This window comes from Elephas maximus, chromosome 3 (genome assembly GCF_024166365.1).
Source record: "Elephas maximus indicus isolate mEleMax1 chromosome 3, mEleMax1 primary haplotype, whole genome shotgun sequence".
Taxonomy (NCBI): domain Eukaryota; kingdom Metazoa; phylum Chordata; class Mammalia; order Proboscidea; family Elephantidae; genus Elephas; species Elephas maximus.
Window position 1 is genome coordinate 209,866,007 of NC_064821.1, and position 114,751 is coordinate 209,980,757.

Genomic DNA, 114,751 nt, shown 5'->3' on the forward strand with positions numbered 1-114,751 from the left:
CCAGCGACAAGCTCGCTTCCACCTCAGACCCTGTTTGTACTTGCTGTTACAGCTTTCTCCAGACAGCCACAGGACCTGCTCCCACATCTCCCTCAGGTCTCTGTTCAAATGTCTCCTTATCCAAGAATTCCAAGACACTCACATAAAACAGCAACCGCCACCTCCTCTGCCCCATCCCACACACCCTCCCCTTCCCCTGCCGTCTTTCCATCCATCCTACGTACCACTCACGACATTGTGTGGGTAGATAGATTTACATATTTATTTGTTTGTGTTCTGTCTCTTCCCACAAACAAGTAAGCTCTATGAGGGCAGAAACTTTGTTTGGTTTACTGCTGCATTCCCAGGAACTAAAAGAGAATTCAGAATGAATTGGTCTGCTATGAATATTTGCTGTACAGATGAATAAATGAATGAACAACTTTGAAACTAATACCAAAGGGCACTGTCAACACAGGGAAGAATGAGTGCTCTTTCGGGATAATTTTTTTTTTTTTTAATAGACAACAGAGCACAATTTGACTTCTCTGAAGAAAAGTCCATCTTCAAGTTAATAACAAGGACAACACTAGGAGTCCCTGGGTGGCTCAAATGTAAGTGCTTGACTACTAACCAAAAACTTGGCAGTTGGACTCTACTGAGAGGTGCCTCAGACAACAGCCTGGTGATCTGCTTCCGGAAGCTTACAGCCCTGAAAACCCTGTGGAGCACAGTTCTACTCTGCACACATGGGGTGGTCACAAGCTGGGCCAGACTCAACAGCAACTAACAACAGCATAGCCTTTCACCATTCCTCTAGTGATGTGAATTAGTTCAACAAGGAGAATACTGCAGAATTTCCTCACTGCCGGACACACTCAGTTGTTTGGTAAAATATTTAGGAAAGACTACATCTTCTGCCTCTATGCTTCCTTACGTTTCCTAAAGATATATGAGACCTAAACGACAATCACCCAAGACAGCTCTTTAACTGAACTGAAAATTTATAAACATAAGCTTGATGGAAGCTGCCTCCAAGCTACCATAGTGTACATTGAAGGCCCTAGACTCTTTACTGCTCTAGAAACCACTTCTTTTTTAAATGTGTAATTTATTTATTTTTGTTGTTGTTTTTGAGCATATACACAGGAGAGCATACACCAATTCAGGTTTCTACATGTACAATTCACTGACATTGTTTACATTCTTTGAGCTGTACGACCATTCTCACTCTCTTTTTCTGAGTTGTTCCTCCCCTGTTACCATAAACTCACTGCCTCACAAGTAGAAACCACTTCTCATATTCAGTGTAAACTATGTATGCTTTTATCTGTGTTAAGTCACATAGTTAAATTACAGTGATAGCTTAGCATATGCACAGACCATTATTCTTTTAACAATTAGAAGACTTTTTAAAAATTATAATACATATAACCAAACCCACTGCCGACGAGTCAATTCCAACTCATAGTGACACTATAGGACAGAGTAGAACTGCCCATAAGGTTTCCAAAGCTATAATCTTTATGGAATCAGATTGCCACAGCTTTCTCCCGCTTAGCAGCTGGTGGGTTCGAACCACCACACCTTTCCATTAACAGCCAAACACTTTAAACCACTGTGCCACCAGTAATACATATACCTTTTAGAAAACATAAATTAAAAAAAAATACTTCAGAATCCCACTACACAGGGATAACATTATTACATTTTGATGCATCACTTAGCCAATGTATGCATATACAGATCTTTTCTTTTTAAAATGAAACAAGTCTGCTTTTGAAATCTTCTTTTTTCCCTTAACCTACGGGAAGATTTTAAAGATGGATAGAACCTTAGCAAGTTCTCAAAGCGGGAGTCTCACTTATCCTTGTACCCAGTATATGATCGGTGAAAAGAACACAAGACACAGACTCAGGACACCTGGGTCCGGGTCCCTATTCAGCCTTAGGTAAAAATACTTTCATTGTAAGAGCCTCGGTTTCCTTATCTGTTAAAATGGGACAAGTAGCTAGCAAGATATTAAAGAACAGAAAATGCAGCATTATACTGCTACCTTTGGGTTTGTTGGATAAAACTCCATAAACCCAGTGCCGTCAAGTCAATTCTGACTCATAGCGACCATATAGGACAGAGTAGAACTGCCCCATTGGGTTTCCAAAGAGAGCCTGATGGATCTTAACTGCTAACCATTTGATTAGCAGCCGTAGCACTCAACCAGCGTTTCCAGCTTGTTGGATATGTCCTGTAAACTGCTGAAACCTCAAGGACCACCCCAAATTCCTGCCACATTTGTTTAAAAGCTACATAATTTACACATTAGTTGGACATTCTTGTATTGAATGTCATTAATTCATTCACTCAACAGATATGCATTGAACACCCATCATGTGCCAAGTGCCAGGGAGATAAAGGTTGAAGGACATACCTGATACCTACCTCCAAAGAACTCAGTCCAGTGATAATAGTAAAAAATAAATAAATAAATAAGAAATTGCAGTACAGCCTGGTAATTGCCTAGTAATATGGAAAGAGCTATGGAAAACCACAATGGGGCCACTGACTCTGACTGGGAAGTTCACAAAAATTTTCATGGAATAAGTGAGTCCTGAAGAGTGAACAGAAAAGGGACAGGAGCTGGTTGAATGGACACGGGAAACCTGGGGTGGAAAGGAGGAGTGTACTGTCACATTGTAGGGAGAGCAACTAGTGTCACATAACAATGCGTGTATAAATTTTTGTATGAGAAACTAACTTGAATCATAAACTTTCACTTAAGGTACAATAAAAAAATAAAAAAGAGTGAACAGGTATTATAGCACAATCAATAGAGAGGAAATTTAGAGAAAGAAGTCATGAGATGGGAGGAAAGGACCTTGGAGGAAGAGAAAATCACCTCTATAAAAACAAAAAACAAACAGAGCACACCTTGAAATTGTGAATGATTCTGCAGCACTAGCGCCAGGAGTGAGCGTGTGGCAGGGAAACAGCTGGGGCAGAATGGAGAGAGAGTGGCTGGGTCTAATGGAGGGAATGTCAATTTCAGAAGCAGAAGAAGCTGGGTTCAACCCTAACTCCATCAGATTAAAATAAGCCAAGGAGTTTTTAATTCTATGGGCAATGGAGGTGATAAACCCAAAATACCAAACCCATTGCCGTTGAGTTGATGGAGGCAATAGAAGGATTTTAAACAGGGAATTACACAATTGTGTTTTACAGAGCTCATTCCAAAACCACCCTGGAGCCTCCTACAACTATCTAGAATGTTCTGTGTAATTGCATACGTGTGCTTTACCGGAGAGAGGGTCTCTAGTTTTCATTATATCTCAATGAGTGTGACCCCACCAAGGTCCAGAACCACTAATGAGGAGAAGGACATGTTAGGGATGGTTGCGGTGGGGAGGTGGCGGAAGTGGGAAAGGTGAAGACAGTGGTAGGGAGACGTGATATGTGGCTAAAGAAGTCTAGGCGAGAAGAATGAGAAGGGAGTAGAGGGTGGGGTAGGGGTTGGAGGAGGAGAGACAGGGACAGGACTTGGTGACTGATAGGATGTTGGGGAGACAAAGAAGACAAGGATTCCTCCTGGGTTTGAGGCCTGAACTTCTTGGTAGTTCAGGGACATAGGGAACATAAAAGAACCTGGCTGAGGGTACAGGTGAGAGGCTGAGAAATATGGTGCTCAATATGCTGTGTTTGAGGCACCTGTGATACACATTTCCTACTGTAGGTACTTACAGTGTCCTATACAAAACCTCTCGTCAGTCCTCTGAGCCTAGCAGAGAAGATAACGGTGGCATAAACTAAGGCCTTGGAAAGTTTGGGGATTTGCTTCAGTCTTCTCATTGCGTTGATATCAGAGCCACAGCTGACAAGAGGCAGACCTCCTGGTCAGGGAGCACACATGTGGACAACCCAACTCAGAGGATTCCATCCTTGTATCAGTATTCTCCAGCCACTGTGCATGGAAGATACAGAATATTGGAGCTAGCACCGGCCTTAGAAAGAACTCATTCAGTAGATTGATTTTATGGGGGAAAAAAGTGATCCTCAGGGGGTGAAGTGACTTGCCCCAGAGTCCACACAGACAGAGGCAGAGCCAAATAGGGAACAGGTCTCCCAAATCCCACCCCAGGGCTGTGGCCACCACTCTGTTCTGCCTTATTCTCTCCAATTAGCTTCCTCATATCAAACAGGCAAATTTCAGAGGTAGACCCTTGGGCAGGGCCCTGGGGAGTCACTGGCCCCTGAGGCTTTGTTTACTTCAGCTGGAAAATGTAAAAAGCTCAGCTGACCCATTGAGTATTGGTCCAATGGCCAGACACAGCACCTCCTGTGCAATCTCAGAAGTTAGCAATGTAGTTGCCCATGGGCTTCAGTGTGACAATTCCTACTTGATATTTATACAATGCCAGCCCATGATTTAGAAAATGGAGTGGTTTATTCAGGTGGCTTTATTATTATTTTATTTTTAACGTTCATATTTTTCCACCAAATTCTAAAAGCCACTCTCCAAAACTACCTCTAAAAATAGAAAACGTAGCAATGTTTCTAAATAGTGATTTTGCTCACAGTGGAATACAGTACCTCGTTTCAGATGAATGCATGCCGGTTATACTCTACTGGCTGTCAGATCTGAGTAAACTTGGACAAGGGAAGCAGCAGCAAAGAAGGGCCTCACGGAAACACCCCCACAGGGCAGTGGTGCACGGGATTTTCTTCCCGCTGTCCAGCTGGCCCTGCTGTCTGACTTGTACAGATTCTCTGGGGTATATGCATAGCAGCATCTGCTTGCTGCAAGTCTCCACTATGCTGATTGGGACGTTTACAGAGGAGAGTCACAATTGTGGGAAACACATTTTTTTAAGGGTCACTGAGTTCAGAGATCTCTAGCCAAGGCAAAGGCTCAACTGAAGAGCTGCCCTCCAGAGCCATGAAACTGTCTGCAGGTGAGTTGGGGCTGCTGCAGATTCTTGTTGCTTTGGGTGCTCATGGCGTGTTTTCCTTAAACTCTCCCGCTCCCTCCCCCTCATCCCATCCCCTCGCACCCCCCTACCCCTACCCCATCTCTCTCTGAAGACTCCCTGGGTTTTATACTCAAAAGAGGGTAACTTTACCAACAGGGAACTTGGAAGCTCAAGGAGATTTTGTTGCTTTTAAAGCCGTTTGTTTTCTTAATACCAGCTCTTACCAGCTGTGGAATTTCCCCATCTAATTAACTCCACCAGTAATGTTTGAATTTTATTGCCATTCTTACAAATGCCACTGCTTCGTTAAAAGGGAGAGGAAGTGTTCTAAATTTTAGTTTCTTTTATTTTCTTCAGGGAATTTTAATGTCTCAGGTTTTGTTTGTTTTGGTTTTGATTGGGATTTTGCACACCAGGCAGCATTTAGTTCTGTGAAAAGAAACTGAGTCCATAATAAAATTAATCTATTAGATGAGGTTTATTGGGCAGAAGATTCACAAATTGGTTCCCACCAAACCACAGGTGAAAAGGTACTTCACAGTATCAGCAGTAATTGGCTTACACTGGCAAAACTCAGAAGCAAAAGAAGCTTGTTTCTGATTGGCTTATACAATTTACTGTCAGGATTTCATTGGTCAACAAGGGTGGAAGTGATATCAAAATCATATCGGTCAATGAGGTAGCCTAACTTACATGAAAGCTAGGCTTAAGTTTTGGTGAGGACAAGTCTTAGGAGCATTGTACTCTCGACTGCCAATGCCATTTTGTCAACTACACAACTCTATTTTTACGTGATTTAACAATTCCCCGTTCTGATCAAGACGTTCAAAAAAGGTCTTTGGTCAAATTATTGGTATTTCATTTTGCCTTCTCATGGGAGTTTTTCTGCATGGGCTTTCACTGACCGATGTCTGATGATAGCCTCTTATTTTCAGGTCTTCACCATGCTTTGACTAAGTCTCCCGGCAGTGTTGACCAGAGGCAGAGGGGGTGGTTAATTGATTGATGAAGTAACAGTGTATATTTGAGGAATGCCATTATTTGGGTCGAGCAGGTCAAGGCTCCATGGCTTGGTTATTTTTACTGTTGGAGACAAAAACAGTCTCTGGAAGGAGTGAAAGTTGATAGATTGGTTACAAACACTCTCGTTATGGATTAAATTGTGTCTCCCAAAAATGTGTACCAAATTGGCTAAGCCATGATTCTCAATATTCTGTGGTTGTCCTCTATTTTGTGATTTGATGTAATTTTTCTGTGCTGTAAATCCTAACTTCTATGATGTTAATGAAACAGAATTACAGGCAGTTATGTTAATGAGGCAGGACACAATCTACAGGATGAGGTTGTATTTTGAGTCAATCTCTTTTGAGATATAAAAAAGAGAAGAGAGCAGGCGGCAGAGGGACTTTATTACCACCAAGCAAGAAGAGCCAGAAGCAGAGTGAGTCCTTTGGACCCAGTGACCCTGCACTGAGAAATTCCTAGACCCAAGGGAAGATTGATGACAACGACCTTCCCGCAGAGCAATAGAGAGAGAAAGCCTTCCCTTTTAGCTGGTGCCCTGAATTTGGACTTTTAGCCTCCTAGACTGTGAGATAATAAATTTCCCTTTGTTAAAGCCACCCACTTCTGGTATTTCTGTTATAACAGCATGAGATATCTAGATAACTAAGACAACCCTTAAGTTGATTTGTAATGCATTTGATCATTCTACAGAAAACAAAATACTCATAATTAAAATTACAATTCCTATTTGGATTAAAGAATGCATCCAAGACCCTACATTAGTAGGGAGCCAGCTAAACAGATCAAATCCCGAATTGGGATGAGATTCTAGTTGTTCAATCATCCAGTGGAATTTATCAATGCACAAAAAGAAGTGTTAACTATCACACAGATGCCTCCTTGCTGGGCATGAAGGAAAGCTAAAGAAATTTTATTATCTAGGAAACCCTGGTGGAATAGTGGTTAAGCGCTAAGGCTGCTAACCAAAGGGTCAGCAGTTCAAATGTGCCAGGCACTCCCTGGAAACTCTATGGGCCAGTTCTACTCTGTTCTATAGGGTCTCTATGAGTCAGAATCGACTCGACGGCACTGGGTTTAGCACCACCATAGCTAAAGAGTTTAGAGACTTCTGTGAAGCTTGTATGGCCTCAGCTGTGAAGTCAGCTATTACTGCCACAGTTTGAGACAAGTTACAAATCATGACTCCATTTGCTCTGACTCCCAGCCAGGCAAGTAAGGGCCTAATAATGGAAGTGAAGGTTGTGGGGTTAACACCTGCTGGCAAGATATCTCATTTGTTTCTAATTCTTTCAAAAAAACTTTAGGGTGCTAGTCTAATGTAGGAGCCCTAATGTAGTGGCTAATGTAGTGGCACAGAGGTTAAGAGCTCGGCTGATAACTAATAGGCCAGCAGTTTGAATCCACCATCCGCTCCTTGGAAACCCTATGGAGCAGTCCTACTCTGTCCTATAGGGTCACTACGAGTTGGAATCAACTGGACAGCAACAGGTTTTAGTCCAATGTAAGGGATCCCTAGTAGTGCAGTGGTTAAAACACCCAGATGCTAGTGGAAATGTTGCTGGTTTGAGCCTACCAGCCACTCTGTGGGAGAAAGATTTGGCAGTCTGCTTCTATAAAGATTTACAGACTTGAAAGCCCTATGGGGCAGTTCCACTCTATCCCATAGAGTCACTATGAATTGGAATCAACTCAACGGCAGTGGGTTTGGTTTTTTGTTTGTTTAGTCCAACATATACTTTCATTGTATGAATGGAGTTCTAGTGGGACCCCAAGTATTCCAAGAGTAGAGCCTCCTGGCATTCTCTAGTCATTAAGGCATTGGAGAGCCCAGGCCTCATACGAGTTCTGAAGAGTTTCATGATCTTTATACCACGCTAGATCCTCCACAAAGAAAAACATAGCCTTTGAGTGCACAGATGACACCCACTCCAGTGACATTATTAACAGATTCATTATCTTATAGGGAATGGTATTATTTGCTCAAATTAACCGATTTTCGGAAAGAGAATGATTGCAAATAGAGAATCTTCCCCAGTCACAGGAACTGAGGAACTCTTGACAGACTAAACTGTCTCTTTTATAAAGCTTAGAATTTATCCCTGAAGAAAGACATTTTTCAACTATAAAATCAAAGCCCCTGGTTCAGTAGGGATGGAACCCAAATCTGACAAAACCTCAGTGATTGAGGGACCCATTAGAATGCTTACATTCCTATGGAACCCAATCTTTATAATTGGTCCGTGGTGCACCAATTGTTCCATTTGATTCTAAGTATTCTGAACAGTTAGTGGTTATGTTTTTCATTTCAATGAGATTAAAGCAAGGAGCAGTTAAATTGTATTTGGCATTTGGAAGTAGCCAGAGTCTAACTCAAATTCCTGAAGTTTCTCAGATGGTCGAGTTGATGGTGGCATTCAGGATTCCAGTTTAACTGAGGATGGGTAAAGCTAAAGGAGAGGAGTCCTGGCAGCACAGTAGTTAAAACGGTCAGCTGCTAATCAAAAGGTCAGCAGTTCAAACCCACTAGCCACTCCACGGGAGAAAGACTTAGCAGTCTGCTTCTGTAAAGATTACAGCCTTAGAAACTGTCTTAGTTATCTAATGCTGCTATAACAGAAATTCCATAAATGGATAGCTTTAACAAAGAGAAATTTATTTTCTCACAGCCTAGTAGGCTACAAGTCCAAATATGGGGCATCAGCTCCAGGTGAAGTCTTTCTCTCTCTGTCAGCTCTGGAGGAAGGCCCTAGTCATCACTCTTCCCTTGGGCTGGGAGCTTCTCAGTGCAGGAGCCTCCAGTCCACAGGGTACACTCTGCACCCAGTGCTGCTTTCTTGGTGGTATGAAGTCCCCATGTCTTTCTTTCTGCTTGCTCTTCTCTTTTATATCTCAAAAGAGATTGGATTAAGACACAATCCAATCTTGTAGATTGAGTTATGTCCCATTAACGTAACTGCTGCCTATTCTACCTCATTAACATCATAGAGGTAGGATTTACAACACATAGGAAAATCACATCAGAGGACAAAATGGTGGAAAATCACACAATACTGGGAATTGTGTCCTGGCCAAATTGATACACATATTTTTGGGGAACACAATTCAATCCACGACAGAAACACTTTGGGGCAGTTCTACTCTATATACAGGGTCGCCACGAGTCAGAGTCAACTTGATGGTGACGGGTTTGGTGTTTTGTTTTAGAAAGCTAAAGGGTCTGAATTAGAAAGTACTGAATGGGGAAAAGGGTGGAAAGTCCAACAATCTGTGAAATTTTCTGCTGAAACTACTGTCTGAGTTAATCTAACAAAAGCATTGCCTTTCTAGGTTTTTTTGTTGTTGTTTAGTTTTGTTTTTCTTACTTCAGGGGGTATAAAAATCTGGTCAGGTTTCCAGCTCCCTTCAGGAAGCAATATTGGTAACTGGTTTAACCTTGAAGGGCTTCTGTTGGGAGGGGTTGGGGTCAGAGGAAGAGTGGGCTTCAGAGACAGAAAAGGAAAGTTAGCCAGAAAAGACTTAGAATCATGCAAGCAGGGTGAACAGTAAGTGGGTAAGGTAGGCTAAAGAGGCAGAGTAGCACTCAGTGTCACATTTCTTAGGTCTACTAGGCATTCTTTGAGAGGCAACTAATCAGTCCCCTGAACGTTTGGAGGCTTCCAAATACCAATCAAAGAATGCCACATTTCTCAAGGGTTCCTCTGAAATGCTTTAATTTGTGTATCTGAAAACTTCCCCATAATGGCCACAGTAGGTCTAGATTGTTCTTAGTCAATTTCATCCATTTTTAACCATAAAGTTTTCCAGCATTTCTTGGATCCCCAGAATCCCATGTCTTACCTGCACGTGGCAGAAGGACTTGGACAAGCCTAGTGCATCAAGAGGTTCACTCCACATCTAGTCTGTCTTAGTCCTGAATAACACTCAGAGAACTCAAAATACAAAAATAATAGACTTCAAATGTGGAAGGAAATTTACCAGACTACTTCCATGAACGACATGGAGACGGAAAACCTAAACAGCTTTGCTGGCACTGATGCCTGCTTCCATGGAGTCCTGTGGGAGTCACTGGAGTTCCTTCAGAATCCCACTTCTGATGCCAAAACTGTCCAAAGAAACTGAGTCAATAATAAAATTAATCTATTAGATGAGGTTTTGTTTGTTCTGGCTTGGGTCAAAGTTTTGCATACCAGGCAGCAGTTAGTTTTGTCAAAAGAAACTGAGTCAATAATGAAATTAATTTATTACATGAGGTTTATTTTGGCAGAAGATTTGCAAATGTGGAAAGGTACTCCACAGTATCAGCAGTAATTGGCTTACATTGACAAAACTCAGAAGCAAAAGAAATTTATTTCTGATTGGCTGATACAATTTACTATTAAAACACTGTCAGGATTTCATTGGTCAACTAGGGTGGAAGTGATGTCACAATCTCATTGGTCAATGAGGGTAGCCTGATTTACAGGAAAGCTAGGCTTAAATTTTGGTAAAGACAAGTCTTAGGGACATTGTTCACTCTACTACTGGCTCCATTTTCTCAGTCACGACTCCATTTTTATTTTATTTAACAGTTCCATTGTGCATGAGGTGGCCATGAGTCAGAGGCCCACCTGACAGCAGCTAACAATAACAACATGAGGGAGTATAGCAGAGGGGGAGGGTGTGCTGGCTTCTGTAATGGAAGGATTTGCCTTCAACTTCCCACTCACCAAATGTTGACTGTGGGGTCCATGGCAACCTCTCTGAGATTCAGTTTCCTCATCTATAAATCTATCACACCTACTGAGTGCTGTTTGTGCAACAGACAAGAGCTTGTTTGTATTGTCTGATGTATCTTGACAACAGTTCTAGAGCTAAAATGTATTGTCATCCCATTTGTCTTAGTCATCTAGTGCTGCTGTAACAGAAATACCACAAGTGAATGGCTTTAACAAATAGAAATATATTTCTTCACAGTAAAGTATGCTAAAAGTCCAAATTAAAGGTGTTGGCTCCAGGGGAAGACTTTCTGTCTTTGTTGGCTCTGGAGGAAGGTCACTGTCCTCATTCTTCCCCGGTAGAGGAGCTTCTCAGGCTCAGGACCCCAGATCCAAAGGACATGCTCTGCTCCTAGTGCTGCTTTCTTGGTGGTATGAGGTCCCCAACTCTCCGCTTGCTTCCCTTTCCTTTTATCTCTTGTAAGATAAAAGGTGGTGCAGGCCACACCCCAGGGAGACTCCCTTTACATTGGATCAGGAATGTGACTTGGGTAAGGCTGTTACAATCCCACCCTAATCCTCTTTAACATAAAATTACAATCACAAAATGGAAGATGATCACACAATATTGGGAATCATGGCCTGCCCAAATTGATACACATATTTTGGGGGGGGACACAATTCAATCCATGACACCATTCTATAGATAAGGTTCAGTAGCTTGCCCAAGGTCACACAGCTGGTGAGTGGGGGAATTAGATCTTGAATCCAGGTGGTAAGCCTTAGAGCTAGCTCATAACCATCACACCGTTGTTGTCAAGTGCCATCAAGTCAGTTCCGACTCATAGTGACCCTATAGGACAGAGTAGAACTGCCCCACAGGTTTCCAAGGAGAGGCTGATGGATTTGAACTGCCTACCTTTTGGCTAGCAGCCAAGCTCTTAACGATTACGCCACCAGGGCTCTAACCATCACACTATGAAGGTTAAATAAGATCTTGTCTGGAACAAGATCCACTGATTCTAATGTCCTAAAGAAATGAGACTTATCATTAGTTTTATTGAATCACCCTGTGCCAGTCCTGGGACTGCTTATTCCTTCCTTGCCCCTCCCCATGGTTGCTCTGTATTACAGGGGGCTGCAGGGTGAGCTTCCAGGGAGACCCTGGGGGGAGGCCTCAGGGCAAGAGGAAGGGAGATCAGGTATTTCCTCCCAATGGCGTCACTACAGTTGGCGTCAGCCAGTGCGGTAACTCATGGTGTCGCCCCCCCCATGCTAATTACAACAATAGAAAAAAAAAATAATGTAGCTAAAACACCAGAAAATATGACAAAATCAGTGACTATAAAAACATTGGCAGCAGCAAAAACAACTGTATGTGCTTGTAGCACGTGGAGACGAAATCATGAGATTCAAAGTGTCATTGTAATTGCATAATAAGGATAGCTCTGACCGGAGCACATTTGAAGGCTCAAAAAGTAAATTAGCATAGAGTTTTTGCCTTATAGTTATATTGATAAATATAACCTGGGCTTACAAAAAAAAAATTTGCTGTTATAACTAACTTCAGCGATATTTTTATAAAAAATAATTCCTGCTGAAACACTGCCCAGAAATTTTATAGACAGTCATTTTGGTGTCACCACCTCTAATAGCTCTTCCAGTGCGGTCTTCACCGCCCACACCTCCCTAGTGATGCTACTATTTCCTCCCTCCCTCTCCACGGCTCCAATTGGAAAGGCACACCAAGGTAATTCAGTTCTCGGCTTCACCAACACCTCCTCCCCCTGACTGCCCACCCTGGTGAGTGGTGACCTCAGAACGTGGGTGGTCTCACTGAGCTCTGCTTGGCTTCTCAGCTCTTCTGTCACCAATATCAGTGTTAACTACTTCCCTGGATGAAATTTCCCATTCTAAATACTTTTTTGCCTGTTGCCCGTGAGTCAGAGTAGAACTGTGCTCCATAAGGTTTTCAATGGTTGAATTTTGGAAGGAGCTCACCAGACCTTTCTTTTGGGACATCTCTGGGTGGGCCTGAACCTCCAATCTTTCAGTTAGCAGCCAAGCCCATTAACTGTTTGCCTCATCCAGGAATTCTACGGCTTAATTTTTCTAGGTTTAAAATATGCCTTCGTATCTCCCAAAGTCTTTCTTTACAAGACTCTTTTGTTCCTAATAATGCCTACATACACACACACACACATATAAATATAAATATACCATGGGGGGGGGCTGTGGTTATGTGGGTGTGTATATACATGTCTTTCATCTAAAAGTGATGAATTATAAAATACCTGATCTCCCTTCCTACTCAAACTCTCTTTTAATTGTAAAGGATTGGTAGGTCTTTAAAGACTTGTTGTACAAGAATATCTTTATGGCCTTAGGGTGGGGAAGATTTCCTAAACAAGAACCAAAAGCACTAACCAGAAGAAAAAAGATGGATGAAGCCAACTACTTAAAAATTAAGAATTTTCAATTCTGGAAGGATGACAGCAAAAACAGACCATCTCCCAAACTTACAACTAGGAAACAGTGCTCAGCTTTGAGGGACTCTGAATCGGAGAGCAGAAGAAGGCAGTGGAGAATTGCAGACAATCAAGAAACAACGAATCAACAATGAGTCACATATGGTAAGAAAATTTCTTCTCTCACTGTCCCTGCACATCCCACGAGCCACACAGACCACCAGTTGCTGTGAACTGGGAAGTGGCCCCAGCAAAAGAGCCTGATTCTCTAACCAACACACCCCTTACCTGTACAAAGAGACAGAACTCCAAGCTTCTGCTCTAAAATCAACAAGGCACCTTCCTGGGGGTCTGTTTGGAGTATGCCAGCACCTTGCCACCAGGACAGTGTTAGCTGCAAGCCTACCACAGAAGGGGTCTGTAGTGGAGTCTGCTCCCATAGTCAATACTCTACCTGCCTCCCTGCACACCCCATAGCTCAGGCTTCTGAAACCAACAGAACAGACCTCCCAGAAAGTCAGTTCAGGTCTATCTGCTCCCCCTTCCAGTCAATGCTGAAGACTGCTGACTGAGGCTGCTGTGAGCTAGGAAGCTAACATCTTAAGTGGAGGCTACACCCACAGACAACATACTACAGAGGGGCTCTGATAGCAACAAGCCAGACTTCCTTGGGGATCCATTCAGAGCATAACAACCCCTCCCCAACCTGGACACTGTCACCTACAAGCCTGCTGCGAATTGCTACAGAAGGCCACCGCAGTGGAGCCTGCTCCCATAGTCAGTGCTCTGCCTGCCTTCCTGCTCATCCCGTAACTCAAGCCTCTGAAACCAACAGGACAAACCTGCCTGAGGGGTCAATTTGGGTTAGTCTGTCCCCACTTCTGGTTGGCACTGAGGACTGCTGACTGAGGTTTCTGTGTGCTAGGAAGCAAGTGTCTTGAGTAGAGGCTGCACTCAGAGCCAACAATCTACTGGGGAAGCTCTGATAGCAATAAGTCATACCTCCATGGGGATCTGATTGGAACATGACACCCAGTCCCCAGTCTGATAACTGTTGGTTGCCAGGCTGTTGCAAACTGCTACAGAAGGCCCCTGCAGTGAAGTCTGCTCCCATAGTCAGCACTCTACCTGCCTCCCTGTGCACGCTATAGCTCAGGCCTCTAAAACCAAAAGGACAGACCTCCCTGGGGGTCAGGCCGAGTCTGTCTGCTGCCCCTTCTGGTCAGCTCTGTGATGACTGAGGCTGCTATGTGCTATGAAGCAGACATCTGGAGTATCTCTCTGGGGTTCTGTTTAGAGTGTGACAATCTCCCCACACCTGGCAACTGTTGGCTGCTAGACTGATACAAACTCCAACAGAAGGTTCCCTACAATGGAGTCAAATCACCTAACTGAAGACTGCTCCCCTAACCACCACAGGGCCACTGGGGCTCTGAAACCAACAAGACAGATCTCTCAGAGGTCCTTCTAGGGAGTGCCACCCTCCCCTCTGAAATGGGGAAACTCTGTCTATGCTTCCCCTGAATGCCAGCTCAGATATAAGAGCCCCCACAAAGCAGGGAAGAAAGCCTTAGGCAAAACCAGAGGGGAACATCCAGCCCTGAAGGGGCTCACTGGCTGTTGGTTTTCTGACTATGTGGTTGCAGAAACAGGGAAGCAAAGGAAGTCATAACCAGAGAGAGATGACTTTGCCCCCTGGTGGAGAGATTGATTACTGCACGATACCTCACCTGAGTGGTGGTTCCCCCCAGTGGACAGATTGACCACAGGGTGTTCTCTGGTGTGTTTGTGAAGGGTGAAAACTGAGATCCAGAACTTTTGAATACTAATTAAACCAGGAAGGGAGAGGAAACAGTAATCAAAGGCCAAAGGCTCTGCCCACCTAAGAGTTTCTTGCTGATAGTGCAGTCAAAAACACCAAATACTGGAGAGAACTGAGAAAGTTAACACCCTCAAAAATTCTGGTGGCCCAACAAAAACTCACAAGACACACAAAGAAAACAGAAATGATGGCCCATCCAAATGAACATGACAAAGAGAATGAAAGCTCATCTAGGAAATACTGAATAATGAAAAAAAAAAATAGAACAATATAACACAATGACATTAAACATAATAAAAGACTTAAGGAAAAACATACACAAAGAGCTAAAAGAAATAAGTAAAACAATGCAAGAACAAAATGAGGATCTACAAAAACAGGTATTGCAACTGAAAGGGACAATAACTAAAATGACAAACACAATAGAAGGACTTATCAACACATTTAATCAGGCAGAAGAAACAATCAGCAAATTAGAGGGTAGTCAAAATTACAGAGGCTGAAGAGCAACAAAAATGGAGGCTTAAAAAGGCTAAGTACAGTTTAATGAAAATATGTGACAACAAGAGAGATCTAATATATGCATCATTCATGGGAACTCCAGAAAGAAATGAGAGAGAGAAAGGGACAGAAAGGATATATAAAGAAATAACAGAAAAATTTCCCATATCTGATGAAGAGCATAAATCTACAAATCAAAGAACCACAAACAGGATAAACCCAAAGAGATTTATATCAAGACACATCATAGTTAGGCTTTCAAAATGTAAAGATAAAGAGAGAGTCCTGAAAGCAGAGAGAAACAAACTAACAGTCCCATACAAAGGATCCCCGATAAGATTAAGTGTTGATTTTCCTCAGAAATATTGGAGATCAGAATCCAATGGAACAATATATTTAAAGTACGGAAAGAAAAAAACTGTCAGCCAAGAAGAATACTACATCCAGCAAAACTGCTCTTCAAAAATAAGGGTGAAAATAAAAGACAAAATAAAGTATTATAATGACATGTGTGAAGAGTTGTAGATAGAAAACCAAAAGGGAAGAACATGCTTGGAGTTTCTCAGGCTGAAAGAACTGAAGAAAAAATTCAAGCCTCAAGTTGCAATATTGAAGGATTCTATGGGGGAAAATATTAAACGATACAGGAAGCATCAAATGAAGATGGAAGGAATATACAGAGGCATTATACCAAAAAGAAGCCACCCTTTGAAATCTTCTGTTCAGTTCTTTTATTTCATCAATTCTTCCTTTTGCTTTAGCTGCTCAACGTTCGAGAGCAAGTTTCAGAGTCTCCTCTGACATCCATCTTGTTCTTTTCTTTCTTTTCTGTCTTTTAAATGACCTCTTGCTTTCTTCAGGTATGATGTCCCTGATGTCATTCCACAACTCATCTGGTTTTCGGTCGTTAGTGTTCAACGGGTCAAATCTGTTCTTGAGATGGTCTCTAAATTAAGGTGTGATAAACTCAAGGTCATATTTTGGCTCTCGTGGACTTGTTCTGATTATCTTTAGTTTCAGCTTGAACTTGCATATGAGCAATTGATGGTCTGTCCCACAGTTGGCCCCTCACCTTATTCTGACTGATGATATTGAGCTTTGTTGTCATCTCTTTCTATATATGCAGTTGATTTGATTTCTGTATGTTCCGTCTGGTGAGGTCCCTGTCTATGGTCACCATTTATGTTGGTGAAAAAAAGTATTTGCAATGAAGGAGTCATTGGTCTTGCAAAATTCTATCATTTGATCAGCAGCATTTTTTCTATCACCAAGGCCATATTTTCCAACTACCAATCCTTCTTCTTTGTTTCCAACTTTTGCATTCCAATCGCCAGTAATTATCAATGCATCCTGATTGCATGTCCGATCAATTTCAGACTGATAAAAATCTTCAATTTCTTCATCTTTGGACCTAGTGGTTGATGCATAAATTTGAATAATAGTCGTATTAACTGGCTTTCCTTTTAGGAGTATGGATATTATCCTATCACTGACAGTGTTATACTTCAAGATAGATCTTGAAATGTTGTTTTTGACAATGAATGCAACACCATTCCTCTTCAAGTTGTCATTCCCGGCATAGTAGACTATATGATTGTCCAATTCAAAATGACCAATACAAGTCCATTTCAGCTCACTAGTGCCTAGCATATCACCTCAATGTAGAGTTGACCTTAATGACGTGGATGGAGTAAAGCTTTTGGGACCTTCATTTGCTGAGGCGGCACGACTCAAAATGAGAAGAAACAGCTGCAGACATCCATTAATAATCGGAACCTGGAATGTGTGAAGTATGAATTTAGGAAAATTGGAAATCATCAAAAATGAAATGGAATGGATAAACATCAATATCCAACTTATCCTATGATGTTATAATTGCAAGCTGTTAAATGTAATATAACCACTAAAAATATATATAAATAAATCTTAAAAAATTAATAAACACAAAAGGAAAGGAGAAGGGAAACAAAATGGCTCACTACAATAAATCAACAAAACACAAAAGCAAGCAGTAGTGAAGGAAAAAGACAAGGAAAGTTTAACTCATTACCATCAAGTTGATTCTGACTCATAGCAGCCCTACAGGACAGAGTAGAACTGCCCCATAGAGTTTCCAAGAGTGCCTGGTGGATTTGAACTGCTTACCTTTTGGTTAGCAGCTGTAGCTTTTAATCACAATGCCACCAGGATTTCAAGGAAGGCTTAAGACACACACACACAAAAAAAAAAAAAAAAAAAAAATACCAAACGGGCAGAAGTCAGCCATTGGTAAGTGGTCAGTCAGTTACTTCTCAGTAATTACAGTGAATGTAAATAAACTAAATGCTCCAATCAAAAGGCAGAGAGTGGCAGAATGGATTAAAAAAAATAATAATAATTGAACTATGTGTTGTTTCCAAGAGATACGCCTTAAACCCAAGGAAACAAATAGGTTGAAAGTATGGAAAAAAAATACTCCATCAACATAACAAAAAGGGAGCTGGGGTGGCAATCTTAATATCAGACCAAGTAGACTTTAAGACAGAATCTGTCAGAAGAGATAGAGATGGACATTATATAGTGATAAAAGGGTGAATTAATCAAGAAGATTTAACAATCATAAATATATATGCACCCAATATCAGGGCACCTAAATATATAAAGCAAACACTGATAGGATTGAAGGGGAAAATAGATAGTATTGCAATAACAGTTGGAGACTTCAGTATTCCACTTTCAATATTGGGCACAACATCTAGGAGATCAACAAGGAAAAAGAGGACCCCACCCAAAAAAACCAAAGGCAGCACTATATATATCTATTTCAGTGCACATAGATCTTTCTTCAAGATAGACCACATATCAGGTCACAAAGCAAGTCTTGATAAATTTTAAAAGACTGAAATCATACAGAGTATTTTCTCGATCACAACAGAGTGAAGTTAGAAATCAGCACAGATAAAAAAAAAAATCTGGAAGATACATGAACATGTTTAGTGCTTCTGTTCTGCCTCTTAGTTTATTGCATAGTGTATGGGGTCTTAAAAGCTTGCAAGTGGTCATCCAAGGCACAATTGTTCTCTATTCTTCTGGAGCAACAGAGGAAGAAGAGTTAGGAATAGAAGGAGGAAATGGAGTATGTGGCTAATTGCCTCTATGACAACTGTCTCCTTTGTCATGAGACCAGAACAGGGTGGCGCCCAGCTACCATTACTGAATATTTTGATCAAAGATTCTATAGAAGATTCCAGATTAAAAAGGGGGGAGGGTGGGAATATAGAGCGGAATTTCAAATTCTCATAGATTTCAGACTTACTGGAGCCCTGTGATAATCTTTAAACCTTAAACCAAAAATATTACCTGAAGTCTTCCTCAAATCTAACAATAGTTTAGCTTAACTAGTAAGAAACATCTGCCTTGAGCATTATGCTCTTTTAGGAACTATCTATATGGGATATAGATAGTGGTTAAGAGCTACAGCTGTTAACCAAAGGTCAGCAGTTCAAATCCACCAGGTGCTCCTTGGAAATGCTATAGGGAAGTTCAGCTCCGTCCTATAGGGTTGCTATGAGTTGGAATTGACTCGACTGCAATGGATCTGAACGGGTTACCTTTATGTGAAGTCTATATATATATATATATATATATATATATATATATATATTTGTGAGAATAAAAGTCATTTTCAGATAAGTAAAGTAATATTTCATTTGATGTGTCAGTGATTTATTCTGATTATTAGAAAGGTTAGGGGAAAACATTTCCCCTGGCTATGAAAAAAAATTAAGAATTTTGTTCATTAAAAAGATACCATAGGGAGGCGGAGCCAAGATGGAGGAATAGACAGATGCTTCCCTCCAGCCCTTTTTACAACAAAGACCAAAAAAATAAGTGAAACGAGTCTATTTGTGACAACCTGGGAGCCCTGAGCATCAAACACAAGCTTAGACAACAACTGAGGGGTAGGGGGAGGAAGAAGCCATTGAGAAGTGGCAGGACCTGAACCGTGGGGAGCCCTCAGGCACCATTCCTGGAGCAGGGGCAGCGGCGGGCTGGTACAAGTGTTTGGCCACAGTTTCCTCAGGGAGAAGCAGCCAGCCACGCAGCCCACTCACACGTCTGGAACCTGAGGAGAACGGTGCTCTCGGCAAAATCTAAGTACTTGTGTGTCTGTTACTTTGCCCCACCCACCCCCAAGCCAGCTTCAGCGGCTGAATCCCTGGGCCTGAGATAGACCCTGGTGAGCACCTAGAGCCATCCTCCCAGCCTTGGGGAAGGAAAAAATTTGCAACTAGGGGGAAAAGATAATCTGCTAGCTCCATTAACCGGGGGAGCTCAGGACAGAAGCGGCTTCTGCCCAGGCATAAACCATCCGTGGACCTTGAGCAACTTTCCCTTCTGCATGGACCTGTGTGGGCCTATTTTGGGAGAATAGGTCCTTGTTGGCAAACTCCAACCATTTCAGCTGTGCAGTGGAGAAGTGGGTGTTTGATGTTTCACATTGCTTTGCCTATTAAACAAGGTCCTCACCTACCCACAACAGGGACCTAAGGACTGGTAGCTCCACGCAGGTCACCCAGCCACCCGTGACAGGGGTCCAGATATAACTGGTACCTCCCAGTCCTTACAACCAAAAACTTTGGGTGCCCATGGTCCCTCTGCAGAACCCACCCACGAGCACAGTCTAGGGAAGAGAGATGCATTTTCCTCAGAGACACTTGGAGGTTGGTTCTCAGCCCCTTGCCTTGTTCAGAGCATGACCCCCTGCTGCAATCAGATACCGGTGTATATGCCAATCACCCCCACACCTCTAAGAGTGTAGGGCAGAGCCTGTACCACACACTTGATATCAGCTACCTGGAAACCTAAGCTGAATTCATACAAGAAAACTGAGTGGACTCCTAGACTGATACACCTGATAACAGCTCTGGCCAGCAGGGGACAGGACACCAGAGCTCCAAAAGTGAAAATAATCAAGCTAGCTCACTCAAGCAACCCATAGAGGTATACCAAAACAAAACAAAGCAAGCAGCTATGACACAGTAAGCAAGCATAAACTAAGACAATAACTTATAGATGGCTCAGAGACAACAGTCAATATCAAGCCACATAAAGAAACAGACCATGATCACCTCAACAGGCTCTCAAAACAAAGAATCCAGGGATCTTTTAGATGAAAGTGCATTCCCTGAATTACCAGATGCAGAATACGAAAGTTTAATATACAGAACCCTTCAAGACATCAGGAAGGAAATGAGACAATATGCAGAAAAAGCCAAGAAACACACTGATAAAGCAACTGAAGAAATTAGAAAGATTATTCAGGAACATAATGAAAAGTTTAATAAGCTGAAAAAATCCATAGACAGACAGCAATCAGAAATTCAGAAGATTAACAATAAAATTACAGAATTAGATAACTCAGTAGAAAGTCAGAGGAGCAGAATTGGAGCAAGTAGAAGCTAGAATTTCTGAACGCAAAGATAAATCACTTGGCACTAATATATTTGAAGGAAAATCAGATAACAGAATTTTAAAAAATGAAGAAACCTTAAGAATCATGTGGGACTCTATCAAGAGAAATAACCTATGAGTGATTGGAGTACCAGAACAGGGAGGGATAACAGAAAATATAGAGAAAATTGTTGAAGATTTGTTGGCAGAAAACTTCCCTGATATTGTGAAAGGTGAGAAGATATCTATTCAAGATGCTCATCGAACTCTACATAAGGTAAGTCTTAAAAGAAAGTCACAGAGACATATTATAATCAAGCTTGCCAAAACCAAAGATAAAGAAGAGAATTATAAGAGCAGCGAGGGACAAAAGAAAAGTCACCTACAAAGGAGATCCAATAAGAACAAGCTCGGACTATTTGGCAGAAACCACGCAGGCAAGAAGGCAATGCAATGACATATTTAAAAAACTGAAGGAAAAAAATTGCCTGCCAAGAATCATATATCCATCAAAACTCTCTCTTAAATATGAAGGTGAAATTAAGACATTTCCAGATAAACACAAGTTGAGGGAATTCATAAAAATCAAACCAGAAGTACAAGAAATACTAAAGGGAGTTCTTTGGTTAGAAAATCAATAATATCAGGGATCAACCTAAGACTAGAACACTGGGCAGAGCAACCAGAAGCCAACCCAGACAGGGAAACTAAAAAAAAACAAAGCAAGATTAAAAAAAAAAAAAAGCACAACACAGGGTAACGGTGATGTTATTATATAAAAGAAGACAACATTAAAATAATAAAGAGGGACTAAGAAATGTAATCATACACCTTCCATATGGAGAGGAAGATATGGCGATACAAAGAAACAAAAGTTAGTTTTAAATTTAGAAAAATAGGGGTAAATAAAAAGGTAACCACAAAGGAGACAAACCATCCTACTCACCAAAATAAAATACAAGGGAAAAATATAGACTCAGCAGAAACAAAATCAACAACAAATATGAGGAAAGGACAATATATAAAGAAAATCTACTCAGCACATAAAATCGAGTGGGGAAAAAAGAAACTGTCAACATACAAAAAAAGGCATCAAAATGATAGCACTAAATCTGTAATTACCCTGAATGTAAATGGACTTAATGCACGAATAAAGTGACAGAGAGTGGCAGAAAGGATTAAACAACAAGATCCGTCTATATGCTGCCTACAAGAGACACACCTTAGACTTAGAGACACAAACAAACTAAAACTCAAAGGATGGAAAAAAAAATATATCAAGCTAACAACAATCAAAAAAGAGCAGGAGTGGCAATATTAATTCCTGATAAAATAGACTTTAAAGTTAAATCCATCAGAAAAGGTAAGGAAGGACACTATATAATGATTAAAGGGACAGTACACCAAGAAGATATAACCATATTAAATATTTATGCACCCAATGACAGGGCTGCAAGATACATAAAACAAACTCTATCCGCACTGAAAAGTGAGATAGGCAGCTCCACAATAATCGTAGGAGACTTCAACACACCACTTTCGGTGAAGGACAGGACATCCAGAAAGAAGCTCAATGAAGACACCAAAATAAAGACACAGAAGATCTAAATGCCACAATCAACCAACTTGACCTCGTAGACATATACAGAACACTCCACCCAACAGCAACCAACTATACTTTCTTTTCTAGTGCACATGGAGCATTCTCTAGAATAGACCACATATTAGGTCATAAAGCAAGCCTTAGCAGAATCCAAAACATTGAAATATTACGAAGCATCTTCTCTGACCATAAGGCCATAAAAGTGGAAATCAATAACAGGAAAAGCAGGGAAAAGAAATCAAACACTTGGAAACTGAAAAATACCCTGCTCAAAAAAGACTGGAGTATAGAAGACATTAAGGATGGAATAAAGAAATTCATAGAATCCAATGAGAATGAAAACACTTCGTATCAGATCCTTTGGGACACAGCAAAAGCGGTGCTCAGAGGCCAATTTATATCAATAAATGCACACATCCAAAAAGAAGAAAGGGCCAAACTCAAAGAACTATCCCTACAACTTGCACAAATAGAAAGAGAGCAACAAAAGAAACCCACAGGCACCAGAAGAAAACAAATAATAAACGTTTGAGCTGAACTAAATGAAGTAGAAAACAGAAAAACAATTGAAAGAATTAACAAGACCAAAAGCTGGTTTTTTGAAAGAATCAACAAAACTGATAAACCACTGGCCAATCTGACAAAAGAAAAACAGGAGAGGAAGCAAATAACCCGAATAAGAAATGAGATGGGTGATATTACAACAGACCCAACTGAAATTAAAAGAACCATATCAGATTACTATGAAAAACTAAAACAAATTTGAAAACCTAGAAGAAATGGATGGATTCCTAGAAACACACAACCTACTTAAACTAACACAAACAGAGGTAGAACAACTAAATAGACCCATAACAAAAGAAGAGATTGAAAAGGTAATCAAAAAACTCCCAACAAAAAAAAGCCCTGGTCCGGACGGCTTCACTGCAGAGTTCTGCCAAACTTTCAGAGAAGAGTTAACACCACTACTACTAAAGGTATTTCAGAGCATAGAAAAGGATGGAATACTACCAAACTCATTCTATGAAGCCACCATATCCCTGATACCAAAACCAGGTAAAGACACCACAAGAAAAGAAAATTACAGACCTATATCCCTCACGAATGTAGATGCAAAAAACCTCAACAAAATTCTAGCCAATAGAATTCAACCACATATCAAAAAAATAATTCACCATGACTAAGCGGGATTCATACCAGGTATACAGGGATGGTTCAACATTAGAAAAACAATTAATGTAATCCACCACATAAAAAAAAAAGACAAGAATCACATGATTTTATCAATCGATTCAGAAAAGGCATTTGACAAAGTTCAACACTCATTCATGATAAAAACTCTCAGCAAAATAGGAATAGAAGGAAAATTTCTGAATATAATAAAGGGCATTTATACAAAGCCAACAGCCAACATCACCCTAAATGGAGAGAGCCTGAAAACATTCCCACTGAGATCGGGAACCAGACAAGGATGCCCTTTATCACCACTCTTATTCAACATTGTGCTGGAAGTCCTAGCCAGAGCAATTAGGCTAGATAAAGAAATAAAGGGCATCCAGGTTGGCAAGGAAGAAGTAAAAGTATCTCTATTTGCAGATGACATGATCTTATACACAGAAAACCCTAAGGAATCCTCCAGAAAACTACTGAAACTAATAGAAGAGTTCAGCAGAGTATCGGGATATAAGATAAACATAAAAAATCAGTTGGATTCCTCCACACCAACAAAAAGAACGTCGAAGAGGAAATCACCAAATCAATGCCATTTACAGAAGCCCCCAAGAAGATAAAATACTTAGGAATAAATCTTACCAGAGATGTGAAAGACTTATACAAAGAAAACTACAGTACATTTCTGCAAGAAACCAAAAGAGACTTACATAAGTGGAAGAACGTACCTTGCTCATGGATAGGAAGACTTAATGTTATAAAAATGTCTTTTCTACCAAAAGCGATCTATACATTTAACGCAATTCCGATCCAAATCCCAAGGATAGTCTTAAATGAGATGGAGAAACAAATCACCAATTTCATATGGAAGGGAAAGAGGCCCCGGATAAATAAGGCATTACTGAAAAAGAAGAACAAAGTGGGAGGCCTTACGTTACCTGATTTTAGAAACTATCATACCACCACAGTAGTCAAAACAGTCTGGTACTGGTACAACAACAGATACATGGACCAATGTAACAGAATTGAGCATCTAGACATAAATCCATCCACATATGAACAGTTGATATTTGAAAAAGGCCCCAAAACAGTTAAATGGGGAAAAGACAGCCTTTTTAACAAACAGTGAGGGCATAACTGGATATCCATCTGCAAAAAAAATGAAACTAGACCCATACCTCACGCCATGCACAAAAACTAACTCAAAATGAATCAAAGACATAAATATAAAATCTAAAACGATAAAGATCATTGAAGAAAAAATAGGGGCAATGTTAGGAGCCCTAATACATGGCATAAATAGTATACAAAACATTACAAGGAATGTAGAAGAAAAACTAGATAACTGGGAGCTCCTAAAAATCAAACACCTATGCTCATCCAAAGACTTCACCAAAAGAGTAAAAAGACTACCTACAGACTGGGAAAAAGTTTTTAGCTATGACATTTCTGATCAGCGCCTGATCTCTAAAATCTACATGATACTGCAAAAACTCAACTGCAAGAAGACAAATAACCCAATTAAAAAGTGAGCAAAAGATATGAACAGACACTTCACTAAAGAAGACATTCAGGTAGCTAACAGATATATGAGGAAATGTTCACGATCATTAGCCATTAGAGAAATGCAGATCAAAACTACAATGAGGTTTCATCCCGCTCCAACAAGGCTGGCATTAATCCAAAAAACACAAAACAGTAAATGTTGGAGAGGCTGTGGAGAGATTGGAACACTTCTACGCTGCTGGTGGGAATGTAAAATGGTACAACCACTTTGGAAATCCATTTGGCGCTTCCTTAAAAAGCTAGAAATAGAACTACCATAAGATCCAGCAATCCCACTTCTTGGAATATATCCTAGAGAAATAAGAGTCTTTACACAAATAGATATATGCACACCCATGTTTATTGCAGCACTATTTACAATAGCAAAAAGATGGAAGCAACCAAGGTGCCCATAAATGGGTGAATGGATAAATAAATTATGGTATATTCACACAATGGAATACTACGCATCGATAAAGAACAGTGAGGAATCTGTGAAACATTTCATAACATGGAAGAACCTGGAAGGCATTATGCTGAGTGAAATTAGTCAGTTGCAAAAGGACAAATATCGTATAAGACCACTATTATAAGAACTTGAGAAATAGTTTAAACTGAGAAGAAAACATTCTTTCATGGTTATGAGAGGGAGGAGGGAGGGAGGGAGTGAGGGTGGAAGGGGGCATTCACTAATTAGATGGTAGATAAGAACTACTTTAGGTGAAGGGAAAGACAGCACACAATACAGGGGAAGTCAGCACAATTGGACTAAACCAGAAGCAAATAAGTTTCCTGAATAAACTGAATGCTTCGAAGGCCAGCACAGCAGGGGCAGGGGTCTGGGCAACATGGTTTCAGGGGACATCTAAGTCAAATGGCATAATAAAATCTATTAACAAAACATTCTGCATCCTACTTTGAAGAGTGGCGCCTGGGGTCTTAAACGCTAGCAAGCAGCCATCTAAGATGCATCAATTGGTCTCAACCCACCTGGATCAAAGGAGAATGAAGAACACCAAGGACACAAGGCGATTATGAGCCCAAGAGACAGAAAGGGCCACATGAACCAGAGACTACACCATCCTGAGACCAGAAGAACTAGATGGTGCCCAGCTACAACCGATGACTGCCCTGACAGGGAACACAACAGAGAACCCCTGAGGGAGCAGGACAGCAGTGGGATGCAGACCCCAAATTCTCCTAAAAAGACCAGACTTAATGATCTGACTGAGACTGGAAGGACCCCGGTGGTCATGGCCCCCAAACCTTCTGTTGCCCCAGGACAGGAACCATTCCCAAAGCCAACTCTTCAGACAGGGATTGGACTGGACAGTGGGTTGGAGAGGGATGCTGGTGAGGAGTGAGCTTCTTGGATCAGGTGGACACTTGAGACTATGTTGGCATCTCCTGCCTGGAGGGAAGATGAGAGGGTGGAGGGGGTTAGAAGCTGGCAAAATGGACACGAAAAGAGAGAGTGGAGGGAGAGAGCAGACTGTCTCATTAGGGGGAGAATAATTGGGAGTATGTAGCAAGATGTATATGGGTCTTTGTGTGAGAGACTGGCTTGATTTGTAAACTTTCACTTAAAGCACAATAAAAATTATTTAAAAAAAAAAGATACCATAAAGAAAGGGAAAATTGGAAGACATAGACTGTGAGACAATATGTGCCACTCGTATCACTAGGTAACCATTCATCCTCATATGCCTACTACAATCCCAGTTATGTTATGAGATACTGTTATCAACTGCTTTCTTTCCAAAAGTATCTGCTTTAGCAAAAAATTATATGTGTTTACCCTATTAATAAACAATAAAGTATTAGTATCCAGATTATATAAGGAACTCCTACAAATCAATAATAATAATTATGAAAATTTCAGTACAAAAGGGGGCAAAAGTTCTGTGCTTGCTTTTGCCAGGATCTTAGCAGTGTTATCAGTCCAGGGCCACTTTGACCCCTGAGTTTTCCCACTTTGCTGGGGCTGGAACAGCACTTTCCTCATGGGTCCTATTGTCCAACGGTCACTGCTCTCTGCTCCCTGTCTACGTTGCTTGTTGTTTCTTTATTCATTTGTTTTGTCGTTTGGTACTTGGAGTGTCTCCTAAATTTCTAGGAATTTAAAAAACAAAATGTTTATTTAGACATCATGTGTGCTGTAGTTTGTCCAGAACACAGCTATGTTTTAGTGGAATGGCCCTTCCTGCTTGAAGGAGACACCTCCTCCTGGTAGCCACCCTCCAGGAGGGCCTCGATGGTCCTCACACTTCCCGATGTCCATGCCTTTCTGTAGTTCCCCGCCCCATCCCGCGCACACCCGTCCACCCACACTGAATAGGGTTGACCCAGGTGACCAAGAGGGTACTATGGAACAGTGCGTGCCTTCAGAGGCTGAGTGAGAAAAGACATCCTGGCTTTTGCCTTCCTGCCTTTTGGATCACTAGCTCTTGGAGAAGCCAGATGCTATATGATGAAAATATTCAAGCAGACCTATGGAGAGGTCCACATAGTAAGGAACTGAGGCCCCCTTCCAACAGCCATGTGAGTGAGCATCTTGGAAGCAGACCCTCCAGTCCCAGTCAAACCTTCAGGTGACTGCAGCTTCATGCGAGACTCTGAGCCAGGACCTCACAGCTAAGCTGCTCCAGATTCCTGACCCACAGAAACTGGGGGACAATAAATTTTTGCTGTTTTTTAATCTACTACATTCTGGAGTAATTTGTTACAGAGCAATGGAAAACCAATACATCCCTTTAATTTATTATAATTCCGTCCCTGTGCATCGCTACCTTTGGCTCACTTGAGAAGCAAGTTTTCATGATCTCTTCCTTTACAATGTTTCGACTCAAGGATCCTGGGAAAGTAACTTCAGAGCCTAGATTAAAACCGTTCGGTTATACTACCTCACGGCTTGCTTTGTGTAACAATGTAATGTTGTAAGTGTTCTACAATTAACAAAATGCTTTTCCTTACATGAGCACATACCATCCTCACACTAACCCAGGGGTAGAGAAACAGTTATTTTTGCATTTCTCCATTTTGTAGCTAATAAAACTGAGGGTCAGATTAACATAATTTGTGCAAGGTCACACATGTGGTAAGCAGTGAGCTGGGACTCAGACCAGGTCTTCTGACTCCAAAACCTAGATTCTTTCATAAATTGCATTCGTGCCCTTAGCTGTAAATTCATGGAATTGTCTTGGAGTCCCCTTGGTGCTGGCTTTCTCAGCCAGTCAAAGCACAGCCTAGCCAACAAGCATTCTGGGTGATAATATCAGTGTTGTCCACCAGGGGGCACCGCTTGACCAGAAAATTAAAAAAAGAAAATACCCTGTGGTTTAAAAAAAAAAAATTTTTTTTTCATTGAATTCCCTTAATAAGTTTGTTTCTTAATTTTATTTCTTAAACTAGGAGAGAGATTCAAGGGTTTCCTGATATTTCAAACAGCAAATATCCAAGTAGCTTCAGTAAAAAAAAAAAAAAAAAAAATTTTTTTTTATAAAGCTCCCAAATTCCAGAAGCACTTTTCCTATAATCAAAATTCCCAATTCCCTCAGGGCATAGGTAGCAGTGGAGTTGGAATCCTTCAGGAAGAGATGGGGGAGCTCTTTGGAGTCTTTACCTGGCACCCCTCTCTTGAACTGTCAAGAAGGCTTAAATTGGGTGGAGGGGGCAGGAGCTCCTCTGGACCTGAGAGTCCAGTGAGATCATACATCTAAAAATAAGCTGAAGAGTAAGATGGCAGCCTCTCCAGGGCTGAGGTCAGTCTCCCACCTCAGTGAAGTAATTTTCAATGCTAAGCAAAGCTTCACAAGAACAGAAATCTGCATTAGACTGTCCCCTCCTTGTCAGGCTCCATCACTGCCCTCCACCACCCACTCAAACACGTCTCCCATAAAGTTGCCCAAAACACCATTGCATTGCATAATGGTTCCCAGAGAGCCCCCAAGTTGCTAAACCACTTCTCCCACAAACAAAATTTCCAGTTCCCTCAAAGCTAACAGTAAAGAAAGGCTCCTCCTTACTCAAATGTGAAACTCTTTTGGACTGAGCAAGAAGGGGCTGGAAAGAAAATTCACAGAAGTGGCCACTGTATAGGTAGCCCCTGACTCCTGCCCTGAACAGCCCATCTGTTTCTTGGGGTTCTGGCACTTAGCCTTAACAAAGATGGTGGCTCATCTGATGTGATAGAAAGGTACAACATATCCTTTGCGGTCACTTTCACTGCTTCCTTACAGGTGGTACCAGCATTCATTCAGTCATTCATTCTACAAATACTTGTTGACCATCTAAAATGTGCCTGGCATTGGGCGAGGTGCTGGGTTGGGGGTGGTACAACAACAAAGGTAAGGTCTTTGTCCTCACAGAGTTTACATTCTAAGGTCAGAGGACTCCAAACTTCTTGCCCAGCCAATACTGAACTACTGCAAGTGGAAGAGATGGGGGAGGAGAGAAGAAGCCAAACAGATTGTACTTTAAGAAGGAAATCAATTATCTTAATTAAGGACTTTTGTCCTTGGCTCTTGACATGATCATCCCTAAAAAAAGGTGAGGGAATGCAAGAGGAATGGTGAGACTCGGGAAGGAGGAAGGAAGATGGCAAGCTATCCCTTCCCACAAGTTTTTGGAGGGAGCTCTTGTCTCAATTTGGCAGCTTCCTCTGGATAGAAAGCTATGACCGACTGACTGAAAGAATGAAAGGAAGGGCTGAGTCTTGTAGGGAAAGGGAGTGGCCCACAAAAAATACTTATAGCTTGAAACTAGCCCATAAAATATTTCTAACCTATATATATTTCTAACTGTGTGAAGTACCAGGGAAATATCTCCAAGCAAGAATGCCTACACTACACTCAGACATAACCATCCCATCCACTGCATTTACTGCTCCACTTGGTCTCTGTGCTTCTCACCATCCTATTTTCCACATACTGTATGAGGAAAACCTGAATTTAGGGGTCTGTACCTCACTTCTGAGAAGACACCAGCAGCAGGCTGTACAAATGCAAGGTGTCTTAGGCTGGGTTCTCCAGAGAGGCAAAACCAATGCAGCTTATAAATATAGAGAGAGAGAGTTATGTAAGGGAAAAGGTCACGTGTTTGTAGAGGCTGGGAAGTCCTCAGTCTGTGGGTCAGGCTAACAGGCTGTGGAGGCCAACAAATTCCAAGATTGACAGATAAGACGGCAGGTAAGCTGCTAGTTCAAGTCCCAAGAACCGGAGGAGCCAGCTGCAGAATTCAAAGTGAGCAAAAGCCAGCAATCCTTGCCAGAAAGTCCACCTATATTGGATGCAGGCCACATCCCCAAGGAAAATCCCTTCCAACTGACTGGCTGCTCGCAACGGATCTCATCAGGGGGTTGATTACATTATATCAGATCTCATTATGGAAGTGATTACGTTGTTAAAAAGCTGCCAAACTACATCATATAATTGCCAAACCACTGAGGATCATGGACCAGCCAAGTAGACACACAACCTTAATCATCACTCGTGGTATTATTATGGTACTGGCAAGGCAAATTGTATGATTTGATGTGCATTTTGGTGATGGAAATGGTACATGCTACATATACTACATGGTATTCATTATCGGTCTTGGACCCGGCAGCTAATATCTCCAAGGGAAAAAAAAAAGAAATTCTAATGACTCTGACATAAATCTCTCCCTCTCTTATAAAATCAAGAGAACAATAGACCCAGAAAGCTTCTTTACTTAGGCCTCGTTAGTCTTCACAAGCAGACAAATTTCACTGAACCAAAGAGTAGAAATGGCATTGGCTACTGTTTGGCCCAAGGAAAGAGCTGGTGGCTGCACAAGTGATGGAGCTAGACAGAGGGAGGAAGTCTGAGAGAAGGCTGCAGGTAGATGACATGGTGGGTGTTCTTTACAGTGGGAAAGTCCCCACATCTACCTCAGAGAACATATCACATTTCTACAGGTTGTTATGGACTGAATTGTGTTCCCCTCCAAAATATATATGAATTTGGCTAGGCCATGATGCCCAGTGTTGTGTGGTTGTCTTCCATTTTGTGATCTGATATGACTATCCTAAGTGTTGTAAATCCTAACTTCTATGATGTTAATGAGGCAGGATTACAGACAGTTATGTTAATGAGGCAGGACTCGATCTACAGAATTAGGTTGTATCTTGAGTTAATATATTTTGAGATATAAAAGAAAGAATTGAGCAGAGGGGGGAGGGACCTCATTACCACCAAGCAAGAAGAGCCAGGAGTGGAGCACATCCTTTGGACTCGGGGTCCCTGCACTGAGAAGCTCCTACACCAGGGGACGATTGATGGCAAGGACCTTCCCCCAGAGCTGACAAAGAGAGAAAGCCTTCACCTGGAGCTGGCACCCTGAATTTGGACTTCTAGCCTCCTAAACTGAGAGAAGAAATTTCTCTCCGTCAAAAGCCATCCACTTGTGGTGTATCTGTTACAGCAGCACTAGATAACTAAGGCAGTTGGTACTAGGAGAGTGGGGTGCTGCTCTAATGGATGCCTAAAATGTGAAAGCAGTTTTAAAACTGTGAATGGATAGAAGCTGGAAGAGTTTTATGGTGCATAACAGTAAAAGCCTAGATTACCTTAAAGAGACTGTTGGTGGAATTATGGACCTTGGACAATTTTGGTGAGGACTCAGAAGGAAATGAGGAGAGCTGTAACAATGGAGACAGTGCAGATAGCGAGAAGCAGCAGCAGAGAAATGGCAGCAGCAGAACCAGGAGACTGACCCAAGATGGCATAGGAGCTGACCCATGGAGGAAGACAGCTGAGAGCCTTTGGGTAGAAGGCTTCCTGGCAGAGTTCCTGCCCAGGCCTCTGGGCACTTGTTGGCAGAGCTAGGCTCCAGAGCTCTCATGGAGCAAAAGAGCTGAGTGCCTTTAGGCCTAGGTTTACTGGCAGAGTAGGGTGCCTCCAGGCATTTAAGCTAAAGAGCTTTGGAACACTTGCCTGAGCAGGGCAGATGCCAGGCTAGCCAAAGGCCAAGGGGCCAAGAGGCCAAGGAACCAGGAAGCAGAAGTTGAAAAGACAAGGAGCCCAGGAAGCAGAGCTGCCTCGGTCTCAAAGCGTAGGACCACAACCTCTGGGGTCTCAAATTGTGGAACCATGGCCTGCTAGGTCTCAAAGGGTGGGGCCACAGCCTCCTAGGTTTCAAAGAGTCAGAACTTCACCAACTTGATTCCAGAGTGTGGGAATGCCATTCACAAGTGCCAGGGGGATGGGGCCAGATCTGCTGCTGAAAGCTGAGGGCGTAGGGCTGCCATGCCCAAGTGGCAGAACAGGGACTGCCATTGCCACTCAGATGGACTTAGAGAATTTCTTATTGTTAGATGCTGTTGAGTCGGTTCCAACTCGTAGCAACCCTACGTATAACAGAACAAAACGCTGCCTTCCCGGGTCCTGCACCATCCTCACAATCATTGCTATGTTTGAGCCCATTGTTATAGCCACTGACTGTGTCCATTCATTTCGCTGAGGGTGTTCCTTGTCTTCACTGACCCTCTGCTTTACCAAGCATGATGTACTTCTCCAGGTACCGGTTCCTTCTGGTAACATGTTCAAAATATGTGAGATGAAATCTCACCATCCTTGCTTCTAAGGAATTCTGGCTGTACTTCTTCCAAGACAGAGTTGTTCATTCTTATGGAAGTCCCTAGTATATTCAATATTCTTCACCAATATCACAATTCAAAGGTGTCAATTTTTCTTTGGTATTCCTTATTCATTGTGCAGCTTTTGCATGCATATGAGGTGATTGAAAATACCATGGCTTGGGTCAGGTGTACCTTAGTCCTCAAAGTGACATATTTGCTTTTCAACACTTGAAAGAGTTGTTTTGCAGCAGATTTACCAACTGCAATTCAACCTTTGGTTTCTTACTGCTGCTTCCATGGGCACTGATTGTGGATTCAAGTAAAATGAAATCCTTGACAACTTGAATATTTTCTCCATTTACCATTATTTTGCTTATTTGTTCAGTTGTGAGAATTTTTTTTCTTTATGTTGAGGTGCAATCCATACTCAAGGCTGTAGTCTTGATCTTCATCAGTAAGTGTTCCCAGTCCTCTGCATTTTCAGCAAGCAAGGTTGTGTCATCTGCATAGCACGGGCTGTTAATGAGTCTCCCTCCAATCCTGATGCCATGTTCTTCTTCATATAGTCCAGCTTCTCACATTATTTGCTCAGCATACAGATTGAATTCTTCGCAATGTTATGCATAATTTGTTGTGACTCATGCAGTCAAATGCCTTTGCATAGTCAATAAAAAAATCTTTCTGGTATTCTCTGCTTTCAGCTAAGATCCATCTAACATCAGCTATGATATCCCTGTCTCGACATCCTCTTCTGAATCTGGCTTGAATTTCTGTCAGTTCCCTGACGATGTACTGCTGCAAATGCTTTTGAATGATCTTCAGCAAAATTTTACTTGTGTGTGATATCATATTGTTCAGTAATCTCTGCTTTCCAATGGATCACCTTTCTTTGGAATGGGCACAAATACGGATCGCTTCCAGTTGGTTAGCCAGGTAGCTGTCTCCCACATTTCTTGGCATAGAGGAGTGAGCACCTCCAGTGCTGTATTCATTTGTTGAAACATCTTAATTGGTATTCAGTCAATTCCTTCAGCCTTGTTTTTTGCCAATGCCTGCAGTGAAGCTTGGACTTTGCCTTAGCCTGCTAGCACTACTATAACAGAAATTCACAAGCGGATGGCTTTAACGAAGAGAAATTTATTTTCTCACAGTTTAGGAGGCTGGAAGTCCAAATTCAGGCTTTCTCTGTTGGCTATGGGAGAAGGTCCTTACCATCAATCTTCCCCTGGTTTAGGAGCTTCTTAGCACAGGGATCATGGGTCCAAAGGATGCGCTCCTCTCCCAGCTCTTTCTTTCTTGGTGGAACTAAGTTCCTCTCCCCTCTGCTCAGTTTTCTCTTTTATATCTCAAAATAAATTGACTCAAGATGGAACCTAATTCTGTAGATTGAGTCCTGCCTCATGAACATCATAGAGGTTAGGATTTACAACACTTAGGATAATCATATCATTATGATGTGCTGGATAACCACACAACATTGTAATCATGGCCTAGCCAAGGTGACATACATTTAGGGGGGGAAACACTTCAATTCATAGCAGACTTCTTCCTTCAATACCATCAGTTCTTGATCATATGCTACCTCCTGAAATAGTTGAATGTCTACCAGTTCTTTTTGGTACAATGACTCTGTATACCTTCCACCTTCTTTTGAGGCTTCCTGTGTTGTTCAATACTTTCCCCACAGAATCCTTCAGTATTGCCACTTGAGACTGAATTTTTTCTTCAGTTCTTTCAGCTTGAGAAATGCTGAGTGTGTTCTTCCCTTTTGGTTTTCTAACTCCAGGTGTTTGCACATTTCATTATAATACCTTACTTTGTTTTCTCGAACCACCTTTTGAAATTGTCTGTTCAGCTCTTTTACTTCATTTCTTCCATTTGCTTTAGCTACTGTACATTCAAGAGCAACTTTCAGAGTCTCTTCTGACATCTATTTTGGTTTTTTCTTCCTCCCTTCCTTCCTTTCTTTCATCTTTTCTTGCTTTCTTCATGTATGATGTCCTTGATGTCATTCCATGACTCGTCTGGTCTTCAGTCATTACTGTGAGTTAAATCTATTCTTGAGATGGTCTCTAAATTCAGGTAGGTTACACATAAGGCAGTGTTTTGGCTTTCATGTATTTGTTCTAATTTTCTCCAGCTTCAACTTGAACTTGCACATGGTCTATTCTGCATTTGGCCCCTGGCCTTGTTCTGACTGATTATACTGAGCTTCCCCATCATCTTTTTCCACAGATGTAGTCTATTTGATTCCTGTGTATTCCATCTGGCTAAGTGCACATGTACAGTTCATGTTGTTGAAAAAAAGTGTTTGCAAGGAAGAAGTCGTTGGTCTTGCAAAATTTGATCATGCAATCTCCAGCATTGTTTCCATCACCAAGTCCATATTTTCAACTACTGATTCTTCCTCTTTGTTTCATTTGCATTCCAGTCACCAGTAATTATTCATTCATCTTGATTGCGTGTTTGATCAATTTCAGTTGATAAAAATCTTCAATTTCTTCAAATTTTGCCGTAGTGGTTGATTCATAAATTTGAATACCAGCCATATTAAATGGTCTTCTTTGTAAGGATGTGGATATTACCCTATCACTGATAGTATTGTACTTCAGGATATATCTTGAAATGTTGTTTTTGACTAAGAATGCAACACCATTCCTCTTTAATTTGTCATTCCCAGCATAGCAGACCATATGGTTTCTGATTCAAAATGTTCAATATCAGTCCTTTTCAGCTCACTAAAGCCTACGATATTAATGTTTATGCATTCCATTTTAGTTTTGACCACTTCCAATATTACTAGGTTCATACTTTATACATTCCATGTTCCAATTGTTAATGGTTGTTTGCAGTTGTTTCTTCTCAATTCAAGTCTATGCCACAACAGCAAATGAAAGCGCTGAAAGCTTTACTCCTTCCATGTCATCAAAGTCGACTCTACTTGGAGGAGGTAGCTCTTCCCCAGTCATATTTTGAGTGCCTTCCAACCTGACGGGATCATCATCTGGGGTTGTATCAGACAATGTTCCACTGCTATTCATAAAGTTTTCACCGGCCAATTTTTCAGAAGTGGACTGCCAGGTCCTTCCTCCTAGTCTGTTTTAGTCTGGAAGTTCTGCTGAAATCTGTTGACCATGGGTTGCCCTGCTGATATCTGAAATACCAGTGGCATAGTTTTCAGCATCGTAACAACACAAAAGCCACCACAGTATGACAAACTGACACGAGTGGTAAACTAGGAGAATGGGGCTTCCTAAATCCAAGAGAGCCAAATTGCTGTCCCAGAGGGCCTGGAAGGTGGAGCTGAAGCCTAGGGCCAAGGGGTCTCTACTCAGAACCCGGAGGGTGGCCAACACCCAGAGTCTGGAGGACAGGGCTATTGCCTAAATGGTCTCAGAGAACAGAGGGTTGTTTTCAAGCCTTGAGAGCTAATGTAATGTATTTTGCTGACTTGCCTGGTGCCTGTTATCCCTTCTTCCCCTCCAATTTCTTTCATTTGTAATGGAAATGTCTATCTTGTGCCTGTTCCACCATTGTACTTTGGAAGCAGATAAATTGTATTCTAGATTCTACAGATGAAGAGGAATTTTGCCACAGGATGGAATTTGGACTTGGAGTTGATTTAAGACTTTTGGGATGATACGATGGGGTGACAATGTTTTACATATGCAAGCGACATAAAATTTTGGGGAGACAAAGAGTGGAATGTTATGGATTGAATTGCGTACCCCCAAAATGTGTATCAACTTGGCTAGCCCATGATGCCCAGTATTGTGTGGTTGTCCTCCATTTTGTGACCTGAGGTAATTACCAAAGTATTGTAAATCCTAACCTTTGGATTGAGGCAGAATTAGAGGCAGTTATGTTAATAAGGCAGGACTCAATCTACAGGATTAGGTTGTATTTTGAGTCAATCTCCTTTGAGATATAAAAGAGAGAATTGAGCAGAGAGGAGAGGGACCTCATTATCACCAAGCAAGAAATGCTAGGAGCAGAGCACGCCCTTTGAACCTGGAGTTCCTGTGCTGAGAAGCTCCTCGACTGGGCAAGATTGATGACAAGGACCTTCCCCCAGAGCTGACAGAGAGAGGAAGCCTTCCTCTGGAGCTGGCACCCTGAATTTGGACTTCTAGCCTCCTAGACTGTGAGAGAATAAATTTCTCTCTGTTAAAGCCATCCACTTGTGGTATTTCTGTTACAGAAGCACAAGATGACTAAGACACACGTAAGAGCCAATAATCCCCTGTCCAAAATTCTAAAAATCAGCCAACTTAGGCATGCAAAATGACATTAGAGAACTTTGGGGGACAGATAGAAAACTTCTGTATCATGATTTTTGTGGTTGTTACACACTGTGTACATTTGTCAAAACTCATTGAATCGAACACTTAAAATTGATTATTTTATTGTATGTAAATCATACCTCAAAAAACTTGATTTAAAAAAATTTTTTTTTAAACCACTCATAAAAGAAAATTCTGGCTCAATGTATTTGGTAGGGATTGGCGAGAAAATCCAAAAGGAAAAAACACTTGTTTTGCAAACCATCTTTTTAACAAGAAGCCAAGCCAAAAACAGACCATTTCATATGCACGTGAAAGCTGGATGATGAATAAGGAAGACTGAAGAATTGATGCCTTTGAATAATGGTGTTGGCAAAGAATACCGAATATACCATGGACTGTCAGAAGGAGGAACAAATCTGTCTTGGAAGAAGTACAGCCAAAATACTCCTTGGAAGCAAGGATGGTGAAACTTGATCTCACACTCTTTAGGACATGTTATCAGGAGGGATGAGTCCCTGGAGAAATATATCGTGCTGGGTAAAGTAGAGGATCAGCAAAAAAGAGGAAGACCCTCAACAAGATGAACTGACATAGTGGCTGCAACAATGGGCTCAAACAGCAACGATCTCGAGAATGGTGAAGGACCCAGCAGTGTTTTGTTCTGTCGTACATAGGGTTGCTATGAGTCGGAATCGACTTGACAGCACCTGACAACAACAACAACAATGAAAACATAGAAACATAAAGGAAGGATAATTCTATGGTACTTTTCTATCAGCAAACAGGTAGGAAAATGAAATTAAGTGGATAGAAGACCCTTGAAAACATGCTTAGCAATGTAAGTCAATCACAAAAGAATATTGTATAATCCTGCTTATACAAAATATCTAGAATAGGCAACAGTATATACAGACCTAGGTTTATTAGTGATTACAGTGGGTGGGTAGGAGGAAGGGTGGACTTGTTGCTTAGGGGACACTGTGCTTCTGCTAAGGGAAATAGAAATATTTGCAAACAGAGAATGGCAATGGCTGCACGACATGATGAATACGCTTAAAGTCACTGAATTGTACATGAGAAAAATTGTGAAATGGCAAATGTTTTGTTACATATATATTTACCACAACTATAAAAAGAGTATTCACTGTATAAAGTCAAAACAATAACAATGTATTTGGGGCTGCAGAAGTATAACATCAACAGCACAAAGCCTGGGGGTCGGGGGAGAAGAGAAGCAACCTGTGGTAAACTTCCTGTATTCTACACTTCCTGTCCTCTTTGAGACAGGTGTAGCCACGTGACTTGCTCTGGCCAATGGAATGTAAATGGAAGTGACTGATATATATATATATAAATTCTTCATGGAATCTTTAAGAGCTAACACACAATTTGTCGATTTCATTTTTCTGCATCGGTGATCACAGAAGCATGTATTTAGATGAAACTTGAGTCAGCCAGGGTCGATAAGTGCCTCCAATGAGCCCAGCCTCTCCGCCAACTGGCATGGGGCAGGTCATCTGAGTGAGAGATCAACTTTGTTAAGTCACAGATATTTTGAGAGAGCTTTGTTACCGCAGCTAATTTAGCTCATCTAACTATTTCTTAACTATTTCTAACAACAGAGGTGCCCAGTCAGAGGTGGTTTTGTTTGGCACTGGAAAGCAAGCTAGCATGGTGGCCTCTGAGGTCTCTTCCAACCTGAAGACATGAATTATATGCCATAGGCTTTACTAGCCTGGGTGGCCAACTGAGGTCACATTTCAAGCTCCCTTCTGCATGTGCAGAATTTAGCTCATTTCAATGTAACACCCTAGTATTTCTTAGTCCTCACTTGCTCAGAAAGAAGTCCCCTCATGTTCTTCAATGCCATTACCATAGAAAGTCACCACGCCACTAAAGCTGTGGCCAGTGTCCTCCATCAAGCCTAGCTCTGCCAAGGATGACATGTCCCCTCGTTCCCAATGCTGCTGCTCCTTGCAATTCAGAACCAGGCTGGATTCTCATCCCGAAGCCTTTTTAGGGCTCCCGATCCAGGGGCTGTGCCACAGTTCCAGATCTGACCCTCTCCCAAGGATGCCAGAAAATCTCTTCAGTCATCATTCATCTGTCCCGTTGGTCACTTCACTTACCTGTCCTCACCTATATTGTTCTCTACCAGTCCTAGGGAACAGGAATCCTTGTGAGGTTGGCAGCACCCTGAGGCTCCTAGTCATTTAATGTGAAGTCATGACACATTCTTGAACATTGCCAGGGAGCAGGAAGAAAAACAGCAGCTACTTGAGGGAACCACTGACCTAGGAAAAGTGAATGGGATCTATTTTTAGTTGGGAGAAATCTTTCTCTCTTCATTTTTCCTTTAGATGAATCTCCAATGTGCCTAGGCTTTTGGAAAACTGCCTTCACTCTGCCACAAACCTCCCCTGGAAGGAAAGGAGAAAATAGTTGGCAAAAACACAAATTAATTTTGCAATAATTTTTTCTTCCAATCAACAGTACCTCAGATTCAAAGGAGCCTGAGAATATTTAAAAGAAACTTGTTTTCTTTCGAAGACCCACAGTTACTGAGATGCAAAGTACCTTTCTACATTTGTATTCAATGATATTTGGTTCTTTCAAGACAGTTCCTTAATATTCTTTTTTCTAGTTGTGATTTTGGCTTTACACTTGCAAAACTAAATAATCTCTTTGGGTGGTTTTTCCAGAACAAACAGGCTTTCCTCAAAGACCTAAATCTTTATTTTCCACAAAATAGAAAATTGCTCACAGCTTTGCAATGACAGCTTAATTTTTATTTCTATTACCCTGTCCAGGTTTCAGAGCTTTTTCAGGCAATAACACAAGCTACAGGTATCCAGTGACGCCTTTCTCACCCACAGCAGCTCCTGGCAGGAAGAAAACTCCTGCCAGTCTTAGACCTAAAGAATGGGAGACCTATCTTCAGGTGAGGCTGTCTTTTTCCCACTTCCTGGATCACTATCTTTCCCCTGAAATGTTTTAATCTGTTAAACTTGGGAATCTAAATCAAACCTAAATGCAGAAAGCCAAACAATACAGCAATAAAAAATCAGCCATGGAGCAACAAATACACACAAAATAATTCTAGGAAATTACGACTCTTGAAATATGGGGCCTTCTCTGTAACTTAGAAACAAGAGCATTTATTTGCTATAGGATTAGAGAGAAGAGTGAAATCTAGAGCCAAGTAGCCATGGGGGAAGGGGGGAGAAAGAGGCCTCAGGGAAGGTCTGGTGCCAGCTTACGTGGAGGATGGAGCCAAATGGTTTCGGGGAAAATGTCGGTGCTGGAGTGTTGCCACAGTCCAGGCCACTTGGGAAGCCTGAACTATGCTTAGCCAAGGCACATTTTAGCGTTCTACTCTGTCTTCGAAACAAGGTTGGGCCCTAAGAGATACACGTGTGGCCCTGGTCATAGTCGGTGCATCAAACTCCCAACCAAAATTCCTTTTCCAGACAGAACGGGATTCTGGATTCGGCTTTGCTCTTTATACCGGAATGCCCAACCAAGGATCCTCCTAACCTCAGAAGCCCATCATCCCCAGCTGGGAGTCGGGAGGCCCTTCCTGCTGACTGTGAGCATTCCCTAACAGTGGGGCGCAGAGCTGGCGGGCTGCAGCCTTCGGGGCTCTGCAGCACCTGTGCACGTTGGCGTCCGTGTCCCCCACACCCGCTCAGCCTCGCTGAAAAGACTGGGTTTGAAAGTTCGGCCTGTCGGCAGGTGAGCTTGTTTCCCTCTCACCGGGCTGACTCACGCCCGCAGCCACAGGTACGCTCTGGCTGTGCACCTGCGCCGTCCCTGCTAGCTGCACATTAACCAAGCTCTGGAGTTTGTAATCCCAGCGTGAAGGGAGCCTTCTCCCGGCCGCGCGCCCCAAATGACGACGGTGAAGTCTCTCCCAAGGCTGGCCAGCTTGCACCCGGACCCCTTTTCCCCCTCCCCCGGGCCCTTCGGCTGCTCAGTGCGCGCGGCTGCAGCGACCGCCCCTCGGCAGGCCCCGCCGCCCCTCGGATGCCGCCCCCACCCGCGCGAGCTCCGCCTGCGCACGCGCGCTCTGGCGGCCGGCCGCGGCCCTCCCCGGGAGCGGCGGTGTGCGCCTGCGCGAGCCCGGCGGTCCGGGCCGAGCCGCAGCCGCGGGGTGGCGGGCGGTTGCCGTGGGAGCCGCCGGCCCCTCCCTCCCTCCCCGCCCCCACCGCCGCGCCTCCGAGACGCAGCGAGCGACCCCGGCCCCCCTCGCCCGCCGGCCGGCCCGCGCTGCAGCCGGTGACCCGGGGAGAGGCGGCGCCGCTCCAAGATGTCGCAGACGGCCATGTCCGAGACCTACGGTAGGAGGCCCGGGCGGCCGGGTCCGCGGGTCCGGGGTCTCGGGCGGGCGCCTCCGGGAGGGCGGCGGGGCCACGCACGCCCCCCGCCTCTTCGGCTCCCGCCGGCCTCGGCCGGCCGACAGCCCTGGCTTAGTCCGGCGGGCGGGCCGAGACCCGGCTCCACCTGCGGTTTTGTCCCAGCGAGGGGCCAGAAGGGCTCGGGGCCACGCCTGCATTTCAGTGTTTGACCTTTGCTGGTTTTCAGTTCCTTCTTTTCTGCTGGAATTGCATCCCTTCCGCAGGTGGCCTCTCAGATCACTTATTTCTAGCTCCTAGGGGTTTTTAGCCCGTTCTGGCTTGCAGCGGTCTTGTCTCCGTTTTAAGACCGTAAGCACCTTGGACGCAAAACCCTGCCTGATCTTTGTTTCTCCTACAGCGTGGAGAGCTGAGGTGCTCAGCAAATATTTATTTGAATAAATGAAAGCCTTCGCAGTTCACAGGCAGTGTTGGTTTTTAACAGCCCTGGGTGGTAGGAATAAACAATACCGTATCCTTCTACTTGGTATAAGGGTTGAGCACGTGTTTACCAGCCTCTAATCATTTTAGGAGCCCAGGTGGCTGTGGCTGCTAACTCAAAGGTCAGCAGTTTGAATCCACCAGCTGCTCCTTGGAAACCCAATGGGGTAGTTCTCCTCCGTCCTGTAGGGTCGCCATGAGTCGGAATCGACTTCAGGGCAGTGGGTTTGGTTTTTGGAATCACTCTTTCAGGTGTATGTATTCTCAGATTAAGACTTTGGTTGGGAGTTTTTGCAGCCTTGGAGAGAGAGAGGCTCAGGTTCAAAAGTATATGCCTCCAGCCAGCCAGTCCTGTCTCCATCTCTCCAGGCATTTGGCTTCTGCAGTGACTGTCATCCCATTCCACAAATGAGTGTGGAAACTCTGTGGTGAAGCTAGGTGCTTTGGTGCTAGGCCCTGTGCATGTGGCAGGGAGCCCAGCAAAGCTGGTCTTTGGTCTAGTGGGGAATACGGTGTTAATTATGACACTAATGAATGAGTAATAAAAACCCAGACAACATTCTGAAGAAATGTAATGATCTAGAAGTGTGTGAAAAAGAAAGCTGGCCCAGACCGGGGAGTCGAGGAAGGTTAGCAAGGCAGCACCACAGAACAGCTTGTGCCCAGGCCCTGAGGGGAATGGAACTCCAATAGAAGAATGTGGTTTGGCATCCTGGAGGAGAGGGATGAGGAAGAAGCACAGAGGGAAACAGGGCCCTCGGTGGGACAGGGCTTGGTGAAGGGTTTTGGTATTTCTCCCAAGAGCAATGAGAAGCCTTTGGTGGGGCCAGAGTGGATTTGGTCTATCTTTGACCACTACTGTTCTTTGTGACAGTCGTGGCATGATGCCCTGTTCTTAGAAGGCATAGGAAGCCCTCCATGAAGTCACAGGCTTCATAAGCACCGGTCTTGTCAGAGCTGTAAACGCCAGTGTGAATCACGTCCATGTGGTCTGCTTCCCTCTGTTAACTGGTTCTGTCTACAGTCATGAACTTCATAAGGAAAATATATTTCTCTAACAAATGCTGGCCATACCTTTACTTCTCTATTTTCAAGTGTCCCTTCCCCACACTTTTTTTCTTTAACCTAGGTAAGTTGTAGTGGGGAGGAATGGGAAGTCTAAATGAGAAAATGGGGTGCAGGGGGCAGGGGGAGTCCATGAATTAATTGGTATGAAAGGAGGACAGACTGGAATAGTTCAGGAGATTAGTTTTTAAGTTTTGGTTTTCTTGATATGAAATGATAAAATACAGTATAACTTTGGCGTCTAATTCTTCACTTTAGACCCAGTTCATTGAATTTTTGAGCATCATAGGTTAACTAGTTAAACCCTGATCATAAGGTTTTGAGCATTAGTGACTTAGTTATCCAGTGCTGCTACAATAGAAACACCATAAATGGGTGGCTTTAACAAACATTTATTTTCTCACAGTTTACTAGGCTAGAAGTCTGAATTCAAAATGCCGGCGCTATAGGAAGGCTTTGTCTCTGTCAGCTCTGGAGGAAAGTCCTTGTCTCTTTGAGCTTCTGCTCCTGTGTGGTCTTCATGTGGCTTGGCCTCTCTCTTCCCCCATCTCTGCTTCTTTCACTTGCTTGTTCAATCTTGGTATACCTTAAAAGAGATTGATTTAAACATATCACCCAGTCTCATTAACATAACAAAGACAACCCATTGCCAAATGGAATTATAACCACAAGCATAGAGGTTAGGATTTATAGCACATATTTTGGAGGGTGGGGGGGCACAGTTCAGTCCATAGCATTCCACCCTTTGGTCCCCCAAAATTCGTGTCTTTCCCACATGCAAAACACATTCACCCCATCACATCGTCTCAAAAGTCTTAAATCAACTCTAAGTCCCAAATCTCATCTTCTAAAATCATCTAAATCCAATATGGATGAGACTTTAGGTGTATTCCATCCTGGCGCAAAACTCCTCTTCATCTGTGAACCTGTGAAATCTAGACCACAAGTTATCTGTTTCCAGAGCATAATGGTGGAATAGCACAAGGTAGACATTTCCACTCTAAATGGGAGAAATTGGAGGGCAAGAAGGGATAACAGGTATCAAGCAAATCTAAAATCCAGCAGAACAATTTACATTAGCTCTCAAGGCTTGAAAATAATGCTCTGTTCTTGGGACCATCTGGGCAAAGCGGTCCAGACTCTGGGTGTTGGCTGCGCTCTTTGGATTCTAGGTGGAGACCCCTCGGCCCACTGGAATGGCAACCCTGCTCCCTTGGCTTTGGTGGCCTCGTTCTCCTAGTTCTACCTGAGTGGTGAACCCACACCCTTGGCACCAACAGGCCCTGCTCTTTTACCCCTTGGGCATGGCAGCCCCACCCCCTCAGCTTTGGGCAGCAGCACCATTCTCTTGGACAAACTGAATGGCAGCCCCATACTCCAGAATCAGGTTGGAAAAGATCTGACCTAGGAGGCCATGGCTGTACCCTTTGAGACCAAGGCATCTCTGCTTCCCGTGCTCCTTCCCAGTTACGCTGATCTCCAAGCCACTCCAGGGATGGTCTTTTTCTTTTCTTGGAGAACAACAGATGTAGCTCCTTTGGTCTGTTTCCTTCCTGTAGAACTCTAAGATACAGCATTCTTTCCTTCTGTTCTTTCTCTGCCCCCTTCAGTCTAAGCTGGTAGGTTTTCTGCTGTGGTAGTTGGTTAGGTCCTTCAGTCACAGGCTTAATCTCTTTAACAAAAGATTGTGTAGCCACATCCTTGCTGGAAATTTTAAAGCCTAACTGAAAGGACACTGAAAGTCCACATTTCTGGCAACATTCTGTTGCTGGTACCATATGTATTTTCTAAGACGATAGAGACTTCTCTGTAGCTGTTCTCAGTTCCTTCTGAGCTCTTACCAGCATTGCCTTTGATTTGCATAATCCTGCCAACAGTCTCTTCAGGGCAGTCTAGGCTTTTACGATTGGGCACCTTAAAACTCTTCCCATTACCCAATTCCAGAACCATTTCTACATTTTAGGTGTTTATTAGAGCAGCAGCCCCATTCCTGGTACAAATTCTGCCTTAGTGATATAGTGTTGCTCTAACAAAAATACGATAAATTGGTGGCTTTAACGCAAACATTTATTTTCTCACAGTTTAGAAGTCCAGAATATGCTGGCTCTAGGGGAAGGCGTTCTCTCTTTGTTGGCTCTGGAGGAATGTTCTTGTCCCTTTGAACTTCTGCTCCTGGGCGATCTTCACGTAGCTTGGCACCTGTCTTCTCCCATCTCTGCTTGTCTCGCCTGCCTGCTTGTTTAATCTCTTTTATATCTGAAAAGAGATTGACTCAAGATACACCCTACACTAATCAGTCTCATTAGCATAACAAAGACAACCCGGTCCTAAATGGGATTATAACCACAGGCATACAGGTTAGGATTTACAACATATATTTTGGGGGGACATAATTCAGCCCATAGCAGTTAGTATGCTCATTTTATGGTACCCTCTGAATATGTTTTCACTTTTTACTAACTTTGAATTTAATCTTTCACCCATTAGAAAATTAGTTCTGGAAAGAGGGAGTGTGGTGCTTGAAGTTGCCTACTTGAGATAAAACCTTCACCAAAACCAAGGACTAATCTGTCACCTGCACTTACCATTGGCCATATTTGCCTAGCATTGTTCCCCCAAAAACAATCAGGGCCCTTCCTTCCCGGAGACTTGCCTGTAAGCCAACAGGTAAAGGAATGTTTGCATGATCTTAAATTCCTTTGAGTTCTGTGCTCTTGTTTTAGTTTCTGTAAACTGAGGCTCTGTGTAGCTTTACAGGGATATGATGCAAAAAAAGATCCAGTGCTTACAATGTGCTATTAATTCACTGTATCTATCTGCTTTGTAGCATATTAAGGCAGTATTTCACCATCTGTGGACTGGGCAGTAGTTGCTCTGAAGCCACGAACCATGGGAATACTGTAATTCATTTTCTATAATATTGTAACACAAAATTGAAATCTTAGATAGGAAACCTGAGTCCCTCAATCTGAATGTTGCTAACCTGAAATAAGGTTCTTCCAGATATTGTTAGGTCTACGACATTGCTAAAGCCCTGGCCAATTATTATGACTTTGAACTCCCTTAGACACTTTGCTTCTGTCATCAGACACCTGGGAGATCCCACATCAGCCATAAGTAATTCCTGACACCAAGAGTTATAGGGCTAAACTGACAAGTCAAATATGTAGCACCAAGCAAAAATGCTCAGGAACAAGTTAAAAAATTTAATTGGTGGGGAAAATGCCAGGAAAAAAAAAATTAAGTGTTGAGGCAGTTTGAGAGTGAGGAAAAATATAAGACAGATTTCTACAAATTGAAGGTTATGCCATCTACAGTGGAAACAATTTATGAAACAAAAGAATACACAACTCTAATTGCTGGTCCTGTGCTTTTTTTTTTATCGTAATAATACTCTTGGTATTTTTATTTCGTGCTTTATTTTGAAAACGGCTTGGTATTATGGTTTTTACCATATAATTCTGATAATTGTCAGAATATTAGCTTTTAACAATGTATCATTATAGGTTTTGGTGGTCAAAAGTGATGAAATCCAGGCTTGATAAGGCAGGATGGAATGAGGAGGTTATGGTGGATGAAGGAAATAGTGTCTGCAGAGATGCCTGGTCCTAATAAAGTATAAAATAACTTGCTGTTAGGGAAATCGCCTGAGCTGTATATTGAATAATTACCAAAAAAGTATGTCATGGGAAAATGCTAATATTTAGTATGTACTTTATGTTATTCTGCATCCTAGGGATTTTTAATCTGTTATTTTATTTAACCCTGTCAACAGCCCTGTAAAGTAGATGCTGTTTTATAAATTAGAAGCTGGGCTTTAGGTTAACTTGCCCAGGGTTACATAGGTGTCGGGTGGCAAAGCAAACCATAGTTGAAACCCAGATCTAGCTGACTTGAAAGCCGTGCTTCTCTCACTATGCAGAATTGTGGATTTCAAACAAAATTTGAATGACCCAGCAATCCCACTCCTAGGTATATACCCTGAAGAAGTAAGAGCCGTGACACAAATAGACATGTGCACACCCATGTTCATTGCAGCATTATTCACAATAGCAAAAAGATGGAAACAACCTAAGTGCCCATCAGTGGATGAATGGATAAACAAACTGTGGTATGTACACACAATGGAATACTATACAGTTATGAGGAATAATGAGGAGTCTGTGAAATATCTCACATGGATGAATTTGGAGGACATTACGCTGAGTGAAATAAGTCAATCACAAAAGGACAAGCATTGAATGAAACTACTATTATTTAAAAAAAAAGTTTACACACAGGAAAAAAAAAATTATTTGATGGTTACCAGGAATGGGAGGGAAAATTACTAACTAGATAGAACCAATATTCTATATTGAATATTCTGTACTGAATAATCTATATTGAATATTCTGTATTTAATAATCTATATTGAATATTCTGTATTGAATATTCTGTATTCTATATTGAAGAATATTGAATATACTACAGACTGCCAAGAGAACGAACAAATCTGTCTTAGAAGAATACAACCAGAATGCACCTTAGAAGCAAGGATGGCGAGACTGCATCTTACATACTTTGGACATGTTGTCAGGAGGGATCAGTCCCTGGAGAAGGACATCATGCTTAGCAGAGTACAGGGTCAGCAGAAAAGAGAAAGACCCTCCACAAGGTGAATCGACACAGTGGCTGCAACAATGAGCTCCAGCATAACAACGATTGTAAGGATGGCTCAGGACCAGGCAGTGTTTCGTTCTGTTGTGCATAGGGTCGCTATGAGTCGGAACCGACTGGACGGCACCTAACAACAACAATAACAAAGATAGAACCAAAAACCCCAAACCTGTTGCCATGGAGTCGATTCTCACTCATAGCGTTTCCAAGGTGCAGCTGGTGGATTCAAACTGCCAACCTTCTGGTTAGCGGTCGTAGCTTGCCATAGCTCTTAGCCACTTTGCCACCAGGGCTCCAACTACATAGAAGACTGTGTTAATATTGGTAAAGGGAAAGGCAATACACAATATGGGGGAAGTCAGTACAACATGACCAAAGCAAAGGAAGACACTGAGAGGAACACAAGAATGAAGGGCAACTAAGGTAATTACAGTAATATAGACAATCCTGCAACAATAGTATTAACAAACTAATTTATGAATGGATACCTAGGTAGATAGGTGTGCTGAAGAAGTGTGGGACCATGTAAGGGAGCACACCCACCTGCAGATACAGGTTTGGTTGTGGATATTTCTACACAGGTAATTGCAGGTGCTGCGTGTGTATTAATATAGACAGTAGAGCACACAAGGGGCACAGTCATGGAAATTTCCTAGACTTAATTAAACACCTCAAGGGACCAAGTTCCTAGGCTCGAAGGCAAAGGACCATAGATTAGGGAGACATGTTCATCAAGCGACACAACACAGCTCATGAAGACAGCATCCTGCATCCTACTTTGGTGAGAAGCATCTGGTGTCTTAAAAGCTTTCGAGCAGCCATCTGAGATGCAACTGTTTGTCTCGTACCGTCCAGAACAAAGGAGAGTGAAGGGAGCAATTAGTCAAAGGACTGATGGACTACGTGAACCACAGGCTACACTACCCCAAGACCAGAAGTACTAGATGGTGCCTGACCACCACTACTGACTGCTCTAACTGGGATCACAACAGAGGGTCTCAGACAGAGCAGGAGAAAAATGTAAAACAAAAAGTCAAATTCGTAAAAAAAGACGAGACTTCCTGGTCTGACAGAGACTGGAGGAACGTCTGAAGCTGTGATCCTAACATACCATTCTGACCTGGACCTGATGCCTTCCTGGAGACCATCTTCCAGCCACATATTAACCAGGCCCATAAAATAAACAATAGCACCCAAGAGGAACGTGTTCATTATAACAGTCAATTATATGATATCAAAAGGACAACATTTGCCCAAAAGCAAAGATGAGAAGGCAGGAAGGGGTAGAAAAATCAGACGAAAGGAAATGGGAAACCCAGGGTGAAAATGGAGAGAGTGCTGACACATTGTGGGGAATGAAACCAAGGCCATGAAACACTTTATGTAAAAAAAAAAAATAAACTATTAAATGGGAAACTAATTTGCTCTGTAAAGTTTCATCTATAGTGCAATAAAAAATTAACCAAAAAAAAAAAGGATTTGAAAAGTAAATGTGTTTAAAAAAAAAAAACCATTACCTTAATATCATAAAAGACAGGACATTTAAGCAATGTCAAAAAAGGAAGCATATGACATCAGAATGAAGGACATTTATTTAAACTGAATAAATTCATCATTTTAAATATTTGTATTGGTTTTTATTTTTCTCATTCACTGAATACTGCCAGGGACCTAAGTTTGGGAAACACTACACCGGTGCTTCTCAAACTAATGGGTACCCAAGTCCAAGTCCCCTGGAGCGTTAGCTTGCGGACTCTGCCTCAGTAAGCCTGAGACAGATGGAGACTCTACATTTGTCCAGCTCCCAAGTAATGCAGGAGCCACTGGTCTGGGGACTGTCCTGTATGATGCCCCATGCTACAGAATTTTGAAAACATTCATGTTTGGAAAAGCAAAACCAAAAAATCAAACCTGTTACTGTTGAGTCTATTCCAATTCATGGCGACCCCATGTTTTACAGAATAGAACTGCTCCATAGGGTTTTCTTGGCTGTAATTGTTATTGAAGTAGATAACCAGGCATTTCTTTCGCAGTACTGTTGGGTGGGTTTGAACTGCCAACTTTTTTTTTTAATATAGTTAATTTTTTGTTATTGAGAATATACATAGCAGAGTATACACCAATTCAGCCATTTCTACATGTACAGTTCAGTGACATTGATTACATTCTTCCAGTTGAGCAACAATTCTCACCCTCTTTTTCCTAGTTGTGCCTCCCCCGTTAACATAAACTGACTGCTCCCTAAGTTTCCTATCTAACCTTTTGAATTGCTGTTGTCAGTTTCATCCCATATAGATAGATTTTGGAGCCCTGGTAGCACAGTAGTTAAAAGCTCAGGCCACTAACCAAAAGGATGGCAGTTCGAATCTACCAGCTGCTCCTTGGAAACCCTGTGGGGCAGTTCTACTCTGTCCTATAGGGTCGCTATGAGTCAGAATCGACTCAATGCAGTGGGTTACCAAAAAACCCATTGCCATCACTAATGACCTTTTTATTAGATCTCTTCAGTTCTGTCACTTGCACCGGTGGCTTCCTTTTCTGTTCCTTGGGAGAGTAGCTTTTTTTACTTTACTTCCAGGAGAATGCTACTAGGAAATTGCAATTTAGATGCTGGATGGTTGGCCAGGTTCACTCACCTGCCAAGCGCCTTGCTTCCACACACCAGCCTCACAGCACATGCAGTTCAGGTGACTGTCGTGGACCTCAAGGCTCAGTCTCTGGGTAGTTTATGTTGACAGTTAATCCCGGCCCAGCCAAACCTCCACCTCCCCAGAACTGCAGAGCCCCAAGGAGAACCTTCACTGTCCTTCCCACCCCTTTGCTGCTTGTTTTCCTGCCCTCTACACGTCAGATGTTCTCCTCCCATCCAAGCCTTCTGCCTCTCTTAAGCCAGCATTTCACCAAGGCTCCTGCTGCTTCGTTCTGCCCTGACCATTGTACTAATTTTCTTTTCCTGTGAAGTACATGTCCTTTTAAGTTCCATGATTTGCTAGCTCTTTCTTGCTGCAGTTACCTGATGACTTCTGGGTCACTCCTTATTCAACAAGGTGGCCGAGCTTATAGTCTTAGGCACTGCACCCCAGCTCCTCTCTGATGCTGGCTGACTGCAGTGTCCTTGTAGAGGGCTCAGTCAGCTTAGCTTCACAGATCCTGGACTTCATCCTGGTCACCTTCCCTTCAGCAGCTCCTTGGACATTGTCTGATGTCTCATTCTCATCCACTCCTACTACATCCAGTCTTTACTTTAAGAGCTCCAGGCTCCTGGTCCCTCCCCTCCCACCCTCTTCTTTTCAGCCATGAGCCGCTCCCTCCCAGCTTGGATTGCCATTCACTATTCTCTGTCAGTACCTCTTCCTTGTCTTTCAGCTACACATGCCTTGTGATTCCAGCCCTCACTTTGCACCCATCTGCCTCGCCTTCTGCTCTGCAGCAGCTGTTGAACTTTGCTGGACAAAGCCCTGTTCAGATAGATTCCTAAAGATTTATGGTCTCTAGTTCCCTCTGGGCACTTAGTACTTAGCAGTTCTTTTTCTTTTCCTGGTCATCCCTCCTTTTCTCTAGAGAGCAGCTGTTTGAAACCTTCACTAATCTCTTCAAGCATGCTATCTCACCCCCAGTAGATGATACGGAGGAAAAAGGTTGCCGTGATAGGAAGCTCTGTTTCTTCCCCTTCCTTTTCCCAAACCTATAACCTCGTTTACCTACACACTTTTCCTGACTGCTTTCATTACCTCAGAAGAATGGTGGTGGTCTTTCTCTTCGAAGGCTGACCCTTCCCTTACACTTTAGACCCCATCTTTGAATTTCTTTCACGTTTTCCTGCTTTTCTTTCTCCACTGGCCATTTCCTGTCCTTTACTTTAAAAAAAAAAAAACTTTTCTTTTTGCATCCTCCTTTACCCCTTCTGTTTCTGACACAGGTTTCTTCCCTTTTTTTTTTTTTTTTAAATTTTCTTTGTTGTTTTTGAGAATATACACAGCAAAACATATTACCAGTTCACCAGTTTCTATATGTACAATTCACAATTCAGTGATGCTGATTATAGTCTTCGAGTTGTGCAACGATTTTCACCCTCCTTTTCTGAGTTATTCCTCCCCCATTAACATAAACTCATTGCCCCCTGAGTTTCCCATGTGATCTTTCGAGTTGCAGTTGTCAGTTTGATCCCTTATAGATAGATCTTGAAAGAGCACAATGCTCAGGGTAGACATTCTTTACTAGTTAAGCTAAATAAACTATTGTTTGGTTTCAAGAATACTTCAGGGGATTTTTTTTTTAGTTTAAGTTTAAAGATTATCTCTGGGAAAAGACCAGACTTAATGGTCTGACTGAGACTGGAAGGACCCTGGAGGTCATGGTCCCCAGACCTTCTGTTGGCCCAATACTGGAAACATTCTCAAAGCCAATTCTTCAGACAGGGATTGGACTGGACTATGGAATAGAAAATGATACTGGTGTGGAGTGAGCTTCTTGGCTCAAGTAGACACATGAGTCTATGTGGACAGCTCACTTCTGGAGGGTAGATGAGTAGGCAGAGGCGGACAGAAGCTGGCTGAATGGACCCGGGGAATACCGGATGGAGAGAGTGTGCTGTATCATTAGGGGGAGAGCAACTAGGAGTACACAGCAAGGTGTATACAAATTTTTGTATGAGAGACTGACCTGATATGTAAACTTTCACTTAAAGCACAATTAAAAAAAAAAAATTATCTCTGGGCAGTAGTTTCAGGGATTCATCCAGACTCCATGGCTTCAGATAGCCTGGAGTCCATAAGAATTTGAAATTCTGTTCTACATATCCCCCCCTTTTAATCAGGAATCTTCTAGAGAATCTTTGATCCAGTTCTGGTCTCACGGCAAATGGAGGCAGTTAGCCACACGTTCCGTATCCTCCTCCTATTCTTGACTCTCCTCCTTCCTCTGCTGCCCCAGGCGATAAGAGAGCATTTGTACCTTGGTTGGCCGCTTGCAAGCTTTTATGACCCTGGGAACTAAGCAGTGAAGTAGAGATGGAACTCTAAACACGTTATCAGGCCATTTAACTGGAATGTCCCATGAAACCATGACCCTAAACCTCCAAGCCAAGGAACCAAATCCCACGAGGTTTTTGGTTGTACATAAGCAGCCTCAGCACCTACTTTTTTGGGGGGGGAGGGGGAGTGTCATTATTGTAAGCCTATTTATCACACAACTTTTGCCAATTTGACTTTTTACAGATTTACCACTTATTGACGGCAATTGCAATAGCTCACTGCCAGGCTTCTTGTAAGAGGTGTGGATACTTTCTATCTGCAGCATCTTACTCCCTCCTTCTTTGACTGACTGTAATTAGGCTTTGGCCCCTCCTCAAGTGAAGTTGATTTCACCTAGGTTGCTGATGGCCAAATGCAGCAAACACTCTCCAGCCTTTATCTTACTTAGCTTCTCTTTGCATGTTCAGCCCCATAGGAGAGCTGCCTCCCGAAATCTTCACCTAGTTGGCTCACAGATATTTTAAGTTTAATCTCTGAATCTGCACTCATTAAAACCAAACCAAACCTGTTGCCGCCAAGTTGATTCCAACTCATAGCGACCCTATAGGACAAAGTAGAACTGCCCCCATAGAGTTTGTGAGGAGTGTCTGGTGGTTTCCAGCTGCCGACCTTTTGGTTAACAGCTGTACCTCTTAGCCACCACACCACCAGGGTTTCCCTGCACTTGTTATTTGGCCTCAAATGTATTCCTCCTCAAAACCTTCAGTATTCCTCTCAGTTCTTGGTATCACAAACCAATTGGTCCCCTACTCCAGAAATCAAGGAATCGTTCTCAGAATAACTCCACCCTACCCAAACTCTAATGGGCACCCTACACTCCTTTCCTCTTCTGTAGGAAGTAAAACACATTAAACCAAAGTGCAATCAGTGACACCATTGATTTCCGACCTTCAGAAATCTTCAAAAGCAAAACTGTTGCTTGGGGGTGAAATTAGGAAGGCAAAGGTCATGTCTTACCTACTGAGTATGATTTTAGTTTTCCCGAAGACTAAGGTTGCCATTGAATATCAGTTGTTGAACACGGTGGGCTGGGCTGTATTACACAGTCACTTCTCTTGCCCCTTTCCTGCCGTCAGTGGTTGCCTTTGGTGTCAGCAGTTGATTGTCACTGTGCCTGTAGCTCACCAAAACCAAACCAAACCCATTGCTGTCAAGTCGATTCCAACACAGTCCCATTTTAGTATATGCTTTCTAACCTGCTGTGTCTGGGAAACTAGATCATAGAAGTTGCTTGAAATGAACGTAAAAAGAAATCAGTAAGTTGCAAAATATAGAGGATTCTCCTATAAAGTCCATCTATAAAGCCTTTAACCCTTTGGCTGTACTTCTACTGTTTCAGTGGCTTGGAGGCCATTTTGTTCCTGGTCTGTATTTTGTCTGTCTTCTGAGTGGTTGACATTTACCCTAGACTGCTTTCCAATTATTTATTACCTCTCCTTTAACATTTCTCGTATGGAAAATTAAAAGTACACAGTAGAATATATTCACTTTGGATTTTCTGTTTTGTAATACGGTCTTCCCTATACCTTCATTCCTAAGGAAGCACTCATTGGGTGAAAGTGATATATATTGGGCAAGAAAAAAGTTTTTATTTGGGCCTCCAAATTAATACCCAATTGTAATAAAACAACACTAGAGAAAATAGACATAATTCCTTAACTAGTTCACAATCACCCCAGTGCAACCTAACCAGGCAATTTCCCTTCATTAATTACTCTGAATTTACCTGCTCTTGAAGCTTTTTTTTGTAGCTCTTAAGCGCTGTACACTAATGTACAGAACATAACATTTTATACTCAGTGTGTATATAATTCACGTTAAAGCAAGGAAAAGGAAAAAAAAAAAATCTCCCAGATAATAAAAAAATCAGTCAGACCCAATGCAGGTCTGCTCACTGATGCGGGGCATGGTGTGTGAGACCATCACTGCCGTGAGCTTAGCAGAGCAGGAGCACGTGACACAGATGGGTGGTGCTTCCCACCACCAGCGTGGAGACTGGCACGTGAACCTGGCTCCTGTTCAGCAAGCTGGTGTATGAAATCTCAGTCAGCCTCATTAACAGGAGTATCAACTGAAACTCCTCATAAAGCTGAAATCTTGTCACCTAAAAGGGCATACCTTGGGGTATGATTGTATTATACCATTATTTGTCTAATAATTAATTGCCTCTTATGATGCTTGGTTTATATGCATTAGCCAAACATATGTATCTTCAGACAGGAAATAATAAAGTAGATGGCTTTGCTTCTTATCCTTCCTTCTGGGTTCTGTGTCCTTAAAGCACATCCTTTGGTAATTCTTTTAGTTTGGGACTATACATAATTCATTCACGTCAGATAATGTCACCTTTTTTTTTAATTGAACTTTTATTTTGAGATAATTGTAAATTCACATACAGTTTTAAGAAGTACAGACAGATCCCATGTACCCTTTACCCAGTTTCCTCCACTAGTAACATCTTATAAAACTGTAGTGCAAATATCACAACCAGGACAATGACAGTGACACAGTCAAGATACAGAGTGTTCCATCACTACAAGGATCCCTCACTTTGCTCTTTTATAGTGTTGCCCGACTAGGGCCTGTGCCCTGAAACAGTTGAGCCAATGAAACGTACTCCAAGTCAGAAAGAGTGAGAAAGTTTATTTAGGAGATGTATATACCAGCGGTGACCCGACAGCAACACGAACTGTCTCTATAGAGTTCCAAAAAGCAATTTTATGTTGGAGCTTATGTAGAATTTTTGAAAGGGTTAGAAGTGTCTTTGTAACCCACAGTTGGCATGGCAGAGGAGTTATTCATTACAAGATAGTGACAAGAGACTCTTTATCAGACGAAAGAGATACATGTGGGACATTTCCTCATCAGGCTAAAGATATACATGTCAGACATCTGGGCTCTGATTTCCCGTTGGGGGTTGTAAGTCACAGGTGGTTGGACAGAACAAAAGAAAGTTATTTGCATCATATCAAAACAGAAAAAAGTCATTAACATTAGGTCAAAACAAAGGTATGCAAAGGAGGAGGCTGGCAGAGGAAGGAGAAGAACTTACAGGTTCATCATGGTGTTAGTTATGTCAAGCTCTCAGTTGCCTGTTTTGAAAAGGAGGAAACATGCTGGGGAGTATTAGGGTCACAATAGCCACACCCACTTCCCTCCCACCCACACTCTCCCTTAAAACCTGGCAACCATGAATCTATTTTCCATTTCTATATTTTTTTTATTTAAAGAATGTTATATAAATGTAATGATACAGTGGATAATCTTTTGGGATTGACTTTTTTCACTCAGTATAATTCTCTGGATATTCATCCCGATTGTTGCATGTATCAATAGTTTATTCCTTTTTATTGCCAAGTATCCCATGATATAAGTGTATCACAGTTTGTTTGAGCATTCGCCTGTTGAAGGACATCTGTGTTGTTTTCCATTTGAGCTTATTATGAATAGAGCTGCTGTAAACATTTGTGGCCAGGTTTTTTTTTTTTTCTTTTGTTTTTTAATTGTACTTTAGATGAAACTTTACAGAACAAACTAGTTTCTCATCCAACAGGTAGTACACACATTGTTCCATGACATTGGTTAACAGCCCCACGACATGTCAACACTCTCCCTTCTCAACCCTGGGCTCCCTATTACCAGCTTCACTCTTCCCTCCTGCCTTCCAGTCCCTGCCCCAGAGCTGGTGTGCCCCTTTAGTCTTGTTTTGTTCCGTGGGCCTGTTCAGTCTTTGGCTGAAGGGTGAACCTCAGAAGTGACCTCGTTACTGAGCTGAAAGAATGTCCGAAGGCCATACTTTCAGGGTTTCTCCAGTCTCTGTCAGGCCAGAAAGTCTGGTCTTACTTTCTGAATTAGAATTTTTTTTTTTTTCTTTTTAATAATTTTTATTGAGCTTTAAGTGAACGTTTACAAATCAAGTCAGTCTGTCACATATAAGCTTATATACACCTTACTCCATACTTCCACTTACTCTCCCCCTAATGAGTCAGCCCTTCCAGTCTCTCCTTTCGTGACAATTTTGCCAGTTTCTAACCCTCTCTACCCTCCTATCTCCCCTCCAGACAGGAGACGCCAACACAGTCTCAAGTGTCCACCTGATACAGGTAGCTCACTCTTCATCAGCATCTGTCTCCAACCCATTGTCCAGTCCCTTCCATGTCTGATGAGTTGTCTTTGGGAATGGTTCCTGTCCTGGGCCAACAGAAGGTTTGGGGACCATGACTGCCGGGATTCCTCTAGTCTCAGTCAGACCATTACATCTGGTCTTTTTATGAGAATTTGGGGTGTGCTCCCTCAGGGGTTCTCTGTTGTGCTCCCTGTCAGGGCAGTCATCGATTGTGGCCGGGCACCATCTAGTTCTTCTGGTCTCAGGATGATGTAGTCTCTAGTTCATGTGGCCCTTTCTGTCTCTTGGGCTCATAGTTATCATGTGACCTTGGTGTTCTGCATTCTCCTTTGATCCATGTGGGTTGAGACCAATTGATGCATCTTAGATGGCCGCTTGTTAGCATTGAAGACCCCAGACGTGTGGCCAGGTTTTTATATGAACATACCATTTGCCATCCAGTCACTTCCAACTCGTGGTGACTCCGTCTGTGTCAGAATAGACCTGCGCTTTCTAGGGTTTTCAGTGGCTGATTTTCTGGAAGTAAATTGCCAGATCTCCTGAGGTGCCTTTGGGTGGACTCAAACTGCCAAGCTTTCGGTTAGCAGCTGAGAACATTAACGGTTTGCACTACCCAGGGACTTCTTGTCATGAACATCCAAACCAAAATGAACATAAGTTTCCATTTCTCTGGAATAAGTGCCCAGGAATGCAGTTGCCAGTCATATGGTAGCTGCATATTTAGTTTTTTTTTTAATTCTGTAGATGGAGGTTTACAGAACAAACTAGTTTCTCGTCAGTTAGTACACACATAGTTCTATGACATTGGTTAACACCCCCACGACATGTCATCACTCTCCTTTCTCAACACAGGGTTCCCTTATTACCAGCTTTCCTGTTCCCTCCTACCTTCCAGTCCCTGCCCCAGGGCTGGTGTGCCCCTTTAGTCTTGTTTTGTTCCATGGGCCTGTTCAGTCTTTGGGTGAAGGGTGAACCTCAGGACTGACCTTATTACTGAGCTGAAAGAGTGTCCGGGGGCCATAGTCTCAGGGTTTCTCCAGCCTCCGTCAGGCCAGCAAATCTCATCTTTCTTTTTGAGGTAGAATTTTTTTCTGTATTTTTCTCCAGCTCTGTCTGGGATCCTCTATTGTGATCCCTGTCAGAGCAGTCAGTGGTGGTAGACGGGCACCATCTAGTTTTACTGGACTCAGTCTGGTGGAGGCCGTGTTAGATGTGGTGCATTAGTCCTTTGGACTTATCTTTCCCTTGTATCTTTAGTTTTGCATATTTAGTTTTTGAAGAAACTGCCAAACTGTTTTTTAGAGTGGCAACTCCAGTTTGAATTCTTAACACAGCAATTTCTCAGAATCCCTGTTGGCTCTGCATCCTCAGCAGCACGTATCATTGTCTTCCTAATAGGTTTGTAGTGGGGTATCATTGTGATTTTCATTTCTCTAATGTTAAACATCTTTTCATGTGCTTACTTGCCATTTTTATATCCTCCTGGTGAAGTGTCTATTTAAGTTTTTGCCCAATTTTTAATTGGGTTGTTTTCTTACTGTTCAGTTTTGAGAGTTCTTTATATATTTTAGGTAGAAGCCCTTTTGTTGAATACATGATTCGTCAATATTTTCTTTCAGTCTGTATCTTGTCTTTTCATCCTCTTAACAGAGTCTTATGCAGAGCAAGTTTTTAATTTTGATGAAGTCCAATTATTAGGGTTTTTTTTTCTTTTATGGATCATGCCTTTGGTGTCAAGTCTAAGAGCTCGTTGCTTAGCCTTAGCGCCTACGATTTTTCTCATATTTTTTTTCTAACAGTTTTATAATTTTATCTTCTGCGTTTAAGTTCATGATCCATTTTGAGTTAGCTTTTACATAAGGTGTGAGATTGAGATCAAGGGTCTTTTTTTGGCTTATGGATGTCCATTTGCTACAGCACCATTGTTGAAAAAGGCTGTCGTTCCTCCATTGAATTGCTTTTGCACCTTTGTCAAAATTCAGCAGGGATGTGTTCGTTGGTCTACTTCCAACTTCTCTGTTCTGCTCCACTGATCTATGTATTTCCTGCCACTGATATCACACAGTTGTGATTACTGTAGCTATATAAGTCTTGAAATCAAGTAGACTGATCCTCCCACTTTATTCTTTTTCAAAACTGCTTTTGCTGTTCTAGTTCCTTTGCCTTTTAGAATTATCTTGTCTATATGTACAAAAGATCTTGTTGGAATTTTGATAGGAATTGCATTAAATCTATATATCAGTTTGGGAAGAATTGACGTTTACTGTGTTATGTCTTCCAATTCATGAACATAGTATGTCTCTCCATATATTTAAATTTTTATTTGTTTTACCAGCGTTGTGTAGTTTTTAATGTACAAGTCCTGTACAGATTTTATTAGATTTATGCATATTTTTTTGAGTGATTGTAACTGGTAATGAATTTTTTTTTTTTTTTAAATTTTAGGTTGATCCTTTAAGTCATACATAAAAACATGTTGTTGTTAGGTGCCATCAAGTCAGTTACGACTCATAATGACCCTGTGTACAACATAACAAAACACTGCCTGGCCCTGCGCCATTCTCATGATCGTTGTTATGCTTGAGCCCGTTATTGCAGCCACTGTGTCATCCCATCTCCTTGAGGGTCATCCTCTTTTTCTCTGACCCTCTGCTTTACCAAGCATGATGTCCTTCTCCAGGTACTGGTCCCTACTGATAATATGTCCAAAGTACAAATAAGAAAAAATCTCACCATCCTTGCTTTTAAGGAGCATTCTGGCTGTACTTCTTCAAGACAGATTTTTTTCATTCTTTTGGCCATTCATGGTATAGTCAGTATTCTTCACCAACACCACAATTCAAAGGCATCAGTTCTTCCTGGGTCTTCTGTATTCACTGTCCAGTTTTTGCACGCATATGAGGCAATTGAAAACACATGGCTTGGGCCAGGTTCACCTTAGTCCTTAAAGTGACAGCTCTGCTTTTTAACACTTTAAAGAGGTCTTTTGCAGCAGATTTGCCCAGTGCAGTGCATCATCTGATTTCTTGACTGCTGCTTCCATGGGTGTTGATTGTGGATCCAAGTAAAATGAAATCCTTGACAACTGCAATCTTTTCTCTGTTTATCATCATGTTGCTGATTGGTCCAGTTGTGAGGATTTTTGTTTTCTTTATGTTGAGGTGTAATCCATACTGAATGCTGTAGTCTTTGATCTTCATCAGTAAGTGCTTCATGTCTTCTTCACTTTGAACAAACAAGGTTGTGTCATCTGTATAACACAGGTTGTTAATGAGTCTTCCTCCAATCTTGATACCCTGTTCTTCATATAGTCCAGCTTATTAGATTGTTTGCTCAGCGTACACATTGAATAAGTGTGATGAAGGGAAGCAGCCCTGATGTACACCTTTCCTGATTTTAAACTACGCAGTATCCCCTTGTTCTGTTTGGACAACTGCTTCTTGATCTATGTTCAGGTTCCTTGTGAGCACAGTTAAGTGTTCTGGAATTCCCATTCTTTGCAGTGTTATCCATGATTTCTTATGATCCACACAGTCAAATCCCTTTGCATAGTCAGTAAAACACAGGTAATGTGTCGATGTATTGCTGCAATTGCTTTTGAATGATCTTCAGCAAAATTTTACTTGCTTGTGATATTAATGATATTGTTTGATAATTTCCACTTTGTGTTGGATCACCTTTTTTGGAATGAGCACAAATATACATCTCTTCCAGTCAGCCAGCAAGGTTGCTGTCTTCCAAATGTCTTGGCATAGTTGAATGAGTGCTTCCGGAGTTGCATTTGTTTGTTATAACATCTCAATTGGTATCCCATCAGTTCCTGGAGCCTTGTTTTTTGCCAGTACCTTCAGTGCACCTTGAACTTCTTCTTTCAGTACCATCAGTTCTTGATCACATGCTACCTCCTGAAATGGTTGAACGTTGACCGATTCTTTTTGGTAAAGTGACTATTCATTCCATCTTTTTTTGATGCTCCCTGCATCATTCAATATTTTGCCCAGAGATTCCTTCAGTATTGCAACTCAAGGCTTGAATTTTTTCTTCAGTTCTTTAAGCCTGAGAAATGCCAAGCATATTCTTCCCTTTTAGTTTTCTAACTCCAAGTCTTCACACATTTCCTTGTAATACCTTACTTTGTCTTCTTGAGCGGCCCTTTGAAATCTTCTCTTCAGCTCGTTTGTTTCATCATTTCTTCTGTTCACTTCAGCTACTCCACGTTCAAGAGGAAGTTTCAGAGTCTCTTCTGACATCCATTTTGGTCTTTTCTTTCTTTCCTGCCTTTTTAATGACCTTTTGCTTTCTTTGTGTATGATGTCTTTCTTGTCATTCCACAACTCGTCTGGTCTTCGGTTACTAGTGTTCAATGCGTCAAATCTATTCTTGAGATCTCTAAATTCAGGTGGGGTATGCTCAAGGTTGTAGTTTAGCTCTTGCGGACCTGTATTAATTTTCTTCAGCTTCAACTTGAACTTGCATATGAGCATTTGATGGTCTTTTCTGCAGTTGGCCCCTGGCCTTATGCTGACTGATGGTACTGAGATTCTCCATCGTCTTTCCACAGATGTGGTCAGTTGGATTCCTGTGTGTTTCATCTGATGAGGTCCATGTATAGTGAGGTCCATGTATAGTTGCCATTTGTGTTGTTGAAAAAAAGATAGTTGCAATGAATCAGTCATTGCAATCAATCTTGCAAAATTCTGTTATACTATCACCGGTGTCATTTCTGTCACAAAGGCCATATTTTCCAGCTACTGATCCTTCTTTGTTTCCTTTGCATTCCAATCACCAGTAATTGTCAATGCATCTACCTTGCTTTTTCTGTTATCGATTTCTACCTCTATGGCTTTATGGTCAGAAAAGATGCTTTGTAATATTTCGATGTTTTGGATTCTGTTAAGGCTTGCTTTGTGGCCTAATATGTGGTCTGTTTTGGAGAGTGTTCCATGTGCACTGGAAAAGAAAGTATACTTGGCTGCTGTTGGGTAGGATGTTCTGTATATGTCTATGAGATCAAGTTGGTTGATTGTGGCATTTAGATCTTCTGTGTCTTTATTCAGTTTCTTTCTGGATGTTCTGTCTTTCACTGGAAGTGGTATGTTTAAGTCTTCTACTATTATTGTGGAGCTATCTATTTTTCTTTTCAATGCTGTTAGTTTGTTTTATGTATTTTGGAGCCCTGGTCGTTGGTTGCATAAATATTTATTATGGTTATGTACTTCTGGTGTGTTGATCCTCTAATCATTATGTAGTGTCCTTCCTTATCCTTTGTGGTGGATTTTGCTTTAAAGTCTATTTTGTCAGAGATCAGTATTGCCACTCCTGCTCTTTTTTGATTGTTCTTTGCTTGATATATTACTTTCCATCCTTTGAGTTTTAGTTTGTGTCTTTAAGTCTAAGGTGTGTCTCTTGTAGGCAGCATATAGACGGATCATGTTTTTTAGTCTGTTCTGCCACTCTCTGTCTCTTTATTGGTGTATTTAGTCCATTTACATCCAGTGTAATTATTGATAGATATGAGTTTAGTGCTGTCAGTTTGATGTCTTTTTGTGTGTGTTGTTGACAGTTTCTTTGTTCCACTTAATTTTCTGTACTCATTTTTCTTTACGTATTTTCTTTTCATCTTTTTCATTGTTGATTTTGTTTTTGCTGAGTCTTTGTTTTTCTTGTTTTTTATTTTGATGTGTAGGTTTGTTAGTTTCCTTAATACTTAACCCTATTTTTCTAAGTTTAAACCAATCTTTAATTTCTTTATATCACCTCGACTCCCTCTCCATATGAAAGATCTTTGACTATATTTTTTAGTCCCTCTTTTTTGTTTAATGTTGTCATCTTTTACGTATTGACATCTCTGTTTATTTTCAGTCTTTTAGCTTTGATTTATTTTTGTGACTTACATGTCTGGTATTATATCCTGTTGCTCTGTCCTGTGTTCTAATCTTGGGTTGTTATCTGATGTTATTGATTTTCTAACTGGAGGACTCCTTTAGTATTTCTTGTAATTTTGGTTTGGTTTTTATAAATTCCCTAAACTTCTCTTTATCTGGAAACGTTCTAATTTCACCATCATATGTGAGAGACAGTTTTGCTGGATATATAATTCTTGGCTGACAGTTTTTTTTCCCTAAAGGTTTTATATAAGTCATCCCATTGCCTTCTAGCCTGCATGGTTTCTGCTGAGTAGTCAGAGCTTAGTCTTATTGACTCTCCTTTGTAGGTGACTTTTCATTTATCCCTAGCTGCACTTAAAATTCTATGTTTATCTTTGGTTTGGGCAAGTTTTTTCATAATATGTCTTGGTGACTTTCTTTTGGGATCTACCTGTGTTGAGTTCAGTGAGCTTCTTGGATAGGTATCTTCTCATGTTTCACAATATCAGGGAAGTTTTCCACCAACAGATCTTTGGAAATTCTCTCTGTGTTCTCTGATATCCCGCCCTCCCCCATTCTGGCACTCCAATCACTAGTAAGTTATTCCTCTTGATAGAGTTCCACATAATTCTTAGGGTTTCTTAATTTTTTTTGTCTTTCATCTGATTTTTTCCTTAAATAAGTTGGTGTCAAGTGCTTTATCTTCAATCTCACTAATTCTGACTTCTATTGCCTCAATTCTGCTCCTCTGACTTTCTATTGAGTTGTCTAATTCTGAGGTTTTATTGTTAATCTTTTGGATTTCTGTTTGCCGTCTCCTTACAGATTCTTACAGTGCGTTACATTTGCCATTATGCTCTTGAGTAACTTTCTTAAGTTCCTCTATTGTTTTGCCTGTGTGTTCCTTGGCTTGTTCTACATTTTGCCTGATCTCCTTCCTGATCTCTTGAAGAGTTCTGTATATTAAGTCTTTTGGATTCTACCTCCAGTAATGCCAAGAAATTCTCTTCCTCCAGAAGTTTTCTTGATTCTTCGTTTAGGGAGCTTGCTGAAGCCATCATGGTCTGTCTCTTTATGTGATTTGATATTGACTGTTGTCTCCAAGCCATCGATAAGTTATTATATTTATTGTATGTTTGCTTACTGTGCTGGCATCTTGTTTGTTTTGTTTTGATATGCCCAAATAGTCTGGTCATGTGAGCTAGTTTGATTGTTGGTGTCTTTGATGCTCTTATGCCCTGTCTCCAGGTGGCTAGAGCTATTACTAGATATATAAGCCCAGGAGTCCATTTACTTTTCTTGTGTGGATTAAGCCCAGGTGTCCAGGTCCTCAGTCATCAAGTATGTGGTGCAGGCTCTCACCTACGGTCCTATATGGGCAGGGGTGATTGGAGCAGACATAGGTATCTGGCTGTAATAGGGGGTCATGCACTGATCAAGGCAGCGGTCTGACAGCTGCCCCTCAGTGTCTGGGTGGAAGGCATGTCCCTGTTCCATAAAGCACATAGGTAGGTGAGTTTTACGGCCTGACTATGGGTACCCAATGCTTTTGGCTGTAAGAACTGGGAGTCATCAGTTATTCTTGGACCCTGCTGTGGGTGGCTTAGTGGAGTGGGTGGAGCTACCAGTCCTCAGGCCCCTCATATTGGTAGGTGAGTACCCTGCTTAATGGGCAGGGTGGTGTCAAATATCACAAGTCTGCCATTTCCCCTTATGGCAGATACAGATGAAAATAGGCTTCAGGTATATGCCCTGTTACACTGTGCTATACTGGCCTACATTGCTGAAATGGGCCCACACAGGTCTGTGCAGGGGTGAAAGGCATTCAAAGTCTGTGGGCCTCTTATGCCTGTGCCTAGGCAAAGGGACTGTGCCTGCCCTGAGTTCCTGGCTTAGGGGAGCTGGCAGATTATTTTTTCCTGTTTGTTAACTTATTCCCTCTCCAAAGCCGGGAGAATGGTTCAGGGTGCACAACAGGTCCTGCTTTGGCCCAGGGAGCACAGCAATTGCTGAAGCTGGACCGGGACCAGAGCAGAGCAGGGAGGGGGCAGGTAAATGTGAGGGGTTTTTTTGGATCCACAAGTAGGTTAGATGCTTGTACTTACCTTTTGCCAATTAAGCGCTGTTTCTCCCTGGTTCCAGAAGGTTGAGCAGACTTCCTGCCGCTTGGTCTCTCCCAATGTGGAAAACACCTCCCAAGCACCACTGCTTGCCTCACCATGCATGCCAGCTGATCCAGCCTGCAGGGTGCCAGTGTTGGCCAGGTTAGGTCTGGCAACTTCTCGCTGCTTCTGAACCATCTCTCTCTCTCGTTCAGAGCTCCTAGATTGTCATATGTAATCTATTCACTTGTTTTTTCGGGTCTTTGTTGTACAAGGGACCACAGGAGCCATCCGACTACTCCACCATCTTGGCCCCACCTCCTTGTCTATGCATCTTGATCGCATGTTTGATTAATTTCAGACTGTAGAAGCTGGTAAAGATCTTCAGTTTCTTAATCTTTGGCCTTAATGGTTGGTGAATAAATTTGAATAATAGTCATATTAACTGGTCTTCCTTGTAGGCATGTGGATGCCATCCTATTACCAACAGCATTGTACTCAGGAGAGATCTTGAAATGTTCTTTTGACGATGAATAACAACAGCGTTCCTCTTCAATTTGTCATTCCCAGCATAGCAGACCATATGATTGTCCAATTCAGAATGGCCAATACCAGTCCATTGTAGCTCACAAATGCTAGATGTTGATCTTGAAGCATTCCATTTCATTTTTGACAACTTCCAATTTTCCCAGATCCATACTCTGTACATTCAATGTTCCTTTTACTAATGGATGTTTTCAGCTGTTTTTTCTCACTTTGAGTCACACCACCTCAGCAGATGAAGGTCCTGAAAGCTTTATTCCGTCCATGTCGTTAAGTTTGACTCTATTTTGAGGCAGCAGCTCTTCCCAGTCGTATTTTGAGTACCTTCCAGCCTGAGAGGCTCGTCTTCCAGCACCATATCAGACAATGTTCTCCTGCTATTTGTAAGGTTTTCACTGGCCACTTTTTTCAGAAGTAGATCACCAAGTCCTTTTTCCTAGTCTGTCTTAGTTTGGAAGTTCTGCTGTAACCTGTTCACCATGGGTGACCTTGCTGATATTTGAAATACCACTGGCATAGCTTCTAGCATCATAGCAACACACAAGCCACCACAGTATGACAAATTAACAGACAAGTGGTGGTTATAATTTTAATGAGTGAAGTTTTTATTTCTGGATATTCTGGAAATCTGCCTATTCTTTTTTTCATAGCATCTTATTCTTTCACATTCACTTTCCCTTTTTTATGGTATTGATCATTTTGAGGATACTCTGTTTTGTTTTTCAATTTTTTTAAATAATATTTTATTGTGTTTTCAGTGAAGGTTTACAGAACAGTTTATGTTCCCATTCACCAATTTTGGCACATTGTTCAGTGACATTGGTTACTTTCTTCATAATTATGAACATTCTCAATATTTCTGTTTTTGTTCCATTTCCATTAATCTACTTTCCCTGCTCCTTTATGTTCTCATCTTTGTTTTAATGTAATTTTTTACTATTTCATCTCATATAGCTGATTTTTTTAAAGGAGCTCAGTACTTATAAGTGATATTCTTTATTTTGTGAGCCAGTCTGTTATTTGGCTAAAGGGTAACCTTAGGGGCTAGTTTTGGTTCATCTAGGGCAATAGACTCAGGGAGTCCTCCAGTCTCAACCTGTCTAGTGAGTCTATTTTTTTGTTTGTTTTAAGAATTTAAAGTTCCACATTTTTCTCCCATCCTGTCAGAGTCCATCTATTGTGGCATGATTAGAATGGTCAGTAGTGGCAGCAGGGCACCATCTAGTTCTTCTGGTCTCAGGGTAGATGAGGCTGTGGTTTATATAGACTGGTTAGTCCTGTACACTAGTTTGTTCTTAGAGTCTTTGGTTTCCTTCTTTCTCTTTTGCTCTGGATGAATAGAGACCGATAGTTGTATTTTGGTGGCTACTTGCAAGCTTTTAAGACTTTTTTTTAATCAAATTCTTAAAACTGAAATCTACTGATTGCTGACTCACTCATGGTGGATTGTTTCCATGAGTGTTTTGGAATTTAACCTTGTGAGCTCATCTTCAGATGTAATGTATGTGTGGGAATCTTGTGCATTTTTGGTTGAGGATGCTGTTTTTTCTAGGCACCCCAATGATATGATTTTCTAGAGCCATTTGTACTGTAGTTGTTAATATCTTGATTTGGGGGTCCATTGTCCACATAGTTATTTAAATTTGAATGCCATGCCTACCTGTGGTACCAGCCCATGATTAATTTTCAAAGGGGAACGTGTTTAAAGAGCCAGAAGCATAAACCTGTTGGTATTTTTAAATGTTGACCTAATTCTAATAGTACTTTTCTATAAGTTTAATTGTTTGTAACCATTTGGAAATCACAAGAGATTGAATAGGCCTGATCTTTGAGTAACAATAAATGTAGTTCTTAAGGTGCAGCTAGGCCAAGTGTCAGCAAAGAAATAGACTATTAGGGCTTAGTTGGGGGAGGGAAGGTAGCCAGAGATAGGGAGTGTTTGGTCTGGTTGTGGAAAAGCAGTGATGAGGTGACACTTTCAAAGGTGCAAACAAAAGAACCAGGTAATTGATCAGTAAGTGCGTGAAGCAGGGTCTTTGGGGAAGCACATGGGTTAACAGGTGGGTCAAGATCGAAGTGTGAGAGAATGAACTCAAAGCAGTAGGAGTGAAAAGTGAGAGAGTGTTAGTGTTCTATAGCTCCTAGCTAAGCAGAACTAAAGTTCTTCACTTACAGAGAAAGCAAAGTAAGTCACCAAGGGCAGTGTGAGGTTATTTATGTTACGTTATGCTAATTGACAAATTCCATTTAGGAAATTCTTTATTTTTACTTTATGGAAAATAATATATCCCAAATTTATTGCTATACATAAAGAAGAAATGTAAAGCTTTTTCTACACTGAATGAGACAAATTTCACAGATGATATACTGACAGACTTAGCTTAAGCAGCCCTTTCTGCAAGTCGTAGATATAGGAAATAGAAGTAAAAACACAAAAATCTGCAAGTGGGGAGGAAACTTACTCCTAATTTTAAAAAGAAGAAAGGAATAGATTTCTCAAACCCTTAACTGTAAGTCTACCAGATTTTTTCCTTGGTACAGAAAAAAAAAAAAGCACTTGAAATTTCAAGGCTATTTTTGCAAGTCATCGGGTATGTATATTTCTTCGAATAAAACCCAGAAGATCCCATTGCCATCAAGTCAGTTCTGACTCACGGTGACCCCACAGGGTTTTCTTGACTATGATCTTTATGGGAGCAGATCATTAGGTCTTCTATGACACCACTGGGTGGGTCTGAATCACCAAACTTTCAGTTAGCAGCCAAGAGCAAACCCTTTGTGCCCCAGAGGCCATATTTCTTTAAATAGTAGCTAGAAAATGTACATGTGTTACTCAGTAGAAGAGTAATTATCAAACTTCCAACTTCAAAGCAAATCGTACCACTGGCATTGTTTGAAAAATCTCTCAATTTGAATGTAAGCCAAATATTTAAAAAATACTTAAGTGTGAAAAGGTTATTTAATGTGTTTATTGTCATTTTCAGAGTCCCTGTGTGGTGCAAATGGTTAAGTGCTGGACCACTAGCCAGAAGGTTAGTAGTTCAAACATACCCAGAGGTGCCTCAGAAGATAGGCCTGGAGATCTGCTTCCAAAAGGTCACACCCTTAAATACCCTTGCAGGAGTCCTACTCTGCACACATGGGGTGACCATCTACTCTGCACACATGGGGTGACCATTAGTTGGAATCGACTTGACAACACAGTTGTCATTTTCACAAAATATTTGTTTACCTCATTTTTTCTATTATTGTACTAACAGCTAAGATTGCCTTAAATTTTGTGACTGTAGTTGAAGGATAAATGTGTAGCAACTGTTTTGGAATTATTTTACACAGTCTCTTTTTATCTTTCAGATTTTTTGTTTAAGTTCTTGGTTATTGGAAATGCAGGAACTGGCAAGTCTTGCTTACTTCATCAGTTTATTGAAAAAAAATGTAAGTGACTGTAAGTGATAAGTCTTTCTTGCATGTCTTGTTCTGAGAATGCTCTCGCTCGGATTTGTTCACAGCAAAGCTTCTGAACGTTTTTGCAGGAAGAAAAATCACATTTTAAAAGTATTTTTAAATAACATAAAGAGTTTATGCTCTTAAACTTTTGGTAATAAGGTTGAGTTTTTTTAAGTTAGCATTTTGATATTAAAGTGGTTCAGTTTTCAACAAGTAGTTAATAATACTGCACATTTCACAGATGCTAAAAGATATATTCATGCTGGAGACAGCAGAGGAGTTCTTTGACAGGAATTCTATTTCCTAGCAGCAAAGACCAGAGAAACTCTAGTGGTACATTTTGGATAAAATATTTTGGTCCTCATAGTAGCCTAGTATTGTAGTTAAGGCAGTTATTGCCCCCAGTTAGGAAACAGGTATAGAGAAATCGGTTGTGGGCTCTTTCGATAAAAATCAAACCAAACCCATTGCTATCAAGTCAGTTCCAACTCATGGTGACCCTATAGGACAGAGTGGAGTTGCCCCGTAGGGTTTCCAAGGAGCGCCTGGTGGATTCCAGCTGCAGACCTTTTGGTTAGCTTTCAGTTGCTGTCGCAGACTCCAACTCATTGCAACCCCATGTGCGTCAGAGTAAAACTGTGTTTCATAGGGTTTTCAAAGGCTGATATGTTTCAGAAGCAAATCACCAGGCCTTTCTTCCAAGGCACCTCTGGGTGGACTCAAACGTCCAATCTTTTGGTTAGCAGCCAAGCATGTTAGCAGTTTGCACCACCCAGGGATTCCTTTGTCCCCTTCACTCCCCCAGAAAACAGTAAATGCAACTGTCAAATGACATCCTTGATTTCTGCTAGATTTAAATTTTGTCCTATAGTTGTAAAGTAGAAACTACTCAATAGACTATAAAAAAAAAATGATATTTGATTTTGGCTTATCCTTTTATTATCACAGAAATTTCCTTTTGCAGACAGCTTATGTTAGTTTATCATACAACTTACTTTGCCTGCCTCCCTGCTCATTCAGACAGAATTTCTCCAACAAATTCATTCATAATTATTGGCATACAGCACTAACGTTTATGAAAATTCAACATAGGGTTTTTTCTTTTTTTTGGCTCTGTCTTTTCCTTCTTTTCCCTTAGTCTTTGATGCCCATCAAGTTTCTTCTGTGGACTATAGTACTTTCCCTCCCTTGTATTTCTTTAGAGTATTTATCTATTCAGGTAGTTTCAATATCACAGCCTCATTATTGACCCAGTTGCAGATCTGTTGCGGGACAGTTGGTCCTTGCGGGATGGTCTGCGGGTATGTTACACACTTAACCATTTGTGAATACCTTACGAATGGACAGTTAGATGTGGCTCTGATATGGTGTGGCCACTTTTAAGCCTAGGTCTTGAAATGTGTGATTTATTTTGGGGGTTTTGGAGAAAAGTTTTATTGTCTTTTTGAGAGTAGAGACTGTGTATTCTATTGAAACAAGAGTGCTTTTGTTATCAACTGACTGTCCAAACAAATGACTGAAGTAAATTAAGTTTCCCGTTGACTTAACCCTTGATTTTTGTTTTACTTATTTAAGTCTTTAAGCATGTTTCTTTAATGTCCTAAAATTAAGTACCTTATTCTTGTTTTTCTTTTTTAGTCAAAGATGACTCAAATCATACAATAGGAGTGGAATTTGGTTCAAAGATAATAAATGTTGGCGGTAAATATGTAAAGTTACAGATATGGGATACGGCAGGACAAGAGCGATTCAGGTAGCTGTTTTCTCCAACTTAATAAAAGTGTTTGAAAATTGGATTGAAATGAGTGATATTCTCTCAATATACAGCTTCCCCACCCCACCCCACCCCATACTGATTCAGAAACTCTACCTCTGGGAGCTTTAATTAAAAGGCAGGTAAAATTCTGCTTAGCTAACGCAGCATTGATTTACTAGCGAATGCGTTAGAAGGCTCAGTGAATGTGCTCTGGTTTAGAGGCTGACTTACTCTGTAGGGGTAGGGAGCTGATTGGGAGGATATAGCACTGGGCTGTGCGGTGTGCTTCTAGACCCAGATCAAGGCAGACTCGTACTACAAACAATTTCTGTATATCACTTTTAAAATAAAATTTTTTAAATACCTCTTATGGGGACTTTGTTCCTTGAATTTTTTTGATATGTTTGTTTTACACTAACTCAAACATATTCTGATGGTTTACATACATTCCAGAAAATGTTCTCTCCTCTAGCTTTTGATTGCAATACAACTATAATGTTTGTTTTGGCACGATGGCCCCAGACCGCAGCTGAGTTCGCCAGCAGCAAAAATGAGATACATGTTTTGCATGTTTACGTGTTTAGTGTTCTGTAACTATGAAGGCAAGAGAGTAGATTAGCTTTTGGTTGTGTTTTTTGCGCACACAGATATTCTCATTTTCAAAATTCAGTTAAATAAAGCTTGCCCCTACTAGAAGCATTTCACTTAATTTCATATATATATGTGTATATATATATACACACACACATAAATATATAATGCTCAGTAATTGTTTGCTTTGAAAATATTGTAGCCGTCTTTCATCACAGCCATTCTTGTGGAAGCACCGATTCAATTCACACGTTTATGTCTTCTCCCTAGGGACCCCTCACGGAAGTGCTGTTAACTCACAGAGACTGAGATGGGGGAGTACACTATTATGGTTGAGAGATTTCCAACAAAATGTAAAGACGAGAAGTGGATGTAGTCGTGACTGACCCAAAGCAGAGGATATTCCATCCTAATGCGTATATTGGAGGGTGCCAGGGCTCGGGAAGCCATGTCTTCCTGCCGAGCCCAGAAATACTCAGGGTTTGGAAGCATCAGGTTCTACAGGGAGGAGGAGTTAAAATGTTCACACACACACACACACACACACGCACACACGAGATGGGAGATGTAGTCTCTAAGCTGAAACAGTGTCTAGACTCAAGGTTGTAAGCACAGCAGATGTCAGGGTGGGGTGAGGCCTGAAAAGAGGGAGACTAAGTCAAAGACTGTGTGCCCGATGGCTGGAACCTCAGCCGTTTCTCCCACCTCTTCCCTGTTTCTGGCAGCCAGGGTTAGACGTCCTAGGCAAGAGAAAGACTCTTCTGTAGAGAAAACTGAATAACCCAAAAGTAAAGCCCTAAAGATGCTAACATTTGGTTTCCCCAATAATATAGCCCAGTTACCATCCAGTCGTCTTACAGGAAGCTCATCAGTTGGCCCCTTACACTAACATGTACAGAGTTTCTTTTAGACCTTTTCATTCTTTGCTCTTTAAGTATAAACCATCAACCAAGTATCACCAGACATTTGAAGGGAGTTTCTAAAATGAGAGAATCTAAAATAAGGAAAAGAGGAACTTGCAGAGAACAGGGAAAAACACTCAAACTGCAGTAGTCTTGGAAATTAGAACAGATATTACGTTCAAGTAATAAGAACAAAATGATATAAAAAGAGAGTAGTCAAAATAGCATATTAAATAGAGTAGGAAAACAAAGCAGTCTCCCAAAACAAACTCAAGAGGAAAAATGGGAGCAACAAACACAAAGAATCATACAGGATTAATCTAGGAGGGCCAATACCTGACTGTCAAACTTCTAGAAGAGAGAGAAGCAGAGGAAACAATGAAAGAAACAATAGAACATTTTCCACTGAAGGAATGAGATTCCAGATCACTGAAATTTCAAAACAGCAGGGATAAAGATCCAGAAAGATGCCAGGAGTTAAAAAACAGTTACATCAGAATGGCATTGGACTACTCAGCAGTGACATTGTAACTAGAAGTTGGAGCATCCCTTTAAAGCTGAGAGTGAATTTTTTTTAACCTGAATTCTACCTTAGCCAAGCTACCAATTAAGTGTGAGAGTAAAATCAGAATACCTTCGTATATGCAATAATAGGGGTGCCACCTTCCACACCCCCTTTCTTACAAACTTCACCAGGACAAGGGAGTAAGGCCAGAAAGAGGAAGATCAAGCCACACACAAGAAGCCCTGGTGGCACAATGGTTGAACACTTGGCTGCTAGCCAAAAGGTGTGGTTGGAACCAGCTGCTCCGAGGGAGAAGAGACCTGGTGATTTGCTCCCATAAAGCTTACCGCGTAGGAAACCCTACAGGACCATTCTGCTCTGTCATATAGGATCGCTGTGAGTCAAAATCTACTCAACGGCAAACAACATGTGGAAGAGAGAGGCCTCCTACCTCTGCTCTCAGAGGCAACCTTGGGAAGAACTGAAAATCTCATCTTTATCATTCTGCCACCTATCTTCCCTTTCAGTTTGTGCCCCTCAGTGGAGAATCTAAAGGTAGAAAGGGGAAAGTTCAAGCTACATACCCACCTTTGGGGTTTAAGAGCTAAAAAGTAAATTTTAAAATAGCTGCCCTTTTCCAGGTATCAAAGCTACGATGAATAGTTTGGGGTTTTTTTAAGTTCCACAGTTTTCTTTTTACCTAGAGGGTAAGTAGTGTTTTTTAAATGATATTTAATTTTCAGTGAAGGTTTATACACAGTTTAGGTTACCATTCAACAATTTCTACACAAGTTCAGTGACATTGGTTATGTTCTTCACCGTGCGTAAACGTTCTCATTATTTCTGTCCTGGTTGTTCCGTTTCCCTTAATCTAGTTACCCTGCCTCCTTACATTCTCATCTTTGTTTTAAAGTAGTTGTTGACTGTCTGGTCTCATATAGGTGATTTTTTAAAGGAGCTCAGTACTTACGGATGATACTATTTTTGAGCCAATTTGTTATTTAGCCACAAGGTGACCTCTGGGGTTAGTTTCAGATCAGGGTTTGAAAAGTATCTCAGGGCAGTAGTCTTGGGGAGTCCTCCAGTCTCAACCAGTCCAGTAGGTCTGTTTTTTTTTTTTCCCCCTTAGGAATTTGAGGTTCTGTTCCATATTTTTCTTCCATTCCAGGAAATGTTTATTCTGCAAATGTTTATTGACTGCCTAGCAATATCCCAGGCACCGTGCTGGGTACCAGAGCATGCTGGTGAGTGACAGCGAAGGACCCTGTCACGTGGAGAGGGGAGACAGGCAGCAAATAAACAGATACAGAAATCATGTGATTACCAAATGAGATTTGTGCAGAAAAGAGATGGTGCACTGAAGAATGGTGAGGTGGCTAGGAGGGAGGTGTGCTACTTGAATGAGGGTGGTCAGGGAAAGCTTTCTGAGGAGATGATTTTTAAAAAAGCCTGAGGGATGGAAAATATAAATTTAAAAACCAGCCTTGCTTGTGGCGAGTCCAGGCAGGGAGCGGCAGGAGGGAGCTTGGTGTGGTGAAGAACAGAAGTGAGGCCAGTGTGACTGAAGCATGGTGAGTGAGAGGTTGCCCAAGGACAGGCAGGGTCTTAAAGACACAAGGAGGAGTTTGAGTGTGAACTGACCTGGGAACTACTGAAGGGTGTTTGGTAGGAAGGGACCTGATTGGTCTGCGTTCCTACACGGCCACTCAGGCTGCTTCGTGGAGAACAGACTATGCGGATATGCACGGGGCAGGGAGACCAGTTGTGCGGCTGTTGCAGTGGCCAGGCAGAGATTTGGCGGCAGTGGTTGGGATTAGGATGGTGGCAGTGAAGATGGAAAGAAGTATACAACGGAGGAGATGCTTAAGTTGCAAACAGGGCTTAGCTGATGGATTAAACGTGCAGATGGACACAAAGGAGGAGCCAGGGACACACTCAGAAACTTGTAGCTCTAGGAACTGAAAGGATGGCGATATCACTTCTATGCCAGGATGGAATTGGAACTGGAAACCAGAAAGAGCTCTGTTTTATAAATGCTAAGTGCCAAATGTTACGCAATCATCTGGAGATGCTGGGTGGACAGTTGGACTTATAAGTAGGTCTCAGAAGTCATCTGAGCTGGAGAAACAAATTTGAGTCAAGAGTGTTGATCAGAAAGGAAACCCTGAGGAACTCCACTACTAATAGGGCAGGTTAAGAAGAATGACCCAGCATTGGAGAAGACGACGAAGTGGCAAGTGGAGAAGGGGAAAATCAGGAGAGAATGATGGAGGCCAGATTGGAGGTAAAGAATTGGAGACGTTGTTAGAGGCCCCTTCTGAGTAGTTCAGATGTAGAGAAGAACAAACGGTGGGATACTAGCTAAAAGGATTATATGGCATGTTTTGTTTCCATTTTATAAGATCGGAGATACTGGAACAAATTTTACTTTGCTGAGAAAAATCTAGCAAAAAAGGAAAGATTGATAATGCATGGGGAGAAAGTGAGAGAAAGCCCTCGAGAATGGGTAAGATGTGCCCAGGAGCTCAGCTGGAACAGATGGAGCAGGAGATGAGTGCAGGTGCAGCGGTGATTGTGGGTCAGTGGTGGGCAGTGAGGGCGTGCCCACCTGACGACTGCTCTTTTCTGAGAGTGGAGAGTGGAGGAGGCTGTTCAGGAGAGAGGATGAGAGTAGAATTGCTGAGTGCCTCAATGCCCATTCAGGCTTTCTGTTAGCTCCCTTTGCCTCATAGATTCCCAGAGGTGTCTTAGGTTCTGTGGAAGAATGTCTGCATTTTTAAAAGAAGATCATCCCTCAGCTAACAACCCTACTGCCACCCCACTCTTATCAGTTTGGCGTATTGTGGTGCTTTTCCTGTTGCCATGATGCTGGAAGCTATGCCACCCGTGTTTCACATACCAGCAGGGTCACCCACGGCAGACAGGTATAAGTGGAGCTTCTAGACTAAGACAAGGAAGAAAGGCCTGATCAACTTCCAAAAGTTAGCCAGTGAAAACCCTATGGATCAAAACAGAACGTTGTCTGACTTCCTTGCTTTGAACACCTCATCAGGAGAGATCATTCGCTGGAGGAAGCCATCATGTTTTTTGAAGTAGAGGGCAGTGAAGAGGAGGAAGACCCTTGGTTAGATGAATTGGGACAATAGCCACAACAGTGGGCTTGAACATGCCAGTGATTGCAAGGGTGGCATGGGGCCAGGCAGTGTTTCGTTCTGGTGTACATAAGCTCACCACGAGTCGGAGCTGACTCGACTGTAGCTATCTAGTTCTCTCTAACAGCCTTACCTTCGTGTTGTCACTGCAGCATGATTCAGATAGAATAACTTCTCACATGTGTTCAGATATCGGTGAATCATTTCTTTTAAAAGCAGTGTCAGTCCCTGTGTCATGGCTTATAAAGCAAAAATCGGTGCTTGTTTATGGGAAGGTGGTGTTGAGTAGTGACGGATCTTGACTTTAATTCTTTCAGGTCTGTGACGAGAAGTTACTACAGAGGTGCAGCTGGGGCCCTCCTTGTCTATGACATCACCAGGTAATGCACATCCCATCCTGAAAGGTGCCCCTTAGCGCTCTGCTTCCTGACGTCTGTGCTTGGTTTCGTGACGCTTGAGCTCCATCTGCACCTGCATGCGGCCTGTGTGTGTGCTCTGTGCAGGCAGCATCACTAGCTGCAGGAAGCCGCTGGACCCTTTGATCTTGTGCCTTAGATGTCTTTGAACAAGCATCTACCCCTGCTCTTCCATGCGAAGAAATAGGGCTGGATAGTTTGCATATGTAAAGCAGTATGTGTTTCACCACATTTCTCAGCAGGATGCTTTGACCCTGTCCTTAAGGTTCAAAAAGAGAAGCGTTATGTCTGGTAAGCTTTCAGAAGTGCTTTGGTAGAGGTTCAGGGCATAGACTGAACTTAGGCTTTCTGGGTTCAAATCCCAGCTCTACCAGTTACTAGCTGTGTGACCTCCTTAGGCAAGATTTGACCTGTCTAGGCCATAGTTTCCTAGCCTGTAAAATGGGGGTGATCATCATCACATAATTCTCATGAGTTAATATAAAAGACTGGGTACATTATAAGCATCTAAGTCTGCACCATCCAATATGGTAGCTATTAGCCATGGAAATTAATGAAATTTACATAAATCCAGTTCCTTGGCCACACGTTTCAAGTGCTCACGAGCCATGTGGCTACTTGCTACCGTATCTGCCAGTACAGGTTATGGAACAGTCCCGTCCTCACAGAAATTCTGTCAAGCAATGCTGATCTGCGTATCCAGTAACCACGTCTTAGAAACGTGGAGGGCCCTTTCTGCGTAGGAGCCTGCACGGCCAGAGGACGTTGCCCCTGCTGCTGCCTCCTGTGGCCTGTGTCCGGATCTAGGCACTCTGACAGGAGGAGGGCAGCTCCTTGCCCCACCTCACCCCACCTGCCCAAACGGTGGGAGGCTCAACCTACAGACCTGTGAAGTACTCCATCTGCCAACGTGTGCTGTGAGAGGAAGTTTATCCTTAAATGTAGTTAAAAAAAAAAAACTGTTGTCGTCAGGTTGATTTTGACTCATAGAGACCCTGTAGGACAGAGTAGACCTGCCCCAGAGGGTTTCTGAGGCTATAATCTTTATGGAAGAAGGCTGCCACGTCTTTATTCTGCAGAGGCTGGTGTGTTTGAACCACCACCTTCTTGGTTAGTAGTCGAGCGCTTAACCATTGCACCACGAGAGCACCTTCCTTAAATGTATATGGGGCAGAAAATAGGCACCGAGAGTCAGCCTTGGAGCTGGACAGACCTGGCCAAGTGCCGGCTCTGCCACTGGCCACTGTGTGACTTTGAGCTGCTTAATTTCTCTCTCTGGGCCTTGGGTTTCTTATGTAAAAGGGGGATGATAATAGAGTCTATGTCACAGAGTCTGTATAAAAAATCAGTGTGATAAGTTCTTATAAAACAAAGTACCAGGCACGTTGCAAGGGCTGGTTAGATGGGAGTGGTGGGCTACTCAGTCCTGCTGACCCAGAGCCCCGCTGCCCTGTGCACAGAGACCAGTAAATAATGTGTGAAAGCAAATGGAGCGTCTGTTGATTTCTTTTTGCACCCTGATTGGGCAGGCAAACAACAACACAGTGTCTGACTCGCTGTCTCACTTTTCTGGAAACCACCACTTCTGTGGGTGTGCTGTGGACCTGGTGCGTTCAGGTTACTGGGTTACCACAGGGGCGCTGTTGGCACTACCCTGACGTGTCTGAGAGTAGGGTGCCTAGTGTGGTTGACTGGAAAGGATTGCCGATTTTGTAAAATACACATATTATTTTCACAATCTTGTATTACACAGCCGAGAAACCTACAATGCGCTTACTAATTGGTTAACAGATGCCAGAATGCTAGCAAGTCAAAACATCGTGGTCATCCTGTGTGGAAACAAGAAGGATCTGGACGTAGATCGTGAAGTCACATTCTTAGAAGCCTCCAGATTCGCTCAAGAAAATGGCAAGTGACCTTTCACCTCTCGTTTCTTCCAAGTGGCAGTTTGGGGGGTAATAACATTCGAATTTTAAGCATGTACTGGGGTTTCAAGATTAAGTTTCGTTTAGGACATGTGGAACTTGCAATTATCTTCACTATAAATTTAAACTTATTTAGCATCTCTTCAGTATATTTGCATTCTGTCAATAAAAGTTACTATAAAAACAAATATATTACCATTCTCTAATGGCTTTCCAGGTCAGGATCTTTGAATATAAGGAATCTTGAGTTAAAGTGAAACTTATAACAATAATTTTAAAACACTCCAACAAGGTGTTTTTTTTTAATGTAATTTGAAGCAAAATTGGTGAAATTCTGGGCTTATTTGCTTTATTTTACTTACATTAAATGTAAGTCATTTGATTATAGGTGCCTTTGAAACTACTCGGAATTCCCGTGTAGAATACTTAAGAATACCACAAAGTTAATGGTTACGTATAGATAACGGAATGATAAAAATTCAGACATTTTAAATAACTAGAACCAATCAAGCACTGGAATATCCTAATCTCAGTAGTCAGTTGGACTCCAGGACTACCAAATTATATTTTTACAAGTTGTCTAGTTTTCTGCTAAGAAATAAACATAAAAGAAAAACATAAGTCTTATGAGGGTTTCTAAAGAAGCTGTTTGGAAATATAAAAAAGCATAGACTGTTGGAGCTCCAAAGGAATTCAGATGTCCCTAATGGTACCTCATTTTTACAAACAAACAGCAGGCTAGAGAAGTTGTGGTTTGCCTAAGGTAACAAGCAGAACAGGCTTTTCTGCTGGGATTAATAACCACCCTGGTGGATGAGAAAATTATTAGTTCATAGAAGACTTCTTCAAGGTCAGAATAACAAGCAGACAGATAAATGAAGTCCCAAAGTGTATATGCCCTTAGTCGCATTCGTGGCAATACACAGGTTATTTGGAGAAGGAAGTTGCTATTTCATCTTAAATCCACAACTTGGCTGTTTTCATCAGCCTACCCCCTTACTGACTCGCGGTAACTCTAACTGTGAAAGTGTTACTTATTCAGTTTCGTAAACAGATTTAAGTGCTAGCATAAGATAATAATTACTTTCAGAAAAAGTCAGAATTCTTCTAACATTGAAAAAAATATATTGACATACATTCATCTCATATTCACAGAAATACGTGATTTTAAGTCATAAATTTCTTTTAACTTGCTATTTTAAGAGAATATTAGATTGTTAGTTCAGAAATTGTGATCATCTTATACATACAGCTGTTTTGTTATCAATTTTAGAGCTGATGTTTCTGGAAACAAGTGCGCTGACAGGAGAGAACGTAGAAGAGGCCTTCGTGCAGTGCGCCAGAAAAATACTTAACAAAATTGAGTCAGGTAAAAGGCTTGCCATCCCTTCTTCATATTTGCAGGAGTGTTTTCGTCAAAAATTATCCTGTCTTCATCTGCCAGCCTAAAATTGCCATTTGTTGGTTTGATGGTCATGTAATTGTCATGAAAACCTGCCCCTCCTGTCATGAGATAACCACAACCCAGCAATGAGAAGGGATAAATAAACCAAGTGCATGGTGGGTGGGTCATCAAAGTTTCAGATAGTGTTTGTTTTTAGCACCACAGCCTTTTTTGGATTACTTAAAGCCAGAAAAAATGTGGCTTTATTTACCCTCTTTCAACAGCATGCTTATGCTAGTGAACTAGTTGTCACACGTGCAGTGTGCCTCAGGGACCATTTCTATGGTGTTGAAGTGGCTATGAGTAAATTGTATGATGCTGGTAGATGGAGTTTGGGCCATCATAGAGCTATGCAACCAAGTGTAATTTTAGTTCTGAAGCTACCAGGTCATGCCTAACTTGTAATCTGTCTTGTTATATTTGTATTTGTTGCCTCAGTGAAATTAAATTTAAAATAACCCTTCACTTAGACAGCTGACAAAGTACTGTGTAGTTGTCGTTTATTAAAGTTGATTTTTATTTAAATACCAAAATCACAGGTTGACTTCACCTTTTAGTTAATTCCTTCAGATAGCTGAGTGCCTATTATTTGTTAAGCACTAAGATACCAAAAAGAATAAGTCACTGCCCTTTCCCTGAAGAAACTGTCTTCCATGGGAGACGATCAAAAAATAATTATAATGTGGTGTGACAGATTGAGTAATCGAGAGGTGTACATTTTATGTAGCCCAAAGAAGAGGAAGCCAGCCCAGCCATGGGAAGAGGGTGTCAGGGAGGACTCCCAGGAGGAGTGGTGATTGAGTTGGAGCTTTTAAAGTACGGGGAAGAGTAAGCAAATCAAGGGGGTGGGAAGCAGAGCACTTGAGCAGAGGGGGCAGCATGTGTTGAGACTGAGCGAAGACGACAGAGAGTTTGAAGTTATGAGAACAAGAGGGATAAGGCAGGGGACAGCAGGAGAAAAGGTTAAAGAAAGGCAGGAGCCAGGTTGCATTCTCACCTATGAGCTGGGACTTCATCTTCTCAGTTACTGATCCTCATCTGGCCGGACAGGAGGTGACCTGGGATGCCTTAGAAAACTCCACCATTGGAGATTCTGAATTCATTGATGTGGAGTGTGGCCTAGACCTCAGCCTTTATAAATGCTGCCCCGTGTGATTCTGGTGGTCATCCAAGATTGAGGACCACTGTGGAGGGGGCGGGAAGCCATTCAGGGGCGGTAAGCAGGGGAGTGATGTGGTCAGTTGTGACTTAGGATAAGGCCTGTATGTAGGCATCTGTGTTGAGGACAGACTGAAGAGAGGACAGGACTGCAGGCCGGATACTAGCTAAGGCAGTTTTTGAGTAAACCAAGTAAAAGGTGTCTGATTAAACCTTTAACAAGGATGTAGAAGTGCAGATGAAGAGATCGAGCTGAATCTGAGAAATAGGCAATAACATCAGTAGGAAAGGACAGTTGATGGAGGGTGGGTGTCAGGAAAGGAGGAGGAGCCAGGGACAACTTGTGGATGTCACAAGGGTACCTGGGTAAAGAGACAGCACTGAGCCAGAAGATGCAGAAGGAACAGCAGGTCTGAGGTGTGTTGCCTTTGCAGTGACAACTGGAGCATCCACATGCAGCTATCTCAAGCTTTGGGAGGATTTCTGGGCTGGCAGTGTAAATACGGCAGTCATCAGTGTATCAGAATAGCTGAAACTATGAGTAGGAATGTGATCACTCAGAGTCTAGAGGGAAAAGAGCAACGGATCAAGGACAGAAACCTGGAGAAGACCAGCATGAAGGATGAGCGGAGGAGGAGAAGCCTATAAAAGACACAGAAAAGGAAACGTTCAAGGTGTGTAAGGAGAACCAGGAGAGAAACAGGTGTCATTTAAGCCAAAATTTTAAGAGCCTCGAAGAGGAGGGCTCATTATCAAATGCAGTAGAAGTCCAGTAAGCTACAGAGTGAGCTGAAAAGTATCTACTGCAATGGACCGTAGGGTGTCATTGGTCATCTTTATCAAGAACAAATCCAGTAGGATTATGAAGGTAGAAGACATATTGCCATCAGCTAAGGAACAAGTTGTTGGAGTCAGCTCCAGCTCATGGCTCCCTTATGGACAACAGAGTGAAACGTGGTCGTTAGTCATTAGTATGTATAAGTCCGTCATTGCAGCTGTTGTGTTATTTCATCTCATGGAGGATTCCCCTCATTTTCACCAACCCTTTGCTTTACCAAACATGATGTCCCTTTCTAGCGATCAGACTTTCCTGATAACGTGTCCAAAGTAAGGGAGTTGGAGTTGGCCATCCTTGCTTCTAAGGGACGTTCTCATTGTATTTCTTCTGAGACTAATTGTTTTGTTCTCTTGAAAGTCCACAGTATATTTAATATTCTTCACCAACACTACAATTCAAATGCATCAATTCTTTTTTCTTCTTCCTTTTTCATTATAATGCAGGGCTAATTTAAAGAAGGGTTTGGAGGATGAAGGAAATTTTAGCATGTTTAAATTTTGAGAGACAGAGAGGGAAAAGATAAAGGAGAGAAGGAGCAGAGAGGGGAAGATGGAAGATACTGGGTGAGGTAGGAGGGAAGGAGGGTCAAGGGCCCACATGGAAGCATTGGATCCCTACAGGGAAGATACCTCCATTTGTATTTTTTTCAGTCTGAAAACAAAAATAAATTTACTGAACATGGTACAACGGTCATTTTTGAAGATTCTATAATCTTTAGCATTACAGTTGGTTTAGTGTTGAGTATTATTAAGTTCAATATGAGGTTTTATTTAAATTACCTTACCGCTTTACTGTTGCAACTGAATACAGATATAAATTGACTCTTGACTCATGTAAAACCTTTCAAATATATTTCTTCTGAGATAATCAGAATATAAGGGTATAAGTTAGAATTCTTAAATAGTACTTTTTTATTTAAAATATTTAAATAGGCAATACAATCACATTGAAAAACCATTATTTCTCCCCCTCGTTGTGTGTTTGTGAGTTTGTATGTATGAAGTGTGTAATACTGTAATATTCCACCTTGTGTTACCATCATTGACTTAACCAGCCTACTTTAGAAATTTGGGTTATTGCCAGTGTATCTCTGTTATGAACAATGCTGCGGTAAATGACCTGTTATATATCAGTTCACGGCTGTAGGATACATTGCCAGAGGTGGGACTGCTGCGTCAGAGAGCACATGTGTCTGACTTTAGATAGTTTGTCGGATTGGCTCCTGTCAGGGCTATAGCAGTGCACGATCACACCAGTGAAGAAAGAAAGGGCCTGTTCACTAGAGCCATGCCAACCGAGTGTATTGTCAGACATGCTTTCTTGCCAGTCTGGCAAGTGAGAAATGATGTCTCTGTAGTTTTAATTAATTTTAAGTTATTATTTTTTTATTCTTTTTAAAAAATTTTTTTATAGTGCCTTAAGTGAAGCTTCACAAATCAAGTCAGTCTCTCATACAAAAATTTATATACACCTTGCTATGTACTCCCAGTTGCTCTGCCCCTAATGAGACAGCACACTCCTTCCCTCCACTCTCTGTTTTTGTGTCCATTCGGCCAGCTTCTGATTCCCTCTACTCTTTCATATCCTCTCCAGACAGGAGCTGCCCACATAGTCTCATATCTCTACATAATCCAAGAAGCTTGTTCTTCACTAGTATCATTTTTTTATCCCATAACCACCAAAACCCAGTGCCATCGAGTCGATTCCGACTTAGTACACTCCAATCCCTGTCTGAAGAGTTGGCTTTGGGAATCGTTCCTGTCTTGGGCTAACAGAAGGTCTGGGGACCATGACCTCCAGAGTCCTTCTAGTCTCAGTCATACCATTAAATCTGATCTTTTTAGGAGAATTCGAGGTCTACATCCCACTGTTCTCCTCTTCTCTCAGAGGTTCTCTGTTGTGTTCCCTGTCAGGGCAGTCATCGGTTGTAGCCGGGCACCATCTAGTTCTTCTGGCCTCATGCTGATGTAGTCTCTGGTTTATGTGGCCCTTTCTGTCTCTTGGGCTTACAATTACCTTGTGTCCTTGGTGTTCTTCATTCTCCTTTGCTCCAGGTGGGTTGAGACCAGTTAATACATCTTAGATGGCCACTCGCTAGTGTTTAAGACCCCAGACGCCACTTTCCAAAGTGGGACGCAGAATGTTTTCTTAATAGATTTTATTATGCCAGTTGACTTAGATGTCCCCTGAAACCATGGTTCCCAAGCCCCCGCCCCTGTTACCCTGGGCTTCGAAGCATTCGGTTTTTTCAGGAAACTTCTTTGCTTTTGGTTTAGTCCACTTGTGCTGACCTTTACTGTATTGTGTTGTCTTTCCCTCACCTTAAATAGTTCTTATCTACTATCTAATTTGTGAAAAGCCCTCTCTCTCGCTCCCTCCCCACTCTTATAACCATCGAAGAATATTTTCTTCTCTGTCTAAACTATTTCTTGAGTTCTTATAATAGTGGTCTTATACAACATTTGCCCTTTTGCAGCTGCCTAATTTCACTTAGCATAATGCCTTCCAGATTCTTCTACGTCATGAAATGTTTCACAGCTTCATCACTGTTCTTTATTGATGCATAGTATTCCATTGTGAATATACCATAATTTATCTATCCATTCATACGTTGATGGGCACCTTGGTTGCTTCCATTCTTTTGCTGTTGTAAACAGTGCTGCAGTGAACATGGGAGTGCATATATCTGTTCGTGTAAAGGCTCTTATTTCTCTAAGATATATTCCAAGGAGTAGGGTTGCTGGATCGTATGGTAGTTCTATTTCTAGCTTTTTAAGGAAGTACCAAATCGATTTCCAAAGTGGTTGTACCATTTTAGGTTCCTACCAGCAGTGTATAAGTGTTCCAGTCTTTCTACAACCTCTCCAACATTTGTTATTTTGTGTTTTTAGGATTAATGCCAGCCTTGTTGGAGATGGAATCTCATTGTAGTTTTGATTCTCATTTCTCTAATGGTTAATGATTATGAGCCTTTCCTCAAGCATCTATTGGCTGCCTGAATGTCTTCTTTAGTGAAGTGACTGTTCATATCCTTTGCCCATTTTTTAATTGCATTATTTGTCTTTTTGTAGTTGAGTTTTTGCAGCATCGTGTAGATTTTAGAGATCAGGCGCTGATCAGAAATGTCATAGCTAAAAACTCTTTCCCAGTCTGTAGGTGGTCTTTTTACTCTTTTGGTGAAGTCTTTGGATGAGCATAGGTGTTTGATTTTTAGGAGCTTCTGCATTGTTAGTAGCGTTTTGTATACTGTTTATGCCCTGTATTAGGGCTCTTAGCATTGTCTCTATTTTTTCTTCCGTGATCTTTATCATTTGAGATTTTATATTTAGGTCTTTGATCCATTTTGAGTTAGTTTTTGTGCATGGTGTGAGGTATGGGTCTTGTTTCGTTTTTTTGCAGGTGGGTATCCAGCTATGCCAGCACCATTTGTTAAAGAGACGTTTTTTTCCCCATTTAACTGACTTTGACTTTGGGCCTTTGTCAAATATCAGCTGCTCACATGTGGATGGATTTATGTCTGGATTCTCAGTTCTGTTCCATTGGTCTATATATCTATTGTACCAGTACCAGGCTGTTTTGACTACTGTGGCGGTATAATAGGTTCTAAAATCAGGTAGCGTGAGGCCTCCCACTTTGTTCTTCTTTTTCAACAATCCTTTCAACAAGAGCCTCTTTCCCTTGCGTATGAAGTTGGTGATTTGTTTCTCCATCTCCTTAAAGAATGTCACTGGAATTTGGATCGGAATTGTGTTGCATCTATAGACGGCTTTTGGTAGAATAGATATTTTTACAATGTTAAGTCTTCCTATCCATGAGCAAGGTATGTTTTTCCACTTAAGAGGTCTCTTTTGGTTTCTTGCAGTAGTGTCTTGTAGTTTTCTTTGTATAGGACTTTTATGTCTCTGGTAAAATTTATTCCTAAGTATTTTATCTTCTTGGGGGCTACTGTAAATGGTGTTGATTTGGTGATTTCGATGTTCTTTTTATTGGTATAGAGGAATCCAACTGATTTTTGTATGTTTATCTTGTATCCTGATAATCTGCTGAACTCTTCTATTAGTTTCAGTGGTTTTCTTGTGGATTCTTTAGGGCTTTCTGTGTATAAGATAACGTCATCTGCAAATAGAGGTCCTTTTACTTCTTCCTTGCCAATTTGGATGCTCTTTATTTCTCTATCTAGCCTAATTGCTCTGGCTAAGACATACAGCACAGTGTTGAATAAGAGTGGTGATAAAGGGCATCCTTGTCTGGTTCCCGATCTCGAGGGGAATGCTTTCAGATTCCCCATTTAGGATGATGTAGCAGTTGGCTTTGTATACCAAAAAAAACCAAACCGACTGCCGTCAAGTTGATCCCAACTCATAGCGACCCTATAGCACAGACTGGAACTGCCCCATAGAGTTTCCAAGGAGCGTTTGGCGGATTTGAACTGCTGACCTTTTGGTTAGCAGCCATAGCACTTAACCACTACGCCACCAGGGTTTCCTGACTTTGTATAAATGTCCTTTATTATGTTGAGGAGTTTTCCTTCTATTCCTGTCTTGCTGAGAGTTTTTATCATGAATGGGTGTTGAACTTTGTCAAATGCCTTTTCTGCATCCATTGGTAAAATCATGTGATTCTTGTCTTTTATTTATATGATGGATTACACTAATTGTTTTTCTAATGTTGAACCATCCCTGCATACCTGGTATGAATCCCACTTGGTCATGGTGAATTATTTTTTTGATATATTGTTGAATTGTATTAGCAAGAATTTTGTTGAGGATTTTTGCATCAATGTTCATGAGGGATATAGGTCTGTAGTTTTCTTTTTCTTTTTTTTTTGGTGTCTTTACCTGGTTTTGGTATCAGGGATATGCTAGCTTTATAGAATGAGTTTGGAAGTAATCCATCCTGTTCTATGCTCTGAAATACCTTTAGTAGTAGTGTTGTTAACTCTTCTCTGAAAGTTTGGTAGAACTCTGCAGTGAAGGGGTCTGGGCCAGGGCTTTTTTTTTGGTTGGGAATTTTTTGATTACCTTTTCAATCTCTTCTTTTGTTATGGGTCTATTTAGTTGTTCTACCTCTGTTTGTGTTAGTTTAGATAGGTAGTGTGTTTCTAGGAATTCATCCATTTCTTCTAGGTTTTCAAATTTGTTAAGAGTACAATTTTTCGTAGTAATCTGATATGATTCTTTTAATTCCAGTTAGGTCTGTTGTAATATTGCCCATCTCATTTCTTATTTGGGTTTTTTGCTTCCTCTCCTGTTTTTTCTTTTGTCAGTTTGGCCAGTGGTTTATCAATTTTGTTAATTTTTTCAAAGAACCAGCTTTTGGTCTTGCTAATTCTTTCAATTGTTTTTCTGTTCTCTATTGCATTTAATTCTGCTCTAATTTTTATTATTTGCTTTCTTCTGGGGCCTGAGGGTTTCTTTCATGTTTCTCTTTCTATTTATTCAAGTTGTAGGGATAATTCTTTGATTTTGGCCCTTTCTTCTTTTTGTATGTGTGCATTTATTGATATAAATTGACCTTTGAGCACTGCTTTCACTGTGTCCTAAAGGTTCTGATAGGAAGTGTTTTCGTTCTCATTCAATTCTATGATTTTCCTTATTCCATCCTTAATGTCTTCTATAAGCCAGTCATTTTTTTTTTTTTTTCTGACTGTTGGTCCCATTGTCTTTTTTTTTTTTTTTAATAACTTTTATTAAGCTTCAAGTGAACGTTTACAAATCCAATCAGTCTGTCACATATAAGTTTACATACATCTCACTCCCTACTCCCACTTACTCTCCCCCTCTTGAGTCAACCCTTTCAGTCTCTCCTTTCTTGACAATTTTGCCTGCTTCCATCTCTCTCTATCCTCCCATCCCCCCTCCAGACAAGAGTTGCCAACACAATCTCAAGTGTCCACCTGATCTAATTAGCTCACTCTTCATCAGCGTCTCTCTCCCACCCGCTGACCAGTCCCTTTCATTTCTGATGAGTTGTCTTCGGGGATGGTTCCTGTCCTGTGTCAACAGAAGGTCTGGGGACCATGGCCGCCGGGATTCCTCCAGTCTCAGTCAGACCATTAAGTTTGGTCTTTTTATGAGAATTTGGGGTCTGCATCCCACTGATCTCCTGCTCCCTCAGGGGTCCTTTGCTGTGCTCCCTGTCAGGGCAGTCATCGATTGTGGCCGGGCACCAACTAGTTCTTCTGGTCTCAGAATGATGTAGGTCTCTGGTTCATGTGGCCCTTTCTGTCTCATGGGCTCTTAGTTGTCGTGTGGCCTTGGTGTTCTTCATTTTCCTTTGCTCCAGGTGGATTGAGACCAATTGCTGCATCTTAGATGGCCGCTTGTTAGCATTTAAGACCCCAGACGCCACATTTCAAAGTGGGATGCAGAATGATTTCATAATAGAATTATTTTGCCAATTGACTTAGAAGTCCCCGCAAACCATGTTCCCCAGACCCCTGCGCTTGCTCCGCTGAGCTTTGAAGCATTCATTTTATCCCGGAAACTTCTTTGCTTTTGGTCCAGTCCAATTGAGCTGACCTTCCATGTATTGAGTGTTGTCTTTCCCCTCACCTAAAGCAGTTCTTATCTACTGATTAATCAATAAAAAACCCTCTCCCACCCTCCTTCCCTCCCCCCCTAGTAACCACAAAAGTATGTGTTCTTCTCAGGTTTACTATTTCTCAAGATCTTATAATAGTGGTCTTATACAATATTTGTCCTTTTGCCTCTGACTAATTTCACTCAGCATAATGCCTTCCAGGTTCCTCCATGTTATGAAATGTTTCAGAGATTCGTCACTGTTCTTTATCAATGCGTAGTATTCCATTGTGTGAATATACCACAATTTATTTACCCATTCATCCGTTGATGGACACCTTGGTTGCTTCCAACTTTTTGCTATTGTAAACAGAGCTGCAATAAACATGGGTGTGCATATATCTGTTTGTATGAAGGCTCTTGTATCTCTAGGGTATATTCCTAGGAGTGGGATTTCTGGGTTGTATGGTAGTTCTATTTCTAACTGTTTAAGATAACGCCAGATAGATTTCCAAAGTGGTTGTACCATTTTACATTCCCACCAGCAGTGTATGAGAGTTCCAATTTCTCCGCAGCCTCTCCAACATTTATTATTTTGTGTTTTTTGGATTAATGCCAGCCTTGCTGGGGTGAGATGGAATCTCATCGTAGTTTTAATTTGCATTTCTCTAATGGCTAATGATCGAGAGCATTTTCTCATGTATCTGTTGGCTGCCTGAATATCTTCTTTAGTGAAATGTGTGTTCATATCCTTTGCCCACTTCTTGATTGGGTGGTTTGTCTTTTTGTGGTTGAGTTTTGACAGAATCATGTAGATTTTAGAGATCAGGCGCTGGTCGGAGATGTCATAGCTGAAAATTCTTTCCCAATCTGTAGGTGGTCTTTTTACTCTTTTGGTGAAGTCTTTAGATGAGCATAGGTGTTTGATTTTTAGGAGCTCCCAGTTATCGGGTTTCTCTTCATCATTTTTGGTAATGTTTTGTATTCTGTTTATACCTTGTATTAGGGCTCCTAGAGTTGTCCCAATTTTTTCTTCCATGATCTTTATCGTTTTAGTGTTTATGTTTAGGTCTTTGATCCACTTGGAGTTAGTTTTTGTGCATGGTGTGAGGTATGGGTCCTGTTTCATTTTTTTGCAAATGGATATCCAGTTATGCCAGCACCATTTGTTAAAAAGGCTATCTTTTCCCCAGTTAATTGACACTGGTCCTTTGTCAAATATCAGCTGCTCATACGTGGATGGATCTATGTCTGGGTTCTCAATTCTGTTCCATTGGTCTATGTGTCTGTTATTGTACCAATACCAGGCTGTTTTGACTACTGTGGCTGTATAATAGGTTCTGAAGTCAGGTAAGGTGAGGCCTCCCACTTTCTTCTTCTTTTTCAGTAGTGCTTTGCTTATCCGGGGCTTCTTTCCCTTCCATATGAAATTGGTGATTTGTTTCTCTATCCCCTTAAAATATGACATTGGAATTTGGATCGGAAGTACGTTAAATGTATAGATGGCTTTTGGTAGAATAGACATTTTTACTATGTTAAGTCTTCGTATCCATGAGCAAGGTATGTCTTTCCACTTAAGTATGTCCTTTTTAATTTCTTGTAGTAGTACTTTGTAGTTTTCTTTGTATAGGTCTTTTACATCCTTGGTAAGATTTATTCCTAAGTATCTTACCTTCTTGGGGGCTACTGTGAATGGTATTGATTTGGTTATTTCCTCTTCGGTGTTCTTTTTGTTGATGTAGAGGAATCCAAGTGATTTTTGTATGTTTATTTTATAACCTGAGACTCTGCCAAACTCTTCTATTAGTTTCAGTAGTTTTCTGGAGGATTCCTTAGGGTTTTCTGTGTATATAATCATGTCATCTGCAAATAGTGATAACTTTACTTCTTCCTTGCCAATCCGGATACCTTTTATTTCTTTGTCTAGCCTAATTGCCCTGGCTAAGACTTCCAACACGATGTTGAATAAGAGCGGTGATAAAGGGCATCCTTGTCTGGTTCCCGTTCTCAAGGGAAATGCTTTCAGGTTCTCTCCATTTAGAGTGATATTGGCTGTTGGCTTTGCATAGATGCCCTTTATTATGTTGAGGAATTTTCCTTCAATTCCTATTTTGGTAAGAGTTTTTATCATGAATGGGTGTTGGACTTTGTCAAATGCCTTTTCTGCATCAATTGATAAGATCATGTGGTTTTTGTCTTTTGTTTTATTTATGTGGTGGATTACATTAATGGTTTTTCTAATATTAAACCAGCCTTGCATACCTGGTATAAATCCCACTTGATCAGGGTGAATTATTTTTTTGATGTGTTGTTGGATTCTATTGGCTAGAATTTTGTTGAGGATTTTTGCATCTATGTTCATGAGGGATATAGGTCTGTAATTTTCTTTTTTTGTAATGTCTTTACCTGGTTTTGGTATCAGGGAGATGGTGGCTTCATAGAATGAGTTGGGTAGTATTCCGTCATTTTCTATGCTTTGGAATACCTTCAGAAGTAGTGGTGTTAACTCTTCTCTGAAAGTTTGGTAGAACTCTGCAGTGAAGCCGTCCGGGCCAGGGCTTTTTTTTGTTGGGAGTTTTTTGATTACCGTTTCAATCTCTTTTTTTTTATTATGGGTCTATTTAGTTGTTCTACTTCTGAATGTGTTAGTTTAGGTAGGTAGTGTTTTTCCAGGAATTCATCCATTTCTTCTAGGTTTTCAAATTTGTTAGAGTACAATTTTTCATAATAATCTGAAATGATTCTTTTAATTTCATTTGGTTCTGTTGTGATGTGGTCCTTCTCGTTTCTTATTCGGGTTATTTGTTTCCTTTCCTGTATTTCTTTAGTCAGTCTAGCCAGTGGTTTATCAATTTTGTTAATTTTTTCAAAGAACCAGCTTTTGGCTTTGTTAATTCTTTCGATTGTTTTTCTGTTCTCTAATTCATTTAGTTCAGCTCTAATTTTTATTATTTGTTTTTTCTGGTGCCTGATGGATTCTTTTGTTGCTCAGTTTCTATTTGTTCAAGTTGTAGGGACAGTTCTCTGATTTTGGCTCTTTCTTCTTTTTGTATGTGTGCATTTATTGATATAAATTGGCCTCTGAGCACTGCTTTTGCTGTGTCCCAGAGGTTTTGATAGGAAGTATTTTCATTCTCGTTGCTTTCTGTGAATTTCCTTATTCCCTCCTTGATGTCTTCTATAACCCAGTCTTTTTTCAGGAGGGTATTGTTCATTTTCCAAGTATTTGATTTCTTTTCCCTAGTTTTTCTGTTATTAATCTCTAGTTTTATTGCCTTGTGGTCTGAGAAGATGCTTTGTAATATTTCGATGTTTTGGACTCTGCAAAGGTTTGTTTTATGACCTAATATGTGGTCTATTCTAGAGAATGTTCCATGTGCACTAAAAAAAAAAGTATACTTTGCAGCAGTTGGGTGGAGAGTTCTGTATAAGTCAATGAGGTCAAGTTGGTCGATTGTTGTAATTAGATCTTCCGTGTCTCTGTTGAGCTTCTTACTGGATGTCCTGTCCTTCTCCGAAAGTGGTGTGTTGAAGTCTCCTACTATAATTGTGGAGGTATCTATCTCGCTTTTCAATTCTGTTAAAATTTGATTTATGTATCTTGCAGCCCTGTCATTGGGTGCGTAAATATTTAATATGGTTATGTCTTCCTGATCAATTGTCCCTTTTATCATTATATAGTGTCCTTCTTTATCCTTTGTGGTGGATTTAAGTCTAAAGTCTATTTTGTCAGAAATTAATATTGCTACTCCTCTTCTTTTTTGCTTATTGTTTGCTTGATATACTTTTTTCCATCCTTTGAGTTTTAGTTTGTTTGTGTCTCTATGTCTAAGGTGTGTCTCTTGTAGGCAGCATGTAGATGGATCGTGTTTCTTTATCCAGTCTGTGACTCTCTGTCTCTTTATTGGTGCATTTAGTCCATTTACATTCAGGGTAATTATAGATAAATAAGTTTTTAGTGCTGTCATTTTGATGCCTTTTCATGTGTGTTGTTGACAATTTCATTTTTCCACATACTTTTTTGTGCTGAGGCGTTTTTCTTAGTAAATTGTGAGGTCCTCATTTTCATAGTGCTTGACTTTATGTTAGTTGTGTCATTACGTTTTTCTTGGTTTTTATCTTGAGTTATAGAGTTGTTATACCTTTTTGTGGTTACCTTATTATTTACCCCCATTTTTCTAAGTAAAAACCTGACTTGTATTGTTCTATATCGCCTTGTATCACTCTCCATATGGCAGTTCAATGCCTCCTGTATTTAGTCCCTCTTTTTGATTATTGTGATCTTTTACCTATTGACTTCCATGATTCCCTGTTATGTGTATTTATTTTTTTAATTAATCTTAATTTGTTTGTTTTTGTGATTTCCCTATTTGAGTTGATATCAGGACGTTCTGTTTTGTGACCTTGTGTTGTGCTGATATCTGATATTATTGGTTCTCTGACCAAACAGTATCCTTTAGTATTTCTTGTAGCTTTGGTTTCGTTTTTGCAAATTCTCTAAACTTGTGTTTGTCTGTAAATATCTTAATTTCGCCTTTATATTTCAGAGAGAGTTTTGCTGGATATATGATCCTTGGCTGGCAGTTTTTCTCCTTCAGTGTTCTGTATATGTCGTCCCATTCCCTTCTTGCCTGCATGGTTTCTGCTGAGTAGTCAGAACATATTCTTATTGATTCTCCCTTGAAGGAAACCTTTCTTTTATCCCTGGCTGCTTTTAAAATTTTCTGTTTATCTTTGGTTTTGGTGAGTTTGATGATAATATGTCTTGGTGTTTTTCTTTTTGTATCAATCTTAAATGGGGTTCGATGAGCATCTTGGATAGATATCCTTTCGTCTTTCATGATGTCAGGGAAGTTTTCTGTCAGGAGTTCTTCAACTATTTTCTCTGTGTTTTCTGTCCCCCCTCCCTGTTCTGGGACTCCAATCACCCGCAGGTTATCCTTCTTGATAGAGTCCCACATAGTTCTTATTGTTTCTTCATTTTTTTTAATTCTTTTATCTGATTTTTTTTCAGCTATGTTGGTGTTAATTCCCTGGTCCTCCAGATGTCCCACTCTGCATTCTAATTGCTCGAGTCTGCTCCTCTGACTTCCTAGTGCGTTGTCTAATTCTGTAATTTTATTGTTAATCTTTTGGATTTCTACATGTTGTCTCTCTATGGATTCTTGCAACTTATTAATTTTTCCAGTATGTTCTTGATTAATCTTTTTGAGTTCTTCAACAGTTTTATCAGTGTGTTCCTTGGCTTTTTCTGCAGTTATCCTAATTTCATTTGTGATATCATTAAGCATTCTGTAAATTAGTTTTTTATATTCTGTATCTGATAATTCCAAGATTGTATCTTCATTTGGGAAAGGTTTTGATTCTTTTGTTTGGGGGATTGGAGAAGCTGTCCCGGTCTGCTTCTTTAAGTGGTTTGATATGGATTGTTGTCTTCGAGCCATCACTGGGAAACTAGTTTTTCCAGAAAATCCGCTGCATCCAGTCCAAATCCCTGCGGGACGGTTCCCCGGCTCGGATGCTGCTCTTTCTGCTCCAAGACCAGTCACTGCCTGCCGGGGACTTCTCCTACCGGCTGCATCCCACGCCGCCCGTGGAACAGGCTGGTCCCCCTCCCGGGGTTAGCTCAGGGGGGTGGAGCAGGTCTCTGTGCTTGTACCGTACCTGACTGGTGCGCTGGCTCCAGGCTCTGGAAACAATCACTGCTTCCCCGTATTAGTTCGTTCTCCATCTCTAAATCTGTGTTTGTTGTTCAGGGTTCGTAGAGTGTTATGTATGTGATCGATTCACTTGTTTTTCCGTGTCTTTGTTGTAAGAGGGATCTGAGGTAGCGTCTGCCTAGTCCGCCGTCTTGGCTCCGCCCCCAAGCCAGTCATTTTTGAGCAGGGTATTGTTCAGTTTCCAAGTGTTTGATTTCTTTTCCGGTTATTTATTTCTACTTTTATAGCCTTATGGTCAGAGAAGATGCTTCGTAATGTTTCAGTGTTCTGGATTCTGCTAAGGCTTGCTTTATGACCTAATATGTGGTCTATCGTAAAGGATGTTCCATGTGCACTACAAAAGAAAGTATACTTGGCTGCTGTTGGGTGGAGTTTTCTGTAGGTATCTTTGAGGTCAAGTTGGTTGATTGTGGCATTTAGATCTTCCATGTCCTTATTGAGCTTCTTTCTGGATGTCCTGTCCTTCACCAAAAGTGGTGTGTTGAAGTCTCCTACTACTATTGTGGAGCTGTCTATCTCACTTTTCAATGCTTTTAGAGCTTGTTTTATGTATCTTCAGCCTTGTCATTGGGTACATAAATATTTAATATGGTTATATTCTCCTGGTGTATTGTCCCTTTAATGATTATATAATGTCCTTCCTTATCCTTTGTGGTGCATTTAACTTTAAAGTCTATTTTTTCGGAGATTAATATTGCCACTCCTGCTCTATTTTGATTGTTGTTTGCTTGACATATTTTTTTGCATCCTTTGAGTTTTAGTTTATCTGTGACTCTAAGTCTAAGGTGTGTCTGTTGTAGGCAGCACACAGATGGATCGTGTTTTTTTATTTACTCTGCCAGTCTCTGTTTCTTTATTGGTGCATTTAGTCCATTTACATTCAGCGTAATCATTGATAGCTATGAGTTTAGTGCTGTCATTTTGATGTCTTTTTTGTGTGCTGTTGACAGTTTCTTTTTCCCACTTAATTTTTCGTGCTTAGTTTATATATTGTCTTTTCTTCTTATTCATTGTTGAGTTTGTTTTTGCTGAATCTCTGTTTTTTTCTTGTATTTTATTTTGATGAGTAAGATTGTTAGTCTCCGTTGTGGTTACCTTTATATTTACCCCTATTTTTCTATGTTTAAACCTAAATTTTATTTCTTTGTAGTGCCTTGTCTTCCTCTCCATATGCATGATCTGTGATTACATTTCATAGTCTCTCTTTGTTGTTTTAATGTTTTTGTCTTTTACATAATGACTTTGCTGTTTCCCTGTTTTGAGCGTTTTTTTAGCTTCATTTATTTTTGTGTTTTTCCTGTCTGGATTGACATCTGATTGTTCTGTCCAGTGTTCTAGTCTTGGGTTGATATCTGATATTACTGATTTTCTATCCAGAGAACTCCCTTTAATATTTCTTGTAGTCTCAGTTTGGTTTTTACGAATTCCCTTAACTTCTGTGTATCTGGAAATGTCCTAATTTCGCCTTCATATTTGAGAGACAGTTTTGCTGGATATATGATTCTTGGCTGGCAATTTTTTTCCTTCAGTGGTTTATAGAAGTCATCCCATTGCCTCCTTGCCTGCGTGGTTTCTGCTGAGTAGTCCAAGCTTATACTTATTGACTCTCCTTTGTAGGTCACTTTTCCTTTTTCCCTAGCTGCTCTTAAAATTCTCTTTTTCTTTGGTTTGGGAAAGTTTGAGAATATGTCTTGGTGACTTTCTTTTAAGATCTACCTTATGTGGCGTTCAATAAGCATCTTGGATAGATTATCTTCTCATCTTTAGCAATATCAGGGAAGGTTTCTGCCAACAAATTTTCAACAATTTTTTCTATTTTTTGCTTATCCATCCCTCCCTGTCCTGGTACTCCAGTCACTCATAGGTTATTTCTGTTGGTAGAGTCCCACATGATTCTTATGGTTTCTTCATCTTTTTTTTTTAATTCTTTTATCTGATTTTTCTTCAAATATATTGGTGCCAAGTGCTTTATCTTCAGGTTCACAAATTCTGCCTTCCACTTGCTCAGTTCTGCTCCTCCGACTTTCTATTGAGTTGTCTAATTCTGTAATTTTATTGTGAATCTTCTGAATTTCTGATTACTGTCTCTTTGTGGATTCCTGCAGCTTACTAAATTTTTCATTATGTTCTTGAATAACCTTTTTAATTTCTTCATCTGCTTTATCTTTGTGTTCCTTGGCTTGATCTGCGTATTGCCTAATCTCCTTCCTGATCTTGTTCCTGATGTCTTGAAGAGTTCTGTATATTAATCTTTTGTATTCTGCATCAGGTAATTCCCAGAAGGCACCTTCATCCAGAAGATCCCTTGATTCTTTGTTTTGAGAGCTTGTTGAAGTGATCGTGGTCTGCTTTATGATTTGATATTGATTGTTGTCTCTGAGCCATCTATAAGTTATTGTATTAATTTATGTTTGCTTACTGTATCCTAGCCTCCTGCTTTGTTTTGTTTTGATATGCCCAAATGGGTTGCTTGAGTGAGCTAGCTTGATTATTTTCACCTTTGAAGCTCTAACATCCTGTCACCTGATGGCTAGAGCTGTTATCAGGTATATGCGCTTATGAGTCCATTCACTTTTCTTGTATGATTCAGCTCAGGTGTCCAGGTAGTTGGTCATTGAGTGTGTGGTACAGGCTCTGTCCTATAGTCTTAGAGGGGCAGGGGTGATTGGTGTAGGTACAGGTATCTGGTTGCAGCAGGGGATCACACTCTGAACAAGGCAGGGGGCTGAGAACCATCCCCTGAGTGTCTGTGAGGAAAGCATGTCCCTGTTCCCTACAGCACATAGGTGGGTGGGTTCTGCAGATGGACCATCAGCACCCAATGCTTTTGGCTGTAAGGACTGGGAGGCACCAGTTATCCTTGGACCCCTGTCATGGGTGGCTGGGTACCCTGAGTGGAGCCACCAGTCCTTAGGCCCCTGATGTGGGTAGGTGAGGACCGTGTTTAATAGGCAAAGCAATGTCAAACATCAAACACCCACCTCTCCACCACACAGCTGAAACAGTTGCAGTCTGCCAACAAGGGTCTATTCTCCTGAAATAGGCCCACACAGGTCCATGCAGGGGGAAAGGCATTCAAAGTCCACAGACCATTTATGTCTGGACAGGAGCCGCTTCTGTCCTGAGCTCCCCAGATTAGTGGAGCTTGGAAGTTATCTTTTCCCTAATCGTGAGTTTATTCCTTCTCCAAGGCTGGGAGGATGGCTCAGGGCATAAAGCAGGACCTATCTCAGGCCAGGGAAATCAACAGCCACTGAAGCCGGCTTGGGAGCTGGGGGTGCGTTAAAATATACGCAAGTACTTAGCTTTTGCCAAGAGCGCCATTCTTCTCTGGTTCTGGATGTGTGAGTAGGCTGTGCGGCTGGCTGTTTCTCCCTGAGGAAACTGCGCCCAAATGCTACCACCAGCCCACAGTAGTTGCTCCTGGGAATGGTGCCTGAGGGATCCCAGCAATTAAGGTCCAGCAGTTCCTCTCCGCTTCTGAACCATCTCTCCCTCCTCCTACCACTCAGTCCATTTCTAACTGCCTCTGATGCTCAGGGTTCTTAAAAAAAAAAATTTTTTTTTTTTTTTAGGGTTCTTAGCTTGTCATAAATACAATCATTTCACTTGTTTTTTCGCCTCTTTGTTGTAAGGAGTTTCACCGGAAGCGTCTAACTGCTCTGCCATCTTGGCCCAGCCTCTCAAATTATTTTTGATGTATAATCACATAATTCCAATTACAAAGAAGTACAAAAGTGTATACAGTGATAACTTACTTCACCACCACCCCTTCCCTGCCCGCTCACCATCTGCAACCCCTCTAAGTCAACCATTACTATCAGTTCTTATGTATCCTCACCGAGGCACTTGTATGTGTAGTGTTTTGTCTTCCTTCAGAACAGTGGCATGTGTACACAACGCTCTGCACCTTTATTTCACTTAGCATATTTTGGAGATCACAAAAACATAGAAGTATTTTTTTAATGAATACTCAATTGGTCCTCAGGTGAACTGGATCCAGAAAGAATGGGCTCAGGTATCCAGTATGGAGATGCTGCCTTGAGACAGCTCAGGTCCCCGCGCCGAGCACAGGCCCAGAGTGCGCAGGAATGTGGTTGTTAAAAATCAGCACTGGGGCAGATGAGGTGGGTGCCAGCAGTTTGCAGTGTCTGTCTGCCCTTCTGATGTGTGCTCTTCTTTCTTTTTTAAATAGACTAATTCCTCACACAGATAACTATAGAAGCCATATTATAGCTTTTTGCAAGTACATTTGAAATATAGATGTGATAATTTAAAATTAGATGTTCTGATTGAAAGTATTTAAATTACAGAGGAAATTCTTATACTTTTGTTCAGAAAGAAAGGAAGGGCAGTTGTTGATGGGAGTGGCTGGGGTGGGGATGCTTTTGCTACTACCTCAGTGAGGAGACTTGTGTGGGTTAAAGTCCAAATGAACGTGCCTCTTCTAAAATAAGAAGGGTCATTTACTAAATTTGCAAAGGGAGATTTTTAACTTTTTGAAGCTCCTTCCCCTTTTACCACAGTGGGCTCGTTATTTGTAGCCAACATCATCTAATAGGCATAAGTATAAGTAATAAATAAAAGGTAGTCGGCTTCTATAATTCCCTTCTGGACTGTAAACTATGCTTATTTTTGCATTTGTAATTATGCATGTTTCTGAATTGTTCTTAATGTTTTTTTTTTTAGGTGTACATACTGTGGTATTTGGGACACAATTCTTGGAGCTTGAAGAATCTGAAGCTTTTTACCACCATCTTTTTCTACTCTATACAGAAGTAGATCTTTGTGGGGAAAAAAAATAATTGGGGTATTATGGAAGCTAGTAGTCATGGCACAGCAAACTACATAATAAATCTAACTCAGTGGACGGTACCAGTAAACGTACACATGTATGTAAAAATTTTCTCTTCCACATTTTCCCTTGCACCTTCCGCTTGAAACGTGGCTATGGACTGTATGTATTCTAGCCCACAGCATGTCTCCACAGCATGGTGTATGGTGTATGATATAATGGAATGTAGCACTAAAGGCAGTTTAATATTTTTTTTAATCATATGAACTAAAATTTGTTAATTGTGAGGCGTGCTTTTATCATCATGTCAATTCTGTTGCACAATTGGTTATTCTTATGACCTGATATTCAAAGATTCTGGCATTGATGGCCGGCGCATTTCTTATTTAATCCTGTTTACCACATTCTACATGGTGTTTACTTGAAATACTAGATCAGTAGTTATTCACTAACTACCAAAATAAAATGAGAAATGGAGTTTTTTTCAATTAACTTTACATTGTCCAGCTCTCACTTGCTTTCAGAGTATCTTCACCCAGGTCAGTCCAGGAAATCTGCGTTGAGTATTGAGTACCTGCCCTGTTTGTTCTAGGCCCTGTGGTCCGTACTAAGGACTCTCATACCTCTAACCAAGCGTGGTTGGCCGCCACAGCTGTTGAAGGAATGTGATAGACGGTGTAACACGGGGCTGCTCGGCTGTTCCCAGGTTGCTGATCTCTCTGGCTCCCTGTTAGAAGATACAGTGTCTGCCATTAGGCTTTTTCTGCTATTCAGTTTCATAGCATCACTGCCTCTTTTTCAGATCTTTTATTGTTTTATGTTCACTTTAAAGAAAGCCACTAAGTCAAGTTAAAATTAAAAAGACATCAGTCATTAAGCAATTTCTTTATAGGTTTTGCTGAACCCTTAAATGCCTTCCTACACTTACCAAGGTGACATGTTATTAACTCACATAGGGGATATTTTTGAAATATGGAGCCCTGGCGGCACAGCTGGTAACCAAACGGTCAGCAGTTCAGATCCACCACCCGCTCCTCGGAACCCAATGGGGCAGTTCTACTCAGTCCTGTCGGGTCACTGTGAGTCGAGTCGACTCAACGGCAACAGGTTATATTGAAATACAATATATATTGTATTACAAAGACTTGTTTTAATGTTTTAAAATATTAGTACAAAAAATATATAATGGAACTATTCTTTAGAGTTGAAATGCAATATTAAGTGCAGAAGGTTAAAAAGTATTTGTCTTCACATTATGTGTATCCTTCTACTGTAGCTGCAGACTGAGTGGTAAATTCACTTTTAGTTAGAGGCTGCCTGTTGCTTTTGTTGTTTTGTTTGAATCAACAGCACAGAGGCACATACAAACTCTGAGATGTGACTGTGATGATAAAAATATCAGTATGGATCTGTTTCAGTTTTGCTTTTTTTATGCCTTGAATGTTTTCTTTTGAAAAGTCAGAACCTGAAGCAAATTCTCAGACTGAACTACTACTCGGACCTCACTGGAAGAATTTTTCATTTACTGTCTGTTTTACGAGAGTTTTGCAGCTGCTCATTTCTGAACAGATTTTTGCATGATATAGGAGCATGTCTATTCTAACAAAAGTGAGAATTTAAAAAAATGAGATTAATTTCAATCTGGTTTATAAGTGAGCCTATTAGTTAAGCCACAGGTGCCACATACCTTTCCATATCCACCGATCGATGAAAGCCGCTGGAGAACCAACCGTGAAGGTTGTTACTCAGGCTTCTGCCTTTAGGAGCAGTGAAGAGGTGAGGTACTTCGGTCTTGGTCAGCCTAGTAACAAATGTTATGTATACATTTCCCATTACGTAAGTTTTCAGGAAGCCCTTAATTTACATTTCTAGGAAAGTTATTTTTCAGTCTCCCAGAAAAAGATTATGAAGTCTATTTAGACTTGAAATTGTAACCTGTTCTTTTTTACAGTCCCGCATTTAAGTGAAGATGAGAATGTCACAATTTGGGAATCTGTAATGGTTTTGCAAGAACCCCTAGCTGTCAACCAAAAAGGTCAGTGGCTCAAACCCACTAGCTGCTCCTTGGGAGAAAGATGTAAGAGTCTGCTTCCATAAAGATTAAAACCAAAAAAATCAAACCCGTTGCCGTTGAGTCAATTCCAACTCATAGTGACCCTACAGGACGGAGAACTGCCCCGTAGGGTTTCCAAGGAGCACCTGGTGAATTCAAACTGCCAGCCTTTTGGTTAGCAGCCGTAGCTCTTAACCACTAGGCCGCCAGGGTTTCCCATAAAGATTACAGCCTTGGAAACCCTCCGGAGCAGTTCTGCTCTGTCCTAGAGTCATTATGAGTCAGAGTTGACTCAATGGCAACATTTTTTTTGTTGTTGTTTTAATGGTTGAAGACGTATTACTTGTGGCTTGTTGAAATTTTTACTTGTGAGTTGTTGAAATCTTTAAGAATGTTGATTCCTAGCTGATTAGTAGTAGTATTCAGAATAAAGAACCTGAGGCTAAAATTAGAAACCGAGGTAGTTTGTAATCCAGACTGTGACACAGTAAGTGGTTCTTCGTTTTCTGTCATTTTTGCCCTCTACTGGGACCCTAGTGGCATAGCGGTTAAGAGCTACGGCTGCTAACCAAAAGGCTGGCAGTTTGAATCTACCGTCCACTCCTTGGAAACGCCATAGGGCACTTCTGCTCTGTCATATAGAGTCACTATTAGTCGGAATCGACTCGATGGCAAAGGGTTTGGTTTTGGGGGTTTTTTTGCCCTGTGTTTGGAGGAGAGAATTGGAGGGGGTAAAATCTGTGATTTTTAATATTTTTGTGCCAGTTGTGAGTCTCTTTACTGATCTAACTATCCATGCACATATAATCTGAGCTTGTCCCAGTTGTTACTTCCTGATTGGATTAACTTCCTTAAAATTGTTTTGGGAATTTATCTGAGAACACTAGACTTAGCAATTTCAGTAACACAGAAATCAGGCTGAGCCATCACGTGCTAAGACTAGATAATACTGCTTATGGGTAGAAAGTCATGTGATTAGGGAATCTTTTTTCTTTTTTTTTTTTTAAATAGCATTTATGTACTTTTACATTTTGTATTATGGAAATTTTCAGACATACACAGAAAATGGTAGTATAACGAACCACTCTATGAGCTAGCTAGACCAGTTACCAGCATTCTGCCAGCCTTGTTCTAGCCTTACTTCTCCTGTTTGATGCTATAGTGTTTGAAGGTCTCCAAGACGTCATTTCACCCCAAAATTGTTCAGTGTGCATCTCCAGCTGATAAGAATGTTTACAGAAAAATTTTTTACGTAATCACCATACCAGTGGGAACTTCTTTTTTCAAGACATGGTTATAAAGCCAAGAATGGTTATATTTTATCTTACAGTCATACAAAGTTGGCTCTCTGGTATGTATTGAAAAAGCAAAGTGCACTTCTCTGGAGTAGCACTGGAGGAGGTGGTACCCTGGCCTGTGGCTAGTTGCCTGTCCAGGGCAACCTTCAGCAGGACTCAGGGCAGCCACAGCCAACCAGCTTTGGGGGGTTGGTGCCCATCTAGCTGGTGGTTAAATGTTCTGAATATCCCCCCTGCCAGTGCAGGAGCACAGTGTCTGCTTAATTTAAATCATGTCGACATGTCTGTATTCTGTTAAAAGACTCTATTTCACTGTAAAGGAAACACTTTGCACCTCTGGACCCATCCGCAGCCAGGGTGAGGCCGACAGTTGCAGACCACAGAGTATTTTTTCCTGCTGAAGCATGCTGTCACTAGACTGCTGGAGGAAACTGAACGAAAAGCAGCGTAAGCCTGTGCTCTACCAACGTCTCCTCTAACTTACTGATGTCAAGTGTAATTTTTATTTTAAAGAACTAGAATGAAAGGAAAAAAAAAAACTTCCTTAATTTGTGAGGATTTTACATTCCAAGATATCCTGGAAACAATTATGTTTACTAGATATTACGGGCCAACTCATTATGTGCAAGGGTAAAATGGTTCTATATGTTTGGTGAGAAGCCCTCAAATAACTTTATATTGAACGGGAAATTTTATGATAACAGTTAATTCAGGGTAAGTTACCAGATTATTTCCTTTTCCAGAAAGATCATCATATCTGTTTCTGTGGCCTTAAATGTATGTACCAAGCTCTCGCACTATCCCGTTTCCTGGGGAACAGGCAGTTCTCAGATGCTCCCTTGCTTTCTCGTTGCCTCTGTCCCTTTGCACGGACTCTGCTTCCTCCCCGTGCAGGAAGCCTTTTCTAACCACCCCCACTGCCAGCGTACATCTGCAGGCACACTGCTCCGAGTTCACTGTGCTTACCTCTCTTTTGGTGTTGATCACATTGATCTAGGTATCGTCCTTATAGAGATACATGACTTCTGTACTAGGCTGAGACCTCTGCGCCCAGCGCCTGTCATGTAGGAGGGGTTCAGATGCTTATAGAAAGGACGGGTGATCACAGAGGCTATTGTCGCCAAGCCTTTCTAAGTAGAACCAGAGTGTGGAACTGGAACAGTACCCAGGTATTACTAGTCCAGCTATCCACAGCAAGAGCCCTTTTTGCAAAATCCTCATGAGGTGGTCTTTTGATCCTGCTGAAAGCCTTCTCTCCTGTGGAGGAAGTTTGGTAACTCCCAGAGCACCACGCTCCATTTTTGAATGTTGGCTACATATGGTATATAGTTACCCAATCATGTTATTTCCAGGATCGAGAGCTTTTAATGTTTAGGCTACAAGTTCTGTTGTTTAGTATTTCTAGGGAATTCTGTCTGTGTGTTCTTAGTTGACCTCTTTCAACCCTTCACAATATGGCCTGTAGGCAAGCAAGTGCCCAGACTGCTGCATGCTCCATCTCAGCACAATTTGCCAATGTAAAATTAGGAGGCTAAGGGCTATCGTTGTTGGCAAAGAATATTGAATATTGACTGCCAGAAGAACGAACAAATCTGTCTTGGAAGAAGTACGGCCAGAATGCTCCTTAGAAGCAAGGATGGGGAGACTTTGTCTCACGTACTTTGGACATGTTATCAGGAGGGACTGGTACCTGGAGAAGGATATCGTGCCTGGTAAAGTAGAGGGTCAGAGAAAAAGAGGAAGACCCTCAGCAAGATAGACACAATGGCTGCAACAGTGGGCTCAAACGTAACCATTGCGAGGATGGCACAGGTCTTAGCAGTGTTTCACTCTGTTGAACAGAGAGCACAGGGTCACTATAAGTCAAAATTGACTCGACAACACCTAACAAGGGCTATCAGAAGCAACTGAGGATATAATTGTCTCTAGATCTCTGCTTTAAGGCCTAGGCATGTGTCAGGTGTTCTAGGATTGTATGAGTCGTACATGCTTGGGGATGATGTAGGTCAGATCAATTCTGTTATAGTCACGCATGCTCAGTGAAAACTGACCAGCCCTATGTGGGAGCAGAAGCCAGAGCTCTAGTTATATCTCGGAAACTTAGTAACTCTACCAAGTTTTCAAAACAATATAGACATGGCAGATAGTTTTCCTACCCTAATTTTAAGACTAAATGATTACATCTAAAAGTTTAAATTTTGTATTCTATATAGGTTGTTTGTACAGGTTTTTGTAGCTGATCTTCCAAAGTGTAACTGTCAGAGCAATGAGAGTCACACTTTTGTATCTGGAGAAGCCCTGCTCCGAGGATCTCTACAGCCATCAAGCACACCTGTTCACTGCTTCTGACTTCTTTTAAAAAATATAGGAAAAATTCCTAAACAGTTTTTAATTTAACAAGGACTTCATTTTAACACTGTTAATTGAAATGTCTACAATAATAAAGCTTTGAAGGGGCATGACTTTTTTTTATAGCTTAAAATATTCTCTGCTTTAGCATCTCACCAAACCTTTGAGACAGTCCTTTGGTGACATACAAAGTGGGTATCACATACTGTGCCATTGCACAGCTGGGGCAGTGAGGTGGAGAGACCTGGCGTCCGGCCCCAGGCCCCAGGGACGTGAGAAACAGGTTAGTGCGGACCTCACAGCAGAGCCAGGCTTGGTGCTTGGGCTTCTATTTATCAGAATATTTTCCCTCAACATTTTATGAAAATCTTGAACACATGTTTATTGGCATTTTTCAGAACTACGAACAGTTCTAATTTTAACTAGTAAGAGGTTTTTCCCATTTTTAAATTACTTTTAGTGCTAAATTGTTAAGAGTTGGGAATACATTGATGTCATCACTGTAAAACCATGTTTTGTTTTTTTTGAAGTTGCTACTTCAATAGCCTGGTATTTTGACCCGGCCTTCAGTAAACTGGAAACATTACAAATCTAAAGTGCATGAATGAAAATGCATGCTAATTACAGAATGCTCGTCAAAGTCTGTCCTTGGCATTTACGCTGCCCAGCACCGATGTGAGTGACGGATTTCTTTTGTGAAGGGAAGGCTTTGCTGGGGCTCTTTGCACGTGAGGCTGTTGTACGGGACAGTGGGGAGGTGGCACTCTTGCCTGTCACGTCTGATGTGTGTATTTTGGCAGCGTTCCTGCACTGTATGCCAATAAACCGTGGGACCAGGTTAGCCCTCACCTATGCTGCTTCTCATCATGATTTATTTAACTTAGTCCTTGAGCAAGAGTAGAAGGTAAAATTCATTTACTCAGGACTTTTCCCTTTATCTGTAACTCTCTGATTATTCTACTATGGCCATCCTCTGTATCTCCAGGACTAATTTCAGCTTTAGCTAACCTGGCGCTTCAGACTTTCACCATATGTAGTTACATTTTAGGAACCACCTGAAATTTAGACAAAGCCTGTTGTGTTTATAGGGTTTCCTGTTCAGATGATGTTCTCCCACAGTTGTTTGTTTCATGAGTGTGTCAGCAACTAGGGAGCATGTATCACAGGCCCGAGGCTACCATGGAGAGAACATTTAGCTGAGCCAGGTTGCACTGCCGGTGCCCTGGGAGAAGATGGTTGCTTCTAAGGGAACCCAGCAAGATGAGCCACTTTGGGAGGCTGTTGGCAGGAAGTGCTTGATTTGCACTTCCCAAGGTTCCTCTCAAAGACCAGAAAGCCTCTGGGAGACGGACTCCTCTGTCATCTGAAGTCCTGAAGTTCCAAAATAATGAAACAGACTGATGTAGTAATTGTCACAGAAACTTGTCAACACCTAAGTCATAAGAACAATAAAATATAAATGTCCATGTTAATTTTTATAAGTTAATGTTAATCTTGTAAGACCATCTTTCATAGTAAACAAAGCTAGTTGTTTTTTTTTTTAATTGGGAACATATGCACTTAAAAAATTGAAGCAACATACAATGTGTCTCCTAAATCCCCCTTTCCGTGGGCAACCAGTTACTTGACGTATTCTGTACATATTTAAGCACATTGAAAATGATGGAAGCATAGTATTCTTCCGTTTGTGTTTTAAGTATGCTTGAGGACTTGTACACTTCCATCGTCCTCAGAGCGCCCCCTGTAGGTCTAGGCCATTATCAGAGGCGGGGGACAAGGCTTCACCACAATTTAAGCATTGCCAGATGAGACTGAACGCTATTCAGTGCTTCTGCACACATGAATATGTCTGAAAGGTTTTAGACGTAGAATTGCTAAACGAAAGAGAGATTCCTTTTTAGTATTGATAAAGCCAAATTGTCCTCCAAAGAACTTGTACAAATTTATACTCCCACTAATAGAACTAAGATGGAGCCCTGGTGGCACAAAGGTTAAGCACTCAACTGCTAACTGAAAGGTTAGTGGTTCAAACCCACCCAGTGGCTTTGCAGAAGAAAGATTTGTCCATCTGCCTCCGTAAAGAATAGAGCCAATTATACTCTGAAGAACTATCCATATGGGATCAAATTGACAATAACAACCTGAAAGATTAGATAGTAATCTTAGGGGGCAGCGAATTTATGTTAGTGGGAGAGGAACAACTCAAAAAACGAAAGTGAGAATGGCTGCACAACTTGAAGAATGTCATCAATGACTAAAAGGTTGCAAGTAAAAACTGTTGAATTGGTGTATGTTTTGCTATGTATATTCTCAACAACAAAATTAAAAAAGTTAAAACAGATTACAGCCAAGAAAACCCTACAGGGCAGTTCTACTCTGTCACATGGGGTAGCTATGAGTTGGAAGAGACAGCACACAGCAACAATAGAATAAAAGGCCTAACTACTTAAATCCACAACATTGTTTAAAAAATTATTTAAGGTTCCTATTTTAACTTTGTTACATTTTAACTTTGGCCATAAATGTTATGGTAGTCATGAAGTATCATTTTGTTTTACAAGTGGCAATCACACACTGGCTACTGCAGCATCATTGCTATAAAGTAAACCACCACTGGAAACCCCTGGGAATACCAGTCCCTGGTCTGAGAGAAAATCCACAACAGAACAAGTTAAAAAAAAAAAACCGGTAGCCCTGACATACTTAAATAAGACCTGGTCCTTTCAGAAAACGTGATGAGTTTCAGCTGCTTTCTAAAACTGCTGTACGGTATATTATTGGTGTAACAGTTATGCTAAAATTAGTTTTATTCTTTGAAAAAGATGAGTCTTTTTCCTCCACCCTGCATCAAACGACCATCAAAAGGTTATTCTTTTTATTAAAATTTAGGGTTTATGCCTTACTATCCAAAAATCTCCAAGTTTTAAATAGCATAATATTTAAAGTATCCCCCCAGGAGCCCACTTCCCTGTGGATCCACCTCCTCAGTACTAATCCCAGTGGATGGGCTCTAAGACTATTAATATCAGCCTGGTTTAGGAGCCACACATCTTAGAATCTTTTTTTTGGGGGGGGGGGTGAAGGGAATCTTTATCTTAAAGAGTGGATATTTACTTTTTTGTTCTGTTTTCTCCAATATTTTTTCTAGTAGCTAGTACATCCTTTTGGTTCAACAATCAAAACAATATGAACAGCCTAGTGTTGGTGAAGTCTTACTCCCTCACCATACAGGTTAGTCTGTGTGTTCTTCCAGAGTTTCTGTATGCACAGATTTCTTTTTCTCCTTCCCTTTCTCAGGCAAAAGGTAACATGTTACATGCACTGTATCTTTTTTACACCTAAATGATCCCTTGGAGCTCTTGCTACATGTCAGTACGTGGAGAGCTTTCTCACTGTTCTCAAGGCTGCGGGACCGTCCGTAGTGTGGATATACTATGGTTTGTTTATCCAGTTCCTTACTGAACACTTGAGTTATCGGCAATCCTCTGGCTACTTCAAGTTAATTCCAAGATGATTTGATAAATGATAGCATTTTTCTTTCCTCATCAGAAATAGTAATAACCTCCCACTTAGAAAACTCGATGGAAAGGGAAAAAAAACCCAACAATGAGAAATGTGCAAGAACTTTTCGTTTAAAACTGTACTGAAATAAATACAAGACCAACATCAATGGGAACATACTATGTTTGGGCATAGAAAGATTCAATATTATAAAGATGTCAGTCCTCCACAAATCAGTAAATTCCATGCAGCGTAATAAAAGTCACAATTTTGAACTGACAACTCATTCTAAAGTTCATACAGGAAACAGCCAAAGCAAATGAAGAGCAAGGGTGTGAGTGGGAAAAACTTGCCCTACCAGATATTAAAATACAAAATTTTAGTAAACTAAAACTGTGCTATAAGTTCATGTGTAGACAAATTGATCATGGAAGAGCAGCGTCTAGAAACCTTCCCACATATCAATGAATTTATGAAAAAAAAAATAAGGATTCTTTAAGGAGTCCTAGTGGCACAGTGGTTAAAGCACTTAGCTACTGACCAAAAGGTCGGCAGTGGGAACTCACCAGCCACTGGCAGGACAAAGATGTGGTAATCTACTTCCATAAAGATTAAAAAACCCATTGCCATCACCCATTGCTGTTCAGTCGATTCCAATCCACAGTGACCCTATAGGACAGGGTAGAACTGCCCCATAGTTTTCCAAAGAGTGGCTGATGGATCTGAACTGCCAACCTTTGGTTAAAAGCCTCAGCTCTTAACCACTGCACCACCAGGGCTCCTGATAAAGATTACAGCCTTGGAAACCCTACAGGGCAGTTCTACTCTGTCCTATAGGGTCACTGTGGGTCAGAATTAACTCCAGGGCAATGGGTTTGGTTTTTTCCATGTTTAAGGATTCTTTGATGAATGGTAAGTCCCTTTGCTACCCATCTGATTTTTAATACAGACTGGATGCCTACTTCATATTCACACACACACAAAAAAAATCCCAGCTGATTAAAGAGCTAAAAGCAAAAGGCAAGATTTATGAAGGCTTTGGAAGAAGATAAAAGTTTTTTGTTGTTTTCTATGATCTTAGGGTGAGTCATTTTAAAGGCGACACAAAATTCTGAATCTGTAAAGAAGTTTTTACCCTGAAAATATTTTCTCATGACAAAACAGTTATGCAATGAGCTATAAGAATTTGCAACGTATTTAATAGATTGCTACCAAAGGTATACAGAGATCCTAATAAGTCAGTAGAAAAAAAAAATCCACTAAAAAGGCACTGTGCTTTCCTAGATTTACTTTTTCAAATAATTTTCAAAAGATGGAAAAAGTAAAATGATACAACCACTTTGGAAATCTATCTGGCGTTATGTTAAACAGTTAGAAATAGAACTACCATACAACCCAAAAATCTCACTCCTCGGAATATACCCTAGAGAAATAAGAGCCTTGACACAAACAGATATATGCACACCCATGTTTATTGCAGCTCTGTTTACAATAGCAAAAAGCTGGAAGCAACCAAGGTGTCCATCAACGGATGAATGGATAAATAAATTGTGGTATATTCACACAGTGGAATACTACCCATCGATAAAGAACAGTGACGAATCTGTGAAACATTTCATAACATGGAGGAACCTGGAAGGCATTATGCTGAGTGAAATTAGTCAGAGGCAAAAGGACAAATATTGTATAAGACCACTATTATAAGATCTTGAGAAATAGTATAAACTGAGAAGAACACATACTTTTGTGGTTACGAGGGGGGGAGGGAGGGAGGGTGGGAGAGGGTGTTTTACTGATTAGTTAGTAGATAAGAACTGCTTTAGGTGAAGGGAAGGACAATACTCAATACATGGAAGGTCAGCTCAATTGGACTGGACCAAAAGCAAAGAAGTTTCCAGGATAAACAATGCTTCAAAGGTCAGCGGAGCAAGGGCGGGGGTTTGGGGACCATGGTTTAAGGGGACTTCTAAGTCAACTGGCAAAATAATCCTATTATGAAAACATTCTGCATCCCACTTTGAAATATGGTGTCTGGGGTCTTAAATGCTAACAAGCGGCCATCTAAGATGCATCAATTGGTCTCAACCCACCTGGATCAAAGGAGAATGAAGAACACCAAGGTCACACGATGACTAAGAGCCCAAGAGACAAAGAGCCCTGAGACCAGAAGAACTAGTTGGTGCCCGGCCACAACCGATGACTGCCCTGACAGGGAGCACAACAGAGAACCCCTGAGGGAGCAGGAGATCAGTGGGATGCAGACCCCAAATTCTCACAAAAAGACCATACTTAATGGTCTGAGACTAGAGGAATCCCAGCGGTCATGGTCCCCAAACCTTCTGTTGGCCCAGGACAGGAACCATTCCTGAAGACAACTCATCAGACATGAAAGGGACTGAACAGAGGGTAGGAGAGAGATGCTGATTAAGAGTGAGCTACTTGTATCAGGTGGACACTTGAGACTGTGTTGGCATCTCCTGTCTGTAGGGGGGATGGGAGGATAGAGAGAGTTGGAAGCTGGCAAAATTGTCACGAAAGGAGAGACTGGAAGGGCTGACTCATTAGGGGGAGAGCAAGTGGGAGTACAGAGTAAGGTGTATATAAACTTATGACAGTTTGACTTGATTTGTAAACGTTCACTTGAAGCTCAATAAAAGTTAATAAAAAAAAGATGGGAAAAGCACTAAACAGGTCATTCATAGAATAAATATGAAGACTGTGTTAACATCACTAATAATCAGGGAAACATAAATTAACCACATTTTATTCTTGGTAATGTATTTCTTGCTAGAGGTTTATCAATTTTTTTTTTAATCTTTTCTAAGAACCAGCTTTTGGTTTTATTAATTTTCTCTAATTTTGTTTCTAATTTTGATTTCTGCTCTACTTTTTCTTTCATTCTGCTTGGTTTGGGTTTATTTTGCTCATCCTTTCATAGTTTCTTAGATTATTGATCTGAGACTTCCTTCCTAATATAAGCATTCAATGCTATAAATTTCCCTCTAAGCACTGCTTTAGCTCTGCGCACAAATTTTGAGATGTTGTGTTTTCATTTCCCTTCAGTTTAAAATACTTTCTAATTTCTCTTGAGACTTCCTCATTGACTGGTAGATTAATAGCACATTGTTTAATTTCCAAGCGATTTGAGATGCTCCTGTTGTCTTTTGTTACTGATTTCAAATTTAATACATTATGGTCATACAACACACTCTGTATGATTTCAGCTATTTTACATTTGTCAAGGTTTATCTTATAAACCAGGATATATTACACTTAAAAGAATGTGTATGCTGTTGTTGTTGGGTGTTTTCTATAAATGTCAATTAGAGCCATTTAATTGATGGTGTTGTTCAGTTCTTCTATATCCTTGCTGATTTTCTGCCTACTAACTAGCTCTATTATTGATAGAAGTGTTGACATCTCCAGCTATAGTTGTGAATTTGTCTATTTCTCTTTTCAGCCTTGTCAGATTTCGCTTTGTATATTTTGAAGCTCTGTTGCTAGAAACACACACATTTGAGAATGTATGTCTTCTTGGATAATTGACCCTTTTTTCAGTATATAAAAACAAACAAACCCATTGCTGTTAAGTCGATTTCAATTCATGGCACCCATGTGTGACAGAGTAGTACTCCACAGGGTTTTCTTGGCTGTAATCTTCACAAAAGGATATTGCCAGGCCTTTCTTTTGCAATGCTCCTGGGTGGGTTCGAGTTTAGCAGTCAAGCACAAACCATTTATGCCACCTAGGGACCCTTTTTATCAATATATAATGTCCCATTTTATCCCTGGTAATTTCCTTTGCTCTGAAGTCAACTTTGTCTTTTATAAATATAACCACTACAGCTTTGTTTTTAAATTAATGTTTGTATGGTTTGCCTTTTCCCATCATTCCACTATCAATCTACTTATATGATTACATTTGAAATAAGTTTCTAGAAGACATATAGTTGGATCATCATTTTCTTTTTATCCACTCTGACAATCTCTGTGTTTTAATTGGTGTTTACATGATTTACATTTAATGAAATTAGTTTCCCCTTTCCTACCTTCTTTGGGTTATCTGAAGTGTTTTTTAGTGTTCCATTTTAATTAATTGTGGTTTTGACTATATCTTTTTGTATAATTGAGGAATTACAAAGTACTTACATTCTATAGTCTACTTAAAACCATTCTTTTTATCACTTTAATTGGAATGTTAAAATCTTACCATCACATAGATCCCTCTAGTCTCCCCACCCCCCACTTTTATACCCTATTGTCTTATATAATACATGTACACAACCTTGCTTGCAGAAAGTGAAATGGACTTGAAGCACTTACTGATGAAGATCAAAGACTCCAGCCTTCAGTATGGATTGCACCTCAACATAAAACAAGATCCTTACAACTGGACCAATAAGCAACATCATGATAAACAGAGAAAACGTTGAAATATGTCAAGGATTTCATTTTACTTGGATCCACAATCAACCGCCCATGGAAGCAGTGGTCAGGAAACAAAATGACATGTTGCATTAGGCAAATCTGCAAAAAAAGCTCTTGAAAGTGTTGAAAAGCAAAGATGTCACTTTGAAGACTAAGGTGCACCCGACTAAAGCTATGATATTTTTCAATCACCTCATATGCATGGGAAAGCTGGACAATGAATAAGAAAGACCAATACCTTTCAATTATGGTCTTGGTGAAGAATGTGGAATATACCACGGACTGCCAGAAAAGACATACAAATCTGTCTTGGAAGAAGTACAGCCAGAATGCTCCTTAGACGCAAGAATGGCGAGACTTCATGTCAAGTACTTTAGATATGTTATCGGGAGGGATCAGTCCCTAGAGAAGGATGTCATGCTTGGCAGAGTGGAGAAATCAGCAGAAAAAGAGGAAGACCCTTGATGAGATGGATTGACACAGTGGCTGCAACAAAGGGCTCGAGCCTAACAACAATTGTGAGGATGGCCCAGGACTGGGCAGTGTTTTGGTCTGTTGTATATAGGGTCGCTGTGAGTCAGAACCAACTCAGTGGCAACTAACAGCAACATATTCACTGAAAACCCCATCAAACGATGTTATATTTTTTGCTTTCAGTCATCAAATATGTTTTAAAGAACTGTTCTGTTTCCCCAGATATATAACATTTCTTTGCTTATTCTTCATTCCAGACGCTACAAGTTTCCTTCTGGTATCTCTTGTCTGAAGAACTTGCTTTGGGAATTCCTTTAGAGCGGGTCTGCTGGCTATGGGGTCGTAAGTTTTCCTTGATCTGAGAGTGTATTTCACCTTCACTCCTGAGGGATATTTCACTGAGTATAGAATTCTGAGTTGACAGTGATTTTCTTGTAGTGCTTTAGGAAATACTGTGCCACTTCCTTCTAGCCTCCGTGGTTTTTGATGAAAAATTCACTGTCATTTGAGTTGTTTCTCATCACTTTGTTCAGGCTACTTTCAAGATGTCATTGTTTTTAGCTTTCAGGAGTTTATGGTGTGTCTGGACATGAATTTCTGCGGGTTTATCCTGTTTGGGATTCACACAGCTTCTTGAATCTTAAGGTTTATGTCTTTCAGTAAACTAGAGAGGTTTTCAGCTATTATTTCCGCAGGTATTTTTTAAGCACTGCACTTTATCTCTTGCCCTTCTGTGACGCCTATGACATAACTGGTAGACCTTTTGTTACTGTCCCACAAGCCCATGAGACTTCATTTTTTTAATCTTTTTTTCTCTGTTGTTCAGCTTAATGATTTTTATTGACCTCTTTTGTCATCTCCATTCTGTCTTTAGTCCATTCAGTGAGGTTTTTTTTTTTTTTTTTAATGTATACTCTTTTTCAGTATTAAAACTTTCATTTGGCTATCCTTTATATCATTCTCATGGTTCTTAACATGCTGAGTAATTTGAGATTGTATCATATTTTTAATATTATGAGACCCAGGCTCTTCTTTAACTCCTATGGGAAATGTTGATATTTTTGTTTTAGCAGGCACAATTCCAGCCCACCTTCTGTGGGTATTGGTTCCAACATCAGTTCAGTTTTCAAAGCCTTGCCGTGCTATTTGTATTTGTCCCGTTTGTGCACTGTCTTGTGGTCAGTCTGGGACCTGGGCAGAGGTCTGTTAGCTCCATTCTCAAAGTCTGTGCTACGTTAGTTAGGATCCACTCCTCCTGTGAGCAGGGCGAACAGACTGGAGGTGAGCCCAAGAATTCATAAAAGCTTTGTGGAGCCACTTTCCTGAGTTATTCCCACTCCACTAGCTCTCCAGTGCTTTCTGCTTCCCTGGGGCTCCCCTTTATTTGGTCCTCTAGCCAGAAACTCCCTCTTTTGTAACTGAAGCACGTGGCAGGAGACAGAGAAAAAATAGCAAGCTTGGCCCCACCTCCTTGGTGCCGAAGCTTTACCAAATGGAGGTAAGTTGCCCTCCCTCAGACACTTGGCTCCTGTAAGCACCCACCAGCAGCTAGGATTACCTGGTGGGAATCGACTCAATGGCACTGGGTTTTTGGGTAGCATAAAAATGGAGAAAAATAAGAAAAAAAAAAAGAAGGGACATTTCCCTCCATCTCTCTGAGCTTAAGGAGTTCCTCTTCTGCTGAGGGATCCCTGGTGGTGCAGTGGTGGAGCTCAGCTGTTAACCAAGAAGTCAGCAGTTCGAATCCACCAGCTGCTCCTTGGAAACCCTATGGGGCAGTTCTACTCTGTCCTGTAGGGTCACTATGAGTCTGAACCAACTTGACGGCAACAGGTGTGTTTTGTTTCTTCTGCTTAGAGCCAGGCTTCTCCTAATCTTGGTTACCTCTGTGTGTCCAGGCAAGGATACCAGGAAACAAACAAAAAGATAAACCTGCCACCACTTCAGTGTTCCTTAGAATTCTGATGTCCCTCCTGATCTGTGTGTTGCCATTCACTTTCAGAGTCCTCAAACATCTGTGCCATGCCTTCCATCCAGGTTTACAGTTGTGTTCAGTGGGAGCAAAAGGGCGGTATGTGTTTATTTCATCTTGCCTGGAACCAGAACCTCTTCTAAGGTATTAAGTGAAAAAACATGGAATGTGTATAGCATTATCCCTTA

At 41.2% G+C, this 114,751-nt stretch overlaps 2 protein-coding genes across 5 annotated transcripts; one reads left to right on the forward strand and one right to left on the reverse strand.

The window, feature by feature from the left end:
• Positions 1-38,218: 38,218 nt before the first annotated feature.
• Positions 38,219-41,788, reverse strand: LOC126073930 (serine/arginine repetitive matrix protein 1-like). 2 transcript variants are annotated; one of them, XR_007516878.1, is made up of 2 exons: positions 40,352-41,055; positions 38,219-39,511 (listed from the first exon to the last, which is right to left on the reverse strand). XR_007516878.1 is itself a non-coding variant. In XM_049881182.1 (2 exons), exons 1-2 carry the CDS (start codon positions 41,644-41,646, stop codon positions 39,491-39,493), a joined length of 237 nt encoding a protein of 78 aa, XP_049737139.1. In that variant the 5' UTR covers positions 41,647-41,788; the 3' UTR covers positions 38,219-39,490. The 2 variants fall into 2 exon arrangements, 1 of the variants encoding a protein (XP_049737139.1); XM_049881182.1 differs by lacking the exon at positions 40,352-41,055 and adding an exon at positions 41,431-41,788.
• On the forward strand, positions 41,315-105,648 carry RAB4A (RAB4A, member RAS oncogene family). Of its 3 annotated transcripts, XM_049881179.1 has the most exons (8): positions 41,315-41,431; positions 68,673-68,753; positions 70,404-70,518; positions 75,989-76,051; positions 77,841-77,995; positions 79,286-79,381; positions 97,682-97,820; positions 98,383-105,648. In XM_049881179.1, exons 1-7 carry the CDS (start codon positions 41,401-41,403, stop codon positions 97,795-97,797), a joined length of 657 nt encoding a protein of 218 aa, XP_049737136.1. In that variant the 5' UTR covers positions 41,315-41,400; the 3' UTR covers positions 97,798-97,820; positions 98,383-105,648. The 3 variants fall into 3 exon arrangements, with proteins under 3 accessions (XP_049737136.1, XP_049737138.1, XP_049737137.1); XM_049881181.1 differs by lacking the exons at positions 68,673-68,753; positions 70,404-70,518 and having other exon boundaries at positions 41,346-41,431; positions 77,879-77,995; XM_049881180.1 differs by lacking the exons at positions 41,315-41,431; positions 68,673-68,753 and having other exon boundaries at positions 70,429-70,518; positions 77,879-77,995.
• Positions 105,649-114,751: the final 9,103 nt, after the last annotated feature.

Coding starts and splice junctions, on each gene's coding strand:
- LOC126073930 (XM_049881182.1), bottom strand. CDS start 41,646: ATGCAGGCGTGGCCCCGAGCCCTTCTGGCCCCTCGCTGGGACAAAACC. Junction 39,512..41,430: donor GGCCGCCCGGGCCTCCTACC/GTAGGTCTCGGA, acceptor CTTTCCTTCCAG/GGGAGGTTTGTGGCAGAGTG.
- RAB4A (XM_049881179.1), top strand. CDS start 41,401: ATGTCGCAGACGGCCATGTCCGAGACCTACG. Junction 70,519..75,988: donor GCAGGACAAGAGCGATTCAG/GTAGCTGTTTTC, acceptor TAATTCTTTCAG/GTCTGTGACGAGAAGTTACT. Junction 76,052..77,840: donor CTTGTCTATGACATCACCAG/GTAATGCACATC, acceptor TGTATTACACAG/CCGAGAAACCTACAATGCGC.